Below are 144,179 nucleotides of genomic sequence, written 5' to 3'. Positions count from 1 at the left end.
GTGCAACTTTTACCCCATTGTGAGGTATGTCCTTACAGAGCCTGTCAGCCACTTCAAATGTGGCAAATCACACGTTTCTGCGAAATCCTCGCTCAGAGCTACGTGTGGTCAAAGTTCGTCGCAATGTTAAGTCAATGGGACTTTTTTGGCCGCTTTTTCGCCCCTGGGGCGAACACCGCACCCCCGATTGCTTATAAAAGTCATAGCACACCTCTCCTTAATGAACCGGTCAATTTGACACCTCACTCAGGGGTCTGTGACAAACGGTGCGGGGCGAGTTACGCGCCAAACTTTTGTCCAGAATAATAAAAAGAACTAGAATGTACATTTCCTGAAGAAAATGTGAAGTGGTGCTTGCAGTGGCAAAACTCGCCACTCGGTTGCTAGGGTGTTGTACATGATTGCATATGAGCCAACAACCATGTCTGTACGATGTTGTGGAGCTGAAATATGGCTTCTATATGTTGCAATATGGTTGCTAGGTGGCTCTAAATGGTTGCTAGGGTGTGAATACACAGTTACCATGGTGATATTTACAGACTGTTTTCCAACTGAAACTAATGAGCCAACCCCCATCTCTATACGATGTTCTGATGCAGAGATATACGTTTTGCTAAACGGTTGCTAGGGTACTCTATTTGGTTGCTAGTGAGTGGCTTGTCAGCTGCCAATGATGAAACTCCAAAGGCTTCTTGTCACTATGAATGATATAAACCAACTCCCATGCCTCTGCGACATTCAGAATGGAAGATATGCCTCTTTGGATTTTGGTTGCTAGGGTACTCTGTTTGGTTGCTATGGAGTTACTTGGCAGCTGCCAATGATGCAATTCCAAAGGCTTCTTGTCACTATGAATGATATAAACCAACTTCCATGCCTCTGTGACATTCAGAATGGAAGATATCCCTCTTTGGATGTTAGTTGCTAGGGTACTCTGTTTGGTTGCTAGGGAGTGGCTTGGCAGCTGCCAATCATGAAACTCCAAAGGCTGCTTGTCAGTATGAATGATATAAACCAACTCCCATGTCTCTGTGACATTCAGAATGGAAGATATGCCTCTTTGGATTTTGGTTGCTAGGGTACTCTGTTTGGTTGCTAGGGAGTGGCTTGTCAGCTGCCAATGATGAAATTCCAAAGGCTTCTTGTCAGTATGAATGATATAATCCAACTCCCATGCCTCTGTGACATTCAGAATGGAAGATATGCCTCTTTGGATTTTGGTTGCTATGGTACTCTGTTTGGTTGCTATGGAGTTACTTGGCAGCTGCCAATGATGCAATTCCAAAGGCTTCTTGTCACTATGAATGATATAAACCAACTCCCATGCCTCTGTGACATTCAGAATGGAAGATATCCCTCTTTGGATTTTGGTTGCTAGGGTACTCTGTTTGGTTGCTAGGGAGTGTCTTGGCAGCTGCCAATCATGAAACTCAAAGGCTGCTTGTCAGTATGAATGATATAAACCAACTCCCATGCCTCTGCGACATTCAGAATGGAAGATATCCGTCTTTGGATTTTGGTTGCTAGGGTACTCTGTTTGGTTGCTAGGGAGTGGCTTGGCAGCTGCCAATCATGAAACTCCAAAGGCTTCTTGTCACTACGAATGATATAAACCAACTCCCATGCCTCTGCATTATTCAGAATGGGAGATATCCTTCTTTGGATTTTGGTTGCTAGGGTACTCTGTTTGGTTGCTATGGAGTGGCTTGGCAGCTGCCATTTATGAAACTGCAAAGGCTTCTTGTCACTATGAATGATATAAACCAACTCCCATTTATCTGTGACATTCAGAATGGAAGATATCCCTCTTTGAATTTTGGTTGCTAGGGTACTCTGTTTGGTTGCTAGGGAGTGGCTTGTCAGCTGCCAATCATGAAACTCCAAAGGCTTCTTGTCACTATGAATGATATAAACCAACTCCCATGCCTCTGTGACATTCAGAATGGAAGATATCCCTCTTTGTATTTTGGTTGCTAAGGTGCTCGACAATGGTTGCTAGGGCGGGGCTTGGAAGTGTTGAGGTGATTCATGATTGGCTGTTTGCTGCCCCGAGTCAAATGAGACCACCCCCACGTTTCTATGACAATTCAGTCTGGAGATATCTCTTTGAACTCTTTCAATGGAAGTCTATGGAACTTGACACCTCACTCAGGGGTCTGTGACAAACGGTGCGGGGCGAGTTACGCGCCAAACTTTTGTCCAGAATAATAAAAAGAATAATAATAAGTATGAGCAATAACAATAGTGATGCCTTGCTTTCAGCAAGCACCACTAATAATAATAAGTATGAGCAATAACAATAGTGATGCCTTGCTTTCAGCAAGCACCACTAATAAGTATGAGCAATAACAATAGTGATGCCTTGCTTTCAGCAAGCACCACTAATAAGAACTAGAATGTACATTTCCTGAAGAAAATGTGAAGTGGTGCTTGCAGTGGCAAAACTCGCCACTCAGTTGCTAAAGTGTGGTACATGATTGCATACGAGCCAACAAACATGTTTGTACGATGTTCTGGTGCTGAGATATGGCTTATTCATGTTGTTCAGGTGGTTGCTAGGGTGTTCTGTGTGGTTGCTAGGGCTTTGCTAGGTGGTTGCTAGGGTGTTCTGGGTGGTTGCTATGGTGTTCTGGGTGGTTGCTATGGCGTTGCTAGGCGGTTGCTAGGGTATTCTGGGTGGTTGCTAGGCGGTTGCTAGGGTATTCTTGGTGGTTGCTATGGTGTTGCTAGGCGGTTGCTAGGATATTCTGGGTGGTTGCTAGGCGGTTGCTAGGGTATTCTTGGTGGTTGCTAGGGCGTTGCTAGGTGGTTGCTAGGCTGTTCTGGGTGGTTGCTATGGTGTTGCTAGGCGGTTGCTAGGGTATTCTGGGTGGTTGCTAGGGCGTTGCTAGGTGGTTGCTAGGGTATTCTGGGTAGTTGCTATGGTGTTGCTAGGCGGTTGCTAGGGTATTCTGGGTGGTTGCTAGGTGGTTGCTAGGGTATTCTTGGTGGTTGCTAGGGCGTTGCTAGGTGGTTGCTAGGGTGTTCTGGGTGGTTGCTATGGTGTTGCTAGGCAGTTGCTATGGTATTTTGGGTGGATGCTAGGGCGTTGCTAGGCAGTTGCTAGGGTGTTCTGGGTGGTTGCTATGCAGTTGCTAGGTGTTCTGGGGGGTTGCTAGACAGTTGCTAGGGTGTTCTGGGTAGTTGCTACGGTATTTTTGGTGGTTACTAGAGCGTTTCTCGACGTTGCTAGGGTGTTCAGGATGGTTGCTAAGGTATTTTTTTTTAGTTGCTATGGTGTTACTAGGTGGTTGGTAGTTGTCAAAGATGGTTACTATGGAGTTTTTATAGAGTTATTAAAATCTTTAATAACGAGTGCCTTCAGTACGGCACTCGGCCTGCGGCCTCGTGCCTATGGCCGAATAGGCACAAGCATGGAGCGATATCGCAAGGCCACGAGAGTAAAATTGCTTTAAAAAATAAAAAAACTAAAAAAAAATTTTTTTTTTTGGTTTAGGGTGGTTGCTAGGGAGCTCTTAGTGGTTGCTAGGGTGCTGAAACTGGTTGCTAGGGTGTGGCTATGAAGATTTTAGGCCATTACTTATTGGTTGCTTGATAATATAAATCCTCTGAGGGAGAGAGAGAGGGAGAGATGCAGGGGTGTCAGGCCCTTTGGAGTCTGTGTGTGTGAAAACGTCGGTTGGGATTCAAATATTTTTAGAACTCCCAATGTAAAGTCAATGGGACTTTTTTGGCCGCTTTTTCGTCCGCTGTGCGAACATCGTACACCCGATCGCTTAGAAAAGTCATAGCACACCTCTCCTCAATGAGCCGGTCGATTTGACACCTCACTCAGGAGTCTGTGACAAACGGTGCGGGGCGAGTTACGCGCCAAACTTTGTCCAGAATAATAATAAAAAAAAGAATAATAATAAGTATGAGCAATAACAATAGTGATGCCTTGCTTTCAGCAAGCACCACTAATAATAAGTATGAGCAATAACAATAGTGATGCTTTCAAAAAAGCACCACTAACTAGAATGTACATTTCCTGAAGAAAATGTGAAGTGGTGCTTGCAGTGGCAAAATTCACCACTGGGCAGATGCTAACACAATTAACATGTTGTGATACCATGATATACCACATTTTAGCATTATTTACCACGATTTACCATGTTTCTAAGATGATTTATTACGATTTACTACATTCCAGCATGATTTACTATGATTAACATGCTGTTAGAATGATGCTAGCAGGATTAGCATGTTGTTAGCATGATTAGCATGTTGGTTGGATGATGCTAGCATGATTAGCATGTTGCTAGCATGCTTTTAACAAGATGCTAGCTTGATTAGCATGTTGCTAGCATGATGCTAGCTTGATTAGCATGTTGCTAGCATAATGCTAGCATGATTAGCATGTTGCTAGCATGATGCTAGCTTGATTAGCATGATGCTAGCTTGATTAGCATGTTGCCAGCATTATGCTAGCTTGATTAGCATGTTGTTAGCATGATGCTAGCTTTATTAGCATGTTGTTAGCATAATGCTAGCATGATTAGCATGTTGCTAGCATGATGCTAGCTCGATTAGCATGTTGCTAGCATGATGCTAACTTGATTAGCATGTTGCTAGCATGATGCTAGCTTGATTAGCATGTTGCCAGCATGTTTTTAGCAAGATGCTGTTGCCAGGTGGTTGCTAGGGTGTTCTGGGTGGTTGCTATGGTGTTGCTAGGCAGTTGCTAAGGTGTTCTGGGTGGTTGCTAGGCAGTTGCTAGGGTATTCTTGGTGGTTGCTAGGCAGTTGCTAGGGTATTCTTGGTGGTTGCTAGGGCGTTGCTAGGTGGTTGCTAGGGTGTTCTGGGTGGTTGCTATGGTGTTGCTAGGCAGTTGCTATGGTATTCTGGGTGGATGCTAGGGCATTGCTAGGCAGTTGCTAGGGTGTTCTGGGTGGTTGCTAGGCAGTTGCTAGGTGTTCTAGGTGGTTGCTAGGCAGTTGCTAGGGTGTTCTGGGTGCTTGCTAGAGTTTTTTGTGGTTACTAGAGCATTTCTAGACGTTGCTAGGGTGTTCAGGGTGGTTGCTAAGGTGTTTTTGTTAGTTGCTATGGTGTTACTAGGTGGTTGGTAGTTGTCAAATATGGTTACTATGGAGTTTTTATAGAGTTCTTAAAATCTTTAATAACGAGTGCCTTCTGTACGGCACTCGGCCTGCGGCCTCGTGCCTATGGCCGAATAGGCACAAGCATGGAGCGATATCGCAAGGCCACGAGAGTAAAATTGCTTTAAAAAATATAAAAAAAATAAAAAAATGTTTTTTTTTGGTTTAGGGTGGTTGCTAGGGAGCTCTTAGTGGTTGCTAGGGTGTGGCTATGAAGATTTTAGGCCATAACTTATTGGCTGCTTGATAATATAAATCCTCTGAGGGAGAGAGAGAGGGAGAGATGCAGGGGTGTCAGGCCCATTGGAGTGGTGTGTGTGTGAAAACGTCGGTTGGGATTCAAATATTTTTAGAACTCCCAATGTAAAGTCAATGGGGACTTTTTTGGCCGCTTTTTCGCCCGCTGTGCGAACATCGTACACCCGATCGCTTAGAAAAGTCATAGCACACCTCTCCTCAATGAGCCGGTCGATTTGACACTTCACTCAGGGGTCTGTGACAAACGGTGCGGGGCGAGTTACGCGCCAATGCAATACCTCTGTTTGGTTGCTATGGAGTTGCTTGGCAGCTGCTAATGATGCAATTCCAAAGGCTTCTTGTCACTATGAATGATATAAACCAACTCCCATGCCTCTGTGACATTCAGAATGGAAGATATCCCTCTTTGGATTTTGGTTGCTAGGGTACTCTGTTTGGTTGCTAGGGAGTGGCTTGGCAGCTGCCAATCATGAAACTCCAAAGGCTGCTTGTCAGTATGAATGATATAAACCAACTCCCAAGTCTCTGTGACATTCAGAATGGAAGATATGCCACTTTGGATTTTGGTTGCTGGGGTACTCTGTCTGGTTGCTATGGAGTTACTTGGTAGCTGCCAATGATGAAATTCCAATGGCTGCTTGTCAGTATGAATGATATAAACCAACTCCCATGTCTCTGTGACATTCAGAATGGAAGATATGCCTCTTTGGATTTTGGTTGCTAGGATACTCTGTTTGGTTGCTATGGAGTTACTTGGTAGCTGCCAATGATGAAATTCCAAAGGCTTCTTGTCAGTATGAATGATATAAACCAACTCCCATGCCTCTGTGACATTCAGAATGGAAGATATCCCTCTTTGGATTTTGGTTGCTAGGGTACTCTGTTTGGTTGCTAGGGAGTGGCTTGTCAGCTGCCAATCATGAAACTCCAAAGGCTGCTTGTCAGTATGAATTATATAAACCAACTCCCATGCCTCTGCGACATTCAGAATGGAAGATATCCCTCTTTGGATTTTGGTTGCTAGGGTACTCTGTTTGGTTGCTAGGGAGTGGCTTGTCAGCTGCCAATCATGAAACTCCAAAGGCTTCTTGTCACTATGAATGATATAAACCAACTCCCATGCCTCTGTGACATTCAGAATGGAAGATATCCCTCTTTGGATTTTGGTTGCTAAGGTGCTCGACAATGGTTGCTATGGAGGGGCTAGGAAGTGTTGAGGTGATTCATGATTGGCCGTTTGCTGCCCCGAGTCAAATGAGACCACCCTCGTGTTTGTATGACAATTCAGTCTGGAGATATCTCTTTGAACTCTTTCAATGGAAGTCTATGGAACTTGTTGCTAAGGGGCTCTAAATGGTTGCTAGGGCGTGGCTTGATAGCTTCACAATCATCCTGAGAGACTGATTGGTCGTCTGAGTAAAATGAGCCCTCCCCCTTGTCTCTATGACACTGTGATCCAGAGCTACGTTCAATACAAAGTCCCTATGCAATTTACCATAGTAGGAAAAGCATGTGTGTTTCACGGGACGTTCCTTCCCCATAGTAAGTGAATGGGGCAAGTTTGGGACGCTCCTGCCCCCCAGGGTTGCAACTTTTACCCCATTGTGAGGTATGTTCTTACAGAGCCTGTCAGCCTCTTCAAATGTGGCAAATCACACGTTTCTGCGAAATCCTCGCTCAGAGCTACGAGTGGTCAAAGTTCGTCGCAATGTTAAGTCTATGGGATTTTTCGGCCGCTTTTTCGCCCCTGGGGCAAACACCGCACCCCCGATCGCTTATAAAAGTCATAGCACACCTCTCCTCAATGAGCCGGTCGATTTGACACCTCACACAGGGGTCTGTGACAAACGGTGCGGGGCAAGTTACGCGCCAAACTTTGTGTGGAATTATAAGAATAATAATAACTAGAATGTACATTTCCTGAAGAAAATGTGAGTGGTGCTTGCAGTGGCAAAATTCGGCACGGTTGCTAGGGTTTTACTAGGCGGTTGCTATGGTGTTCTAGGCGGTTTCCAAGGTATTCTGGGTGGTTGCTAAGCGGTTGCTAGGGTGCTGTACATAATTGCATACGAGCCAACAACCATGTCTGTACGATGTTGTGGAGCTGAAATATGGCGTCTATATGTTGCAATATGGTTGCTAGGTGGCTCTAAATGGATGCTAGGGTGTGAATACACAGTTACCATGGTGATATTTACAGACTGTTTTCCAACTGAAACTAATGAGCCAACCCCCATCTCTATACAATATTCTGATGCAGAGATGTAGGTCTTGTAAAATGGTTGGTAGGGTACTCTGTTTGGTTGCTATGGAGTTGCTTGGCAGCTGCTAATGATGAAACTGCAAAGGCTGCTTGTCAGTATGAATGCTATAATCCAACTCCCATCTCTATACGATGTTCTGATGCAGAGATATGCGTTTTGCTAAATGGTTGCTAGGGTACTCTGTTTGGTTGCTAGGGAGTAGCTTGGCAGCTGCCAATCATGAAATTCCAAAGGCTGCTTGTCAGTATGAATGATATAATCCAACTCCCATGCCTCTGTGACATTCAGAATGGAAGATGTCCCTCTTTGGATATTGGTTGCTAGGGTACTCTGTTTGGTTGCTAGGGAGTGGCTTGTCAGCTGCCAATCATGAAACTCCAAAGGCTTCTTGTCACTATGAATGATATAATGCAAATCCCATGCCTCTGCGTTATTCAGAATGGAAGATATCCCTCTTTGGATTTTGGTTGCTAGGGTACTCTGTTTGGTTGCTAGGGAGTGGCTTGTCAGCTGCCAATGATGAAATTCCAAAGGCTTCTTGTCAGTATGAATGATATAATCCAACTCCCATGCCTCTGTGACATTCAGAATGGAAGATATGCCTCTTTGGATTTTGGTTGCTATGGTACTCTGTTTGGTTGCTATGGAGTTACTTGGCAGCTGCCAATGATGCAATTCCAAAGGCTTCTTGTCACTATGAATGATATAAACCAACTCCCATGCCTCTGTGACATTCAGAATGGAAGATATCCCTCTTTGTATTTTGGTTGCTAAGGTGCTCGACAATGGTTGCTAGGGCGGGGCTTGGAAGTGTTGAGGTGATTCATGATTGGCTGTTTGCTGCCCCGAGTCAAATGAGACCACCCCCACGTTTCTATGACAATTCAGTCTGGAGATATCTCTTTGAACTCTTTCAATGGAAGTCTATGGAACTTGTTGCTAAGGGGCTCTAAATGGTTGCTAGGGCGTGGCTTGATAGCTTCACAATGATCCTGAGAGACTGATTGGTCGTCTGAGTAAAATGAGGCCTCCCCCTTGTCTCTATGACACTGTGATCCAGAGCTACGTTCAATACAAAGTCCCTATGCAATTTACCATAGTAGGAAAAGCATGTGTGTTTCATGGGACATTCCTTCCCCATAGTAAGTCAATGGGGCAACTTTGGGCATCTCCTGCCCCCCAGGGGTGCAACTTTTACCCCATTGTGAGGTATGTTCTTACAGAGCCTGTTAGCCTCTTCAAATGTGGCAAATCACACGTTTCTGCGAAATCCTCGCTCAGAGCTACGTGTGGTCAAAGTTCGTCTCAATGTTAAGTCAATGGGACTTTTTTGGCCGCTTTTTCGCCCCTGGGGCGAACACCGCACCCCCGATCGCTTATAAAAGTCATAGCACACCTCTCCTTAATGAGCCGGTTGATTTGACACCTCACTCAGGGGTCTGTGACAAACGGTGCGGGACGAGTTACGCGCCAAACTTTGTGTGGAATAATAATAAAAAGAAGAATAATAACTAGAATGTACATTTCCTGAAGAAAATGTGAAGTGGTGCTTGCAGTGGCAAAACTCGCCACTCGGCTGCTAGGGTGTTCTGTACGACTGCATACAAGCCAACAAACATGTCTATACGATATTGTGGGGCTGAAATATGGCTTCTATATGTTGGAATATGGTTGCTAGGTGGCTCTAAACGGTTGCTAGGGTGTTCTGGGTGGTTGCTATGGTGTTACTAGGTGGTTGCTATGGTGTTAGTAGGTGGTTGCTAAGGTATTTTTGGTTGTTGCTATGGTGTTACTAGGTAGTTGGTAGTTGTCTAAGATGGTTAAAATATTTAGAGTTCTTAAAATCTTTAATAACGAGTGCCTTTAGTATGGCATTCAGCCTCATTACTAATCTAATCTGATATGTTTTATAATTAGGACATCACATTTACCATAATAGTATTATGTCAGATGCACAATAGTCGTACATGACACAAATTACAAACAAAATGCATGCTTGTTTATTTTGGTATAATCAAATTCTCATCAAATTAACTTTTAAAACAACCTATGGGCAATTTTTCTACCTGACCTATGTAAATATTAACAGCAGATGTAGTGATTTATACTGTAGAACTGTGTGTAAATCCTGAGTTGAGGGGTCGTGAGCTGCAGAATGCAACCAGTTACTGTGCGGCGTTTTGCATGGCGTCCCCACTGCGTATAGCTACCCAAAATGAAGTAACCGTTCGAAAAGGGAACTATACCAATTAACCAGAGTATATTGTAACCTCAGTTCCCTGAGAGTAGGGAACGAAATATATTTCGTAGCCGGCCGCACTATAGTAACCTGGCAAGTTGTCGCTTCAGTCGTTAAACCTGCTAAAATGGCGTTTTTCGGGGTCTAAAAATATCATAAAAGAATAATAATATGGGCTAAGGCCGCGCCCCCTTGGCGGGCTGACGTGTAATGGCGTGATGCTAGTTCATTGGCGCACATGTCAGAGGCACCCGCGCCATTGGATGTGTGCAGTTGCCGCAGCACAGCCAATGAGCGAGCCAGACACTCACTGTGCTAGCAATGCGTTTTACATTATAGGCTTCAGTAAATCGAGGAAAAGGAGTTTCCCCTTTTCCCGCAATCTGTAAAAATGCACGGAAACTTTAAGGTTAAAGTAACCTTCCACAAATATTTCTTACATTTGAAAGGTTTGATTTGGCTATGCCAGTAATATGAAGACACCCTTTCTCAAATAGCATTCACCCTTTTCTTACAAAACGTATATGAATATGCTTAGCTTATATCTGATGACATTGTGTGCATGTTTTCTAGAATTAATGGAAAATCTGTATTAATACATTTTCTTGGACAGAATGGTAATTGTAGTACCACATGCATGTACAGACGGTGGATCTGAAAGACGCATACTTTCACATTCAGATAGCTCTCATCACAGGCACTTCCTGGGATTCGTGTTCGAAGGTGTCACTCCTCACGTTCGAGAAAAACGCAGCTAGTGCTTTTCCCTTTGAGACTCAGTAGGGAGCGCGTATTAGTCTACCTAGACGACTAATGCAAAGAACTAAAGCCCCGCCTCACCCAGTTCGGGTACCGGACCTGGTTGAAACACTCATGCATTAGTGTTTCAACCAGGTCCGATACTCGAACTGGATGAGGCGGGGCTTTAGTTCTTGTATTCACTTGCTACGCCATGTGTAAAAAATGTCTGTCAACTCGCACCCTATGTTTGTGAAAATACACACAATGTCATCAGATAAAGCATATATTCCTATACGTTTTGTCAGAAAAGGGTGAATGGTTTTAGAGAAAGGGCGGCTACATATTAATGATTGATTTTTTGCGCCATGGAGGGAGGGAAAGGCAGTTTGAATACAGTGACAGTGCGCGCGCGCGCGCGACCGGCTCTGTCTCTCTCTATGCTCGTTCTTTCAGAAACAAGCGCCCCCTGTCACGAGCGCTGCAGTCAGTCATCTATCACCATTCAAGGTGGCCGCCAAAAAAAAAATCATTAGCTATAGGCCGAGCTCAAAAGAGCCCAACCCCAAGTCCTTTTGTCTTTCTGATCCAAAGATATAATCTCACAAATTTTGTGCCAATATTAAATCTTTGGGACTTTTTTCGGCTGAGCCAACAACCATGTCTGTAAGATATTGTGGATATGGCTTATATGTTGCAATATGGTTTCTAGGTGGCTCTAAACGGTTATGTTGTTCTGAGTGAACACTATTGATAGATTTAAACTAAGTTCCTTTTTTAATTATTATAAAGTCATAAGATTTCCTATCATTTGTTTTAATGAGATACTAGTTTAGCCTATTTTATTAGTGCATAGAATTTTGACGTGAACAAATGCATAGATCCGCAATGGCTTAAAATACCATTAAAAGCACTGTTCTGTTAGCACGTTTTGGTTGTGTGCATGGTTGTGTGCAGCACATAAACAGCGCGCGAGTCGTTTCGCGCTTGAAATGATTTAAAAACAAATTTTCTGTGACCGCGCTTTTTAGATTTGTGCGTCATCGAAATTTTTATTTTATAACAACAAGTATCCGCCACCTGACCTCAAGTAATGTGAAGAACAAATAATTTAATACATTTGTAAAAACGCTCTTTATTTGAATGAGTGGGTGGCTCTTAAAAGAGCCGTTGTTGCCTGGGATGGCAGAGGGGGTAAGACATGGTGGCTTCAGCTTTGGAGTTCCACCCGCAGAGCTTCTCTGAGGTTGTCCAGGAGAAGCCGGTTTCCCTCTGTGCTCAGGTGAACTCCGTCTCTGCACAGATGGGAGAGGCCGATGTTTCGATGGCGAATGGCGCGCATCTGTCTCCCTGCCAAGAAGCCGGTAACCTTCCCATTGATGAACCGCCGGCTGCGTTCCACGCCGTAGGCAGACCTGCCAATCTGACCTCTCCATTTCAAGCGTGGCAGAATGTATGAGAACACCAGCCTCGTCCTGGGAAACATTTCGAAACATGTGCCCAGGTCCCGCGTTATTTCCCTAAGGAAACTCAAGCGATCGCGGCCCTCCCGGAGCAAACTGTTTCCACCCAGGTGTATTATCAAAATGTCCGGAGCTTGAGCTCTGCTCCGAAGAGAGCGCAGAGCTGGAAGCAATTGCTCCCAGAGTCTACCTCCTCTGCCATCCCAAGTGATCTTACAGGGAAGATCGAGGTTTGCATCCAGGCCCTGCTCACATATGTGAGAACGCAACCTGCGCGTAATAGAACTGCCAACTATCCATACTCGTGGTGCCATCTCAAAGACGAGTGAGGGGAACTGCGATTTACCGCCAGTATTAATATGAGTGCTGCATGTTTGATTGGCTGTTTTTGCACATTCTACAGGCCCCACCCAACAGCACTTCAGAATAATAATTAGAATTATTAACGTATATGTATTCCAATTTATTGCTTATAAAACTGTTTATGATTTGTGACAATGTTTACATTTCAATATTTATATGGTATAATATATACTGATTTTTAGCGTTTTGGATGTGCAGACCCTCTTACTATTTTAAAGTACCAATAACAATTAATTAAAAAATAAAAAATAACGTTACGATGTCCAGAAATTTAGAAACAGTGCATTGGGTTTAATTGATTGTTTAATGAGATCTAGCTGCTACTAGTTGTAGATCCTACTACCAAATATTTTCAGGTTGATAAATGCATATCCGCGATGTTTGTTTGTCTACGTTAATAGTCCAGCGGTTGAACTTTTGCCTCTCGTGTCAGGGGTTCTAGGATCTAATCCGCAATCAGTTTTTTTTTTTTTTTTTTTACTAACCAAACAGAATAGGCTGATTAGTGGTTGCATATAGAGCACAGACACTTAATTAGTGTGCATTTTTGTTGTTATTCCACCGGAAGCTCAGCACAGACGCACAACAGGTTTATATTGTGTTCGTTACCATGACTACCATCTGCACGTCCCTGCACGTGCTTCTTGTGTAGTCAGGTCGTAGCAAATGAAAATAAATCATACAGCACAATCTATAACTTAATACTGAGCAACAGTGCATCATTTGTATTGTTTTAAATGGCAGATTCGTTTGTGTGAAGGACCCAAGTAGAGGACGCATGTGCAGTTACTTTATAAAAGGCACTTAACTGTGACACCCCATCGATCATACTGCACATTTTCCTTTTTGTTTAAACCAATCATTGAAGTGTGTTAAATTATAATTCATTTTTATTGTTTTTTTAAATAATTGTTTAATTTTTTTTTTTGTTATGTAAAAATTAAAAAACAACTGTACTGTAGTTTAAAATTATAATATGACACCACACCTACTGTACCTACTTTGGTCATAACAGCAATCGCTGGAAGCCACTTCTGCTCATCAGATCGCATAGTTTATTGGAATATGAATAGAAATAATGATTTTGTCTAAATAAATGAAACAAACTTCTAAATGTATCAATATTCCTCCAATTATGCACACTTCTAGATTAAAATGCCATTTGGATGCTGTTCAGTGAAGCTGTGTGAAGACACGTTAACAGGTGTGTCTGAATATGAATGCATGTTATTCTTTTCAAAGCATCAAACATTAATTGATCGTTGATATCCTGTACATGTAGTGGTCTTGATTTTATAAATGCTGAGTATATAAAGCTCATTTAAATGTAAGCTTTTAAATGACCCGGCCTCTTACAATCTTAAAGAACCATCTGTGAATATACCTGGATCTTCTCTGAAGTTCACAAGAAAATATTCATAATGTGACAATGAGTAACTTTCAATACCATTCAATAAAGACAAAAACACAGTATGTGCCAATTAACCAAATGTTTATTTAAAAGATTTTTTTTAAACGCCTGTTGTGTCAAATTTCACCCAGCAAATGGATTAGATCCTAGTGTTGTACTAGTTATTACTTTGTATTAAAATTCTTTACAGCATTACCCCTAAGATTATAAAAAGCATTTTTTTTAAATTATGTACTAGTTTAGCCTGAATGTGAATGTTAGCTATACTGTTCCCATGTCTTAGTGCTTTAATAGGTTATTTGCGTGTTAGGTAAAAAGTTTTTTACCTGCCTGGTTCATATTTCACGATTTTAGCATGATTTTGGCACAATCCGTTTGACGTAGGGTGTCGTGGGGATTCGTAAACGACAATGGGTGTCGGGACGCAAGATTCGATCGTTTCATCTCATATAGCGTGTCATAGTGGGCGACAACCTCTGTGATGCTTCAGGACATCATGACAGAAAGACTAGCATGTTTAATTTTTGAACGGTCCTCCACGACGGGTTGAGTATGTGAGCGAGAGTGAGAGTGCGAACAACAGTGAGTGTGTGTGTGCGCCAGTGAGCGAGTGTGTGTGTAGTGAGCAGGTGTGTGTGCGCGAGTGTGTGAGCGAGGGACAGTGAGTGTGTGTGTGTGCTTGAGAGAGTGAGTGAGTGAGAGAGTGCAAGTGAGTGAGTGAGAGAGTGCAAGTGAGTGAGCGAGGGACAGTGAGTGTGAGTGTGTGTGTGAGTGTGTGCGAGTGAGCGTGTGTGAGTGAATGTTTGCGAGTGAATGTGTGCGTGTGACGGCATGCGATGACTGGTCGGAAAGCAACGTGTAGTCTGACATGTTTCTTGTTAGGAGTCAAAATCGTGTAATCTGACACCGTGACATTTTAACAGACACAAAAATCGTGTAATCTGAACCAGGCATTATTCATTGTGTCAGGCTGTCTGTTGAGATGTGTTCATTGCGTGAGTTCATATCATGATGACGATGAAAATTCGATGTATCGTTCAGCCCTAGTTTTGAATACATTTTGTAAAAATGCTCTTTAGTTGAATGAGTGGGTAGCTCTGAAAAGAGCCGTTGTTGCCTTTAAAAGGACATTTGGCTTCAACTTTGGAGTTCCACCCGCAGACCTTCTCTGAGGTTGCTCAGGAGAAGCTGGTTTCCCTCTGTGCTCAGGTGAACTCCGTCTCTGCACAGATGGGAGAGGCCGATGTTTCTATGCTGAATGGCGCGCATCTGTCTCCGTGGATATCCTGAGGGCAGAGGAGGTAAAACATATATGATAATGTTAGTGAATTTATTTGAGTTGTTCTGATTCTCCAAGACTTATTGAGCAGCATAGTTGATGGGTCAAATGTAAGCCTGGCAAAATACCATTTTTGCTCTGTCACTTCTGAGAACCATCATGCACGTTAAAATCAAAGCTTTTCACATCAAATCATACACCTTTGAACAAAACCCATGGTTTTTCCTGCATTTAACTTTTTTAGCATTTATTAATCTTTGTTAGTGATTTTTAACATTTACTAATACTGGTACATTGTTAAAATTAAAAGTTTTAAGTGCTAACATTAGTAAATACAGTGAACTAACATGAATAAACATTAAACAGCAGTTTTTAAAATAAATAACATAGTCTAAAATAAATAAATAAAATTAAGTTCATACTGGAGTGATTAAAATCATAAAGCGCAAAGCAAGGTGTTGTTAGCTACCTGTTAATTTTATTCAATTGTTAGCTATATGGTAGAAAATTAAGACTATTAGTTTAAATAAACCTTTTGATGCTACTTTTTTTAGTTTAACTTTTTAATATCAATATAACAAAATTATAATTTTATCTTACAAAACTATGAAATCCAGTGGTAAAATCTGCTCTTTTTTTAAATAAGAGGGCAAGATAGGACAGCAGTGTCTGTTGGCCACCAACGAAGACCATTTTTGACCCGGGAAAAACAATGAAACCATTGTAAAATAAAATGCACTGAAACACTAGACCTTATCAGTAGTATTGACAAACTTTACCTCAGTCTGCTTCTACCTCTGCTTCTTCATTCTTCAGCGTTGTCCTCAATGCCATAGATATTTGGACCTCTTCTCCGGGCATGAAACTAATAAATTAACAATGGGATCACTAATACACCCGGTACTAATAAACAAAAAAAAGAAAGAAACTCAGAAATAAAACTTACGGAAAGAAATTGGCACGTAATCTGGTATCCAGCTCGTCATCGTCATTGATGTAGCACACGTGATCTTCTCAGACAATCTGACTTCATTTGGCTGGTTCCTGAAAAACATTAAAATCAAAATTAGATTCAAATATAACATTTCGATTCAAATGCGGTTATGAAAAGCAGTAGTACACCGACTGAAGCAAAATCTAAAATCAAAATCTTTAACACTTAGCTTTAGAAGGTATATTGCACACTCGTATCCAGACAGGACTGCTATGGTCTCCCAATTCTTCCTGCAACTTTACAGAAGGGCACATATCAATCATAGAATAGCAGGGGACTGCATATCCCGCACAGATTGTCACAAATTGTGTAGATTGAAAACAATTCAAGTTAAAATGTATGTTATAAGGTCAAAATCAAACATTACAATGGTGTCTTGCTACTTCTCTCTTTCCCTTGTCTTTTATAACTTACTGCCACTGTTGCTCAATGACTGTCTGTGTCCTCCCTGGAGCTGTCACACTACTCCTCCATACTTCCTGCTGCTGCTGTGGTTGCTCCTTCCTCGTAGCTCAGTGGCATAAACCCTAAACATGACCTAACCACAATCTCCTAACCACAATCTAACCGCAACACGACCATACGCGCCAACCCGTTTGATTAAGGCTGTCGAAGCCCTGCTGATGTCATGTATCCAGGTCCATTGGCAACGGTTCCGTATGGCCTACCTAACAACCCGACCATACGCGCCCAACCGTTCAACTAAGGCTGTCGAAGCCCCACTGTCTCATTTAAAGCAAGGTTCAGTGGCAAACGGTTCCGTATGGCATACTAACCTACCGCAACACACAACAATACCGGTCCATCACAAAAACTCATTTACGCAAAATACAGTACACGGGATTGTGATAACTATGATAACTATGCAAGACACCTGACTGAAGGCACAAATCCGGATGAGAGATGTAAATATGATCCAATAGAGTGTTCTTTTTGGTTGTTGCTGTGGTGATCAGTTGCGTGTATCCTTTAGACTGAAACAATTCCAGAACAGTTTTTTTCCCTGCGCAGAGATCCTCATTAAAATCTCCACAGATTATTACAGGATGTTCGTCCACGATGTCCAAATAATCCAGCAGACTCTTCAAGTTTTCCAGGAATCCTTCGAATCCATAGTGTGGTGGCCTGTAGACAGCAGCGATTGTTGCTTTGATCGGGCTATCTACTTTGATGACGACATACTCCAGATCAGTCACATTTTGAATAAACTGCCTAGCCTGAGCTGATATATGCTCTTTGCAATAAATTGCGACTCCACCGCCAGCTTTCTGTGCAATTTCTTGGTGTGTCGAGTAGGAGACATGTCTGTTACGCAGAAACATGTTGTATCCATCCAATTGGACGTGAGGTGTAGTGAATGATCCGGTCAGGTGTGTTTCCGTCATGCAAAGAATATCCGATAGAAGCAGTTCATGATGGCATCTGATGTCTTCAATGTGGGATGACAGTCCTTCTGTGTTGTGATGGATGATTTTAAGCGTTTGATCCATGTTGGTTTCCCTCACCTGCTGCAAAAGTGGCATGATTCCTTTAAACGTCGCTCTTGTCATGTTTCCCAATGAGGCTGTGACAGTAGGATCTGCATATATCTTCTTTTCACTGAAGTCCATAATGTGCAGTCCACGAAGCGAGGTCGTTCTGCTGAGGGCAACGTAGGCCATTCCCGGCTCGAAAATCTTCTTCAGTGAGACAACGGCATTCTCCATCGTCATGCCTTGGACTTTGTGAGCTGTGCAGGCGTAGGCTAACTTGATGGGGAATTGTCGACGAACTGCCCCTTTCCTAAGAGTTTCTTCGGATCTCTCGATGTAAACCAAGTCATCTTCTTCACCCTGCACCCTTTTGCGGTGTTTCTTGCCTGCGTTTGGATTGTCAAGCTGAAGTCCTAACATTTGCACGGTGTTGATTCCATCTTTTGTCTTATTGACAATGTTTGCAATCTTTCCAAAACACCCATTGACAATTCCATCTTCAACATCCAGATTCCTTGTCACCATTATGCGTACTCCCAACGCAATTTGTATGGTGTCAGGCAAGTCATCCTTTTTTCCGGTGATGGGCTTCGTTTGTCTCTTCATCCCTCCTGTTCTTGGGTCTTTCCTGTAGTCTTCGGCATCGATGGTAATGATGTCAGTGTGAAGAGCATGGATTGTTTTCGTATTGTGTTCGTGAACTTCCTTGTTTGTGGCAAATATGTGTAGTGCATCACACGGGCAGTCTTTGGGGTCCTTTACTGCCTGGAGTAGCAAAGCTCTATCTTCTTCGGCAAGATCGTCGGTCTTCTGCTTCACCCGTAGGCGGTTTAAAAGTTGGGCAAAAGCCAGGTCTTCTTTCTGACGCATGATCTCTGTGAGGGTAATCATTTGGAAATGGTCTTTCCAGAAGTCCAAAACATCCTCTTCGTACACGCAGAGTGGTTTGGCTTTACCCAGAGGTGGCAGTTGGTAAAAGTCGCCCACGGCGAGGACAGAGATTCCCCCGAAAGGCTTCTTGCTGCCTTTGATTTGCTGACATCTCCAGTTTATGTAGGCAAAAAGATCCTTGGAAATCATGGACACTTCATCGATGATAAGAATCTCCACGTCGCGTAGTCTTGCTCGTAGTTCATCTAGGGCATTTCCAAGTCCTTGATACGGTGGCTTCAGATTCCTTGGAAGTTTCAAGATGGAATGCAGAGTTTTACCGGATATGTTGAACGCTGCCGTTCCAGTAAACGCACTCAAGAGCACCGTAGGCACGGATAGATCTCCTTCCTCTCGTAGTCGAGGCAGTTGTCGCAGAATCTTGGTCGCTTCCGTGTATATGCACTTGATGACGTGTGATTTGCCACAACCAGCACCACCTGACACGAAGTAGAAAAACTGTTCCGGATTATGACCCCACACACGCTTCTGACACCACTGGCAGACCGTGTAGAATATGGCTGCCTGCGTCACGTTTAGACTTCTAAACAACCTCCTGACAAATTCCATGCTCATCTGCGGTGCCTCTATTTGTGGCACGACTCCATCTCCATGTTCAAGAATCTGAAATTCTGGGACATCATCTTGTACATCCTCATCATCTGGATTGATGTCTTGTCGTTCTGCAACGCACTCTAAACGATCCACTTCAATCTCTGGTGCAAAGGCGGCCCATGCGTTCTCGGGTGGCCCTTGCTGTTGCAGCTGATCGAACGCCTTATCCACCTCGTCGCTGTGTTTTTCGAATTTTTCCTTGTGTGCTTGCACTATGGCGCAGACAGGGAAAAGCAAACCAGGGGTTGTCCAGGGTAGTTCCACCTTTGCACTCTTGTAAAATGTTTCATATGTCGGAAATCTAGGCGGTTTTAGCTGTTCGTTGCTTCGATGTGGCATATAAAGCTTAAGTAATCTACTGTAAAACTTTTCGGGTTGTTTTTCCTCCGAATAACGTGCATACCTTATAACTGCAGCCTTCCCAGTTCTTTTCTGAAAAAAGCCCATGCCGTAGAGCAGCTGGTGAACATTCTTGCCTTTTGTTTGTTGACCGTACACGATGCGGCACTCCGAAGCAAATTCTGCCAGACACATCTTCTCAAAGTCACGCGTTTGAGGCCTTGCTCTGTATTTCTCTATCATCCCTGACATCCACACATCCTCCGAATCAGGATTTTTGTTTTGTAGGACGCTTAGGGGAAGACTCATCTTAAGCGCGTCATCGTCCGTCGGTAGAAACACAACACTTCGTGAACACTTCTTCAACGGTAAGCTGCATGTTCGTGCCACAGACTCCTGAGCGCTAACTTGCCTGTGTTTTGAGTAGGCTTGCATTATCTGCTTCATTTCATCTTCCTCGCTAACGTTCGTCTCACGCACACTCTTGATTACGTTCTTAAGTAAATCACCCATTTCATGCTCCGGCTTGGAAATATACGAAAGCATATACATAACGCAGCTAAAAGCGTCAAGAACGAACTGAATGTCCATATTAGCGTTCCATGCCCTCAACAAATCGGGATTGTATCCATTCACCCAAGACTCCTTTGGATCACGCTTCAGCAGAATCACGTTGGCATTGGACAATGCTTCGACGTTCTCATTGTAGTCATCAATGGACAACTTACTCTTTGTCAGTAGGTCTGACAAGCTGTCAAAAGAGGCTTGGGGGTCATTCAACAGATCCCACACCGGCTTGAGTTTTGTCCTGGCTTCGCTCATTGCCTTTTGAGCAGCCTCCCGTCTCAACTTCCTTCTGTCTGCTTGCTTTTGCTCTTTCTCATGCTCTTCTTCAGGACGCTGTGGTTCTTTAGATGCAAACATGCAGCTTCCAGATGGAGAAGTGTCCGTGTCATCCTCTTCTTCAGGACGCTGTGGTCGCGGACGAGTGATCGTGGTGCTAGACACCGGTAGCTTGGGGAACCCAAATCGACACAATAGATTACCCTTCTTACAGGACTTTGAGTGGTTCCTGCTGTGAAGCTGAACCTCTGTGACGATCTGGTGAAGCTCTGGATCAGCCGAGGGATCGGGCAACTGGCAGGTTATGTTGCGGTCAATAAAGTCACAAACATCCTTATCAGAGTCCTTTTCAAACTCGGGTGCGTCCTTTATCCAAACAAGAAGATGGATATGTGGGCTTCCTCTAGCTTGAAACTCCACTCGGTAAAAGTAGTCCTCAACTTTACCAATTGGTTGGGCAGGCGACAAAAGCAGATGAGTCATTAGCGCATCCACCCGCTTCTCAAACATACGCATTACAGTCACAGGATTGCTTCGGAGGATTTCACATTTTGTCGTCCAGTCAAGCTCAGTAAAGTCGACGTGTTCATCTTGCTGGGCCTTGATTGCTGTAATTACTTCAGGCCATCTCATTTCGGCTGCACTGAATGTGCAAAAAAATGTAGGGGTTCCTAACTGTCTTATCATAGCCTGTAGATCCCTCAAAGTTTTCTCCCAATACGATGGAGAGCCTCTCAGTGGTTGCATGAACCGTGTGGCGTCTCTGTTGTGAACCAGTCTTTCAATCTCCCGGTTGTCTTGAAGCAGCCTGTTTGAAATTCTTCGGCCGTCTCTTGTGACAGGTTTGCCTTTTCGCAACTGAATAGACATGCTGTTTCTAGCCAGTTGCGTTTCTGTTACAAACTGCGCAAAGAAAAGATAACTCTGATCTTTTGCGAAACGCGTGTCCACGCTGAACAATCTCGCGTTGAAATACATACTGGGAGATATTGAAATTTGCCTTTCCTCGTCAATGGAATTCTGTCCAGTGGGGAATTGAACAGGGAACGCCATGGCTTCCAGCTTTGGGATTTTGAAAAATCCAACAGGCTTCTGTCCTTGTGCAGGTGCGATACTAAATATTCCCTCACCGTACGACAAGATCTCCTGTCCGATGTCGGGCGGCTGCATGCACGTGTCTAATGTGAGCCCGGGTCGAAGCTCATCTTTTTCCTCGACGCTAACATGTTGCTCATCCTGCTCAGCAACATTGACTTCTTGTTGCATCTCAGAGACTTCAGCTTCCTCGTCTAGGTGACTTTCAGAGACATCAGCTTCCTCATCTAGGGGACTTTCAAATACAGCAGTTTCTCTTATGGAGATATCCCTGTATTCCGAATGCATTGCTTTCAGCTTCGATAAAGCTGCAAGCACGTTATGCATATTCACCGTGTGGAACTGCTGGTATCCTTTAAACTTAACGTGTCTCTTCAGCTTCACCTGCAGCAGCTGGGCCTCACTTCTTGGTCTTGGCAGAGAGTTGACAGTCTTCTCCATCTCGGAGGGCACACACACAACGGCACCACGTACTGCTCTCTGCTGTCCTTTGGGTAATGCAACTATTTTTGCAAATGGTAAAATTTTTGCAATGAGTTGACGTTCAAGGACATTTAATTCATCCAATTCCGCAGGGATTGGTGGCAACTCCAGTTTGTTAGCTGCTGCAATTGAAGACATCTGTCCTCTCTTGAGGTGGCTGTCACAAGTGTGGCAAATCCATTCCTGTCTTCTCTCTTCCGGAACTACGCAGGAACCTGAGCAGGCACTATCACAAGCGTGAACATACTTCCCTGTTAGGCAAGACGCTGCAACATGAACGTTTTTGGCATAACTCGTTCTATTACAGACCTTGACTTGATTAGGAAACAGGGCTCTGTGACAGACTGTGCAGACATGTGTAGGGCCATGCTGAATCTTACACCGGAATGCATGTATGGCACTTTCCATCACTTTGTTAACACAAGGCTGGGGTGTTTCCTGGCTGGGACGGATGTACGGTTTATATTTCCTTTTTATCCGGAGTGCGCATTGCAATCGATGAAGAATGTGATATGTATCATCACCAGCACACTTCTGGGTCTTGCGCAGCGTACATCGCAGAATGTGATGTGCTCTGAACTCTGGGTCACCTGCATATCTCTTAACCATGTAGGCTTTCATTCTCCTCTGGAATAGAGTATCGGTGCTGTACCTCTTTCTAACATATTCTCTCATCTTCTTCTGGAAGAGAGCATCTGTACTGTACCTCTTCCTAATATATTCTTTCTTCTTCTTCTGGAAGAGAGCATCTGTGCTGTACCTCTTTTTACTGTATTGTTTCATCTTCTTCTGGAAGAGAGCATCTGTGCTGTACCTCTTATTAATAGACTCTTTCTTCTTCTTCTGGAAGAGAGCATCTGTGCTGTACCTCTTTTTACTGTATTGTTTCATCTTCTTCTGGAAGAGAGCATCTGTGCTGTACCTCTTCTTCATATATTCTTTCATCTTTTTCTGGAAGACAGAAGAAGTGCTGTACCTTGTCACTATGTTCTCTTTCATTTTGTTTCGGAAGAGGACATCCTGATTATACTTAACCTTAATTGCTTCTTTTTTCTTTGAATGGAATTGCAAAGAAGTAACATACCTCTGTCTCTCATAATCCCTTTTTTATGTTTTCTTGTGGCATAAGATGCAGCTGTGTCCTTAGGTTCTCCGTTTTTTTTTGAAATTTTAAATGTTTTACGCATTTCTTTTCTTCTCCTGTGCTTATTTGTTTTATCTGCCACATCTCGGTTTTCAGCTCCTGAGCCAACAAAATTTACTTTGGCTCCAACATTTGTTGCTGGTTCTGGTAGAGCTGAAATCACTTGTGATACCGGTTCACAAACAGATGAAGGCAGTTGGACAGACTGTTGCTCTGCTTCAAAAGACACAGGCATAAATTCATAGCTGGTCTCATCACCACGATCCCGGAAGATCTTGAGAACTCTGTCTGCCATGTCACTCAGGTGGGTGAAAGTCAACATGACAGCAGTTCCATGGCCAGTTGGATGGGGCAAGCCTGCAGCAGTCCTCGAGTGAGAATCGAAGTATCCGTACCTTCCAGATCTGTCTCTGAACACAGCAATACACTCTGGAGCAACAAGGAGCAGAGCATGACTGACATCTGTGGAGAGGCACTGTAGCCTTTCAGTGAGAGGAATCCACCACTCTTCAGTGCCAGGGGGCCCTGTGGCTCTGAGGTATCCAAACATCACTCCTGACTTCAGCACATTATGTGTCCGGTGAAATGATGCCACGCTCAACGGTACTTCCTCCATTGTCAGATGGTTGCGATTAAACCTCCCTTCAGCAATAAGCTGCATTTTAATATAGACATAACACGCATCTCCCTCCTCTAAAACTCTATCAAGGTCAGGCATCTTGAACGTAATCCCTTCACTCTGATTAGCTAAAAATGTCAACGCTACACACGTGCACTGATGATTTCTAGAGAAACTCTCATACCTATCATCACCTTGACAATGAGATGCCTGCACAGACAAAACCCTGGGTACAATATCACCACCTTCTGCATACGTTCTTACTGAAAACTGAGCTACAGCTGCACTGGTGCTGGCCTGTTCAACCTGTAAATAATCATTCATGGAATTAGGCTGTAGGTAAAAATTAGTGTTATAGAATCTCTGTTAAATTTTAAATTGCACTTCATAGTGTTTGGGACAAAGACATTTTTGTTAAACATTATTAAAGATAAACTAAAAAACTAAAGAAAAGGCATTTAAAATTAAAGATTAATTAATTTATTTTAACAATTTACATTATAATAAATGTGCTATACGGATTTGCATGTGTGTGAGACAGAACCGCTTGTATGGAAGTAAAATAATGACAAATGTTTTTTTTTTTAAAAATCTTGTTGAATTGCACTACTTGAAAAAAATTACATAACATTATAATCTTGTTCATGGTAGAGAAAGCTGCTTACATGTACAAAACTAACTGTGAAGACTTAAATGTAAACACGGCTTATGTGTCTTTTACAAACTTTTACAAACTTTCCACTGACGTCTGTGAAAAAGGGATGCGCTCGACCAGCTCGCACTGCTCTCAATCCACTGCATGTTTTTCTCTGATCAGCTCGCGTACCACAGCTATGTGTTATTATATTTTGTTTAATTTTCCAATAATAAGATACATTTACTTCATAAACAGCCTTCTTTTTTATCCCCTCTGTTGTCAGTGTTTCTTTGTCTGGACACAAACACTGTACTGTAGCCTACACACGCTGCCTGGTATTGGTTATTGGTTTCATGGCATTTTTACGAGTACGAGTACATGAGCTCAGTATCGGGCCCGATACTGATACTGGTATCGGTGCATCTCTAATGGAGATTATCAATTGGCAATCTACTGATATTCATATACTTATAGCAAGTGAGCACTGTTGTTTTTTTGTTTATATCTAGAGCTGCACGATTAACAGAAATTAAATCGAAATCACAATTTGGCTTAGTGTGTGATTATTTAAAAAATTGCAATATTTTAATTAAATAAGTATATGCGCAGCACTGAGATCAAAGTGGATCGACCGGTTCACAGTAAATGCTACTCCATCTCTGCAAGCACTGTAAATTTGAGTCACTTATAAAAGGTGTATTTGAAAATCATTGAATAAGGCAGAAATTATATTATTTTAAAGTGTTGTATAGAGTGATAAAGTCATTATGATTAGCATTGCAGGGGTCCAGGCTGCGACCAAAAATGTCGTCATATACGACCATTTTTTGAGAATTTGCGAGTTAAAATTTGATGTGGTCGCATTTGTAAAATCGTGACAGCCCTAGTCCCAAACATAAAGGTGCCCTGAAATGAGCATGTTGCAAGACACAGATATCAGTAGTACCTGGTTAATCCTGGAGGGTCTGGTCTGGTCATCCTCCAGGTCCAACTTTCTCCAACGAATTTTTTGAGCCTGAGATCTCTTTCCTTTCCGCGGCATCTTTTAAAATATGAAGAGATAAAAAGAAATGACAAAAAAAAAAACGATTCTTGACAAATGTATCGGTTTAACTCACTAATTTGAGTGAATTAACTAACTTCTAAAAGTAGAGATTTTACTTTCAAGTCTCAAATCATAAAAAGTAGCCATGGATTTATTTTTTAATACTCAAAAGTAATACATATTTAAATCCATTTATTTGTTAGTCAAATTCATTTTAATTGGACATTCTCACTTAGGTAGGCACATACTTTGAATGTTCTCCAGATGTAACAGCTGTTGAGCCTAAAAAGATAAAACCTGTAGTACTCTCAGGAAGAAAACAAACAGTTAAACAAGAGCAACAAAAGAGACACTGTGTAAACTTGTAAATTGCAATAAAGTTTTTTTTTTGTTTTTTTTTTTTGGGGGGGGGGGGGGTGGTAGGTGGTGGGTCGGTGGGTTGAGAGGGGTAGGGGTGAAGGTGAAGGGGGTAGGTCGTGTGGTGGGGTGGGGTGGGGGTGAAGGTGGAGGGGGTAGGTGGTGAAGGTAGAGGACGTGGGGTAAGAAATGAAATAAACTGCTCTCTGTAGAAAACGACAAAACCCAAGGAACCTGAAAAAGATATAATAAACAGATATATTAAGGCACAGGGACTACAATTATGGCGATGGGATGAAAATAATACAGCTTAAGAAACAATATTAATACTAACCAGAGAGAAAAGTGCAGCAGAAAATGCAGGTTGTGCTCTGATCAGTCAGTCTGAAAAAAAAATAAAATAAAAAAAAATGACGACAACATAATGAAATAGGACTTTATGATAATGATTATAATACTTTATGATATTTTATCTATATGTAGAATACAGATAATTTTAAGAATTTATCTCAAGATTTTTTTTAATTTTTTTTTTAAATACTCTTATATTTTCTAGAAGCTGAGTTATGTCAGATATGTGGCCTAAAACCTGTGATGGGCCGACCATCCAGCAGGTTTACTATATAGGACAAGTGGTTTGGAGAATGGATGGGTAAATGTAGTCTTAATTATTTGTGGCATAAACAAAACAGTTTTTTTTTCTAATAGCTTTTATATCCCTGATCATTTTTAAACTATAACGATTTTCTTATCAACAAGCCAAATCTGAAGCATTTTGTATTTGTGGCCATGTCCCTAATTAACCCTTTACCTTTGAAATGCAGTAAGGAATGCGTGTGAAAACAGTATTCTGAAACAGAGAAAAAGAGTGTCATAAAACTCAACACCACACTCACAAACCATGTAACTTGAACTTTCATTGCAAATAACACTGGGAAAAAAGCTGAAAATGTTCACCTCACTCCAGTCTAAACTAAATGATTTCTACAAAAATGTTTGTCATTTTCTACAAAAATCTACACATTGTTATATAACCTGAAAATGCTGTAGTTTATTAAGGTTGAATTTTGCTAACCACTATTAATAATACAAAATGGGGTAAGCACTTCTGAGTTCTGAGTAAATTATTTGTTTGTAACACTTTAGAGTATGGTTTGATTTGTTAACATTAGTTCATGTATTAACTAACTAACTAATTAACTAACTAGCTAACTAACCATGAACAATACATTTTGTTCCTGTATTTATTAATCTTTGTTAATCTTAGTTAATAAAAATAAAGCTTTTCATTGTTTTATACAACTTTTGATTTCAATAATGTAGACCACTAGTAAATGGTGAAATTAACATTAACAAAGATTAGGCTAATAGTTAGTTAATGTTAACTGATGTAGTTAACAAGAGTTTGATAAATGGAACTTTATTGTAAAGTGTTACCGGTCTATGATTCAGACGTCTTGTCAGTTCAGTGTTGGACAGATCAGGGGCCTTATGTATCAATCTTGCGTACGCACAAAAACTTTGCGTACGCCAGCTTTCACGCTCACGGTCGTATGTACTAACAGTGAAATTAACGCGAGAATGTGCGTTCCTCCACGCCAATTTCATGACTGGCGTACGTACATTTCTCATTGTTTTTGTCCGTTGGCGACTCTTACAGGCAATGAAGTGAAGTTGCAAACATTACACAATGAATTGTTCTACAAGTCTATCGCACCACCACCTGTGGGGAGCATTGCTATTAATTTGCAATTTATAAAATAATTGACATATATTGTCACACGAGCCTTATGGGAATATTCTATCAATTATGCAATTGAGAACATATAAAAGCATATGCAAATTGATACAACCCATAGTCTATGGCAATGACAACTTTGGTTTAATGTCCACCTTTATATCAGACCGTTTCTTTTTAAGGTCATTTAGGGTAGACTGTGTACAGTTGAGTCATGTGTACAGTTGAGACACCTTAAATAACTTGCATTCGCAGCAAGCACAAGTTGTGATTTTTGCTGTGCACGTGCGTATTAGTGTCCTCTTTGATCGTGGGAAATTTGAACAACGGACGCATTCCCGAAAATATCTGGAAAAGGTTTTTTTTCTAAGATATGACGTTCACTTCACCATGCACTCTCCACAATAAATAGCTTATTTTCCTTATGTGACTGTTAAACGTAACTGGTATCACCACAAACGTTATTCTGTACGTTCCTAAAAACTGGCATATTTCATGGTATTGTGTCATGCAAGGTAATTGCAAAATCTAGACAAATGTGCGAGATGGCCAGCGGGGGACAGTTGAGACACGTCTACTGTACCCCCGATAGAGTTTTATTATAGGAAACACATTTTTTAGTTGTTCAGTGTTATGATAACAGTTTAAACGCCGTAATTAGCCAGCATAGGACAATGAAAATAAAATTTGATATTTGTTATATTTAAACTGTGTATTATTAATAAATATTGTTACATATCTTGTTCCTGCTTGATACATTTTAACCAGTGCTAATTTAAATAAAATGAATGAATATAAATGGATGAATAAACAAAAATTGTTTGCCCAATTGTTATTTTCTTTATTTATTTTTTATATTTACAATGAATGGTTAGTTACCTTCACATCATTAAAAATGGGTGTCTCAACTGTACCATGCACTGTCTCAACTGTACCACATGGGTACAGTTGAGACAATGTTGAGACAAAAAGCAGCTTATTTTTATGAGCTAATTGAGGAAAATATAAACTACTTGTGGGTATTATTGATTGATACAAGCTATGAAATGTCATGTGGCATGTCATGTGGAAATTCACTTCTTTTCAGTGTCTATTTTTGTGTGAAAAATCAAAACGCAAAAAGTGTCTCAGCTGTACTCAGTCTACTGTACAGCGCGACTTTCAGATCCCACCGCATTGACGGCATCAGCCAAACTCTCCCACTCATATTCCTTTTGTTATTAATTCCAGAGGACAAAGTTCCAAATAAAACTTTTTTTTTTTCGTTTCTACCTCCAATAGTAGCACCTCCAATTCACTTTCTGTAAAGTTTCGTTTCTTGCCGCCATTTTCTTACTGCTTTCTTTTGCCAAAGTGGACTTATTACCATATTTAAATTAATTTAATTAAGGGAGGAGACTGGGTGGGGCGTTGTGCTCGTGCATGTGCGCTCAATTTTACGTTAACTGGGATGTACAAAGAGAATATGCGTGGGATCCTTCGTACGCAGAGATTCATACATCTGGGTTTTTTTCTGCGTACGCACATTTACAGCTTTGTCCGTACGTAATGTTTTAGTATGAATTCAACGCAAGTCTTTGTACATAAGGCCCCAGTTGTTTTAACAATTCATTAAAGTGAATCGGTTCAAAAGAGTCGGACGTGTACGCGTTGAGTGATTATTCCAGCAGTTAGGACATCGCACAACAAGATTGTGTCAACACAGAACACATTTCATCACTGAATAGTTTACCATCGTGTCATTTGATTTTGATAAATTGCGTGAGGGAGAGAGAGCAAGACATCGCTTTGAAGACGTGAGAGTGCGCGCGCGCCACCGGGGCGCTGTCTCTCTCTGTCTGCTCATTCTTTCACAAGCGCAGCAGAGCAGTCATCACTCACCGATCGGCTCTGGCAGGACAAAAATTCGATTCGGCGGCCGCCAAATGTAGGAAAAACCCAGAAACAAAGCTATCTATCTACAGTGCAAAATTAATTTCTTACATACATTATATTTGCACTTTGTGGTTTATGATTAGAGAATTATGTGACGGAGCACGCACTGAAATCAGTTCTCACCGGATTTTTTCACCGGTGACTAATCAAACCGCCTTTGATTGGACGTTGTAATTTTAAACTCAGCAGAAACGCGTGTGATTGGCTATAGTGCTCAACACTGCATTTGATAGACATACTGATGTAATGCACCAATCGACATTATTTGATCATACTTCTTTATTAACATAAAATATATTCTGACTATAACTGAACTAAAACATAGTGAATTTATTTTTAATTGATAAAAGTTACACTCAAGGTTTTTTGAGGCCGACCCACAATCTATAAAGAATATCTGAAGAAAAACATTAATTTTGTGTCTTCATCACTCCTCAAAATACTGTGAATCTCGTCAACGTAGTAACCGATGGGTTTTGCGTCCCATCATGCTTTAATATTAACCAAAAATGCTGCAAATATGGTGAAGCTGGCGTCTCTATCCTACTGACCCGTTCAAACAGATTGTAAACGCGGATTTGTGTAACATGAAGCACGTGACAGCAAGGCGCGAAAGCTAAAAGTTATCAACTCACTCTTGAGAAATACCAGTAAAACACTCATGGAACTCCCGTTATATTAAAAAGCTAAATACAGAGAAAAAAATAATTTCTTACATACATTATATTTGTACTTTGTGGTTTATGACTAAAGAATTCTGTCAGTGAGCGCGCACTGAAACCGGTTCTCACCGGATTTCATCACCGGTGACTAATCTAACCGCCTTTGATTACATGAAAGAAACTTCGATGCTACCTTTGACATGAAGCTGTCGACCTGCATCAATCGACAATTTTCATTAATATGTCTGCTTCCATATGCATTAATGTAAAATACAAACGGCGAGAACCAGAATAGCCTTGTACATTCACCACTTTTCTTCATTATTCAGTGAGGAATGAATAAGGATGCTTTAACGTTAGATTGAAATAAGCGCCAAAATAATACACTCCTCACGCAGTATTTAAGCTATTGTAAGCTACACAAACAACAACCCAGATAGCAATTACATTTGGGCCACATGTGGGTATTATCTGGCACATATGGCCTAGATGTGGCATGGCTGAACAGATATGGGCCATATCGTAGCCATATTTGTTTTGCCATAACTTTAAAATCTGCGGGAAATGCTGTCTTGGTTCACAACTGATATTGAGGTATATGGCCCAGATAACAACGAACACATGAGGACCATATGTGGTTGAGCTATGGCACACAGTGAGAAACACCTACTTGTGGTAAACATTTGGCTTATACGTGGAAAAACACAGGAATCCTGAAATCAAGTGCGGCAAACATCCGCCGTTCCACACCTCAGGTTGCTCTGCATCTTCCCTCCTATTGGTGGAGTGAGACTACGGCGCGAGTTTGACTGCGACGCTGGCCAGCTGACGCCATTTACTCTGCTTTCCTCACGACTGTGTACATTCAGGTAAGTGATGTTTTGGCATTTTAAAGTCATATAAATGAAATATGCAGCATTATGTGTCAATATTGCCTGTTATTATGCGTTTAGTTATTCGTTTCATCGAGGAAGGGGTTGAACTAGCTAATATTTTCCTCAGTTTACTGCTATAACTTACAATAAGTTTAATGTAACTTAACCGTTAACTTCGGCTATAGCAGTTCGCTGGTTTGTCGTTTTAAATTAAGATGTTTTTGTTTATAAATCAACAGCTCACTGTCGTACACAATAAAATAGTATAGTTTGTCATATGTAGTAGCCTATTTGTGAATTAACGTGAAGGCGACGCGGTCCAATGTTGGTGTTACTGTTTGTCAAAAAACCTAAATCCTAATTTGTGTTCACAATCATTCAACTAATCATAATAATATAAAAATGCCAAAAATAAACACATTAATACGTGTGCATAATTGTATGTATCTTTATTTAACTCTGAAATGATATTCAACCAAGACTTTTTCTCATGACTTTTCCCTCTTTAAAATTAAAGTTGTAATGTTAACGTTAGGCTATTAGTGTCAAGTCACAATACCAAAATTATGACTTTCAATACAATACCTGAACATTAACATGAACTAATAATGAACTGCACTTCTACTGCATATATTAATATGTGTTAATGTTAATTTCAACATTTACTAACACATTCAATATAAAAAATTGTACTTGTTAACTTTAGTATGCACTGTGAACTAACATGAACAAACAATGAATTGCTGTATTTCTGTTAACTATCAATTAATTGAGCAGCCATTCACTGCCATTATAAAGCTTGGAAGAGGCAGGACATTTTTATAATTATAATTAAATACTGTCATACCACCCAGCCCTAATGTGTGGTATGGGTGGGGCAATGACAATAATTTCCATATTAAAAACCTAGAAAATATGGTTTCAGATGGAGTAAGTAATAGTTTATAGTTCATTTTTGAATATAAAAGCACTTTCATTTTAGGGTGGTCTATTTAAATGCATATTTCAACCACTTACACAATGTTTTTTTTTTCCTATCAGATTACCTATCTGGGTCTGGTTGGTGGCTTTGACCCTGAATAACACCGTGTGGAGAGTGCTGAAAGCCACTTTTACAACTGCTGTGGCACGTTAAGAATTGGAGAGAAGTCAATGGGAAGATTGGTGTCCAACGCCTGGTCGTAAAGGAAGTTGTCATTGGTGAGACCTTTTTTAGAAGTCACTTTTATTTGTATAGCACTTTGCACAATACACAACTTTTCAAAACCGCTTTACAGAACATTGTATTTTTATTTCTGTTATCTCAGTATCGAACCAAACAACTTTTTTTGTCATTATCTGATCACATCCGTGGCTCACTTAAGTGTCTGCATTTTTTATTTAGAAGTTTTATGTTTTGTTTTTAAAGAAAGTTATTTTTTATATATTGCGAATCATATCGTTTCAATTATACATTTTAAAGCTGTAATCACAATATAAGATTATCATTCTGTCAAAGTCTCATACCAGCGCATGCCTACAACTATCTGTATTTAGTTCATTATCACTGTGTATTTAAAAGGTTAGTTTACCCAAAAATGAAAATTCTGTCAGTAATTACTCACCCATGTTGTTCCAACCCCCGTAAGACCTTCGTTCATCTTCGGAACACAAATTAAGATTTATATGATGAAATCTGAGAGCTGTCTCACTCCTCCATAGGCTTCTCTGTTATTGAAACTTGCCAGCCCAGAAAGTTAGTAAAGACATTGTTAAAATAGTCCAAGAATACAATGGCTGAACCTTAAGTTTATCAAGTGTCGAAAATAAATTATTTATTAAAAAAAAAAAATTTGTGCGCAAAACAAGCTAAAATAAAGACTTTATTCAACGTAGTGTAACAGCACAGCGCTTCTGTGTTGTACGTCAGAACGTAGGCTCACGATTGGCCAGCATCCCACACATGACCAGCTTTGGCCAATAGTGAGTCTATGCTCTGACGTACAACCCAGAAGTTGGAAAAACTTGAGGGTAATTACAGATAGAATTTTCATTTTTGGGCGAACTAACCCTTTATGTTCCTCCTTGCATTCAGTACTTGGCCCATTATTGTTTGTGTGTTTCTGCTTCCAAATTGTCTCGCATCATTGCAGATTATCTTGAGTTTATTTTGTGTTAGTAAAAACACTTATTTTTGTAGACTCTGTCTTTGGACTAAAACATGACATTAATGCTATCTGTGTTGGTGTGTTTTTACATTAGAGTGTGCATGTCTTTTTTTTTAAAAAGAAGCAGAATACATGCAGTGCTGTAAATTTTAACCGGTTGTTGGTGCAAAATTATTCTAAAAATTGAAATAATTTGTCATAAGGAATTACGGTATAATTCTTGCCCACATATTGAAAAATACAATTTGCAATTCCTTTTGAAAATTTACTGGAAAAAACTTTCATACACTGGTAATTCAGAGGTGTTTAATTTGTTAATAATTGCAATTAAAATATTAAAGGATATTTACATTAATTATTTTTTTTATTATCCTGCAGCTCTAGCTTCCAGGTTGTATTGCTGCTAACATTATTTAAATTCTTCTTTATTGCAGGTGCAGTCAGGCAGAATCCCCTTACTGGAAAAGGTCAACACATTGCCGACCCTCATTGGAGACTTCTCTGCACATCAACACACTTCTCAACTCTTTACCTTTCAAGTTTGCTTTAACTTTCTCAATTTCTCTTTAAAGTTCTCTTTACCAACTGTGATTTATTTGTATTACTCTCATTGGACTAATTAAACATAACATTAATACACGCTTTGATCGAGTGTTTTGAACTTTGGTGTAAAAAATTAGCTTTGAATGCTATTTATATTATTAATTTGTATTCTTAAATGTTTTCAACTGAATTCTACTTAAAATAAGTACAACTGAGTAGCTGTAATTATGTATTCTTAAATGTTTTCAACTGAATACTACTGTAATTATTAAATTCAACTCTGTTGCTGTAATTATATTTATTTTGATAAATGTTTTCAACTGAATACTACTGTTATTATTCAACTCTTGCTGTAATTATATTTATTTTTATGAAATGTTTTCAACTGAATACTGCTGTAATTAAGTACAACACTTTAGCTGTAATTATTTAAATGCTTGTCAAAATAAATAGTTTTGAGTGCATTTGTTGTTGAGTGTTTAATTTACCTGTGAGTTAATAAGACTTTAAATACTGTCAGCTGCATGTGGGCCACATAAGGGCCGTTAGATTTTAACAGAACTCAACCATACTAAAGTTGCATACCAGGCCCACATATGGGCCACATGAAATTGTAGTATTTGGCTCATGCTTGGTGGAGTTATGGCAGTCCTTTGGTTCAGTTCTGGCAAAGGAGATGTGGGCCATATCTGGGCCGGCAAACACAAACTAATCTGGGCCACAGCTCAGCTGTTTATCTGGCCCACATCTTTGCCAAAGGTAATTTGCTGACTGGGAAAAACCAAAGGACGTTATATCCATCAGACACACAAATATCATGTTACGTTTTCACACAAAGATTTAAGTGTAGCTAGCTGTAACAGACGTAACGTATACCCTCTTTACAGAGAAAAATGTAACTTAAGTGCAAATAAAAACGATATTAACTACAACTCATTACAATACGAATAATATTACCTACATTTAATTCAAACGAAGAGCAGCATTTGACAATACAAGGCTTTATAAAACAGCATATTCGAAAACAACCGTCTCCACTTACCTCAAGAGAATACTGCGGGCTGTTGACCAGTTCTGCTTCAGTGAAGTCGATCTCGCAGCCAATCAGCAGCGAGCTTTGATTGTACAACCAATAGAATCACACCTTGATGAATCGGTCATGAACGATTCGTTCATTGTTGAACGATTCGTCCATTGTGAACAAATCTTTAATATGACTCGGGATTATCGAATGGTCTCGAAGGAGTCCGAAACCGCTCACTAGTTCACTCATTCACGAATCCTTATATAGTGTATGGCATCTGAGTGCATTATATCTGCAAGGAGTGAACGAAGTGAAGTGAGTGAATTTGGATGTTGATGTTTGAGAGCTCGAGCTGTCGCAGAAACTGCTTCGTCACACGTAGTGATTAAACTACTTTTATCTTACATGTTACTTACTTTATAAAATAATCTAAAAATTATAATGACTTTATTTTGTAATTATACCTCTGTGCCACCTTTGTAGTTTCATTGATTTAATGTTAATCATGCTTAATGTGTGTATAATCATCATTAAATACTATAAACAACTACTACAAACAAACAAAAAATAACACACAATAACAATGATAAATTATTGCATGTATTTATTGTTTTAGTAAAGTTTTTTTTTTTTTTAGTTTGTTAGAAACTCTCACACTCACAGATGACATGGTCGTTGAGCGCCCTCAGGTGACCGTTATGATTACATTCAAATGAATGAGATTGCTAAGGTATTCTTGGTGCATTCTTGGCAGTTGCTAAGGTATTCTGGGTGGTTGCTAGGGTGTTGCTAGGCAGTTGCCACGGTATTCTGGGTGGTTGCTAGGGCGTTGCTAGGCAGTTGCTTGGGTGTTCAGGGTGGTTGCTAGGCAGTTGCCACGGTATTCTGGGTGGTTGCTAGGGCGTTGCTAGGCAGTTGCTTGGGTGTTCAGGGTGGTTGCTAGGCGGTTGCTACAGTATTCTTGGTGGTTGCTAGGGCGTTGCTAGGCGGTTGCTAGGGTTTTCTGGGTGGTTGCTAGGGCATTGCTAGGCGGTTGCTAGGGTGTTCTGGGTGGTTGCTAGGCAGTTGCTAAGGTGTTCTGGGTAGTTGCTAGGCGGTTGCTAGGGTGTTCTGGGTGGTTGCTAGGGCGTTGCTAGGCAGTTGCTAGGGTGTTCTGGGTGGTTGCTATGGTGTTGCTAGGCAGTTGCTAAGGTGTTCTGGGTGGTTGCTAGGGAATTGCTAATGTGTTCTGGGTGGTTGCTAGGCGGTTACTAGGCAGTTGCTAAGGTGTTCTGGGTGGTTGCTAGGTGGTTGCTAGGCAGTTGCTATGGTAGTCTGACTATGGCCGAATAGGCACAAGCATGGAGCGATTTCGCAAGGCCACGAGTGTAATATTGCTTAAAAAAAAAAAAAGCAGTTGCTAGGGTGTTCTGGGTGGTTGCGAGTGCCTTCAGTACGGCACTCGGCCTGCGGCCTCGTGCCTATGGCCGAATAGGCACAAGCATGGAGCAATATCGCAAGGCCACGAGTGTAAAATTGCTTTAAAAAATAAAAAAAATAAAAAAATATATATTTTTTTGGTTTAGGGTGGTTGCTAGGGAGCTCTTAGTGGTTGCTAGGGTGCTGAAACTGGTTGCTAGGGTGTGGCTATGAAGATTTTAGGCCATAACTTAATGGCTGCTTGATAATATAAATCCTCTGAGGGAGAGAGAGAGGGAGAGACGCAGGGGTGTCAGGCCCTTTGGAGTGGTGTGTGTGTGAAAACGTCGGTTGGGATTCAAATATTTTTAGAACTCCCAATGTAAAGTCAATGGGACTTTTTTGGCCGCTTTTTCGTCCGCTGTGCGAACATCGTACACCCGATCGCTTAGAAAAGTCATAGCACACCTCTCCTCAATGAGCCGCTCGATTTGACGCCTCACTCAGGGGTCTGTGACAAACAGTGCGGGGCGAGTTACGCGCCAAACTTTTGTCCGGAATAATAATAAGAAAAAGAATAATAATAAGTATGAGCAATAACAATAGTGATGCCTTGCTTTCAGCAAGCACCACTAATAAGTATGAGCAATAACAATAGTGATGCCTTGCTTTCAGCAAGCACCACTAATAAGTATGAGCAATAACAATAGTGATGCCTTGCTTTCAGCAAGCACCACTAATAATAAGTATGAGCAATAACAATAGTGATGCCTTGCTTTCAGCAAGCACCACTAATAAGTATGAGCAATAACAATAGTGATGCCTTGCTTTCAGCAAGCACCACTAATAATAAGTATGAGCAATAACAATAGTGATGCCTTGCTTTCAGCAAGCACCACTAATAAGTATGCAAGAGAACACTAATGATGCCTTGCCTTTGGCAAGCACCATTAATAAAAAAAAGAATAATAAGTATGAGCAATAACAATAGTGATGCCTTGCTTTCAGCAAGCACCACTAATAAGTATGAGCAATAACAATAGTGATGCCTTGCTTTCAGCAAGCACCACTAATAAGTATGAGCAATAACAATAGTGATGCCTTGCTTTCAGCAAGCACCACTAATAAGTATGAGCAATAACAATAGTGATGCCTTGCTTTCAGCAAGCACCACTAATAATAATAATAAGTATGCAAGAGAACACTAATGATGCCTTGCCTTTGGCAAGCACCATTAATAAGTTTAAATAGGATTTCAGTAAGTTGGCTCTCTCAAGCCAACTTAATAATAAGTTTAAATAGGATTTCAGTAAGTTGGCTCTCTCAAGCCAACTTAATAAGGTTAAGTACAATATCAGTAAGTTGGCTCTCTCAAGCCAACTTAATAAGTTTAAATAGGATTTCAGTAAGTTGGCTTTCCCAAGCCAACTTAATAAGTATGAGCAATAACAATAGTGATGCCTTGACTTTGTCAAGCACCACTAATAAAAATAAGAATAATAAGTATGAGCAATAACAATAGTGATGCCTTGCTTTCAGCAAGCACCACTAATAATAAGTATGAGCAATAACAATAGTGATGCCTTGCTTTCAGCAAGCACCACTAATAAGTATGAGCAATAACAATAGTGATGCCTTGCTTTCAGCAAGCACCACTAATAATAATAATAAGAAGAATAATAAGTATGAGCAATAACAATAGTGATGCCTTGCTTTCAGCAAGCACCACTAATAATAATAAGTATGAGCAATAACAATAGTGATGCCTTGCTTTCAGCAAGCACCACTAATAAGTATGAGCAATAACAATAGTGATGCCTTGCTTTCAGCAAGCACCACTAATAAGTATGGAGGATAACAATAGTGATGCCTTGCTTTCAGCAAGCACCACTAATAAGAAGAATAATAATAAGTATGAGCAATAACAATAGTGATGCCTTGCTTTCAGCAAGCACCACTAATAATAATAAGTATGCAAGAGAACACTAATGATGCCTTGCCTTTGGCAAGCACCATTACGTCGCTGTCCGATGAAAACCGCGTATGTCCATTTTGCCGATTTTGAGATTTTTCGACGGATAGAATGTCCAGGTTCATTTCCGTATACAGTATGCTTCACATATCTAAATGACCAATGAAAAGTTGTGAAATCATGTCATCTGATTTTCACGTATATCCATTTGGTGTCAAAGCTGTCAATCACGCCGCGTATCTCCCACCCTGTGTTGGCATCTCGCCGGTCTAAGCATCTCTGGTAGCTCAGCATTGGATAGCCGAATAACTCTGTGAGGTAAAGTATCAGCAAACGTTTGTTTTTGACCACTGTTCAAGTTTATTATATATTCGCAATATATTCACAACTGTTATTTACCGGTAAATGGTCTAGACGAAGTAATTGTCACTGTTTATTGTGGAGATGTTAACGCATGGGTCTGTTAACTTAAGCAATACTTTTAAGGTAGTCTAATATTTTTTCTGACTAATAAATTACTGACACAGTAAAGGGTAGATTTAAATAAAGAATAACGAATTTTAAATAAAGAAAAACAAAATTTAAATAAAGAAAAAAATGAAATTTAAAAAAATGAAAAAAAGAAAGAAATTTAAATAAAGAAAAATTACATTTAAATAAAGAAAAAACGAAAATTAAATAAAGAAAAACACGAAATTTAAATGAAGAAAAACGAAATTTAAATAAAGAAAAACAAAATTAAGTTAAATTAAAAATGAGATTAATTTAGATTGATAACGGGTAAAAAGGCTAATAGCCTACATGTTGGGTCCGTGTACTTTTTCATTCATTCATTATTCTATTTCGGAATGAAAGATGAAATGTAAAAAAAGGGTGCAGCTTGTTTTTTTGTTTAAAAGAAAAAAACAGAAATGGCTGTTTTTTTTGTACATAGCATAGCCTACTTTGTTATGATTTTAGTATTATAATGATTAATAAATGCACGCACAATTATCCGTGAACTTGATTTGAAGCCTTTCAACTTGTGTGTGCAAAATGCAGAATTAAATGAATGTACAGCAATTGGTACAAATAGAGTCTGTAGGTCTACTATACTGTTAAAAGTATGAAAAGTGAACAGCACGAGTAATAGGATGCACAATTTGAGATGGGTCAGACATGATTTTGACCACTTCATTAAGTTTTGTTTCGTAGAAAGACTTTCTTTAAAGTGAATTTCGTTTTGTATAAATTGTATCTTAATTTTAATCAATTTTTCATCAACTAATTGCCTGGAGTGGATTTAATAAATAAGAAGCAAATATATAGCAGACAATATAATCATGGAGGCGCCCGCGCGGTCACTTGCATTGCACGTTAACTGGAGCGCATCTCATCCTAACTTAACGAAACTCAGTGTATGCCTCACACAGACATGAGAAAGACATCAAATACACAAAGCTTGAAAAGTCTTTAAACGAAATAATTCAAAACGAAAAGAAAAAGGCTACTCTCTGATTATGTATGATTATATGATCATAATAGCCTAGCCTATTTTGTGAATTGTTCATTCCCTGTTGGCACACATTTTGCTGCCCTTATGCCGCCTTCACACTTGGCAGTTGAAATCAGCTCCGATACGGCAGCGAAACGACCGGAAGTCATTCATTTCCTATGGAGATTCGCAGACCGCATGCGAATGGGTCCGAACCAGGGCCCTCATTTATCAACAGTGCGTAGAAAAGGTTCTATATTTTGTCCAACGAATGAAATTTAGAATGTGCCTAAGTACAAGAAAATCTGCATTTATCAAACGTGCGCACGCAGTTCTTACGCACATGAGTAAGCAATCATTGTTGATAAATACCACATGTGCGTAAGTACCATGCTCGTTCACATTCATGGTCATTAGCATTCGGAAACGCCTCCAATTAACCATATATGGTGACAACACTTCCCTTTAAAAATTACGTGATTGTGTTTTTTCCTCACTGCAATAATGGCAAAGAGAGCAAAGAAGAGGAACTTCACAAACACAGAATTAGAGATACTTGTAAATGAAGTTGAATCCAACCAACAGATATTGTTTAGTTCATTCACTGCAGGAGGAATTACAAATAAAAGAAAAAATGCTGCATGGGAGAATGTCACCAATGCAGTTAATTCCGTTGGGTCTGAGGAGAGAACTGTCCCAGAAATAAAAAAAAAATGGTTTGATATTAAAGTATTGGCTAAAAAACGTGTCACAGCACACAGACGAGAAATGTCCGCAACTGGAGGAGGACAGACAACAACGGAACTTTCCCCATTGGACAACCGCATAGCCTGCATCATCGGAGACACGGCTCTGTCCGGGATTACTAAGGACGGTGACACTGATGCTCTTGCGACAGAACAAACCGGGCCATCTAACACCCAAAGTGAAGGTAAAATAAACCAACTGGAATAGGATATTGTGTTTGCATACATTTTATTTCAATTTGTAAACTTTTAATGAAATCAAGGATAAACTCAATTAAATTAATGTGAACATGTGTTTCCTTAATAGCGACACCCGTTGTGCCTGAGGAGCTTGAGGAGCCGGGCCCATCCATTGCCCCTTCCATGCGCCGTGCGCCAAGAGTGCTGAGTGAGGCGGTGCTACAAAATCAAGAGGAAACAACAAAATCCATTAATGACCTAAAGGATCAACTGAGCAACATAACGAATGTATTGATTCAAATCAACGAGTCTCTGAAACAGATTGCCTCTTGCGCAAATACAATTGCTAATAAACCATAAACCGCTGACTAATGTGATTTCAGTTATTTGTTTCCACGAAGCTGCAAAACACAAAATGAAATCGCTGTAATGTTTCTGCACTCGACCAATGGCCAGACTTACCTAAAATGTCTGTATGATCCTCTGTCTTGTCTGAATGCCAGCGGCATTAGGAGGTGGCAGGGGCACTGCATCGGGCATAGGGCCGTCTGGTCTTGGGGGTTCCTGCAGAGGGATGCCCTGTCTGATGGCCAAGTTGTGTAGCACACTGCAAGCCATGATGATTTTGCATGCTTTTTCTGGCTGATACTGCAGTGTCCCTCCCGTGCTTGACAGACACAGCCATCGTCCTTTCAGCAGGCCTATTGCGCGCTCAACTGTGCTCCTTGAGCGCGCATGGACATGGTTGTACGCCTGTTCCTGCTCGGTCCTCGGGTTGGTTAGGGGGGTCATTAGCCATGGCTTTAGCGGGTAACCTTGATCACCTAATGATGAAATAGTTTTAAGTAATTGTACATAGCCCTACAATAGCATTTTAAACATGTTGTAGCCTTAAATTCACCAATGAGCCAGCCATCCTCAACAGCGCCTTCTTGGAGACGCACACCCACAGAGCTATTCTGCAGAACGAACGAGTCGTGTGTTCCTCCAGGCCACCGCGCAACGACGTTTAATAACAACAAATTTGCATCACAAATTATTTGCACGTTAACAGAATGAAACCCTTTTCTATTTACATAATTAAATTCGTTGGTTGATGGTGCTTTTATGGCGATGTGGGTGCAGTCTATAGCTCCAATTATGTTTGGGAATCTAGCAATGGCATGAAAGTCCCGTTTTATTGCGGCTTGTTGAGGATTTCGATAAGGGAACTGGATGTAGGTTGGGGCCAAGGAAATAATTGCATCCAACACTGCCGGCATGATCCTACTCACTGATGGCTGGGATATACCACATATGTCTCCAACCTCACGCTGAAATGTGCCAGTAGCTAAAAATCCAAGGGTGGACAGGAGTTGGATGTGCACGGGAATGGCTTTCGTGCGATTTGTTTCTCTCTCCAACACTGGTCCTAAATCACGACACAAATCCAGCAGTACATTTTTGGGAATGCGGTACCTACTTAGAAGCCACTCTGTGCTCTCGCCAAGCAGATCAGCGCGATCTTGGAAAACGCGCTCTCTGCGGAGCGCATTGTTTGCCAAGTCTTCCAATAACGCAAGATAAGCCATTGCACTGAGACAAATATATTTCACATCTGTCTTTTATAGGGTTTGACACCAATTAAGCATCGTGTTTAAAACTAGACAAATTATAAATTGAGTGTTTTAAAGGAAACACAGGACATATGTGGATTGCTTAATGCTTACTGTGACACTCTTAAATGCTTTTTATGTGTAGTGTCGCTATTCTACCACTAGATTATCTGCGTAAGCATGCTCAGAGGTGTGCTTATATTTACACACATTTCTACGTATAAGTACAACTTGGTGAATCCCACACTTTGCGTGAAATTGTTCTTACGCACTCACTACGCACAAATCTGTCCGTACGCACCATTGATAAATGAGGGCCCAGGTGCGAACGAGTGCGGTGCGAAAAAAATCGTGTCCGTTGGCCATCCGGATGCGTTCAAAAAATTTAACTCTTGCGAAAGGCTACGGACGGTTTCTATCCGAAAATCCCAACGGAAGTTAGCGTTGCTATGGTACTGATAAACAAACCTGGATTCTTAACTTTTAATAAAATAAATAATGATTTTATAACGATTAGTTGTCATGTCATTTTTTTATTTTCATGATGTTTTAACGTTATTAGGGCAGTTAATACAATTAAATAATTCAATATTTAAATATACTCGCTTCCGAGGCTTCCGACGCTTTTCACCGTTGTGTACGACGTCCGCTGTGGGCGTATTGAGTATTACGGAGCTGATTTCAACTGCCAGTGTGAAGGCGGCGTTAGGCCGGTGACACACTGGATGCGTGGCGTAAGCGTCTCAGCTGCGTGGCGTGTCCGTTTTTATTTCGGCTCCCATGTTAACAGGTTAGTTTGCACACTGCCTGCGTGACGCGCGTCTCAGGGCCGCGCGGAAAACGCGTGCATGCTAGAAATAGAACCGACGCCTATTTTTCACGCGACACGCAAGCGTCTTGGAAGCGTTTCCATGCAAAATTGAATAGGAAAAGATGTTTCTATGTCATTTTGACACGAATACATATAAATACATGTCATTATGATGTTTGAAAGTGTCTAGGGTTTGACATAAATGCAAATATAAATGTAATTTAAAAAAAATCATCGATTTTCAAATACTGTCTGTCAATACAGAACGAAATATTCTATAGCCTATTTTGACGTCAACACTGCCGACGTTGTCTTTGCTGCTATATATTTATGTTTAACATGAAGTATAGGCCTTCCACAACTCTCTCCCCATATGTCGAATATATCACCAATGAGGCTTATCATATGTCACCTAGCAGCAGCAGCGCTGCGTCAGACACGCTTCTGGTGTGCAAAGACATGGAAAACGCCTCGCAAACGCCACGCAGCTGACACGCAACAGAAACGCCACGCTCACGCCACGCAGCCAGTGTGTCACCAGCCTTACAAAAGTGCCGCTCTAGGCAATTTTGAAAAGCACCACTAATAATAATAAGTATGCAAGAGAACACTAGTGATGCCTTGCTTTCAGCAAGCACCACTAATAATAAGTATGAGCAATAACAATAGTGATGCCTTGCTTTCAGCAAGCACCACTAATAATAAGTATGCAAGAGAACACTAATGATGCCTTGCCTTTGGCAAGCACCATTAATAAGTATGCAAGAGAACACTAGTGATGCCTTGCTTTCAGCAAGCACCACTAATAAGAATAATAAGTATGAGCAATAACAATAGTGATGCCTTACTTTCAGCAAGCACCACTAATAATAAGCATGAGAAATAACAATAGTGATGCCTTGCTTTCAGCAAGCACCACTAATAAGTATGAGCAATAACAATAGTGTTGCTTTGTAAAGCACCACTAATAAGTTTAAATAGGATTTCAGTAAGTTGGCTCTCTCAAGCCAACTTAATAAGTTTAAATAGGATTTCAGTGGGCCCTATTTTAACAATCTGAAACGCAAGTGTCAAAGCGCAAAGCGCAAGTAACTTTGTGGGCGGGTCTTGGCGCTGTTGCTATTTTCCGAGCGGGATAAATGACTCTTGCGCCAGGCGCAAATCTAAAATGGGTTGGTCTGAAGTAGCTTCATTATTCATAGGTGTGGTTTGGGCGTAACGTGAAATAAACCAATCAGAGCGTCATCTCACATTCCCTTTAAGAGCAGACGCGCTTTGTTCTAAAGCGGATTCCTATTATAACGGCGGATTTGCCAGACGCGCGCCAGGAGCGGTTCACAGCCAAGGAGAGCAACGCTCTCGTCAGGGACGTTGGGGATGGAGAAACCCACCCAAATTAACTTCGGTTAAAAAGGGTAATTTGGGTAAATGTGTAAGCTAGATGTATGCTTTTATAATAAATTGTCTATCTATCTATCTATCTATCTATCTATCTATCTATCTATCTATCTATCTATCTATCATAATAATGTATGATTTGCAAAAATGAAAACTGCTGCTTCTGTGTAGATGAGAGAATCAAAGTGTATGCGCGTTGTGCACACGCTACATTGATTATGGCCAAGCATGCGCCCTTAAAATAGCATATGAATAACATGCGCAACGCGCCACTGACTTTAAACTATTTTTTCCTGGTTAGTGGCGCAATTGTTTTCTAAACCTGCAAAATAGCATGAAGGAACGTTTGCGCCGGAACACGCCTCCTTTTTTGCGCTGAACCGCCCAGGGAGCGCAAGTTCATTCCCTAGTTTAGCGACGTGCTTCTGTGGAGGGAAAAGCGCGCTTTGCGCGGGTGCAAAATAGGAATGATACATGCGTCAGTGTACAAAGTCAATTGCGCTGGGTGCAAGATAGGGCCCAGTAAGTTGGCTCTCTCAAGCCAACTAAATAATAAGTATGAGCAATAACAATAGTGATGTCTTGCTTTCAGCAAGCACCACTAATAATAAAGTATGCAAGAGAACACTAATTAAAAACCATTGTTTATGTGAAAAGTAGTGGTACATTTACTGGAAAAGACAATCAATTTTATGACAATTTAAAATGTTCATACGTTCTGACGTGAAAGTGGCAGTTATTTATCTTAGTTATTTATCTGGTTTCCCCGAGTAGGCCTATAATATAGTATGCTATAATTTGATTTTATTATTTACTTTCTTCAAAGTTTTAAGTGTCATTTAACTTTGTAGTGGGCTAGCATGTTTTAAAAGTAATGTACCTAAATCGGTTGAGTAAAAAGTACTTTACCTCAGAAAAGCTAGAATCTTTATTGCAGAGTAGACCCGTAATCTACGCGCTGCTTCGGCAAACGCGAGATCCGAGCCACTATAGATTCTGTATTGCAATGCAGACCTTTAATCTACACGCTGCCTCTGCAAACGTGAGATCCCAGTCACAGAATCTTTATTGCAGAGTAGACCCGTAATCTACGTGCTGCCTCGGCAAACGTGAGATCCGAGCCACAAGATTCTATATTGCAACACAGACCTTATTTGGGACAATTATTATGGGACAAACAACACCAAATAGGACAGACAGTTTGACACAGAGCGCTTGCTGAAGAGAAAAAAGCTAACTCTGTTGTGTGCTGTCATGACGCAACACCAATCAAGATTGGCTTAGTTTCATTCATGCTTCAGAGCCGCTACGCTAAAGCCTGTTTTCTACTTCTGCGTCGGACCTACGCCGAAGCCTCTACGCTGTAGGCAACGCGTTGGTTTTCATTTATACTTCTGCGTCGTTGACGCGCAATTACACTTGCAGAGGGAGCATGTGAAACCCGAGGGAGGGGTTCTAGCAGACCAATCACAGCGCTTGTGTCCGCGTAGAGTTGACGCGTTGTTACATTTTTGGAGAGGTGCACGTCAGGGTACGCCGAAGGGTACGCGCGCTACACTAAAGCCTGTTTTTATACTTCTGCGTCGGACCTACGGCGAAGCCTCTACGCTGTAGGCAACGCGTTGGTTTTCATTTATACTTCTGCGTCGTTGTCCGCGTTGACGCGCAATTACACTTGCAGAGGGAGCATGTGAAACCCGAGGGAGGGGTTCTAGCAGACCAATCACAGCGCTTGTGTCCGCGTAGAGTTGACGCGTTGTTACATTTTTGGAGAGGTGCACGTCAGGGTACGCCGAAGGGTACGCACGCTACACACAGCCTATGACGTAGCTACGGCGTGAGTTCGACGCAGAAGTATAAAACAGACTACAGCCTACGACGTAGCTACGGCGTGAGTTCGACGCAGAAGTATAAAACAGGCTTAAGGGCGTTCCCCAAAGTGTCTTCCCTCGAAAGGGAACCATGATTACTACAGTCATGGTTACTATGGTTTTACTGTAGATATAATTTTTTGTCTAGTAATTTGAATGTTGTATTCGAAAGGAGATGCAAAGAAATTACATATTGCTGGGTGTTAGATTTTTTAGAGTCACTTATTTGCTTTAAAAAGTCTTTTAAAATATAAATGACGTCATACACATCGTACGACCAGAGATACTGCTTTACGGCAATCCTTCAGTCGCTTTGGTGCTTTCGCGCGGCGCTCTGCACTTTCTTTTCTCTCGAGGCATCGACAACACAGCTGACACAGGTAAACACACGTGCTAGAAGAGTTTTTGTTTTGTTTGTTTCTGGTCCGGCTTCGGATGCCACGATGCCATCAAGCGGTATCTCTGGTCGTAATCAGTCCTTCACTGACCAATCAGCGTTCATTAGCAGAATGCTAGCGTGTTATGGGCAACAACAACTCAACCTGTAAGAAATCGAAAGGACATAAGTACTTGTTCATTAAACTTTCGCCCTATAACCCATGTTGAACTTGCAAAACCTACAATGAAAATCTGAGATTTCTCAACGGCAATCGGGTGAAAGAGACACATTTAGCCGTCTAGCCCCATAGACTCCCATTCAGTCTGCACTCGCCCGCGATCACCTCCAGTTGAATTCTAATGGAACTGCAACCAAGATCGATACAATGGGGCTAATAGGAAGTGCCAAGGCTCTCCGTAGACGGGCTCTGGTATTACTACAATATAACTGTAGTAGAACCATGGAATCAAAACCATGGTTTTTAAAAATACCAAAATACCAGTTACGTCATGGAAAACTACAATTTTACTATAGTATTACTACAATATAACTAAAACCATGGTCTCAAAACCATGTTTTTTTAAAACCATAGTTCGCACCAAAATACCACGGTTACTACAGTCATAGTTAACTACAGATTTATAGTATTACTACAATATAACTGGCGTAAAACCATGGTATCAGAACCATGTTTTTTAAAAACCATAGTACTACAGTCATAGTTAACTACATTTTTACTATAGTAAAACCATGGTTAATTTTCGTAAGGGGTACAGGTTTGCACAAAGGTATATATCAGTAGTAGATTAAGAATTATTATTTTTATTATTTCTTTATTTCTTTTTATTATTTTTTATTTTGAGTGTATGGAGGAGCTGAACACGCAGCGCCGGATGAAGCTCTATGAAGCATCTAATGGGTGTTAAGAATCTAGGATGAAGTAAGGTAGGAGAGTGTAGGTAGAGTGACAGTGGTCCATTTGGGTGATAGGTGGCGGTAATGCACTTATGTGTCTGCAATCCGCCGCAAGAAGAAGAAGAAGAAGAAGAAGAAGAAAAGATTTCAGAAGGTGGCGGTAATGCACATTAAAAAGTTGTTTGCCAGCCGCCATTAAAAATCAGAAGAAGAAGAAGATGCAGCAGCACTGGAGTCGTCTTCTTTTAAGTTCAGTTAAGTGTAGGTTACAATAACAGTAAAAAAAGACCATAATACAACGTCTCTATTTCGATTAAAATAAACTAAAAACAGAGCCAGTGTTGTATAAGTCATAGTTAAGGCTGCAGCGCAATGGCAAACCGTAATCTTAAACAGGTGAATATTCAAAACAATGCTACGTCCCCGCAGCCGCAGAATGTGAGGCGCAGCGCGGAATCTTCCCCAGATCCTAGCGAAAAGATGGAGGCAGCAGCTGCATCACCGCGGGACTCTAGTCCTGCAAACACTGCGCCTCAGGAGATGGCTTTAGACCTCAAGAACTTCAGGAGACCGGGGGAGAAAACATTCACTCAGCGGTGCAGACTGTTTGTTGGTAATCTCCCATCAGATATGACGGAGGAAGATTTCAAGAAGCTTTTCTCCAAATATGGCGAGGCAAATGAGGTTTTCATCAATAGAGATCGAGGATTCGGCTTCATACGCCTGGTGAGTCTCTGCTCTTCAAATCTTGTATGGGGAAAAGCTAATAACTTAGCTTATTTTTATTTTTAGATTTATTTTTTTCTAGAGCATGGTCATAAGTAGTTGCGTGTATGGACTTCGAATATCTCAGGTCTGGATTTTCTAGGCTGATATTTAATTATTAAGCGGGTACACCAAAATTACACATTACAAATAATCAAAACCTTGAATGTAATACCACATTTAAACACGAGGTGGAGCCACTAAAGATATCTTTAAGGTATTATTTTTCTTCGAATTTTCATGTACAGATCTAAATGATGCCATGCCATTTCAAACAGAGCGGACAAATCAGAGGGCTAAAATCGGGGTAGAAAATGGCCTTTTATCTCTAAATTATGACAATTTTTAATGTAAAAATCATACTAACATTATAAGTGCACCTCAGGAAACACACACACACACACACACATTACATTACATTGCTATATATAAATGCAGTTCATGACCCCTTTAAAAAATGAGACAATTTGACCTTTATATTAAATGGCAAGGTTAGTGGATAGTTTTTTTTAAATTTCATGTACAAATCATCAAAAACTAATATTGTTTATGTTTGAAAATAATTATTAAGGTACACTTGCATATATCTGAGGTGTACGGAACGTGTCATTACATTTAAACTTTTCTAGAAAATGGTATAATTTTTTTATTATACTGTATAATAAAAACACTTTATTATGGGGGGGGGTGCTACGGAATCGCGCTGACCATCACGAAGAGAGAGAGAGAGTAGCTACTTCTACTGTGTTTACGCCACTGGAATACTCGGCTTGGCATTTTGAAATATTTATATGTTTATTTGGCCGTTTAGGCTCGCAACCGAAGACAAAGACTATATGACTATATACGCGCACAGCATCCTGTCAGTACAATTCAGGTCTCTTTCGCGACTTATCGCGCTTTTAATATTTCTTTTCAATATAAAGCACATCCTGCTCTTTTCTTTCTCATTCATTCATGTTTTATTATTAATAACTTTAAACAGAATCGTCAACTGAAATCTGCGCGGATTATCAACAATAGGCTACGACACATTTATAGGACATAAAGGGTCTCTGCGGACTGCGGCAAAAGTGAAAGTACCAGCGGCCAGCGGGTAAAATGTTTCGAAATGTCTCTTTGAACAGTAAAGCACCCGTTTCAATAAAAGGATATATTAAAGTTTATATAGCCTACTTTTACATTTTCGCTGCTGTTCTAAAATGATTTTCGCCATCACCTTAAACAAGCAGCAGCTGCTTGAATCTCAGTGCAGGAGCTGTAACTGTTAGGTTACCACAGAAACGTAAGCGGTTAGTTGATTGCTGTGGTGACTCGTGACACTCGCGAACAGCACTGAACACGCACGTCTTAATTTTTTTATCGTTCGTTGGTAAAGGGTGAGAGACCTTGCGAGCCACATGATTTTTGCCTAAGAGCCAGGTGTGGCTCGCGAGCCAGGTTCCCAACCACTGGTGTACACATGAACACGAACTGCCGTGAGACTGGGCTGGTCTATCACAGGGTGGGGGTGTGGCATCACGATGGTGGCTCACCATCGTGATGTCGGTCAGCCATCACGATGGACGATGATATCGTCCATCGGCACAACCCTACCATAGACTTTCTGAAATTCGGTTTTGAAGCCGTTTATGGGGGGTATGGGCGGCGCCATCTTGGAAAATCTTGGGAAATCCTAACCCCGCCCACCTTCTGGCCAATCCATATATGGGTAAAGGACTCGAGTCCGGTTATTCCAAGTACAGAACAGCGCGCGTCACTCAGCTCGCTCTGCTACTCCGGTTATCTCTGTATGTATTTTAGGCAACGAAATATGTTATAAAACACCATACTAACTCTTTTCGTTTTCATTTAAAGAAATCTTAAACATTATAGCCACACAAATGTGGTTCAAGCAACGCGTATTGATTATATTCACTGCATATTGCCTATTTATAACAAAACGAAATATAAAACACAAACCTGCCTCTTTTCGTTTAAATATAATATAAAAATATTAAACATTTTAATATGGTCCAGGCAATATGTGCATTTGTACTAAACAACAGATGTTGCAGTGAACAACATTACAGATCATCTTCGTTGTATTAAAATTTAAAATGACAAAACTCAACCCAGTCTCTTTTTGTTAAATTTCAGTTTTATCAATATTAGCCATTATAAAAGTATAAGTAAATGGTACAAGAAGCTATACAAATAAAGCAAACAATTCAGTCAAACATACAAAGTCAGCGCTCTAGTCTAACCATACAACGGTAAAGTTAAATAGCTTATAAAGTTATGAAACTTCCCCTCAGCCAAAACGATTGGCCAGGGAACAAATTATAGATTCACGAGACCAAAAATCGCCCGTTAGATATACACAAGACGAATTATATCTCATGTTTAACCACTACAGAGACGCCAGAGTCGGCGGCAAACGTCAGAACGACTAGCCGAGGAAAGGCTTTTCCAGGCGGGTTACATGAGCGCTGAGCGTCCGCTGACCGTCTGGATCTCACAACCTGGATAAAATTTTCATAAATCTTTATAAATAAACCACAGATTTGAGCTTTAAACAACTACATTCTCGCCTGAAAAACTCTTAAAACTACATTTCATGATACAGAAACAGTAGTATTATATTTCAACTGTATATTAAAAAATGGCGCTTCTTATGTTGTCATTCTCCTTGGCGCAGCCTATGCTTGTTATCAGCTGTCAATCAAGCTGTCAATCAAAGTTAACCACGCCCTTATTTGTCATACATTTTATATCTAAATACGATCTAAACTAACGAGTTAGAAAAAAATTGACCCCCCTCACAGTTGTCAGGCACTCGGAACCTATCGAAAAATACAATAAAAGTCCATGGGACCAACCTGTAAAAACATGAATTTATGCTGTGAAAACGGACATTTTAACATGGGGTCTATGGACATTTGCTCCCTTTTGGGACCTCCCTCTAGTGGATTTTCAATGTACTGCAGTTTTTCGCACTTCCAGGTAGGCTTCATTTTTCAGATTAGAATGTTGCCGCTTGCATACTACACACATCCACATTGAAAAAATTGGATCAAACTGGATCAAAGTAAAACAATTAGCCTACTTCAAAACTTGTTACAAGTAATCGATTTACTTTTTCTTAACTGAAAAAAAAAAAAAAAATAGTTTAAACAAATAAAATTTCTACTGACAATTGAAACTAAAAATATTATTTTAAATGACAGAGACATCAGTGTTCTATGCTGAGTGGTTACACGATTGAGACCGATCAGCCAGTAAACACATCTGCTCTCATTTTGAGTAATGGTCTTATGTGGCGTGGGTTCAAATAAGTAGCATAGCAAATTTTGTTGCATGAACTTTTATATCGTTTTATATATTTATATAACATTTTTTGTGTCTACAACTCGTGTTATAGGCCTAACTGTATCGATAAATTATATTGTGACAGGAGGATGAGTAAATGATCAGTTTTTCATTTTCATTTTTCAGAGCAGTATCCCTTTAAAGAGGTCATGATTAGGCCTGTCACGATTATGAAATTTGGCTGACGATTAATTGTCTAAAAAATAATTGCGGTTATGCCGATTAATTGTCAGTTTTAGGGCTTTGACGATTAATTGTCTGTGTTAGGGCTTTGGCGATTATGCCGATTAATTGTCTGTTTTAGGGCTTTGTGCTTCATTCATTAAATAATTGTGATGAATTTAATCCTTTGTAAGTTATCATTTTGCAGTGTAAGATTACAGTTAACACCTTTAAATATTAAATAAATATATTCAATAGCTATGACAATTTGTTTATTAAACTTAGTGAGTGTATAAATCAGCAGCAAAAAGTAATTTTTGAAAACATCTGCACTAGTGTTGTCACGGTACCAAAATTTCAGTATTCGGTACCGATACCAGTGAAAATCCACGGTTCTCGGTACCAATTTCAGTACCAAAGCTTAATTTAGATTAAATTTACATAATTATATTAAAGTGTATATCACAGTTACAAAGATGGAAACTGTAGTATTAAAAACACTTTACAATAAGATTCCATTTGTTAGATAACATTAGATAAAATGACCTAACAAAAAAACAATAGTTATATACTGTCGCAATTATTCTCCTTTAGGGGTTAATTTAAAAATACATTTTTAAAATCAAAAGTTAACATTATTTCTGTTAACATTATTTAATGCACAATGAATGAAGTGAACAAACATGACCAATCAAGTGTTTGTATTAAATAACATTCACAAACATTAATTAATGTTGTAAAAATATATTGTTCACTCAATGTGTTATGTTAGATAACGCATTAAGTGATGTTAATGAATGGTATCTTATTGTAGCATTACCAAACTATACAGGAGATAAAATGTTTTATTTGACTTGACTATACTTTTATTTAATCCAAAACTGTATTCATATTTAACTTTAAAAGGGCTTTTTAAACCTGCTAAGAGTTATCCAGCCAAGAATAAGACTAGAACTGCTTTTCTGACGGACTGATATTAATGACGGCTTTTTATTTCTCATCTCCATAAATATATCTAGTAGTAAAGCTAATGCAAGGGCTAGAAATCAATTAATAGGCCTATGTCACACTTCCTCGTCGTCATGGAGAGCGCAGTTCGCACAAGCGTTTGTACTCCCGTGGCGTCTGTTGTTGCTATGCATCCATGAACGCGGATGGAAAAGCGAGCGCGCCGCTTCTATTATGAGCGCGCTTGCCGCGCGCCATTTGAAATAACGTATCTGCACGCGCAAAAACATCAGCACCACATCAGCAGCAGCACCGCCGATCGCCATCAGCGCTTTTATGAAGAGGACGCAACTGCACGCGCTTCGGGCATGCACGCGCATCAAGTAACCGGACGATGCGCGCTGTTTGAATGCTGAACGGAATGATTGACAGCTGCAGACGAGTTTGTGAACTTTAATTTAACAATGTAAATATACTTCTGTCCCTCACATTAAGCTATGGAATGGCTTCAGATGACTTTGAATATATTGCTGGAAAACGTAATTAGTGCTTGTCTATTTATTTTGGTCCATGACTCCCCTTGTGCCGTAGGCCTATAAAAGAGCGCAATAATCGCGGTTGTCTGAAACAATCGCGGTTAGATCAAATAATCGCGATCAGACGGTTATTTAATTATCGTGACAGGCCTAGTCATGATGCTTTTCATTTTTTTCATTTTCCTTTAGTGTGTAATGTTCAGGGGTTGGACAATGAAACTGAAACACCAGGGGCCTCATGTATAACATTTTCTGTAGATTTCATCCTAAAACTGCTCATCCAAAAGCTAGATTTTGCGACAGACAGAACCTGCGCAACGACAGAACCTGGGCAAAATTCCTTTTATAAAACCCAATCAGCGGAAGATTGTGCGTACATGCATCTCCACCCTGAAATAACCATATATGGAGCTTACATCGCCTAGTTTTACTATGCATAACGTCATCTGCATATCATTTCCATGCATATTCCCATCCACGTGATATCATGTTTAACACAAGATATTAGGAAAATATGAGATAAGGACTACGTGCCGTCACATTATATTGCTAAAAATCATTCAGTATCCTTGACTTGTTTTAGAATAAATACAACAATATTGTATAAAATACATTTCAGAGAAAGTTTTCAGAGAAGAATTATCTTTTCCACTGGCCAAATAGTAGGGTGTATATATATGTGTGTGTGTATATATATACAGTGCAATGCATAAGTTAATACACCCATGCTAAAGTTGACTAAAAAGAGGAATAAAAAATCATATTTTGGAAATTGAACTTAATGCCTTAATTTAAAAAATTAGGAAAAATCCAACCTTTTGGGACACCAATTTTCTTTGTGAATGAATAATGTATCGTAAATAAATAAATGTTCTTCCTTAAAATACATGGTGCATAAGTGTGTACACCCCTATGTTAAATTCCCATAGAGGCAGGCAGATTTTTATTTTTAAGTATTTTTTTTAAATTAATTTTTAGGATACTATGCATCCTGATAAAGTTCCCTTGGCCTTTGGAATTAAAATAGCCCCACATCATCACATAGCATTCACCATACCTAGAGATTGGCATGGTTTTATTTCAGTTAGCCTAAAAGCTAGTTTGATTTGCATTGAGAGATGATCTTATGGAAAGTACCCCATGCCAATTTGAAAGTACCCCATGCCAAAACTTCCGTTTTTGCGGTCGCTCCGTATATATCTTTATGGCATTGCTGTCCAGGAGTAATTCGCTTTTGAAGTGGATTTACTTAATGTAAAGTTAACGAAAGTTATCATGAGGATTTTAATGTTTAAAGCAGATGTTTTAACAAATGTCAGTAGACCGGGAAGATTTTAAAATGAGCCGTTCATTCCTAAATATGCAAGATCGCTGTGAAAATACAGACCGGAAGACAAAAGACAACAAGCGCAGTGCTGACAAGGGGCGGGGCTACATAAGGTCTATACTTGTCTATAGCCCTATTCGCACGGGATTAGTATTATCTGGGGACCTCGTGTGATTTAGAAATTACCCACCCACATCTGAATTTCGTGTGGTGCATTCGCACGGGTTAAGCGAAGCCTGTGATTTTACTCGAATTTACTGACTTATCTCCCGGATATGATGTCAATAGGCTATTGCTTGGAAATTTCTTGTCGTTATTATAGGTCTAGCTGTATGATATATCATAAACAGAAGAATGTTCCTCACCACATGCTGCTATACATGTCATCCATCTCCATCTAATCATTCTTTTTGTTTTTGCTCCTCTGATGGTTTTCAGCTTTCTCTTTCTGCAAATTGTATAGTCATATCATGGTGTATAGCGATATGACCCTGCACCCAAAATACTATCAAAACACTCCAACTCCATTCTTCGCGAAAGATGGATAAAAAAAAGCGAACAGGAAACAAGCACCTTGAAAAAATTATAAACGACCCCGCCAAATCACAGAGATGCCGAATCGCACGGGACTAATATTATCACAGGACCTCGGTGTTCGGCGAAATATGGTAGGTCATTCGCGGGTGAATTTTTACTTCACAATTTACAGACATGGCCGATTCGCACCGGAATTTAGATCACAGACAACCTCCGCAATTATTACAAATTACTAGAGGCCACCGGGTAATACTTATCCTGTGCGAATGTTGTTAAGCCATCTGCTTACGGAGTAAGTGGGCATCATTGATCATTATTTGCGTGAAAATATTCTGCTATTTGTAACACAATTCAAAGTGGAATTATCATGTGCCAAGCAAACCTCTGTGTGGTTAAAATATTAAAATATTTTACTATTTTATATTTTACGGACCTACTTCCTTCCACCATGGATTAAAATCTCAAGTTGACAGTTGAGCCTAAGCCTCCATTACTAATTCTAAAATGTCTCTTTAGAACTAGTAACGAAGGAACGTTGAGTCGCTTCATTGATGCTTCTTGTATTATGTAGACAGAGTACAGCATTATGGTCTAATGAGAGAGATCGACTAAACAAGTGTATTACCTGCATCTGATATAGCATCCATTCTTCAGGTCGATGTCCATAACATTATATCCTAAAAAATCTTTTGATTGTTGGCATATTATTGATATAAAATAATATTTATTGAACAACAAACTCCCAGTCAGAGCTTTTCTGTTAAAAGAACACGTTTTCTACCCTGTCTTTTCAATAGAGATGCACCGATTACAATTTTCTGGGCCGATTCCGATTTCCGATTTTTCATTAAGTTTGACCTGCCGAAACCGATTTTAGCCGATTCCGATTTCATTTTTTCTAACCACTTTACAGCACACACAAATATTTATTTTATATCTTTTCTGTAATAGAACATTTTACAATTTGCATATACATATTGTTTTGAACAGATAAACGCTATAGAACAGAACTATATAAATTACTCCAGGTGTGGGTAATTCACACACATCTAAAGTGCAGTGTTATGGAAGAACCATTTCCTTTTCACATTCAATATCCAATAATTTTTTTATATATGTATTTAGCAAACTAAACGTCTGTATGAAAACAGGGAATGGCAATAAAATAATATATAAATAAAAAATAAAATAAATATAGCCTTGCAGTATAAAGATATTTCTCAAAGCACACACACACACAGGCCTATTGCAATCACTTGTACAAACTGAATAATAAAAAGTTTAAACGGGTACATTTTCTATAAATATTAGTCTTCGTTTTCTTTTCTGACATAGCCTACTCCAGTTCTTGTTAAAACACGCAAATTCTGTGCATTTTGGGCACTTTTTTTGTGAAACCCTATTTAGGCTATTTTGTCCATCGAAAGTGTGCTTTCCCTTTAATTGAGCGTGAGCAGTGCAGCAAATAGACTCGGCGCCGAAACACGCGCTTCACTGCTCGCGACGCTCCTGCTTGACGCTCACGCGCTGCTCCTGCTCCCGTTGTGAATGCACTCATTGATTAACATGCACGCCGAAAAAAAATACGCGCTTGCGGTCTGAACGGACGTAATTCACGAGGTTTTTACATGTGTGTTCCGTGTGCACGTGTGATGCTGATGATGCGCGATGTTAATCATGCGGCGCCCGAGTGCATTTGACCGGCATAAAATCGGCATTTGTCAGACTGACTGGCCGGTCGCCGGTCACGGCCGATCACGTGAAAATCGGCCAATTCCGGTCACCAGCCGATCAATCGGTGCATCTCTACTTTTCAATAGTATCTGGCAACCATCCGCACGCGCTCTCTCTACAGTGCTGAAGAAGCGCGGATGATCTGAAAACACAGACAAGTAAGCTGGAGTTCAGCGATCTTCATTTGAGATTTTCTACTTAAATTAAAGTGTCACTCAGTCGGTCTGTGTTCTGGGTTTGTGCGACTAAATCTGCAATCAAAATGCTGGCTGATATCCAGCAGTGGTTCTCAAACCAAGGTACGTGGGGTGACGGGGGTTACGCGAACAAAATGCTGAGTTTTGCCGTTCATTTAATACAACTCCACCTAATAAACAATAAAACGGAGTATGTATTTCTAGCAGGTAAAATGCTGTAAATAGGTACGTGACATCCAATCAGATTTCGTGGTGAAAACTGTCAGCAAATCGCACTACATAGTCCTGTTCTCGACAATATACCTTTGTAAAAGTTGGGATTTAACACTTACTAGCATGAAGAACAAATATTGACAGACTTTTCTTTCTTTCTTTCTTTCTTTCTTTCTAAATAATCTTTTTCTTTCTTTCTAACTAATCTATTTTTTCTTTCTTTCTTTCAAACTAATCTTTATTTTTTCTTTCTTTCTTTCAAACTAATCTTTATTTCTTTTTTCTTTCAAACTAATCTTTATTTTTTCTTTCTTTCTTTCTTTCAAACTAATCTTTTTCTTTTTTCTAACTAATCTTTCTTTTTTCTTTCTTTCTTTCAAACTAATCTATTTCTTTTTTCTAACTAATCTTTATTTTATCTATCTATCTATCTATCTACTAATATTTCTTTATTTCTTTCTATCTATATATCTCTCTTTCTCTTTCTTTCTAACTAATCTTTCTTTCTTTCTTTCTTTCTTTCTTTCTTTCTTTCTTCCTAACTAATCTTTATTTATTTATTTATTTATTTATTTATTTATTTATTTATTTCTATCTATATATCTCTTTCTCTTTCTTTCTAACTAGTCTTTCTTTCTTCTTTCTTTCTTTCTTTCTTTCTTTCTTTCTAACTAATCTTTCTTTATTTCTTTATTTCTTTCTATCTATATATCTCTTTCTTTCTTTCTTTCTTTCTTTCTGACTAATCTTTGTTTCTTTCCAACTATTATTTATTTCTAACTAATCTGTTTCTTTCTTTCCAACTATTCTTTCTTTCTAACTAATCTATCAATCAAACTTTAAACTACATTACACTTCTAACTTCTTCAAACTCTCTGGTCCGGCTTTCTCAAGCCAACTTAAAGTTTGTCTCAACAAACTTTTTTTTCTAGTTAAGTTGGCTTGAGAGAGCCAACTTACTGATATTGTACTTAAACTTATTAGTAGTGCTTGCCAAAGGCAAGGCATCACTAGTGTTCTCTTGCATACTTATTAGTGGTGCTTGCCAAAGGCAAGGCATCACTATTGTTATTGCTCATACTTATTATTGTTAGTGGGTGCTTGCCAAAGGCGAAGCAACACTATTGTTATTGTTCATACTTATTATTATTATTATTATTATTATTATTAGGGGCCAAGCCCCGAAGGGGATAGCCCCTATTGTATCCGTTAGTTTTCTTATTATTAGGGGCCAAGCCCCGAAGGGGATAGCCCCTATTGTAATTGTTAGTTTTCTTATTAGGGGCCAAGCACCAAAGGTGCGGAGGCACCTATTGTATCTGTTCCCGTTCTTATTAGGGGCCAAGCACCGAAGGTGCGGAGGCACCTATTGTAATCGTTAGTGTTCTTATTATGGGCCAAGCACCAAAGGTGCGGAGGCACCTATTGTATCTGTTCCCGTTCTTCTTATTATTATTATTCCGCTCTGGGAGTCTATGGCAGCCCATAGAACCGCTTGCGGGAAAGTTATACAATTTGGCACACTAATAGAGGACAGTCCAGTCTGTCTCCATAGCAAATTTGGTGTCTTAAAACCAATCCCTCTAGCGCCACCAACTGTCCAAAATTTCACTCATATTTATGCTAATAAGTTTTGAACCGTAAGGCCTATCAACAAAATGTTTTTCCTCTGATTCCCTAGCTCAAGACGATTCACCCTATGATGCCATTTTCTGCCATTAAAATTTTTCCACATTTTGAATTTTCTGAAAAACCTACTTTTTTGAACTCCTCCTAGGCCGTTGCTCCGATTTTCATGAAAATTGAACCAGATCATCTCCAGACCATGCTGACAAAAAGAATTCAAGTTGATTCGTCAAACTGTTTTCGATAAACGCACAAACATATTTTACATAGCGCTTGCGAAAACAGACGTAAGGCTGTATCTCCGCAACACTATCGGATTCAGACCAAACTTGGTACATGTCATCACAAGCATGACCTGAGGCTATATGCTGCGTTTAGGCGCAGCGCCACCTACTGGTCCGAGGCCGCAGGCCAAGTGTCGTACTAAAGGCACTCGTTATTAAAGATTTTAAGAACTCTATAAAAACTCCATAGTAACCATCTTTGACAACTACCAACCACCTAGTAACACCATAGCAACCACCAAAAATACCTTAGCAACCACCCTGAACACCCTAGCAACGTCTAGAAACGCTGTAGTAACCACACAAAATACCCTAGCAACCACGCAGACCACCTTAGCAACAGCCTAGCAACGCCCTAGCAACCACCTAGCAACAGCATAGCAACCACCCAGAACACCCTAGCAACCACCCAGAATACCATAGCAACTGCCTAACAATGCCCTAGCAACCACCAAGAATACCCTAGCAACACCACAGCAACCACCCAGAACACCCTAGCAACCACCTAGCAATAGCATCTTGCTAAAATAATGCTAGCAACATGCTAATCATGCTAGCATCATGCTACCAACATGTTAATCAAGCTAGCAAAACATGTTAATCATGCTAGCATCATGCTAACAAAATGCTAATCAAGCTAGCATCATGCTATCAACATGCTAATCATGCTAGCATCATGCTACCAACATGATAATCAAGCGCCACCTTTTGATAAAAGTGGGGGGTTGGTTTTATCTACAGTAACAAAATTCAGTATGTATATTGTTCTCATCGAGCCGGACAACTTTCTAATTTACAGTCATTAGCTCCGACCAACAGGAAGTCAGATATTTTGGTTTGAATGTGGATTTTCTTGAGAATTTTCTCTCTCTCTCTCTCTCTCTGTCTCTGTGTGTGGGGGATTTGTCTATTGCTTTTAATGTTTTTCAAGGTTTCAGGGGATTTTGGGGCCCTTAATGTGCTCAAAAACTCTTGAAACTTTGCACACAGTTCAGAACCCGCGGCCATCAGGGCCGGGCTGAAGCTGGTACCCGGGTGTTGAACGGGGTCCGAAAACTTGGTCCATATATCAAACACGCTTGCATGAATTAATATGAAACTCAGTACACATATAGATCTCATCGGGCCGAACAACTTTCCCTTGGCCAAGTTTTACGCCAGCCCAACAGGAAGTTGGCTATTATGGGTTGTTTGGTAAACGCTTGCTGTGGAATTTGAAATACTCCTAGCCAATTCATCCAATCGACAATAAACTCGGTGTGCATGAAGTCAAGACATTGAGGATGCTAAATTGCGGAAGGATTTTTGATATCTCGTACGGTTTGGCCGTGGCGAGGAAACTAATTTATTGCGAGAAAAGAGAAACACGAAATATTATAACTTCTGCATACATTAACTGATCTTGATGAAACTTCAGCAGTGTGTTCGTGGTAAGAGGCCGATCAGATGGATGCAACTATTGTGAGTCAAAGTTATAGCACCACCAACTGGCAGCAGGAAGTGTGTCACTTTCAAAATGCTTTTGACAAAAGTGTGTGTGTGTGTGGGGGGGGGGGTTAGTTTTACCTACAGTTACAAAACTCAGTACGTATATTGTTCTCATCGAGACGGACAACTTTCTAATTTATAGTCATTAGCTCCGAGCAACAGGAAGTCAGATATTTTGGTTTTGCTATAGTGAGGGATTAAAGTAATGTCCAAAAAGGAAACACTAAAAGCCTCATATCTTCTAGAAATGTAATTATACACCATTTATTTCTATATAAAAGTATACAAATATCACAACTAAACCCATTGTATTCTTTTTTTTCTTTTCAATTTAAGAATTATAAGTTTAAAAACAGTAATAGTAAAAAAATAATAATAAAGTAATACCGTGGGGAGAACAAGTATTTGATACACTGCTGATTTTTCAGGTTTTCCTACTTACAAAGCATGTAGAGGTCTGTCATTTTTATCATAGGTACACTTCAACTGTGAGAGACGGAATCTAAAACAAAAATCCAGAAAATCACATTGTATGATCAAACTCAATCAAACACTCAATCAAACAGACTCCAACCTCTCCACAATGGCCAAGACCAGAGAGCTGTGTAAGGACATCAGGGATAAAATTGTAGACCTGCACAAGGCTGGGATGGGCTACAGGACAATAGGCAAGCAGCTTGGTGAGAAGGCAACAACTGTTGGCGCAATTATTTGAAAATGGAAGAAGTTCTAAGATGACGGTCAATCTCCCTCGGTCTGGGGCACCATGCAAGATCTCACCTCGTGCGGCATCAATGATCATGAGGAAGGTGAGGGATCAGCCCAGAACTACACGGCAGGACCTGGTCAATGACCTGAAGAGAGCTGGGACCACAGTCTCAAAGAAAACCATTAGTAACACACTACACTGTCATAGATTAAAATCCTGCAGCACATGCAAGGTCCCCCTGCTCAAGCCAGCGCATTTCCAGGCCCGTCTGAAGTTTGCCAATGACCATCTGGATGATCCAGAGGAGGAATGGGAGAAGGTCATGTGGTCTGATGAGACAAAAATTGAGCTTTTTGGTCTAAACTCCACTCGCCGTGTTTGGAGGAAGAAGAAGGATGAGTACAACCCCAAGAACACCATCCCAACCGTGAAGCATGGAGGTGGAAACATTATTCTTTGGGGATGCTTTTCTGCAAAGGGGACAGGACGACTGCACCGTATTGAGGGGAGGATGGATGGGGCCATGTATCGCGAGATCTTGGCCAACAACCTCCTTCCCTCAGTAAGAGCATTGAAGATGGGTCGTGGCTGGGTCTTCCAGCATGACAACGACCCGAAACACACAGCCAGGGCAACTAAGGAGTGGCTCCGTGAGAAGCATCTCAAGGTCCTGGAGTGTCCTAGCCAGTCTCCAGACCTGAACCCAATAGAAAATCTTTGGAGGGAGCTGAAAGTCCGTATTGCCCAGCGACAGCCCTGAAACCTGAAGGATCTGGAGAAGGTCTGTATGGAGGAGTGGGCCAAAATCCCTGCTGCAGTGTGTGCAAACCTGGTCAAGAACTACAGGAAACGTATGATCTCTGTAATTGCAAACAAAGGTTTCTGTACCAAATATTAAGTTCTGCTTTTCTGATGTATCAAATATGTATGTCATGCAATAAAATGCAAATTATTTTTCTTAAAAATCATACAATGTGATTTTCTGGATTTTTGTTTTAGATTCCGTCACTCACAGTTGAAGAGTACCTATGATAAAAATTACAGACTTCTACATACTTTGTAAGTGGGAAAACCTGCAAAATCGGCAGTGTATCAAATACTTGTTCTCCCCACTGTACATAGGGCTATACTGCCCTCTTGTGTTCAAAATCAGGTAGGCCTATTGTATCTATATAAAAAATATACTAGGTATGTGACAGTGAGAATATTTTACCACCGGTTAATCAATGTGTGACACCGCTGGGGGCTTTTGAATCGCTAACTTAAAAACGAAAGTAAAATATGTTCGTCCGTACGGACATTGATAATGGTGCAGAGCAGAGCGAGTGTTTTCAATGAATTCCTATGGAAGTAGGAATGAACTAAAAAACGTTGACTCTGTTCTGCTCGTTCCTCGCCGTGGGCGCGCACCGTTATGAATGCCCATGCAGCCGTGAGCATTTTAGTTTAATTTTTAAATTAGCGCCTTTCGGGGGGTGGATAGCTTGAATTTATTTTACAAAAGCACAATGTTGTGTTTTATTGCGACCGTACACAAATATAAGTTAACACTTTGCAGTTTGAATGATGTCCTGTATGAACAAAATGATGATGTTTTTATGTGTCCACTGTTCAATCGCGCCCGCGCCACACCCACACACACACACACACACATTCCAGCATTGCAATCTTGACATCGCAGCCTGTTCATTATATATAATAATAATAAAATAGTCAACCTAACATATAAAAATTACACTGCTTTGTTTAAATAGTCAGTAGTACAATTCGTACCATTCACAGTAAGCACCGCTCCACTGTGATGTTTCCAAGCACATTTTTGCGCGTGTGAAGAGGATGATTTTTTCCGTCGATATTGGAACGTGAGTGAAGTACAAAGCCTATGATAAAGAATAGTTTAGCATCCAAATACATTGCAAATGTTGAAACATTTTGATTCTAATGAGAGAGTTACGTGAGCCCACTGCTTACTTTCGTTTTCATTTTTATTTTATTTCGTTTTGGCTTGTTTATAGTTATTTTTTTATTCTTGTTCCGTTCTGAATATCATTAAATTTAAAGGATTTGTTGTGGAATATTTTGAGTGTATCATAATATCAGAATAATTCTCTAGTTTTAGTGATTCCCTAGTTATCTTTTTATTTAATTTTTTTCATTTTTCTAATCAGGTCAGGCAAGTAAAATTCTCTGTGTCTTGTCCCTTAAATTTTATATATATATATAAAATTTATATATAGGGTATATAAGGGTAACTAAACCTTTAGGGTAACTAAAGGCACCAGGGTGGCGGTGCCACCAGCTTGGGCCCGTCATCGCTGCTCGCAGCTATATTTATATTTTCAATTATCACTGTTTTGATTATTCAGGAGACAAGGACACTTGCAGAGATTGCTAAGGCTGAGCTGGACGGCACGGTGGTGGGGAACAGGCCCATCCGGATTCGTTTTGCCACACATGGGGCTGCACTCACAGTACGAAACCTCTCACCAGTGGTGTCTAATGAGCTTCTTGAACAGGCCTTCTCACAGTTCGGCCCAGTAGAGCGGGCAGTCGTGGTGGTTGATGACCGAGGACGACCCACAGGCAAGGGGATTGTGGAGTTTGCCAATAAGCCGGCTGCCCGAAAAGCCTTGGACCGCTGTGCAGATGGAGCCCTTTTGCTTACAATGTAACAACTTTTCATTCTCACAGTATGATCTGTGTTTATCAGTGATTGACCTGTCTGTATATCAAATATGTTAAGTCAAGTAAGAGAGTTTTGACATGGATTTTTTTTCCTTAATTTTTGTCCTTCAGGTCCCCTCGTCCAGTCATTCTTGAGCCAACAGAACAGTTTGATGATGAAGATGGTCTATCAGAAAAACTGTTGCAAAAATCAGCACAGTATCACAAGTATGTATTTAGATAATTGAGATTAATTGCATTCCAAATGCCTATAGTATATCTAAAGAAAAAAAGTTTTAAATTAACCACAAGAATCTGCAATACAGGGAACGGGAGCATCAGCCACGCTTTGCACAGCCAGGCACCTTTGAGTTTGAGTACTCATCTCGCTGGAAGGCTCTGGATGAGATGGATAAACAGCAGAGGGAACAAGTGGAACGCAACATACAGGAGGCAAAAGAGAAATTGGAGGCTGAAATGGAGGCTGCCAAACATGAGCATCAACTCATGATGATGAGACAAGGTAGTATGCAGTTTTACAACATATTAGTTTTCTAAAAGAGCCACTTATTTTGCCCACCACAATGTTGTGAGGGAAATACTTAAAATTTGGATATACATTTTTTTTTTTTGCTTAAAGGCATAAATTGTAATGAGGACAACATACATGAGTACACAATGACTGTGATCTCCCACAACCAGTGTGTTGTCTTGTTTCCCTCCTTCAGGGAACAGTACTTATATTCTTAACTTTGTCATTGTAAATATTTGTGGACTAATACCAACAGATCTCATGAGACGTCAGGAGGAACTGCGACGCTTGGAGGAGCTCAGGAATCAGGAGCTGCAGAAACGCAAGCAGGTTGAGATGAGGTGTGCGTTTATTCCTTTTTTTATTATTATTATTCCACATTCCCGATGTTTTCCTTTAAACTATTTGCAAATTAAACTTTTAATACCGAAGTGTCAAAATAGGAATGATTTGAAAGCTTAGAGTCTGAACTTTACAATGAATGTTGTCAGTTTGATTAACTTCTAAGTAGTGCCAAGTTGCAGATAAATAAATAAAAATCATCATTTGTGAAATACTTTTTTGTACCATGTATGTAATGCGTCAAAAACATCTTAGAGCTCAGATAGTCATGTGTCATATGTAAGACCCACATGTAAATAATATACGGATGCAGCATTTATGTCACGTTTTCGCTCGTAATTTCATGAAACATGCTCCGATCGTGGACAATGGCACATCATTAATTACAGCAGATTCTCACGATTAAAATTAGTAAATTAAAATAAGTCCATGAGTTGATCAACATAATCCATTGCGTCGATCACAAGATACAAGGAACAATTTTAAAAATACCCATTAGTGGGGTGTCAAGGGCTAAACAAATGCTGTAACTTTTGATTACTTAACACTAGAACTACCGGAATTCCATAACTACTAGAACGACCATAGCGGTCATTCTGACCGTTCATACTTTGACGTTCATATGGCTGTACTGAACGTCATTTTCGTCATGTCATATCTATTGTACATGTTAACCTTCTCTTTTCCAATGAAGCTTTTAATTCCTGTCGTTATAGCCCTTAAAACAAGCACAAAAGAAAGATTCCCCCGACAGGTGCTGCCTCTATTTGAGGAACGTTTTGCGTCAAAATAATATTTTTTTCACCGCACTCACGACGTGAATAGACATGCACAAAAGTTAGGAAACGTCAAAGCTTCATACCGTTTAGTACAGCCCTGTTTGTAAATAAGTTAAATAATCAATACAAAATCTAAAAATAAATGGATCTACAATGATAGGTAATAATAAACAGGACACAAAATTTTAATTCAAATGAATGTGAAAATGTATACAAACAGGCTAAGAAAAAAACATGAACATTAGCTAAACAAGAAAACGAACTGCTTTGGAACGATTAGTTTCAGTGAACAAAAAATATTAATGAACAAAATCAGGTTAACTGCCCATTTGAACGGCGCAAACACCCCGCATCATTGACGCTTACGCACATTCCACACAGATAAACACCGCCTTTCGTGTGCAGCTCCCACACAGTTTGTGACATTTGGCACATGTCTCCTTGGTTTTATTTTGTTTGCAGTTCCTCTAGTTGTATGGCTTTTGATTCCATGTGGTCGGAGCGAAGTTCGCTCGCCAGTCGTGTGATGAAGTCCCTCCGCAAAACCTGCAATGTAGCGGACTTATGATATTTATAATGCGTGCGGTCAAAATGACCGTTATGGTCATTCTAGGTAGAAATAGTCAGAACTGTTGTGTGTTTTGTGATTTTAATAAAATAACAGTGTCAGAATAAAATATACACATATTTAGGAAAAGTCAGAGTCCTACAGCCACATTTATTTTATTTTAACAAAGTCATTACACTGTAAAATTTAAAAACGGTCAAAATGACCGCCTTGGGAGTTCTAGTGTTAATGCTATCACCACAACATTCCATACAGATGCAGCTCACATGTCGGGGAACTTCACTAAAAAAGAATTTTCCTCTTACCTTATTTCCTTCCTGAGCTATTGCATGTCAAATAAGAAAGATATGTAAAACTATAATACCATTTTTTTTTTAATAAAATTATTTATTTATTTATTTATTTATCTATCAGCAGTTTCTCAGCATGAGAATGTCCAAATGTAATGATTTTTTTTTTTACTTCTAAAAATTTGGTTTTCTATCAAACGATGCCTACCTTTTTACTCTCCTTGCTACAGTTTTGGAGCAGTTTTATGAGTACTTCTGTGTATGTCACTCTAAAATATAGAAAACAAACAACTTTAAAAATGCCTTCAGGGCTGTCACACTTGCGCTACTTCAGACAAAAAGATTTGCAGCAGTCAATTTGTCATGTCCAGTGTGAACAGTGGCATGGTCGCATCTTTTTTTTTTCTTTTTTTCTCTGAAATGTCACTTTTGTTTTCAGTAAGTATAGTAATCATACAGGCAGTACACTTTCATATAACAGGACACTTCAGAACTGGAAGAATTATTAGAATTAATTACTAAATAACTAGAATTATTCGATTTACGGTCGTCTTCAGTAATATAAAAATGTGTTCTGTGTAGTACTTGTATTCATAGTATTAGTACTTGCATCATAGAATAACTATATTATAATTTGTACAAATATAGGATAAAAATCCTTTTTGCAGCCTAAAATAACATGCAGACATAGTGTGCAAATCAACATATGTTTGGTTTTGTACACCAGAAAGCAATTTTATGTGTTATCAGTGTACAAAAACACAACAAAAGCTTTGTAAACATTTAATCTGGTAAATATTTATTGAAGTGTTTACTTAGTTGTTGTTTCATGTCTACAAAACATTGCATATTCATTTATATTAATTGTTTCATTTAAACACGAAAGTTCACACAAATACACTATTTTGAAGGTTAGAAAGCCAAACATGTTATAGAAATAAATAAATGATCTAAAATGGGCCTATTGATAATTACTTATGGACTTTTTGAGCTACAAATGATAATTTCACACACATTTTAAATGGACCTATTGAAAGGAACCCTTCATCTAAATGTAAATGTTAAACGTGTCCACTTTTACCACATCTTATGATCACATATAGTGGGCTCTACAAACACTGGCACACATGGTAAATATAAATATGAGCAAAACTGTGAAAATGTGTTTTTGCAATTCACAAAAATCTTTTTTTTCTTTTCTTTATTTATTTATTTATTTATAATAAAAAAAATCATCTTCTATAATATATATTTTAATATCTATTAAAATAGATTAACAATATTAAATTTTATTAATTAATTATTAAATGATATTAAAAAAAATCTTCACTTTTTAACACTAGAACTCCCAAGGCGGTCATTTTGACCGTTTTTAAATTTTACAGTGTAATAACTTTGTTAAAATAAAATAAATGTGGCAATAGGACTCTGACTTTTCCTAAATATGTGTGTATTTTATTCTGACACTGTTATTTTATTAAAATCACAAAACACACAACAGTTCTGACTATTTCTACCTAGAATTACCATAACGGTCATTTTGACCGCACGCATTATAAATATCATAAGTCCGCTACATTGCAAGTTTTGCGGAGGGACTTCATCACACGACTGGCGAGCGAACTTCGCTCCGACCACATGGAATCAAAAGCCATACAACTGGAGGAACTGCAAAAAAAATAAAACCAAGGAGACATGTGCCAAATGTCACAAAGTGTGTGGGAGCTGCACACGAAAGGCGGTGTTTACCTGTGTGGAATGTGCGTAAGCGTCAATGATGCGGGGTGTTTGCGCCGTTCAAATGGGCAGTTAACCTGATTTTGTTCGTTAATATTTTTTGTTCACTGAAACTAATCGTTCTAAAGCAGTTCGTTTTCTTGTTTAGCTAATGTTCACGTTTTTTTCTTAGCCTGTTTGTATACATTTTCACATTCATTTGAATTAAAATTTTGTGTCCTGTTTATTATTACCTATCATTGTATATCCATTTATTTTTAGATTTTGTATTGATTATTGAACTTATTTACAAACAAGGCTGTACTAAACGGTATGAAGCTTTGACGTTTCCTAACTTTTGTGCATGTCTATTCACGTCGTGAGTGCGGTGAAAAAAATATTATTTTGATGCAAAACGTTCCTCAAATAGAGGCAGCACCTGTCGGGGGAATCTTTCTTTTGTGCTTGTTTTAAGGGCTATGACGACAGGAATTAAAAGCTTCATTGGAAAAGAGAAGGTTAACATGTACAATAGATATGACATGACGAAAATGACGTTCAGTACGGCCATATGAACGTCAAAGTATGAACGGTCAGAATGACCGCTATGGTCGTTCTAGTAGTTAAGGAATTCCGGTAGTTCTAGTGTTAACACTAAGTACAGCCTTTTACATTCTTATACATTCATTAAAATTCCATACAACCATAAGATCGCTGCATTTACTCTACAAAGTTTTTTTTTTTTTTTTAACACTCAGAACAAGAATGCTCCTCCTGTTTTAGCAAATGGTAATATATTCAAAATTGACTATTATAATCGTAATGAATGCAAAATGTTAGATTTTGCTGTATTTGGCAGAACAGTTGTTTGGGTGGCTCGCCAATGTATTAGATTTCTCTAATTCATAAAATAAGTAAGTTTGACTCATTAATTTCCATCATTAAAAGTTCATAATTAGCATCAACAATTGTAATACGTTTAAAATAATGTTGAAAGGAAGAAGACGGGGTTGGCTTGACTGAGACTCGTGTCTTTATTTCACAATCAGGAGATCACACAAAAACATAAATCCACGGTGCGGGCGCTTCCAATAACTCTGTCCACCAGTGCTCTCCAGAGCTTTCTCACACTTTCAGTAGCTCAGTCCACCAGTGCTCTCCAGAGCTTTCTCACACTTTCAGTAGCTCAGTCCACCAGTGCTCTCCAGAGCTTTCTCAGTCCTGGCTGCTCACGAGTCTGTCAGTCCCTCTCTGCCGCTTCTCATCTCCCAGGTGGCTTTATATGGTCTCTTCATGCCAATTACTGAAACAAGACACAGGTGTTTGTCATTTGCACTTGAGCCACTTACGCCACGCTTGTCTCCCGACTATCTCTCCCGTTACAGACCTCGCTGAACCACGCCACCCTTGCCACATACCCCTACTGCCCGACTCAGGCCCACCCTCCCTCTATCTCCTGGGACAGCAGCCCCCTGTCCGATGTGTCAGTCTGCAACAAGAAGGGGAGAGAAAAATCAGGAGAATGTCAGAGCGCCTCACCACATAGAGCAGCTTTTACCTGAGTGAAAGCCTGCTGGCTCTGCTCTGTCCACTGGACTGGATCTAGTGCTTCCTTTTTAGTGAGATCAGTCAGCGGGCTGGCGAGGTCTGAAAAATTTGGCACAAACCTTCAATAATATCCTGCCAGCCCCAGGAACTGTCTCACCTCTTTTTTGGTCTTGGGTCTCGGGGAAGTTGTAACTTCAGTGGTCTTATCAATTTGGGGACGCACCTGCCCGTGACCTAAGTAGAAACCCTCCGGAAATACCTGACCTCCACACGCCCAACCACACACTTCTTTGGGTTGGCCGTCACCCCGGCCAGTCTCAGCGCTCTCAGGACAACGCGCACATACTCCATATGACACTGCCAGTCATTACTATAAATATAAGATGCAGCATGCGGCCGGAGAATTTGGTCCATGAGGTGCTGAAACATAGCCAGAGCACCGAACAACCCGAAAGGAAGCGTAACGAATTGGTGTAATCCAAACAGCGTTGTAAAGGCCGTTGATAGAGGCGATAAGGGGATCTGCCAATACCCTTTAGTTAAATCCAGTGTAGAATAAAAACGAGCGGTGCCCAGCCGATCAACCAGTTCGTCAACACGCGGCATTGGATACACGTCCAACTTCGACACAGCATTAACTTTGCGGTAATCCACACAGAAACTAACAGAGCCATCAGTTTTAGGTACTAAAACTATCGGCCTTGCTCAATCACTGTTGGATTCTTCTATGACCCCCATCTCAAGCATTGTCTCTTAATTCAGTCTGAACCACTTTTTTGTATTCAGGTAACCTGTATGGCCAGCTGCACACCACCACGCCTGGCTCGGTCGTAATATGGTGCTGAATGAGATTTGTTTGAACACGTCAGCAAATTCTGCCTGCAACTTGGCTACATAAGTGATCTGGGACAGCGAAAGATGATCTCCTCCCAGAGCCAGAGTGAGAGATTGATTCTGGTATTCACTTCTGGCCCGAGATCATCTTCTGCACTAATTACCATCATCAGCCTCACTCCATTTTTTTAAGGAGGTTGAGGTGATAAATTTGATGTGTCCTATTCCTATCCGTTCAAACTACATCTTAATTGAGATCCCCAACTCGCTGTGTGACCTCAAAGGGTCCTTGCCACTTTGTGAGTAATTTGGAACTCGATGTAGGGAGCAATACAAGGACTTTATCTTCCAGTGTAAATTCTCTGTTTGTCCTGAGCCTGTAACAAATTCTCCATCGAGAGCCGCCCCAATGTGTGGAGTTTTGTTCTCAGGTCCAGGACATACTGAATTTAATTTCGACTTTCCGAAGGTCCTTTCTCCCAAGTTTCCTTTAGGACGTCTAAGACCCTGCGGGGCTGACAACCATAAAGGAGCTCGGAAAGGGAAAACCCGGCTTGCGGGACCTCGCGCACAACGAACGAGGGGTTCCAACCATCACATAAATACCCCAATAATTCACTAAAAGCAGGCCAATTGGTTCCCAGAATTAGCGGTTGTCTGAGGTGCGGATTATTTGCCACCTCTACATTATGCTTTTGTCTCCTAAAATGGATAACAGCAGACACTATAGGATATTTCACCACGTCACCGTGCACACACCGTACCTGAACCATGCGGCTCCTGAACCATGCGCCCCCCTTGATACTCACAGGTATTTGGTACCAGCCAGCCTGACCAGGCAGCCTGCGAGACATCTGGGACCAGGATCATTGTCCCCAACTCCATCACCGGACACCTGTCAATGAAATATCCCAGGTCCCCGCAACGCCAACAGGCCCACCCAGACCTACCCTCCAATCTAGTGGTAGGAAATGGATCAAGTGATTGGCGTGAAGAGAGAGGGGGAGATGAAGCGGTATTGGTCCCGGCAGTGGTCAGCCCTGCACCCCTGGGCGGAGCTTGCGGGCCACCAGCATGATCCAGACCAGAACCACCCCGCCCTCGGGGTGGAACTCTAGGCGGGCCTGGAGGACGGGACCTAGGAAAAGGGACAGGTCGAGGGGAAGAGATAGAGGGAGGAAAAAAAGGGGAAGAGAGAGAGACTGCTGGCAGGGTTTCGCCGACCCCTGGGCACGCCACCATATGGTCCTCCGCCAGTTGAATGGCTGAGTCCAGCAACGTCAGGCGGTGGCACTGGACCCACTCTGCTGTCTTCCTGGGCAGGCGAGTGACGAACTGTTCCAGTACCACCTGATCGATGATCACCTCAACATCGCTTCCCTCAGCCAACAGCCATTTGCGGCAGGAGTCCCGGAGTTGTTGGGCCATCACGAACCGCTGTAAGATGGCCCTTTTCAGGTCTTCGAAGACCAGGAGGTTCCGGACAGGCAGTTGTTGGGCGGCCACTTGCACGTCACCAGACAGCAGTGGAATGAGGCGCACCAGTGATTGCTTCCGTGGCCACCCTCCTGTCTATTCGAACAGGTACAGGAAGACCTCTGGGTTATCCTGAGACCCCATTTTGTTCAACGGCAGGTGGGTGGGAGTGGTCTGGTGTGCTGTCGCCTCTGCCTGAACCTACCGGTTCATCCACTCAAGTATTGCGGAGCTAAACCATTTAGTGCTTTGTAAGTAATCAGCAATATTTTAAAATTTATACGATGTTTAATAGGGAGCCAATGCAGTGTTGACAGAACCGGGCTAATATGGTCATACTTCCTGGTTCTAGTAAGAACTCTAGCTGCTGCATTTTGGACCAGCTGTAGTTTTTAAGCGTTCAGTGCAACCACCCATAATAGCATTACAATAATCTAGCCTTGATGTCATGAACGCATGGACTAATTGTTCTGCATATTTCAATGACAGCATATGATGTAATTTAGATATATTTTTAAGATAAAAGAATGCGGTTTTACAGATGCAAGACACGTGACTTTCAAATGAAAGATTGGTATCAAAGAACGCACCCAGGTTCCTAACCGACGACGAAGGTTTGACAGAGCAGCCATCAAGTGTTAAACAGTATTCTAGATTATTGCGTGAGAATTTTTTTTGTCCAATAATTAGAATCTCTGTTTTTCAGAATTAAGTAGTAGGAATTTGCTAGTCATCCAGTTTTTTATATCAGCTATGCATTCCGTTAATTTTGTGAATTGGTAAGTTTCGTCAGGGTGTGAAGAAATATAGATCTGCGTATCATCAGCATAACAGTGAAAACTAATGCCATGCTTCCTAATGATATCTCCCAAGGGTAGCATGTACAGAGTGAACACTATCTGTATCTGACCATGGGAATGCTCTGACTGACTTTATCTCATGATGTGATAACCATTGCCTTGATTTAAATGTATCTAAAACCAAAGAATTAATTATTGACTTAATTATTGGGCGAAATAGAGATACTGCTACTGAGCATCATACATAATGTAAAGGTGGAAATGGTCTCATCATATAAATACTTGGGCACTGTTTTTGATGACCATCTTAAGTTTGATGTAAACAGCGCTGCCATCGTGAAGCAGGGGCAACAGAGAATTTACCTTCTCCGCAAACTAAACTCTTTCTCTGTCACGCCGGTCATCCTGTGTAGATTTTACCAGTCTTTTATTGAGTCTAAGTTTTTCTTCTATCTGCTGGTTCCACACCTTGACAGTTAAAGACAGGAATAGCCTGAACAACATTGTAAAAATCTGTTCAAAAATTATCGGTGTGAAACAGAGAGACCTTAATGTCTTCTGTAACCAACAAATAGTTCGGAAAGCAGTGAGTATCCTTGCCTCTCCGGGACATGCTTTGGCAGGTGAATTTTCTCTGTTGCCTTCTGGGCATCGTTATGCGCTTCCTGTGTGTAAGACGAACCGCCATTCCAAATCTTTTATTCCTTCTGCGATCAAACTTTTAAACTCTGTGTAGGGCTCCTTGGGTTATTTTTTTTTAAATAGAAGGGGAGGGAAGGAAGAGGAAAGGAAGGGAAAAAGAGGAAAAAAGTGCACATATTGATTGACGGTTGTATGTTGCGAATAATGTGTGTGATTTGTGTTATGTACTGTTGTATACATTGCTGCTCTTAACTAATTGCCCCTTGTGGGATCAATAAAGTTGATTGAATTGAATTGAATTGAACAGCAATGTTCCTGGTACTGAGCCTTGTGGTACGCCATACTGAACTTGTGATCGATAAGACATCTCTTCATTTACTGCTACAAACTGATAACGGTCAGATAAGTATGATTTAAACCATGCTAATGCAATTCCACTAATGCCAACATAATTTTCGATTCTATTTAAAAGAATGGTGTGGTCGATAGTGTCAAATGCAGCACCACGATCAAGTAACACTAATAGAGAGATACAACCACGATCGGATGATAAGAGCAAATCATTTGAAACTCTAATGAGAGCAGTCTCAGTACTATGGTACGGTCTAAATCCTGATTGAAAATCCTCGTGGATTTCATTTCTTTCTAAAAAAGAACATAGTTGTGAAGATACTGCCTTTTCTAGTATCTTTGACAGAAAAGGTAGATTTGAGATCGGCCTGTAATTGACTAATTCTGTAGGATCAAGTTGTGGGTTTTTTAACAAGCGGTTTAATCATAGCCAGCTTAAAATTTTTTGGTACGTATCCTAATGACAAAGATGAATTAATGATATTAAGAAGAGAATATATGACCTCTGGAAGCATCTCTTTCAGTAGCTTAGTTGGTATAGGGTCTAACATACATGTTGTTGAGTTAGATGATTTAACGAGTTTAGCAAATTCTTCCTCTCCTATAGCAATGAATGAATCTAATTTTTCCTTAGGGAGACTACAGTGCACTCCCTGATGCGATACTGTAGTAGACGGTTGCATAGTTATAATTTTCTCCCTGATATTATCAATCTTATAAGTGAAGAAGTTCATAAAGTCATTACTGCTGTGCTGCCTGGAAACTTCTGGGCTTGAAGCTTTATTTATAGCTTCATCTAGGTGAAAGAGTCTATGTGATGGGATTTGTCTGGCCTTGGTGACGAGACAGCTGGCAGACGGTTGGTTTAGCCAGTCTGTCTGCTTCCTGACCTGAGCCCCAATTCATGTTTGAGCTCTAAGACTATGGGCCCTATTTTAACGATCTGAAACACAAGTGTCAAGCGCAAAGTAACTTTGTGGGCGGGTCTTGGGCGCTGTTGCTATTTTCCCGGCGGGATAAATGACTCTTGTGCCAGGCGCGAATCTAAAATGGGTTGGTCTGAAGTAGCTTCATTATTCATAGGTGTGGTTTGGGCGTAACGTGAAATAAACCAATCAGAGCGTCATCTCACATTCCCTTTAAGAGCAGACGCATTTTTTCCATAGCGGATTGCTATTGTAACGGCGGATTTGCCAGGCGCGCGCCAGGAGCGGTTCACAGCCAAGGAGAGCAACGCTCTCGTCACGGCCGTAAAAGAGAGAAGTTACATTGAAATGGAGAAACCCACCCAAATTAACTTCGGTTAAACAGGCGTATGATAATTTGGGTAAATGTGTAAGCTAGATGTATGCTTTTATAATAAATTGTCTGTCTATCTATCTATCTATCTATCTATCTATCGTAATAATGTATGATTTGCAAAAATGAAAACTGCTGCTTCTGTGTAGATGAGAGAATCAAAGTGTATGCGCGTTGTGCACACGCTACATTGATTATGGCCAAGCATGATTATGGCCAAGCACCCTTAAAATAGCATATGAATAACATGCGCAACGTGCCACTGACTTTAAACAATTTTTTCCTGGTTAGTGGCGCAATTGTTTTCTAAACCTGCAAAATAGCATGAAGGAACGTTTGCGCCGAAACACGCCTCCTTTTTTGCGCTGAACCGCCCAGGGAGCGCAAGTTCATTCCCTAGTTTAGCGACATGCTTCTGTGGAGGGAAAAGTGCGCTTTGCGCGGGTGCAAAATAGGAATGATACATGCGTCGGTGTACAAAGTCAACTGCGCTGGGTGCAAGATAGGGCCCTATGTGCCATATTACTAGAGAGAAGAGCAGCACCATCCAATGAGGGATGAATACCATCTCTTTTCAACAGGTCAGGTCTGCCCCAAAAACTTTTCCAATTGTCTATGAATTCTATATTATTTTGCAGACTCCATTTAGACAGCCAGCCATTGAGTGAGGACAATCTACTAAGTATCTCATCACTCCTGTGAACAGGAAGGGGGCCAGAGCAAATTACAGTGCCTGACATCGTCCTTGCGAGTTCACACACCTCTTTAACATTCATTTTAGTGATCTCCGACTGGCGGAGTCGAACATCATTAGTGCCGACGTGAATAATAATCTTAGAGAATTTACGATTAGCATTAGCCATCACTTTTAAATTTGCTTTGATGTCAGGCGCAAACATGTGACTATGGTGGCTGGTGTCTCTATTTTCACGTTCCGTGAAATAGAATCGCCAATAACTAGGGCACATTCAACAGGATTCACAGTGAGTGTTTTACTGAGAGGGGAGAACCTGTTTAATGTTGTAATCGGAACGGAAGAGCGGTGTTTTGTCCCGCGACTACAGCGCCTCAACATCACCCAATTGCCCTGCTGCACGGGCTCTACAGCTGGAACCGAACAATGTACAGAGTTCACTAAGCTAGTCGCATCCAAAGCAGTATCTAAAGCCCTTGCACTCTTACAATTAACCTTGATTAAAGCTTGGATGTGTATCTCTAGTACTGAAATCTTCCCCGTCAGCTTTACTATCTTCCTGCATTTATCACATGTAAATCCTGTGCTGACAGAGAAGGCTATGCTATACATGTTACATGGTATGCAAGTGACAGAAGATGACATGACTCACCGTGTTTGTTGACTGATCCTACTCACTAAGTTGTTTGATGAACTCGTAAAAGGCACGAGAAAAAATAAATAAATAAATAAAGAGCGGACCAATGGCACGCTAACAGGCTAGCGAATTAATAGCATGTTGTGCTGGCAATAACGATTTAGATTGAAGCTAGCGATGTCAGGTTTATGTGTGATGTTGAGTAAGCTATATTTAGCAGTATAAACAACAAGGAATGATAGTAAATAATGATTCAAAACAGAAAGATATACAGGGCTCTCAAGTGCCACGCATTTCGGTCTTTTGTCACGCACTCCCGCCACACATTGTATTTCTCACGCAGAAAAACTATTTATAATATATTTAATATGCCGCATCGCCCAAAATTTATCTGCCCGCGCCGCTCTCACTATGGAACCGGCAGGAATCAAGCGCATCTCCCCTGGAATTCTTAGTCGATCCTGCCACTTATCAGCCAATCAAAAAAAAAAGAAAGGGGCTACACAATAGCCAATCAGAAAATAGCACTTTTGTATCTGGGTAAGATTTAACGCAACAACCAATGAAAAGCATATCCTGGAATTGTTCACGTGATTCTGCTATGTCTTCCAAAAGGAAACCACTCCGAGCATCACTTTGAGCACAGAGTAAGTCATGATCTCCTGTTTTAATGTTACAACAAACAACAGTGACAACTTGACTGCTGTTAGAGAATGTTTCCCAGATAATTAGCATCAATTTTTCATGAGTGTCTGTAACTTAGCAAACAGTTTTACAGCCTGTTCACTGACAACACCTGCTCAGAACAAGTAGTCTAGGACTAGTCATATTTTCGTTATCACACGATGACTGACATATTGTCACATTATAAACATCTCTCTCTCCAAATAGGCTTAATAATTTTATTAGCATTTTAATAATTTTAGTGTATTGCATAGTCGATGTAATAGGTCACTTTTAAAATCATGTCATATTTTATAATTATATCCTGGCCATGGATGCATTAATCATTGAATCTGTCTTTCAAAGATGTGTGGGGGGAATGTCACTCTTGCCTGTCTTCAAAATTGAGAGCCCTGGATATACGAAGCTTACAGACGCAAACCAACGCAACTGCAGCAGCAGGAGCAGCGAGGCAGACAAGAGCAATCAAACACTATTAATACTTTCTCATTTACCGTCAGCATTCAGCATATGTGCATTTATATAATTTAAACAAATCTTTGAATATCTAATAAACATTTAATTTCACAAACCTTGCAGGGTTAGTCGAAACCAGCTGTCAGATATTCTGAAGTGCGCATTTGTAGCCTGCATCAACATGTTACTGTGCGTGACCATCAGATCAGCTTCACTGGAGACGCACGATCGAAACTTTAAACCCTTGATTTCAAACTATGCTGCACTATATTCAGTTACCACTATGTCATATGCATGTCATTTTCACTGTGCTCTGTTACCTTGTCTTTTTTTGAAAAATGATTCCCAGTGCACACAAATTTACCAGATTACTGAGTGCCCTGTTGATTTAAAGTATTTACTTTTTATTCATATTTTTTCCAAACAATTTATTTATTTGTGAAAAATACAGTAATATGAATATTATTATATTATATTCTTGTTATTTATTTATTTAATCAGAGACAATACACATTAATAATATATAACATGTAAAATGTGCCAGATTTAGTCAACACTGGCTAATTTTTATCCGTAGGCCCTTAGCTGATTGATGTTAAGGACAGAAAAAAAAACACAACAACTTTAAAACAATTTTGATTCAACAGTAACCATATTTTTAGCCGTTTAGAGAACCATGAAAGGCCTGTTATGCGTTTTCTTTCAGCTCTGTTTGAAGTCTATTCCACTCATGTGTTCCTCTGCAAGCAAAAGATAACTGACCAAAGATAGTTATTCTCAATGGTACATTACAATCACCCCTAGTACCAGCTCATGTACACTGTCCTGCTATCTGATCAATATAATCCTTAAAAACTGGTGGAGCAAGACCATTTAAAATCTTAAAAACAAGTACTAAGTCAGCTAATTGAATCAAATGTTCTTAACTTAAAGGGGAAAACTTCGTTAAAACACTACAATGGTGAGAACTATTTGGCTTTTTTATCTAGCACCTTAAGAGTTTGCTTATATACAATTTCAACCGGTTTAAGAACCATACAGTATGTAATATGTGGGATAATTATCGAGATCATAAATAAAACTGCTGCTGCTTTAGTCAAAACCAATAAATCTAAAATTTGCTAAATTAAATGTCTGTCCTCAATGTACAGACTAATGTATTACCTCAAGTTTCTGTCCCTGGACGAATACTTTTGCTTTCACATCATGATCTGGCTTTTTAGTAAAAAAAAAACCATACAAACAGTTTTCCTGACATTTAAGATGTAAAGTGATTTGATAAGCCATTGTGAAACCTGATTCATGGTATCAGTCAATTTCTGTGCCGCCTGTTGTTGAATTTTTGCGTGTACATACAGGACAACATCATCAGCATACATTTGACAAATGACATCTGGAGGACAGACATTTGGTAAATCATTTACATGCATACCAAACAACAATGGACCTAAAATAGAACTTTGTGGAACTCCAATATTATAATTTAGATATTTTGATGTTGCATTTATAACCCTTACATACTGTTTTCTATTTTCTAAATATTTAAACCACATAATGGCCTCAGTTGAAAATTTTTTATTTGATAACCTAGAGAGCAAAATATCATGATTTACAGTTTCAAAAGCTTTCTTAAAATCCAATAATACAGCACCAACTACACCTCTTCTATCCATTTTAGATGTAATATTTTTTTCTAAAAAATTGTATAGGATGAAGAGAAAATGCACTATTAAGATATGCATTTAATTGCTCTGATACCCATTTTCTCAGTGACTTTAGACATTGTAGAAAGAATACTTATTGGTCTATATATACTAATTTCGACAATTTAGAGGGAAATTTTTTTTGAATTAACTTGAGTTAATGGTCCTATGATTAATTAATTCTTTATAATAAAAAAATAAATTAAGTTATGTTTCTCAAATTTTACCATATCAATTTTGTATTACCTTTTCCTTCCTCTATTCTAGAAATATATACAAATGTTCTTTTGCTTTTCTAATTTCACATTACTTTATTCCTTAATTTATTAAAATGTCCCTTCTTGTATTCCATCTTAGATTTAAGAAACCGATTCAATGCAAAATCTCTTTTTTTCATAAGTGACCAGATATTTTCATTTAACCAGACAATTTTGCTTCCTGTCTACTTTTAACTTGCCTCATAAAGCTATTTACGGTATTTTGAATAATATCCGTTAAAACATTTGCATCTCTTTCAGTACAATTATGGGAGAAATGTTCTTCCCAATTTTATCTTTTAATGCATTTTTAGATGATTAAATTCACTTTTTGGTACTCTACAATTACATTGTAGCAAATTGGCTCATAAGGAAAATATTAATAATTATTCATAACTTATGATTAATTATGAATATCTGGATCAGTTAATCGGATTAACTTGATGTAGCTACATTAACATTACAACCAATTAATCAGTTCATCCTGTGAACCCTCAATATTGATTTATTGATAGAAATGTTAATTTCCGGGGGTTGGGAAATAACTTTCTAACTGTACAGTACTACAAAGAGAATTTAGTCAGAATCTGAATCATTAAATTGACTTTTTATGCAGGCCAGATAATCAGAAACAAATACATATTGTATTGTAATCGTATACTGAACGTACCGAGAAGGCCAGGAGAAGGAAGGGCTTGTGCTGAAGCAATTTAAAGCCTGAGAAAGGTCCCACCTCTCAGGGTTGGCTCGACCAATAAGAAAAGTGGAATTTCCAAGCGGGAAATTCCTCTGTTGGGAGGATTTATGACTCTGTTTCAAGTGTGGTTAGACATGGGCCTTGCCATTTGTGTCCATTTATACTCAGATAGATATAACAAACACACACTGCATTCTATGAAAAGGTGATGTACACTAAAGTGTGAGTCATTAAATGAGGATTAATTAGATAGGAGACAAGATATAGGTGGGGTTACATTTAACTAGTAGTTCTCTCATAAAGCATGCATGAAATAAATACAAATGCAAGATACAGTATACAAGGCATAATATTATCACACACAATGTCCTGGCATGCATGTTCATTTATAGATCAGTTTGTCTATAAATGAATGCAGGAAAGTCTGTTTTAAGGGCTGTAAGTCTTTCCTATGGCCTCGTCTGAACACATGACCACATTTTTAACAGCAATAAAACTCAATAAAAATCTTATCTGATGGTAGTCATGGTTCTTGCCCTATTTGGGGAAATGGGACCATAGATCCTTAGAGTGAGTTTTAAAGATTATTTGTTAAATATAACAAATAATTGTGTCTGATTTGTCTCAGTCGTTACAACATGTTTCTTTATTTATAGCCTGATAACCAACCCTCTTCTTTGTCAATTTTCTCACTATAAGTGTTACATTTTGATCAGACAATCCTATAATCATTAAAATACTTAATTATGTGATCAGATTTATTGGTAAAGATTGGTAAAAAATCTATTTGTTACACAGAAGATCTAGTTATTCTTGTAGGTCCAAGAAAGTTGTAAGTTGTTTCAAATTAAAATTGCTAATTATGTTTTTCAAATTTGCATCAATTTTATCTAGCCAATTTACATTTAAGTCACCAAGTAGAATAACTTCTTTAGTCAAATCACATACTTGAAGCTTCTATAATTTATCAAAAAATTAAATATTTGTCGAAGGTGGTCGATAAACATCTATAATTATATACTGTAAAACATTTGTAGTGAGAGGGAAACATCTAAGTCTATACATTCAATATCAAAATCATAAGCTAACTGTACTAGGGATGCTAACGATTAATCGACGATCGATTAATTGTTGTTAATACATTTAATCGATAAAACTTAAGCAGGTTCATTTGCATGCATGCTGCTCAACTGCGAAACGTCAAGCAGAGACGAGGAAAAACACTGGCACAACACTGGCATGCACTTGAGTAATCGACCATTGTGGTTTTGATTAACGCCTTAAACCCAAAGTGTACCGCCGGCGATAGACCCCGGGCGGGTTTAGTACCACCCGCGGACGTCTCCTAGAGACAAAGAAATTCATAATCGTATTTTTCAAAACTACTACCTTAAAGGTGCTCTAAGCGATGTTGCATGTTTTTTAGGCCGAAACATTTTTTGTCACATACAGCAAACATCTCCTCACTATCCGCTAGCTGCCTGTCCCCTGAACACACAAAAACGCGGTGTCTGTAGACAGCCCAGGCTCCACAAACTGCAACAAAAACAAACTGGCCCAGCCTGGACCACGAAACAAAACAAACAGTGTCCCAGCCAATAACCGACAAGAATGATTTGGGGGGTTAGTGCGCGTGCACATGAAGGGGGGTGTGGGGAGTGGAGGAGAGAGAAGCATTAAGAGGGAGGTTAGCTAGAGGAGAGATGTCCTAGACAACGACTAACGTTAGAATTATATTCTCTTGAATTTTGATATGGCCGACACACGACCAAAGAGACGAACGTGTGAATTCCCGAGGGGTAGGGGACAGGATGAGGAGGAGGGAGGGACGAGCTAGCCTCCATTTTGTTTGACAATACTTCGAACGTCAACAAGAAGTGACGTCACCCAACATCGCTTAGAGCACCTTAAACACAAAATGGGTGTCATTTGAAAGCTCAGAGTCTGAACTTTACAATGAATGTAGCCAATTTGATTAACATACAGCTCATGGAAGCATGCACAAATCGAAGAAAATGGCACAGCATTTTTTACAGCAGATTCTTACAAATAAAATGAGCCTAAAATCAAAATAATCCATTGCGTTGATCAAGATATTCCTCATGGAGGAACAGTTTTAAAAGTGCCCATTAGGGGGAGTCAAGGCTGAACAAAAAGGCCATATTGGTTCCAAATGCTGTAACTTTATGCTATCACCAAAAAAATTGATCCAGATGCAGCTCACATGTAGAGTGACTCTCCTACCTTATTTCCTTCCTGAGTTATTGCATGTCAAATAAGAAAGATATGCAAAATCATAATAAAAATTGTGTGTATATATATATGTAAATATGTGTATGTGTATTAGGGGTGTCGCAATATACCGGTGTTGACGATAATCGTGATATTCAAAGCATGAAATATCGACATTGTGTTAATTTAGAGTGTGACAATATACCGGTATTGGCGATAATAACCACAATGTTTAAAATGAATAGGACTCTTATGATAACATGACACGTAAATACTACAGCGCCAGTACCTGGTTGACCTCTCAAGTGGCAGTATTGCACCCGCGAACACCTGTCAAATAAGACGACGACGCAGCGCTCGTCCGCGCTCGCGTAGCTAGAGTGAAACACTCTGTCCACAACCGAAAAAAGTAAGCTCGCCAGTAATAAGAAAAGAGTTCTTCGACTTCATCAAAGAAAACAGCACATTAAAGATGGTCGCACACCGGACGAGAAACGCAGCGCCACGTATTTAAAATTAGAACACATTCTGTATGAGTGTAGGCCTACACCTTTTACAGTCTATGGTGTACACACACCGGCGGCGCCCAGCAACGGCTCAGGACCTTGTTCAAAATCCTGCCGCGACACAGAGCGCCATTTACATCATTTTATATTAAATTTACATTATATTTGTCTCAAATCATCCTAAATGATTTCACCCTGTGCTGCAATATACATTTAATTTTACATTTATTTACAGAAATCAGCTGCTTGAATGAAAATTGCTGATGTTATCGGATTTTCAGGTGATATTCTAAATGCATTCAGTTAACGGTTAACGGTTAACGCTCTGAGGTAAAGTGTTCAGATGACAGACTCAGCAACTATTGTATTTAATTGTACAGTATAATCATAACATAGTACAGACATTATCTCAATTCCATAATGTCCTTAAACATAATGATATTGCTGGCCATAAACTGAGAAAGTGCGCGTCCGGTGTGCGATACCTCGAGTTGTCATAGACGCGACGCGGCTATTATTTTACTAGTCATGGAATGGGAAACGTGAAATTAACTGTTAACGGGGTTTCTGTGTTCATATAGGCCTATTTAATAAAGGGTGATTATTAAAATTAAGAACCCTGTTTTCTTTACTCATCTTATTTTTGTATTTGCACTTGATTTTTTTTGTTAAAATCTGCTATCTGCATGACTTTATTGGCAATAGGTTTAAGAGCTTTTCAGTTCTTCAGGAAACCTTCAGACAGTGTTTGGCTTCAGTTTAAAACCAGATAAACTTCACATGCTTGTCTTCCTTCACAAAAAATTGCCATAGATTGAGTACGAAAGAAGTAAAAATGCATGTGCCTTGTTTATCAGTATCCTTATGTTTGTTGGGTAAAAAAGAAAAACTATATAAACAAAGTAAAAATTAATTTGACTGATAACTACTACCCCCCCCAAAATTTGAGAGTGTGCGACTGAATTTTACATCCAGTCGCACATGTGCGACCAGTAATTTTTTACGTTAAACATGGAAGGGGCGCGTCAATGAATCCGGAATGTGTGATGACGAGTGTGAGAAGAATAGGGAATGGCCACTGTAACTGGCTAATGTGTGGAGGGGGAGGGTCCTAGAGATAATCGAGCGCGCGACCGCGCATAAACGTCTGTGGGAAGGAAACAGACTAACGGAGACAAATATCAATGTCACAGACACAGTCGGATGATGATTCAGAGTCAGAGGTTTGTGAGGTGATAAAGTCCCGAACCCACCATTTTCAGGAAGACTGGCTGAGAGAATTCAACTGGTTGAGGTACTGTAATGAAACGAACTTAATGAACTGCGAATGTTGCAGTCGCTTCCCCAGAACTGCGGGGAACACAAAGTTTGCAGACAGTGCAGGCACTTCGCAGTTTAAACACAATACGCTAGTTAGACACAATCTCAGCCTCAAGCATAGAGTGACATGTTTATAAATGAAAACAAAATGAAAGCGGAAAAAAACTACGCTACTCATTTCTGCTTCACAGACCGTTTAATAGTTCGAACCAATAATAGACAGCGCAGAGCTTCTCTCGCCAGTCGCGGGCGGATCTTGATCACGCAACACCGTTACATCGTTGAGATCCAGTGAAGAAATCCATTGAGTTCGCGACAGAATTAATAACATTGCTGCGAGATCCAGTGAGAAACATTCAGATTCGACGCAGAATTCTGTTATAAACCATATCAGATCAAACAGCACTGACGTGGAAACCAGGAGAAACATGTGCCATGAACGAACAAGTTATAGAAGACTTTAGGTCCACAGATCAGCAACATTCACCATGGATTTAATGTAGTAACACTAACTGTAACTATGGTTATAACAGTAGCCTACACATATCTTTTTCCAGCACTTGAAAACTATAATATTTAAATGTTATTTTTAATGTGTTGACCAAATCATTTTATGTTCATCCTTTAAAGATTGTCCCTATTTATAAAACTAAAAGTTTCAAGAAGTAGGAAAACTCAAAATAAAAAAAATAAAAAAAGATTAAATTACCATTGTAAACATAGACGACGCTTATTGGCTATTTTCACTCCCTAATAGCTATTTTGTCACTCATTTTGCTTTTGAATTAATATTAAGACATTATGAATGATAATAATTAAAGTTAACTATCTATACACCTCAAATTAAGCTCAGTGCTTTGTCATCCCACAGTGCTACCAAATACTTTCTGTAGAACTTAGTGCTTCTGCCCTCAAATGTTAGTCTGGAGCCCTGCTAACTTAAAATAAAACTGCACATTGTAATTTCTGTACGTTAAATCTATTTATTATCAAAGCATTTGTCAGTAAGTAATACAGTTATGTGGGGGGAAAATATGAATAATTGCATTGCAAGGTGATTTAAGGTGTGACCCTAAATTTTCTGCTTGCGCTCCTAAAATTTTAAGTCAGGGGCTACAGCGCTCCTAATAAAAAAAGTTAGTCTGGAGCCCTGATTGGTTCCAAATGCTGTAACTTTTGATTACTTTATGCTATCACCACAGTTTTGGAGTTATGAGTCTTTACTTTTTGTGTGTCACTCAGAAAAAAAACAACTCTAAAAGTTGTTGGCTGTAACTGATTGTTTACAGTTTAAAGGAAGTTACTCCCATAATTTGTGCAAAGCATCATGGGGTAGGTTTTGTGACAGTGTTTTTTTTTACCACCGGGTGGTAATACATTTTGTTATATAAAAATAATTGGCTTAAACATGGCTTAAACATCCATTTCGTCCATTTTCATCCATTTCCACAAAACGTGTGTGTTGTGTTTAGCACTTTCGTCAGTGAAACGCACTATAGGCTGTAAAACACTGAAATAAATGTCAGTAAATAATGTTAATCTAAATAATATAAGCAAGTTAAATATAAAAAATAAAATGAAAAACATTCATTAGATTTCCCCCCAAAAAAGATAAATGTGTTGTCATATATACCGCTCTGCACTTTGATAGGGATGTGGGAGATGAGCAGGACAGAGACCATCTCATCTAATGTCTTCTCCCGATGTTCCAAAGCAACTTCTTGTAAAAGGTCTGAAGCAGGCGCAAAAGACATTAAGGCTGTTTGATGTTGCGCTGCCAGAGAAAGCCAAACTAAATTACCAGTGTGTATGAAATGTGCTTTACAAATAAACTTGACGTGCCTTACCAATTCTGACATGCACAAAATGTGTTAAATAGAATTTGACGTGCAAGTAAAAAGGTTTTTTTAATTAAAATTAAACGAAAGGAAGAAATGTTTATATTCCCCTGCAAAAATGGGTAAAACATGAGTGAAGATCTGAGAAAATAAACGAGATTCCATGTCCAGTGGAATAACTCATGTAATGTTAAATTTGTGGAAAATCGAGTGAAAACAGAAAACGGATACAAGGCTAGCAGACGGCTTAAATATATGGGCTTGTGTACCTTTCTCATTTGGCATGAATTTAAATGTTTCCCTGGTTCTGATGTAACATTTAATTGCTAACATATTTTATTTTATTTTTTAAGCAAAGCTTTGTGCTTTACTCGCTGAAATATTCACATTTTGGTGTACCAGATGGTCGATCTGAGCATGTGCAGTTTAACTGAATTTGATTTATATATGCTTAGGCATGAAGAAGAGAGACGTAGACGTGAGGAAGATATGATGCGTCATAGAGAGCACCTTGACATGAGACGCCAACCAGATGGATTCAAGCCCAGTTTCATGGAGAGTGTGAGTACAGGCAAAATGCTTCACTTTCATTCTGATGTTGTATTTCTTTTAGCAGGGCTCCAGACTGTGACTAAAATGGTCACAACAATGTTCCCACGTTTGATGGTTTGAGACAAACATAATGTGATTTTGTATGGTTAGTTATTGGCGGAGGACAGCATTAACCCCCTGGGGTCGGCGGTCGCACCAGCGTGATCACCTCGCTTTTTTTCTTATCAGTGCAAAAGACACTCAAATAACTCAGTCTATTTTTGTCATACAGGCAAGTTTTATACATCATTCAAAACTGTTAAATATCTACTTTTATTTGTGTACATAATAAATAACAAACTCATAATAAAAACAAAATGTTCTGCTTTTCATAAAATAAAGAAAATAAACATGATGCGTGTTCTGCCGTCTCTCTGTGTGAAGTTCCTTCTGAAACGTGACAGAAAATGAACTATCTCAGCGAATACTTGCCACCCATACTTGAGATATGTTTTTAGAAAGCTTGAAGTGTCTATTTTTAGATGTAAATCATATCAAAAACAAATATTCTCTAAGTAATCCGTATGAAAGTAACGAGATGCACAGTTTCTCAAGCGCCTGCTCATTACCTCTAATGTGACCACACATGCGCGTACGAGTGATTCACATGCAAATAGTCCACATGAAGGAACGTGAACCTGTAAACGCCCTCAAAACAAAGCATCAGACTTCATCATACCACTACTTTTAATCGAGTTTGGAAGACACACTGTGAGTTTACACTGGATTTACCTCAGAAGAAGAATGCGATTTGAAGATACGATTTTTAAGGTAAGAAATGCATTATCACTTATAATAGTTAGCATGTTATTGTTGCATACACTTCACATTGTACTAGTTGAACCGAGGGTTGTTCCATAAAAGACACTTAGAAAAGCGGGGATTAAACTCCAAAACCGGACTTGAATGAGCCTAACAAATAAGTTGGGGCTAAAGTGGTTCCATAAAAGGTAATTGAAGTTCACGCAATCTCACTAATTTGATCCAGGTTTATCTAGTCTAGATAATTGCGTGTGCACGCGTTTCTGAAGCAGCCCTAGAGGTCGATCGTGGATCAAATCGATCCACCATCAAACAGCGTATATTTTGTGCTGTTTTGTGCGTTTGTGACACTTTTTTTTTTTTTCAGTGCAAAACTTACATTTTACAGTTATATTCTCCATCTGTAAATATTAGAAAGTCATGCAAATGTATCCATTTTGCTGCTAATCTTCATATTGAACGAGCGCGCATGCGCGCCAAATAGGAGCGCAATAATTCTGACTAAAATATACATTTTGCTTGGAAAATTAATATGCGATATTTTATAACACTAGAAATATCTTCTAATTATAATAATTTATCTTTAGGAAGTTGGATAAGTTGCCGTAAACTTCTAGCGAACAGAAGTACTTCAGTGAACAGAAGTAGCCTAATTCAGGGAAGATTTTTTTAAAGAAACTAAATATATAAATATACAAAATATAGTTTTGGGTATATGACCTATGCTACTTAATAAAGATGATGTAAACTTATTTAGAATGCTGAGAATTACAGCTTTTAATGCAATATTTTTTTGGAGAAAGCCAGAATCCCCAGTTTTAAATGGGTAGATTTAGTTTCTAAAGTACATTATGGAGAGGATAACATGAAATTAAGAGCAAATGTATACATTTTGAAAAGATATGTGCAACTCTAAAATCAAAGAATATTCCATAAAATAAAGGAATATATATTAGCCTACATTAACTACATTTTTATATAACCCTCCTTCCCTTTTATTTCTAGTTATTTGTTACTTTTTTATTTACTTATTTAATGTTGAATATTTGATTATTCAAATAATAATACTTGAATAACTATTAGGAATTATGTGTCATTATAAGAGTTTGACATAAATATGTGAATGTTAAATTTTTATTAATATTTATTTATTGTTTTTTTTGTCTTTTCCCCCTTAAATCATATGTAAAAGTGTCTAACTATGTACTTTTTGGTTATTGTTCTAATCATGTGTTTTTTAGGTGGGTATTATCACAAAAGACAAAAGTAGAAGGAAAAATAAGGAATATTTATTGGGGGGAAATGTCTTTAAAGGAACTGTCAAATTTTATAATTGTGTTAAATGTGTTTGAATTGAAAGACATAATAAAGTACATAATAAATATATATATATATATATAGATAAATTAGACAATATATATATATATATATATATATATATATATATATATATATATATATATATATATATATATATAGTCTAATTTATCATTGTAGCCTTATTTAAGTTGATTTTCTGTATACTGTGTATTTATTTTTGGAGTAATAGTGGTTAATAAAGTCCAATAATGGTATGAGAGAGTATCAGTAGTAATATCATTGTGTTCTTGTCGGTCAGTGTTAGAGGATCTGTGTAACAACTGAGGCTTAGCATGACAGTTAGCCTGCCCTGGACCAGGCTAGTTTCCCAGCATAAGTTGCCAGGGTAACTGAGTTTGAACTATTTTAAGTTTGCTTTATGAAACAGAATCCACCGACAATAAGTCTGACTAACCAAAATGAGCCTGGCTTGTATTCTAATCATGTTTTATGGAACAACCCTCTGGTGTCAGACTGAAATGGATGGAAACATATTGAAATATGAACTATAGACAGGTAGGCAACCTTTCAGTGTTAAATAAATATACATGTACGACACAAGGATGTTTTAAGCTTGATAATATAAAACACAGCATGAAATAAAAGTAGGCTAGTATACGTTTACACTAACATGATGAATATTATAATGTTTAGACCCTTGTTTACTGTTAAATACTGTGTTCGTGGATATCTGTTCAAACGTAGATGTTTATAATGTGGTAACAATAATGGAAAGCACTGTAATTTTGGGTCACTAGATTGCCCTAGTAGCTTTTGAGGGCCACATTATAGCCCTGTGCATTTGAAAGCAAAACGTGCCAAACATTAGGCTACCTGTTTTTACTCCAATCTCATTTCATAATGTCAAAACAAATGATAACATTTGAAGTAACATATGATAATCCATATATGTTTCTCTAGTGTAGTGTACTGAAGTGTTCCTTTTTATTGATTTATCGTTATAGGCCGCCTGCATTTCTGTAAAGTAAAAATTATTATTTTATGCAGCCCTACAAGTATATGCCTAAAAGGCACAACAAACCTGGTGTTCATATTTTATATATATATATCATACCTGCAAACTAGTCGCTTTTCGGCGAAAATTGCCGTTTTGAATGGGAAAATGTCATCCACGTGTATATATATAATTATTATTATTTTATTATTTTTTTTTAAATTTTAATTAACTTTAATTTTAAATCGCGATTTTAACCAGAAAATCACAATTAGATTTTATTCCCCAAATCGTGCAGCCCTATAGTTTCTCATGATATCAGCATGTTCACAGTTGTCTTTTCTTTTTATATATATATATATATATATAATACAGGGACCAGATGACACTGATGAGCCCTGCTGACTTGAACATTCACATGCGTCTCTGTACATGAACATGGTAAAATGAAGCAAACACCTTGGAAATGGGCACAAAGGTGTGTGACTTCACGTCTCTCTGTTTAGATCAGTGTGCTCAAGAATGTGCCTTTTTGTCTTTTGTATCTTAGGACTATTGTTGTGTTGTAAATAAATTAAAAAAATCAAAAAGCCATCCTTTTTTAAATCTCTCCTCCTCCTTTGTTTTGTAGTTCCCTCTCAGTCCCACCTGATAGGGCCATTAGGGGAGGGTATTTGTCTTCCCAGGTGTGAAACACCTCAATATTCATGATGATTCACGCCTCATCGCATACAGCTTTCTTACACAAAACATGTCTTACAAATTTTACAAATTTTAAATCAATATGTTCATGGCAGGATGTTTTTCACATCGTTTTAAAGCAAAAACTCTAGACTAAGTGATACAATTTTCAAAAGTCTTGTAAACAAATAGTATGGGTTTTATGGCCTTATTTCAGTGACAATTTTTGTTTTTTCACAAACCACGCATGAATGTCATTATCTCAAAACTACAAACTTTTACATACATGCTGCTGACGTATTATTGTAGCAGAGTTTGTGCTGAATACAGTGTAATCAGACTTTAGCCATGAAAATGTCACAAGTAACAGAAATAAGCACAAATGTCAGAGCATGTTAGAACACCTCCAGGGCCCAGAAAACACCTCAGACCCCAGAGGGTTAAAACACAATGACGTTTTATTTCACGTCTTTGCGTTTGCATTGCCTCTCGCATTGAGCTATTTGATCTACAACCATTTAAGTATTCCTACAGCAACTGATTTGGCACACATCATTCTTTCTTTCTATGAAACCTTTTTTTCTGCGCGGCTGCACAATGTGATAAAGAAATTTGCTATCATAATTTAAAGGGGTCATGAATTTAGAAATCAAAGTTTCCCTCATCTTTTTACATGTAAGAGGTCATTGTACTATAAAAAGGTGTGTGTGTATTTACATTTATATTTAATCATTTAGCAGACGCTTTTATCCAAAGCGACTTACAAATGATAACAATAGAAGCAATCAAATCAACAATAGGGCAACAATATGTAAGTGCTGTGACAAGTCCCAGTTAGTCTAGCACAGTACACGTAGCAAGTTTTTTTTTTTAAATAATAAAAATATAATAAAATAAATACAGTTGTAATCAAAATTATTCAACCCCCATTGCAAATCAGGTTTGTTGGCAAATTTTACAGACTTTCAGCTGTTTGCAATGAACAAATCAAACAAAAGTAATTGAAATAGCTCAACACAACAAGTGTTTCAAGTGGTTTCCTCAAATTCAACTGAAAATGCAACTTTTAATGACTTCTGCAGTCTCAAAATTATTCAACCCTTTCATGGCAAGCAACTGTAGTACTCTAGCAAACGAGATGTATAACCAGACACCAGCTTCTGGCAGCATTTCTGAGGAATCTTAGTCCATTTCTCATGAGCAATGGCCTCCAGTTCAGGAATATTCTTGGGTTTGCGTGCTGCAACCGCCCTCTTCAAATTCCACCAGAGATTTTCTATGGGGTTCAAGTCAAGTGACTGTAATGGCCACTGTAGAATATTCCAAGACGACTTCTGCAACCAACCTCTTCAAATCCCACCAGAGATTTTCCATGGGGTTCAAGTCAAGTGACTGTAATGGCCACTGTAGAATATTCCAAGACGACTTCTGCAACCAAATTTTGGTGGAATTTGAGGTATGCTTGGGATCATTGTCCTGTTGGAAGATCCAATGACACCCAAGCTTCAGCTTACTCACTGACGGCATGATGTTTTCTCCTAGGGTTCTGTAATATACAAAAATGAATCTTCCCTTCCACACTCTGCAGGTTTCCAGTGCCAGAGGATGCAAAGCAACCCCAGGGCATCACCGTGCCAACACCATGCTTAACTTTAGGCAGAGTGTTCTTCTCAGCATATGCTTAATTCTTCTTCGTCCAGACATACCGCTGAGCCGAATAATTCCAGTTTTGTTTCATCGCTCCACAGAACAGAATCCCAAACCTTCTGTGGCTTATTTATATGATTTTGAGCCAGGTAGTGTAATGCAGGGTTTCTCAACCTTTTGCCTACTGCGACCCACTTTTTTTTGTATGCCAGTCATACTCCTTAGTCCTTTCCACTAAGGCTGGAAATAATTCAATAACTGAAATGCCTCTTAGATCTATAGGCTACTACTCCGTAGGCCTATATGTTTATTATAATTAATTTCACAAAACACAGAAACATTTTCAATAGACAGACTGAGGCAAACTGTTTTTTTTTCTCACGTTAATGTGACACTTGAGACTGACGCTCTGAAATAATCATATCCAGACGCGGTGGAATTTGGGAAATTGCGACTCGTAGTGTCGCACACAAACTAGCTGTTGTCAGCCTATTCCTGCTTTTTGTTTTCGTTGCAGTCACTGTTGAAAATCCTGACTCGCAAAGATAGGTAGTGCTAAATGGCAAGAGAAACTTCGTTGCACGTTCTGCGAGTTCAGGATATTCGTGTCTGGTTTGAATCCAGAAGGAGCTCAGGTCTGTTTTGCGAAAAGCAAGCTGCAGGCTTCCGTCAGATGCAAGTTCCACTAACTGTGTTTGCAAATTAATGGGGAGTACAACATCCACATCACTTGGGTCTACCGAAAAAGGATCGCGAATCCACGCATTCCCAACTCTTCGGTCGTTGGGAAAATAATCAGAGAATTTTTGTGTTAATCTGGTCAGGTGTTCCCGGACAATTCTCTGCATGTCGGTGCTGATGTGAGGGAATTCCTGCAGAACATCAGTGAGGTTAGGAAACATGTCAAAAAAATTTCTCCTGCACTCTCTTCTCCCACAATACCAACTTCCGTTTGAATGCTTCAATTTTGTCAGCCATCAAGAAAACACTGTTGTTTCTCCCCTGAAAGGATAGGTTTAGCTGGTCAAAGATATCGGACATGTATGCCAGTTTCCTGAGAAATTCAGGCTCCGTATAATGCTTTGCCAGTGGAGACTCCTCCAGAAATGTGTGCACCTGCTTGCGCATTCGAAAAGACGATTAAGAGCTTTTCCTCGCGAGAGCCACCTAATTTCACTATGATATAACAACTGGCGGTGGTCTGATTCCAGCTGGTCGCACAAAATTGAAAACAAGCGGGAACTGAGAGCACTGTTCTTCACTAAATTAATTGTTTTGACAGCAATGTCCATCACCTCATTTAAGGGCACTGACATTTCTTTGGCTGCAAGGCTTTCACGGTGTAAAAAGCAGTGAACCCACGTCGCCTCAGGTGCTCTGTCCAAAATTTTTCTCAACACCACTATGTTTGCCAGTCATTGCGGCCGCGCCATCCGTGCAAATGCCTACGCAATTATTCCAAACCAGACCATTCTTTGTGAAATAGCCATCAAGGCAATTGAAACACTCATCTGCTGTCGTCCGTGTCGAGAGCTCATTACACATCAGTAGATCCTCATGTGTTGCACCTTCCCAGTTGTAGTGTACAAATGCAAGCAATAATGCCATCTTTGAAATATCTGTTGATTCATCGATTTGAATGGCAAACAAGGGGCTTGCTCGCACTCGATCCAAAAGTTGCGTTTCAATATCATCACTCATGTCTATAATCTGTCTGGAGACAGTGTCGTTGGAGAGTGGGATTTCTTTTATTTTGCTAGCAGCACTTTCCCCTAGTACCTCGCGGCACATGTCAACTGCACATGGGATAACTAGCTCTTCACCAATATTAAACGATTTATTAGCACGGGTGATATGGCCAGCTTCCAGATAACTTGCCTTCAGGCTGCTTTTTGAAGCTATTGTGAGCGACACAATACTACTTTGCTGTCTTTTAAGTAGGTCTCGCTTTCGTACAAAGTAATCCACAGGTTTACCCACACATGTTGGATGTTTAGTCTGTAGGTGATGTTCAAGTTTGGATGGCTTCATGGACTCATTTGCCAAGACCTCACCACACTCGACACACTGTGGTTTTTCATCCGACGAAGTAAATCCATATTTAATATAGTCCGGGTTGTACTTGCGTTGTTTACATTTTGCTGCCTTTGAAGTTGAAGGAGTTTCCGAATCTTCTGCTTTTTTTCTTTTAAAAAACGGATGCATTTTGTCAAGCTAACAGGCCGTGGCTGTGTATAATTTAATAATAAGGTCTGGCATAGCAGGTAGTGCTAGTGTGTGTAACATTATGTAAATAGAGTAGGACCTTGTCCAATAAGAGCCTTTCGCGGAAATAATAAATTATTTTGATAGGATAGTTGAAATACAGCGTTAGCAGCCACGGCAATAATGAAGTACGACATTCGAAAATCAGATTCGTTGGAGGACTGGCTATGTTTACATGCACAACTTTTGTTTCAATCTGTGCGCGTTTATATGATTAGGTGTTTACATTAAGGCTTTTTAGTCCGATTGAGCCGCCAATGCGCTTACTAACGGATTATTTTGTTGCATGTAAACGTAGTCTATTGCAATGAGCCTATTGTGAAGCCCACTTATTGTCGCGACCCACCGGTTGAGAAACCCTGGTGTAATGCACTTAACATCACTACATTGCTTTACTAAATTATTGCGTTTTGGGAGTCGGGACACTTGACGGAATTGTCTCTTGCACAATCAGCCAGTGTTGCATCGCAAGGTTATTATAGTTTTGCTTTTTTAAATTAGTTTTTTTTTTTATATATATATCGTTTTCAATTTTGCTTTAAATTTAAGTTTAGTTTTAGTTAGTTTCATTAATGGTATTGTTAGTTTTAGTTTAGTTTTTATTTTATTTAGTTTCAGTTTTAGTTTTAGTAATTATAGTTTAGCAGAGCAAACAAAACACTTTGAGTGTAGACCAAAGCGAGATGTTTAATTTCAGCAAAGTTTAATGTTTGCCCAGATAACAGGAAAATAATAAACATGTTCCCTGTGCATCCAGGCAGTGGGTCGAGGGCACAGCAATGTTTGAAAAGAAAAACACACACAAAAACAAAATTGTCCAGATCAGAGCTGCAGAGCTAGCTTCTTCTGGGGCTGATGGCCTCGACAGTTTCAGTCATTCCACTGTGTCCAAGTCCACTGTCAAGTCCACTGTGTGGCTTGTGTCCAAAACGCCACCTCAACCGCAGTGACGTCACTCTGCATCCGTCAGTGGAGAGATCACTCTTTTCTCGGGTCAAGGACTCTGCTGGGAGCAGTTTCTCTGAGAAAGGTGGTTACAATGGATGCGTCGCTCACAGGTTGGGGTGCAGTGTGTGAGGGAAGGATAGCGAAGGGGAAATGGCCTGTCTCGCTACAAAATGCACACATAAACTTCCTGGAACTGTTAACAGTGTTTCTGGTACTGAAACATTTTGTGCGGTTCCTAAGGAACCACCACATTTTCATCAGATCAGACAACACAATGGTGGTGGCATACATAAATCGCCAAGGAGGCACACGTTCCCATCTGCTTCACAGTCTGGCACGGAAACTAATCGTGTGGGGTGTGAACTTCACGTGTTATCGGTTCATGACTTCTGTATGCAGTTCGCTATGGATTACTCGAGAGTAACTCTCAAAACGAATCCAGCGTTTGTGCCTAAAGTTAGCAGGTCAGCTCTCACCTGTAAACAGGTGGATTTACTGGCTTTCCATCCGCAGCCTTTTTCCTCGTCAGAGGATGTGCGTTGTCACTGTGGACAGAACGAAAGCACTAAGGAAGAGTAATGAGTTATTTGTTTCATGGGCTGATTCTCATAAAGGGAAACCTATTTCGCATCAGTGCCTGTCCCACTGGGTGGTGGAAGCTATTATATTAGGTTATAATGGCATGGGTCTCTGTCCTCCGGAAGGAGGGCTCATTCTACCAGAGGTTTGGCTGCCTCATGGGCACTGTATAAGAGCGTTTCAGTTCAGAAAATATGTTGGGCTTCGCCTCACACATTTGTCCGATTTTGTAGACTGGATGTCACTGAGCCATCACTGGCTCATTCCGTCCCAAGTGTGTAAAAAAAACAAAAAAACAACAACACTCGTTTATTAGTTGTTTATGTTGCATACATCACTGAGTTGGTTGACATGCCTGCTTCATACAGCATACCTGCAATATGGGAGTTGTCTATATCCCATAGTGAGATACCGAGCGAATGTTTGAAAGAGAACGTTGTTACTTTGTTTGGTTCTTTAAATTAGTTTTATTTTTTCATTAGTTTCAGTTTTCAACTTTCAACATTCAAAAGACAGCTGAAAACCCATCTCTTCCGTGAGCACTTAACCTCATAATAAAAAATAAAAAAATCTTTCCTTTTCCTTTAATCCTCCCTTATCGAGCTTATGCTATTATGCTACTCTGAACAATGCCTGAACTTCGTATTTTGAGCACTTCTTGCGTTGTTTTTGCGTCTTCACGATGACTTGCTTAATTTAGTCCTAAATTGTAAGTTGCTTTGGACAACTGAATTCTGTTTTTGTATTCTGATTAAAGATACACTATGCAACTTTTTTTTTCAAAATTTTCCAAATGTATATAATGAGTGAGTACATCATGAATCCATCTTCCAAACCATGTTTTTTTCTTATCTTAAATCACGCCTATAATAAGTGTTCATATTCAGACTATTTTAAGCCAGCCGCTGCGGAGTACCCCAGTACCTATGTGATTCGTCATATACATAAACATAGAGAAGTAGCTCCGGCTACAAAATACAAACGGTTAAAATTACTGAAAAACAAGCTCAGCCATCAATCTAAATTCGGTAAAATGTTACGAACTGCTTGTTTTAAGCCGCAACATAAAAGAGGGATCGGACAACAGCGTTTAATTAATGCAAAGGTTTTATTAAATTAAACAAATACCACAATCAATAATAATAAACAGAAGTCTAGGGATAATAAATGGAAAACAAATAAATAAACCAAATAACTACAACAGAATATCAAGCTACATGTGTAAGCAGAAACACAACAATGAGCCACTCCTGAGAGTATCTCCCAGAGAGTGCCTCCCCCAAATAATGCACAGCATTCTTTTATACTCTAGCTAATCATCAATTAGTAGGGGAGAACCAATCAGAACTCCCAATCTCTTGGACCAATAGGATCAGGAGACTTATATTTTTAATGTTTCAGTTTAACTAATACCGTCTACACCGGATGTGAGTGGCACGATGCAACACACAAAATCACAGACAGTAAACTGATGCTTCGTTCTATTTCTGACATACTCCAAAGCGTCTGAGCTACTTTTAACACAAAGAATAAATGGATTTGCAACGTAATTTTATCATGTCCAGTGTAGACATCCTCAAGCTGTTGCGGCAAGGCGTGACACAACGTCCAGTGTAGACACGGTTTTGCACACTACATGCAGCATATTATGTATTATATAACGGTTAGTTCCAGTCCTTGATTCTCATTGGTCAATGGCTGTTTTTTATTCACGATAAAACACGGATATGACTGCTTCACCCACCAGTTCTATGTATCATTACACAACACACCTACAGTAGCAACCACTCTTAGCAACGTAAACACATGTTTTCATTGATATTGTTCAGAGTAGAGTATTGTGAGAGATCGAGTAAGCGAGTGTACCTGCATTTACAGTAGATATAGCATTTTCTTTCAGGTCAGTCCTATATTTGTAATAAAAAATGTTTGAATGCCTGCTGCATATCTTGTCCTTTCAACAGTTAAGGGGTTTTCCCGTGCCCTGACACACTAGCCATGAGTGAATTTAGATAAACGTAGGGGGGCGCATGTCCTGAAAGGTTGAAACTCCCTGCACTTGAGCACCAAAAGTTACATGGGTGTACCTTTACATTTTCCCGAGGTTATGATGTCATCAATAAGTGAAAGCAATTTGTGTTACTATGATAATTCAGGTCGAATGTCTAATTATTATTTAGCTCCTCTACTTCGATGGCAAAGTCTTCCTTTTCATTGCAAAAAACAAACACCGTTTTCATGAACAGTTCCCTACATAACATGATAGTTCAAGAAACTAATATATTACAAATGTGACAAGATTAAGGGATTATAATATCCCTAAAAGGAAAACCAAAAGAAAAAACATATATTAGGAGTATGTTATCTCACTTTTCAAACACACAATGCTTGAAACGGGCGGTTGAGAAGGTTTAGATGTTTCTGGCTTATAATAATAATAATAATAATAATAATAATAATAAATAATAATAATAATGCAAATGAACAACCAAGCGAAGATGACACATGAGTCTATTCAAGCAAAAGACAGCATATGTTATTTCTGTGAAACACAGCAATACCAACGTTACTCGCGTATTAAGAAGAAATAAAGCAACCTCGACTGTTTTCAGGCCTTCCTGCTCCTTAAGCTCTCTCAAGCATTCTAAAGCTTCTCTGATATTAACCTGGGCCTTACCTCTTGCCTGATTGTAACCCTTCTTTTTAAAGTTATATTCCCCTGGCCTTTTCCTCTTTTCTATTTTCTCTGCCATCTCTCTCTTTCTATAGTTGTTCTGCTAATGTCTTGTGCACTGAGCTCCCTCTCCTCCCCCATCATGAGTGTATACTCACCTTACTGCTGTTTGGTTACAAGTGTATTTTGGTGTGTTTTTCAAAAATCACTTATTGAACCTTTAAATAATGTGGGAACTATTATAGCGGCACCTAGCAATTAAGAGCAGACATGCATTTCCCACCGCTACTGCAAACACATTCTGGTTGAGTACAATATGTATGCTGCTGTCGTGTACTAAATCCTTAATTCTTTTGTAAAGACTTCATAATTGGTTACATTATTTAAGTTCTTAGTTCTGTGTGGACTGAGGCTTATTAAAAACTTCTCCTTCACTTTCAGAGAGAACAGGATATGAGAATGAATGAAATGGGTACCCGTGGAGCCATTAATATGGGAGGTATGATCGTATTGAGACTCCACATGCAATTGGAAACTGCTGTGTGAGCTGTCTTTTATATTTGATTACATTTTTGGGGCTGTGCATCACTTGCATGGGCATTTAAATGTTGGAGCGTGGATTTGCCTCTTTTTACGAAAGTGTGTTGTCTGGTTTGTTAACCTGGAAAAATCTTATTCTGTTTTAACAAGGAAATAGTTTTTTTTTCTTTTTTTTTCTAATCAGTCAGTCTCTAATCTCAGTTTCAGATTGAAGGCTTTTTCACACCAAACAGTAATGCTTATCGCTAAGATTTTGAATGGAAAAAATGGATTCCTATAGAATTAATCCCCGTCAATATTCTTTTTACCTTATTCTGTGCATATTTACAATTTACATGAATCAGTTTGCTCCAACATTTTTGCATAGTTTTTATATTAACATCCAATTTTATTTAATTGGGGGGGTCTTAATTTTATCCATGTGGAATTGGATGGTTGTGGTTTGCTATTGATCGATCTTATGTGAGTGGCAGGTTGCCCCTCCCTCACGCCAGTAAACAGAGAAGAGATGTTGCTGCAAGAGGGAGGGAAAGATATTTTGACTAAAGATTTTGACTCACATTAATTAAGAAAAAAATATGTGCACAGATAAATCATTTATAATAAATCACTGAATTAAAAAAAAGAATTGACCATTTCCATTTCATGGCGACTTTAATTGTGGGGAAAAAAAAAAATAAAAAAAAAAATATATATATATATATATATATATATATATATATATATATATATATATATATATATATATATATATATATATATATATATATATATATATATATATATATATATTAGTATTCGCTGTTTAAATAGACACCAGACAGAGACTGATTTTATTTATTTATTTATTTTTTGCTAACACAAATACAGATTTAACGTTCCTCAAAATAAATAACGCACAGGCGAATACAAACACCTTTTCTTTTTTTTGCCAACCTGCAATAATTAAAATGTTAAATAATACAAATGTACTTTATGCGTTATCACTTTATGCGTAAAAATTCTCACTTTAGAGAAGTTTTCACATCTTAAGTTCAGATCTTTTCTGAATTTGCACGAATTAGTGTTTCCTTCAGCCTGATGCATATTTTCTTCACTTTTTCACATTGTTTTGTGTGAAAATGCCTTCAGTGATTATTTTTTGTCTTTGTCTTTTGTCTTGCTATTGTGTAATACTTTTTGATGTGCGGTTACAAAGGACATCATACTTCCACACTTGAATTCTACATTTGCCACGCCAATTTTTTTGTTATATTTTGTATTTTCTAGTTTTATTCGTCTTTCTTGTTTTTTAGTGTTAATTGCAGCGAAGTAATGTACAGTCCCAAATAATACTTTTTTTATTTTAATGTAAGGTGTCACAGATCCATGCATTACAACATATTGTAATGTATTTTTAGTTTCATAAATCTTTTAGCCCTCTCAGTGAATGTCAACTGTACATTGTCTTATGTAGATTCATTTAACCCTGTTGCTGTGGTTAGCGGTAACCAAGGCCCCTCACAAATGATGGGAATAGCAGGCCGAGTTGGAGCCATGGGGCCTGAGGGATCAAATATGGGGACACACCTGATTCCAGATAACGGAGTGATGGTAATGTATTTATGTTTGGCATCTATAATTGTACAGTATCTGTACTATAATTGCAATACCATCTCAGCCTTTATTTAGTGTATAGCAGTGTATTGTCAGCCATGTTATAACTGGGGATGTAACGGTACACAAAATGACGGTTCGGTATGTACTTTGGTGTTGAGGTCATGATTCAGTATGTTTTCGGTACACTTTTTATTATTATTCTTTGAGTTGTTTTTTGTCATTTGTGCAGGATTACAAAACTATAATAGTGAATGTAGGCATTTCTTTGTACATCGCAAATCATATAATAAAATATTATATTATTAAAGGTACACCATAAAAAAGAAAGTGCTTTTCACTTATAGCGTATGATTGCAGAAAAAATATACATGTTTTTAATGAACATTGATGGAGCAACAGATTTTATGATATGGCAACTGTCAAGGTCACCAGCATGGGGCAAAAGTCACATTAGTAATAATACAAAGTTAATACTTGTTCAAAACAATCACTTGAGCGATATTTTGTACTATTTTCGGTTTATTTTGATAAATAAAAGAATTTATTTTTGTTCACTAAATATACAGTCATTAAAATACACTATATTGCCAAAAGTATTGGGACACCCCTCCAAATCATTAAATTTAGGTGTTCCAATTACTTCCATGGCCACAGTTGTATAAAATCAAGCACCTAGGCATGATGTAAAACATGACTGCTTCTACAAACATTTGTGAAAGAATGGGTCGCTCTCAGGAACTCAGTGAATTCAAGCGTGGTACCGTGATAGGTTGCTACCTGTGCAATAAGTCCATTCATAAAATTTCCTCACTACTAAATATTCCACGTCAACTCTTAGTGGTATTATAACAAAGTGGAAACAATTGGGAACAACAGCAACTCAGCCAAGAAGTGGTAGGCCACGTAAAATCACAAAGTGGGGTCAGCACAGTGTGCAGAAGTCGCCAACTTTCTGCAAAGTCAATAGCTACAGACCTCCAAACTTCATGTGGCCTTCAGTTTAGCTCAAGAACAGTGTGTAGAGAGCTTCATGGAATGGGTTTCCATAGCCATCCAAGAATTACATCACCAAGTGCAATGCAAAGCATCGGATGCAGTGGTGTAAAGCACGCCGCTACTGGACTCTAGAGCAGTGGAGACGTGTTCTCTGGAGTGATGAATCACGCTTCTCTGTCTGGCAATCCGATGGACGACTCTGGGTTTGGTGGTTGCCAGGAGAACGGTACTTGCCTGACTGCATTGTGCCAAGTGTAAAGTTTAGTGGAGGGGGGATTATGGTGTGTTTTTTTTGTTTTGTTTTTTCAGGGGTTGGGCTTGGCCCCCTAGTTCCAGAACTAGTTCCTGAACTCTTAAAGCTTCAGCATAACAATACATTTTGGACAATTTCATGCTCCCAACTTTGTGGGAACAGTTTGGGGATGGCCCCTTCCTGATCCAACATGAATGCTCACCAGTGCACAAAGCAAGGTCCATAAAGACATGGATGAGCGAGTTTGGTGTGGAGGAACTTGACTGGCCTGCACAGAGTCCTGACCTCAACCCGATAGAACACCTTTGGGATGAATTAGAGCGGAGACTGTGAGCCAGGCCTTCTCGTCTAACATCAGTGCCTGACCTCACAAATGCGCTTCTAGAAGAATGGTCAAAAATTCCCATAAACACACTCCTAAACCTTGTGGAAAGCCTTCCCAGAAGAGTTGAAGCTGTTATAGCTGTAAAGGGTGGGCCAACTCCATATTAAACCCTATGGATTAAGAAGGGGATGTCATTAATGTTCATGTGCATGTAAAGGCAGGTGTCCCAAAACTTTTGGCAATATAGTGCATGTTCAAACATTTGACATTTTTGCTTATTTTTGGACAACTTGTTTATGCAACAACTAAAATATTATATGGTTAATATAAAATGGCATCATATTCAAACAATTGCTTGCTACAAATATGCCCTACCTATTTTTTATATTCAGCATAATGAGCGGTTTTCTGAAGGAGGAGGTCTTCCGATGGGTTCTCCCGCGGGTGGTCGGACTGGTGTTGACTCCCCTCAGCAGCAGCAGCACTCACCCATGGTGGTTGGGGCAGGTCCTGTTCCTGGTGTGGTTGGCCAGAGTGGCTTTGGGAGAGGAAGTCCAGTTGGGGGCAACTTTGATGGGCCAAACAACAAACGACATAGATACTAATATTAGTTTTCTCTGGAAATTATGCTAACACATGTACAGATTGGAGCACCTTGACTCATGATTTCTGATAAATTACCATATGACCAACTGACTATTTATGTCTAAAATGGACAGAAATGGCATGAACCAGGCCCTGTGTTAATGTGAAACACTGTCATGAATTATTAAACGCCATTGAATCAGCTTGTACTTGACAAAATATCCTAAACCAATCGTAGATTGCTTACTATTTATGTAGTCATGTATTTCATTTTTTTATTTTTTATTATCTGCAATTAAGCTGTTTTCCTGTCAATAAGTGTTTATGTGGAACTTGCATTTGTTTTGTTTTTTAGAAAATTCTGAATTCTCCTGCTTTCTGATTTTGAATGTCAGTACTTTGAATAAATGTTTTAAAATAATTATGTGCATTTGTGGTTGTCACAGATTAAAAAAGTCCTTAGTGATACTATTGAGTAACATCATTCTAGTTGCAGATTCTGAGTAAATGGCACATACAAATGGTTCCATGTGTTTTCTTATTTTAATAAATAATATTTTAATGACTTTTGATGTTTAATTAGTGGTGCTTGCTGAAAGCAAGGCATCACTATTGTTATTGCTCATACTTATTAGTGGTGCTTGCTGAAAGCAAGGCATCACTATTGTTATTGCTCATACTTATTATTATTAGTGGTGCTTGCTGAAAGCAAGGCATCACTATTGTTATTGCTCATACTTATTAGTGGTGCTTGCTGAAAGCAAGGCATCACTATTGTTATTGCTCATACTTATTATTAGTGGTGCTTGCTGAAAGCAAGGCATCACTATTGTTATTGCTCATACTTATTATTCTTATTTTTATTAGTGGTGCTTGCTGAAAGCAAGGCATCACTATTGTTATTGCTCATACTTATTATTCTTATTTTTATTAGTGGTGCTTGCTGAAAGCAAGGCATCACTATTGTTATTGCTCATACTTATTATTAGTGGTGCTTGCTGAAAGCAAGGCATCACTATTGTTATTGCTCATACTTATTAGTGGTGCTTTTTTAAAAGCATCACTATTGTTATTGCTCATACTTATTAATGGTGCTTGCCAAAGGCAAGGCATCATTAGTGTTCTCTTGCATACTTATTATTAATGGTGCTTGCCAAAGGCAAGGCATCATTAGTGTTCTCTTGCATACTTATTATTATTAGTGGTGCTTGCCAAAGGCGAAGCAACACTATTGTTATTGCTCATACTTCTTATTAGTGGTGCTTGCTGAAAGCAAGGCATCACTATTGTTATTGCTCATACTTATTAGTGGTGCTTGCTGATAGCAAGGCATCACTAGTGTTCTCTTGCATACTTATTATTAGTGGTGCTTGCTGAAAGCAAGGCATCACTATTGTTATTGCTCATACTTATTAGTGGTGCTTGCTGAAAGCAAGGCATCACTATTGTTATTGATCATACTTATTATTAGTGGTGCTTGCTGAAAGCAAGGCATCACTATTGTTATTGCTCATACTTATTATTATTATTAGTGGTGCTTTTCAAAGCAACACTATTGTTATTGCTCATACTTATTCCACACAAAGTTTGGCGCGTAACTCGCCCCGCACCGTTTGTCACAGACCCCTGAGTGAGGTGTCAAATCGACCGGCTCATTGAGGAGAGGTGTGCTATGACTTTTCTAAGCGATCGGGTGTACGATGTTCGCACAGCGGACGAAAAAGCGGCCAAAAAAGTCCCATTGACTTTACATTGGGCATTCTAAAAAATTCAAATCCAAACCGACGTTTTCACACACACAGACTCCAAAGGGCCTGACACCCCTGCGTCTCTCCCTCTCTCTCTCCCTCAGAGGATTTATATTATCAAGCAGCCAATAAGTAATGGCCTAAAATCTTCATAGCCACACCCTAGCAACCAGTTTCAGCACCCTAGCAACCACTAAGAGCTCCCTAGCAACCACCCTAAACAAAAAAAAATTTTTTTTTACATTTTTATTTTATTTTTTTTAAGCAATTTTACTCTCGTGGCCGCAGGCCGAGTGCCGTACTGAAGGCACTCGTTATTAAAGATTTTAAGAACTTTATAAAAACTCCATAGTAACCATATTTGACAACTACCAACCACCTAGTAACACCATAGCAACTACCAAAAATACCTTAGCAACCACCCTGAAAACCCTAGCAACGTCTAGAAATGCTCTAGTAACCACCAAAAAACTCTAGCAACCACCCAGAACACCCTAGCAACTGCCTAGCAACCACCCAGAACACCTAGCAACCACATAGAACACCCTAGCAACTGCCTAGCAATGCCCTAGCATCCACCCAGAATACCATAGCAACTGTCTAGCAACCCCATAGCAACCACCCAGAACACCCTAGCAACCACCTAGTAACGCCCTAACAACCACCAAGAATACCCTAGCATCTGCCTAGCAACCACCCAGAAAACCTTAGCAACTGCCTAGCAACACCATAGCAACCACCCAGAAAACCCTAGCAACCACCTGGAAACAGTATCTTGCTAAAAACATGTTAGCAACATGCTAATCATGCTAGCATCATGCTAGCAATATGCTAATCAAGCTAGCATCATGCTAGCAACATAATAATAATGCTAGCATTATGCTACCAACATGCTAATCAAGCTAGCATCATGCTAGCAACATGTTAATCAAGCTAGCATAATGCTAGCAACATGCTAATCATGTTAGCATCTAGCTAAAAACATGCTAGCAAAATGCTAATCATGCTGGCATCTTGTTAAAAGCATGCTAGCAAACATGCTAATCATGCTAGCATCATGCTACCAACATGCTAATCAAGCTAGCATAATGTCAACATCATGCTAATCAAGCTAGCATCATGCTACCAACATGCTAATCAAGCTAGCATCATGCTAGCAACATGCTAATCAAGCTAGCATAATGCTAACAACATGTTAATCAAGCTAGCATAATGCTAGCAACATGCTAATCATGTTAGCATCTAGCTAAAACCATGCTAACAACATGCTAATCATGTTAGCATCATGCTACCAACATGCTAATCATGTTAACAACATGCTAATCATGCTAGCATCATTCTAACAACATGTTAATCATAGTAAATCATGCTGGAATGTGGTAAATCGTAGTAAATCATCTTAAAAACATGGTAAATTGTGGTAAATAATGCTAAAACGTGGTATATCATGGTATCACAACATGTTAATTGTGTTAGCATCTGCCCAGTGGCTAGTTTTGCCACTGCAAGCACCACTTTACATTTTCTTCAGGAAATGTACATTCTAGTTATTAGTGGTGCTTGCTGAAAGCAAGGCATCACTATTGTTCTCTTGCATACTTATTATTATTATTAGTGGTGCTTGCTGAAAGCAAGGCATCACTATTGTTATTGCTCATACTTATTAGTGGTGCTTTTTTGAAAGCATCACTATTGTTATTGCTCATACTTATTAGTGGTGCTTGCTGAAAGCAAGGCATCACTATTGTTATTGCTCATACTTATTATTATTCTTATTTTTATTATTAGTGGTGCTTTTTTAAAAGCATCACTATTGTTATTGCTCATACTTATTATTCTTATTATTAGTGGTGCTTTTTTGAAAGCATCACTATTGTTATTGCTCATACTTATTATTCTTATTAATGGTGCTTGCTGAAAGCAAGGCATCATTAGTGTTCTCTTGCATACTTATTATTATTAGTGGTGCTTGCTGAAAGCAAGGCATCACTATTGTTATTGCTCATACTTATTAGTGGTGCTTGCTGAAAGCAAGGCATCACTATTGTTATTGCTCATACTTATTATTAGTGGTGCTTTTTTAAAAGCATCACTATTGTTATTGCTCATACTTATTATTCTTCTTCTTATTATTCTGGACAAAGTTTGGCGCGTAATGCGCCCCGCATCGTTTGTCTCAGACCCCTGAGTGAGGTGTCAAATCGACCGCCTCATTGAGGAGAGGTGTGCTATGACTTTTCTAAGCGATCGGGTGTACGATGTTCGCACAGCGGACGAAAAAGCGGCCAAAAAAGTCCCATTGACTTTACATGGGGAGTTCTAAAAATATTTGAATCCCAACCGACGTTTTCACACACACAGACTCCAAAGGGCCTGACACCCCTGCGTCTCTCCCTCTCTCTCTCCCTCAGAGGATTTATATTATCAAGCAGCCAATAAGTTATGGCCTAAAATCTTCATAGCCACACCCTAGCAACCAGTTTCAGCACCCTAGCAACCACTAAGAGCTCCCTAGCAACCACCCTAAACCAAAAAAAAACATTTTTTTATTTTTTTTATATTTTTTAAAGCAATTTTACTCTCGTGGCCTTGCGATATCGCTCCATGCTTGTGCCTATTCGGACATAGGCACGAGGCCGCAGGCCGAGTGCCGTACAGAAGGCACTCGTTATTAAAGATTTTAAGAACTCTATAAAAACTCCATAGTAACCATATTTGACAACTACCAACCACCTAGTAACACCATAGCAACTAACAAAAACACCTTAGCAACCACCCTGAACACCCTACCGACGTCTAGAAATGCTCTAGTAACCACAAAAAACTCTAGCAAGCACCCAGAACACCCTAGCAACCACCTAGCAACGCCCTAGCAACCACCAAGAATACCCTAGCAACTGCCTAGCAACCACCAATAATACCCTAGCAACTGCCTAGCAACCACCCAGAACACCTTAGCAACTGCTTAGCAACACCATAGCAACCACCCAGAATACCATAGCAACTGCCTAGCAACACCCTAGCATCCACCCAGAATACCATAGCAACTGCCTAGCAACACCATAGCAACCACCCAGAACACCCTAGCAACCACCTAGCAACAACCAAGAATACCCTAGCAACTGCCTAGCAACCACCCAGAACACCTTAGCAACTGCCTAGCAACACCATAGCAACCACCCAGAACACCCTAGCAACCACCTGGCAACAGCATCTTGCTAAAAACATGCTAGCAACATGCTTATCATGCTAGCATCATGCTAATCAAGCTAGCATCATGCTAGCAACATGCTAATCATGCTAGCATCATGCTACCAACATGCTAATAAAGCTAGCATCATGCTAGCAACATGCTAATCAAGCTAGCATAATGTTAGCATCATGCTAGCAACATGCTAATCATGCTATCATCATGCTAGCAACATGCTAATCAAGCTAGCATCATGCTAATCAAGCTAGCATCATGCTAGCAACATGCTAATCATGCTAGCAACATGCTAATCATGCTAGCATTATGCTAGCAACATGCTAATCAAGCTAGCATAATGCTAGCAACATGCTAATCATGTTAGCATCTAGCTAAAAACATGCTATCAAAATGCTAATCATGCTAGCATCTTGTTAAAAGCATGCTAGCAACATGCTAATCATGCTAGCATCATCCAACCAACATGCTAATCATGCTAACAACATGCTAATCCTGCTAGCATCATTCTAACGACATGTTAATCATAGAAAATCATGCTGGAATGTGGTAAATCGTAGTAAATCATCTTAGAAACATGGTAAATTGTGGTAAATAATGCTAAAACGTGGTATATCATGGTATCACAACATGTTAATTGTGTTAGCATCTGCCCAGTGGCGAGTTTTGCCACTGCAAGCACCACTTCACATTTTCTTCAGGAAATGTACATTCTAGTTCTTTTTATTATTATTCTGGACAAAGTTTGGCGCGTAACTCGCCCCGCACCGTTTGTCTCAGACCCCTGAGTGAGGTGTCAAATCGACCGGCTCATTGAGGAGAGGTGTGCTATGACTTTTATAAGCGATCGGGGGTGCGGTGTTCGCCCCAGGGGCGAAAAAGCGGCCAAAAAAGTCCCATTGACTTAACATTGCGACGAACTTTGACCACACGTAGCTCTGAGCGAGGATTTCGCAGAAACGTGTGATTTGCCACATTTGAAGTGGCTGACAGGCTCTGTAAGAACATACCTCACAATGGGGTAAAAGTTGCACCCCTGGGGGGCAGGAGATGCCCAAAGTTGCCCCATTGACTTACTATGGGGAAGGAACGTCCCGTGAAACACACATGCATTTCCTACTATGGTAAATTGCATAGGGACTTTGTATTGAACGTAGCTCTGGATCACAGTGTCATAGAGACAAGGGGGAGGGCTCATTTTACTCAGACGACCAATCAGTCTCTCAGGATCATTGTGAAGCTATCAAGCCACGCCCTAGCAACCATTTACAGCCCCTTAGCAACAAGTTCCATAGACTTCCATTGAAAGAGTTCAAAGAGATATCTCCAGACTGAATTGTCATAGAAACATGCGGGTGGTCTCAGTTGACTCAGGGCAGCAAACAGCCAATCATGAATCACCTCAACACTTCCAAGCCCCTCCCTAGCAACCATTGTCGAGCACCTTAGCAACCAAAATCCAAAGAGGGATATCTTCCATTCTGAATGTCACAGAGGCATGGGAGTTGGTTTATATCATTCATAGTGACAAGAAGCCTTTGGACTTTAATGATTGGCAGCTGACAAGCCACTCCCTAGCAACCAAACAGAGTACCCTAGCAACCAAAATCCAAAGAGGCATATCTTCCATTCTGAATGTCGCAGAGGCATGGGAGTTGGTTTATATCATTCATAGTGACAAGAAGCCTTTGCAGTTTCATGATTGGCAGCTGCCAAGCCACTCCCTAGCAACCAAACAGAGTACCCTAACAACCGTTTAGCAAAACAAATATCTCTGTATCAGAACATCGTATAGAGATGGGAGTTGGTTTATATCATTCATACTGACAAGCAGCCTTTGGAGTTTCATGATTGGCAGCTGCCAAGCCACTTCCTAGCAACCAAACAGAGTACCCTAGCAACCAAAATCCAAAGAGGGATATCTTCCATTCTGAATGTCACAGAGGCATGGGAGTTGGTTTATATCATTTATAGTGGCAAGCAGCCTTTGCAGTTTCATCATTGGCAGCTGCCAAGCAACTCCATAGCAACCAAACAGAGTACCCTAGCAACCAAAACCATAGAGGGATATCTTCCATTCTGAATGTCACAGAGGCATGGGAGTTGGTTTATATCATTCATAGTGACAAGAAGCCTTTGGAATTGCATCATTGGCAGCTGCCAAGTAACTACATAGCAACCAAACAGAGTACCCTAGCAACCAAAATCCAAATAGGCATATCTTCCATTCTGAATGTCGCAGAGACATGGGAGTTGGTTTATATCATTCATAGTGACAAGAAGCCTTTAGAGTTTCATGATTGGCAGCTGACAAGCCACTCGCTAGCAACCAAATAGAGTACCCTAGCAACCGTTTAGCAAAACGTATATCTCTGCATCAGAACATCGTATAGAGATGGGAGTTGGTTTATATCATTCATACTGACAAGAAGCCTTTGTAGTTTCATCATTAGCAGCTGCCAAGCAACTCCATAGCAACCAAACAGAGTACCCTAGCAACCATTTTACAAGACCTACATCTCTGCATCAGAATATTGTATAGAGATGGGGGTTGGCTCATTAGTTTCGGTTGGAAAACAGTCTGTAAATATCACCATGGTAACTGTGTATTCACACCCTAGCAACCATTTAGAGCCACCTAGCAACCATATTGCAACATATAGAAGCCATATTTCAGCTCCACAACATCGTACAGACATGGTTGTTGGCTCGTATGCAATCAAGTACAACACCCTAGCAACCGAGTGGCGAGTTTTGCCACTGCAAGCACCACTTCACATTTTCTTCAGGAAATGTACATTCTAGTTAGTGGTGCTTTTTTGAAAGCATCACTATTGTTATTGCTCATACTTATTATTCTTATTTTTATTAGTGGTGCTTGCTGAAAGCAAGGCATCACTATTGTTATTGCTCATACTTATTATTATTCTTTTTATTATTCTGGACAAAAGTTTGGCGCGTAACTCGCCCCGCACCGTTTGTCACAGACCCCTGAGTGAGGTGTCAAATCGACTGGCTCATTAAGGAGAGGTGTGCTATGACTTTTATAAGCGATCGGGGATGCGGTGTTCGCCCCAGGGGCGAAAAAGCGGCCAAAAAAGTCCCATTGACTTAACATTGAGACGAACTTTGACCACACGTAGCTCTGAGCGAGGATTTCGCAGAAACGTGTGATTTGCCACATTTGAAGAGGCTAACAGGCTCTGTAAGAACATACCTCACAATGGGGTAAAAGTTGCACCCCTGGGGGGCAGGGGATGCCCAAAGTTGCCCCATTGACTTACTATGGGGAAGGAACGTCCCATGAAACACACATGCTTTTCCTACTATGGTAAATTGCATAGGGACTTTGTATTGAACGTAGCTCTGGATCACAGTGTCATAGAGACAAGGGGGAGGCCTCATTTTACTCAGACGACCAATCAGTCTCTCAGGATCATTGTGAAGCTATCAAGCCACGCCCTAGCAACCATTTAGAGCCCCTTAGCAACAAGTTCCATAGACTTCCATTGAAAGAATTCAAAGAGATATCTCCATACTGAATTGTCATAGAAACGTGGGGGTGGTCTCATTTGACTCGGGGCAGCAAACAGCCAATCATGAATCACCTCAACACTTCCAAGCCCCGCCCTAGCAACCATTGTCGAGCACCTAGCAACCAAAATACAAAGAGGGATATCTTCCATTCTGAATGTCACAGAGGCATGGGAGTTGGTTTATATCATTCATAGTGACAAGAAGCCTTTGGAGTTTCATGATTGGCAGCTGACAAGCCACTCCCTAGCAACCAAACAGAGTACCCTAGCAACCAAAATTCAAAGAGGGATATCTTCCATTCTGAATGTCACAGATAAATGGGAGTTGGTTTATATCATTCATAGTGACAAGAAGCCTTTGCAGTTTCATAAATGGCAGCTGCCAAGCCACTCCATAGCAACCAAACAGAGTACCCTAGCAACCAAAATCCAAAGAAGGATATCTCCCATTCTGAATAATGCAGAGGCATGGGAGTTGGTTTATATCATTCGTAGTGACAAGAAGCCTTTGGAGTTTCATGATTGGCAGCTGACAAGCCACTCCCTAGCAACCAAACAGAGTACCCTAGCAACCAAAATCCAAAGAGGGATATCTTCCATTCTGAATGTCGCAGAGGCATGGGAGTTGGTTTATATCATTCATACTGACAAGCAGCCTTTGAGTTTCATGATTGGCAGCTGCCAAGACACTCCCTAGCAACCAAACAGAGTACCCTAGCAACCAAAATCCAAAGAGGGATATCTTCCATTCTGAATGTCACAGAGGCATGGGAGTTGGTTTATATCATTCATAGTGACAAGAAGCCTTTGGAATTGCATCATTGGCAGCTGCCAAGTAACTCCATAGCAACCAAACAGAGTACCATAGCAACCAAAATCCAAAGAGGCATATCTTCCATTCTGAATGTCACAGAGGCATGGGAGTTGGATTATATCATTCATACTGACAAGAAGCCTTTGGAATTTCATCATTGGCAGCTGACAAGCCACTCCCTAGCAACCAAACAGAGTACCCTAGCAACCAAAATCCAAAGAGGGATATCTTCCATTCTGAATAACGCAGAGGCATGGGAGTTGCTTTATATCATTCATAGTGACAAGAAGCCTTTGGAGTTTCATGATTGGCAGCTGACAAGCCACTCCCTAGCAACCAAACAGAGTACCCTAGCAACCAAAATCCAAAGAGGGACATCTTCCATTCTGAATGTCGCAGAGGCATGGGAGTTGGTTTATATCATTCATACTGACAAGCAGCCTTTGAGTTTCATGATTGGCAGCTGCCAAGACACTCCCTAGCAACCAAACAGAGTACCCTAGCAACCAAAATCCAAAGAGGGATATCTTCCATTCTGAATGTCACAGAGGCATGGGAGTTGGATTATATCATTCATACTGACAAGCAGCCTTTGGAATTTTATGATTGGCAGCTGCCAAGCTACTCCCTAGCAACCAAACAGAGTACCCTAGCAACCATTTAGCAAAAAGCATATCTCTGCATCAGAACATCGTATAGAGATGGGAGTTGGTTTATAGCATTCATAATGACAAGATGCCTTTGCAGTTTCATCATTAGCAGCTGCCAAGCAACTCCATAGCAACCAAACATAGTACCCTACCAACCATTTTACAAGACCTACATCTCTGCATCAGAATATTGTATAGAGATGGGGGTTGGCTCATTAGTTTCAGTTGGAAAACAGTCTGTAAATATCACCATGGTAACTGTGTATTCACACCCTAGCATCCATTTAGAGCCACCTAGCAACCATATTGCAACATATAGACGCCATATTTCAGCTCCACAACATCGTACAGACATGGTTGTTGGCTCGTATGCAATTATGTACAGCACCCTAGCAACCGCTTAGCAACCACCCAGAATACCTTGGAAACCGCCTAGAACACCATAGCAACCGCCTAGTAAAACCCTAGCAACCGTGCCGAATTTTGCCACTGCAAGCACCACTCACATTTTCTTCAGGAAATGTACATTCTAGTTATTATTATTATTCTGGACAAAGTTTGGCGCGTAACTCGCCCCGCACCGTTTGTCACAGACCCATGAATGAGGTGTCAAATCGACCGGCTCATTGAGGAGAGGTGTGCTATGACTTTTCTAAGCGATCGGGTGTACGATGTTCGCACAGCGGACGAAAAAGCGGCCAAAAAAGTCCCATTGACTTTACATTGGGAGTTCTAAAAATATTTGAATCCCAACCGACGTTTTCACACACACACCACTCCAAAGGGCCTGACACCCCTGCGTCTCTCCCTCTCTCTCTCCCTCAGAGGATTTATATTATCAAGCAGCCAATAAGTTATGGCCCAAAATCTTCATAGCCACACCCTAGCAACCAGTTTCAGCACCCTAGCAACCACTAAGAGCTCCCTAGCAACCACCCTAAACCAAAAAAAAACATTTTTTTATTTTTTAAATATTTTTTAAAGCAATTTTACTCTCGTGGCCTTGCGATATTGCTCCATGCTTGTGCCTATTCGGCCATAGGCACGAGGCCGCAGGCCGAGTGCCGTACAGAAGGCACTCGTTATTAAAGATTTTAAGAACTCTATAAAAACTCCATAGTAACCATATTTGACAACTACCAACCACCTAGTAACACCATAGCAACTAACAAAAACACCTTAGCAACCACCCTGAACACCCTAGCAACGTCTAGAAATGCTCTAGTAACCACAAAAAACTCTAGCAAGCACCCAGAACACCCTAGCAACTGCCTAGCAACCACCTAGAACACCTAGCAACTGCCTAGCAACCACCCAATACACCTATCAACCACCCAGAACACCCTAGCAACTGCCTAGCAATGCCCTAGCATCCACCCAGAATACCATAGCAACTGCCTAGCAACACCATAGCAACCACCCAGAACACCCTAGCAACCACCTAGCAACGCCCTAGCAACCACCAAGAATACCCTAGCAACTGCCTAGCAACCACCAAGAATACCCTAGCAACTGCCTAGCAACCACCCAGAACACCTTAGCAACTGCCTAGCAACACCATAGCAACCACCCAGAACACCCTAGCAACCAGTTTCAGCACCCTAGCAACCACTAAGAGCTCCCTAGCAACCACCCTAAACCAAAAAAAAACATTTTTTTATTTTTTTATATTTTTTAAAGCAATTTTACTCTCGTGGCCTTGCGATATCGCTCCATGCTTGTGCCTATTCGGCCATAGGCACGAGGCCGCAGGCCGAGTGCCGTACTGAAGGCACTCGTTATTAAAAATTTTAAGAACTCTATAAAAACTCCATAGTAACCATATTTGACAACTACCAACCACCTAGTAACACCATAGCAACTAACAAAAACACCCTAGCAACCACCCTGAACACCCTACCAACGTCTAGAAATGCTCTAGTAACCACAAAAAACTCTAGCAAGCACCCAGAACACCCTAGCAACTGCCTAGCAACCACCTAGAACACCTAGCAACTGCCTAGCAACCACCCAGAACACCTAGCAACCACCCAGAACACCCTAGCAACTGCCTAGCAATGCCCTAGCATCCACCCAGAATACCATAGCAACTGCCTAGCAACACCATAGCAACCACCCAGAACACCCTAGCAACCACCTAGCAACGCCCTAGCAACCACCAAGAATACCCTAGCAACTGCCTAGCAACCACCCAGAACACCTTAGCAACTGCCTAGCAACACCATAGCAACCACCCAGAACACCCTAGCAACCACCTGGCAACAGCATCTTGCTAAAAACAAGCTGGCAACATGCTAGCAACATGCTAATCAAGCTAGCATCATGCTAGCAACATGCTAATCATGCTAGCAACATGCTAATCAAGCTAGCATCATGCTAGCAACATGCTAATCATATTAGCATTATGCTACCAACATGCTATTAAAGCTAGCATCATGCTAACAACATGCTAATCAAGCTAGCATAATGCTAGCATCATGCTAATCAAGCTAGCATCATGATAGCAACATGCTAATCATGCTAGCATTATGCTAGCAACATGCTAATCAAGCTAGCATAATGCTAATCAAGCTAGCATAATGCTAACAACATGCTAATCATGTTAGTATCTAGCTAAAAACATACTAGCAAAATGCTAATCATGCTAGCATCTTGTTAAAAGCATGCTAGCAACATGCTAATCATGCTAGCATCTTGTTAAAAGCATGCTAGCAACATGCTAATCATGCTAGCATCATCCAACCAACATGCCTATAATGCTAACAACATGCTAATCCTGCTAGCATCATTCTAACAACATGTTAATCATAGTAAATCATGCTGGAATGTGGTAAATCGTAGTAAATCATCTTAGAAACATGGTAAATCGTGGTAAATAATGCTAAAACGTGGTATATCATGGTATCACAACATGGTAATTGTGTTAGCATCTGCCCAGTGGCGAGTTTTGCCACTGCAAGCACCACTTCACATTTTCTTCAGGAAATGTACATTCTAGTTAGTGGTGCTTTTTTAAAAGCATCACTATTGTTATTGCTCATACTTATTATTATTCTTTTTCTTATTATTATTCCGGACAAAAGTTTGGCGCGTAATGCACCCCGCACCGTTTGTCACAGACCCCTGAGTGAGGTGTCAAATCGACCGGCTCATTGAGGAGAGGTGTGCTATGACTTTTCTAAGCAATCGGGTGTACGATGTTCGCACAGCGGACGAAAAAGCGGCCAAAAAAGTCCCATTGACTTAACATTGGGAGTTCTAAAAATATTTGAATCCCAACCGACGTTTTCACACACACAGACTCCAAAGGGCCTGACACCCCTGCGTCTCTCCCTCTCTCTCTCCCTCAGAGGATTTATATTATCAAGCAGCCAATAAGTTATGGCCTAAAATCTTCATAGCCACACCCTAGCAACCAGTTTCAGCACCCTAGCAACCACTAAGAGCTCCCTAGCAACTACCCTAAACCAAAAAAAAACATTTTTTTATTTTTTTAATATTTTTTAAAGCAATTTTACTCTCGTGGCCTTGCGATATCGCTCCATGCTTGTGCCTATTCGGCCATAGGCACGAGGCCGCAGGCCGAGTGCCGTACAGAAGGCACTCGTTATTAAAGATTTTAAGAACTCTCTAAAAACTCCATAGTAACCATCTTTGACAACTACCAACCACCTAGTAACACCATAGCAACTAACAAAAACACCTTAGCAACCACCCTGAACACCATAGCAACGTCTAGAAATGCTCTAGTAACCACAAAAAACTCTAGCAAGCACCCAGAACCCCCTAGCAACTGCCTAGCAACCACCTAGAACACCTAGCAACTGCCTAGCAACCACCCAAAACACCTAGCAACCACCCAGAACACCCTAGCAACTGCCTAGCAATGCCCTAGCATCCACCCAGAATACCATAGCAACTGCCTAGCAACACCATAGCAACCACCCAGAACACCCTAGCAACCACCTAGCAACGCCCTAGCAACCACCAAGAATACCCTAGCAACTGCCTAGCAACCACCAAGCATACCCTAGCAACTGCCTAGCAACCACCCAGAACACCTTAGCAACTGCCTAGCAAAACCATAGCAACCACCCAGAACACCCTAGCAACCACCTGGCAACAGCATCTTGCTAAAAACAAGCTGGCAACATGCTAATCAAGCTAGCATCATGCTAGCAACATGCTAATCAAGCTAGTATCATGCTATCAACATGCTAATCATGCTAGCATCATGCTAGCAACATGCTAATCAAGCTAGCATCATGCTAGCAACATGCTAATCAAGCTAGCATCATGCTAGCAACATGCTAATCATGCTAGCATTATGCTACCAACATGCTAATAAAGCTAGCATCATGCTAACAACATGCTAATCAAGCTAGCATAATGCTAGCATCATGCTAATCAAGCTAGCATCATGCTACCAACATGCTAATCATGCTAGCATTATGCTAGCAACATGCTAATCAAGCTAGCATCATGCTAGCAACATGCTAATCATGCTAGCAACATGCTAATCAAGCTAGCATAATGCTAACAACATGCTTGTCATGTTAGTATCTAGCTAAAAACATGCTAGCAAAATGCTAATCATGCTAGTATCTTGTTAAAAGCATGCTAGCAACATGCTAATCATGCTAGCATCTTGTTAAAAGCATGCTAGCAACATGCTAATCATGCTAGCATCATCCAACCAACATGCTAATCATGCTAACAACATGCTAATCCTGCTAGCATCATTTTAACAGCATGTTAATCATAGTAAATCATGCTGGAATGTAGTAAATCGTAATAAATCATCTTACAAACATGGTAAATCGTGGTAAATAATGCTAAAATGTGGTATATCATGGTATCACAACATGTTAATTGTGTTAGCATCTGCCCAGTGGTGAATTTTGCCACTGCAAGCACCACTTCACATTTTCTTCAGGAAATGTACATTCTAGTTATTATTATTCTTCTTTTTATTATTATTCCACACAAAGTTTGGCGCGTAACTCGTCCCGCACCGTTTGTCACAGATCCATGAATGAGGTGTCAAATCGACCGGCTCATTGAGGAGAGGTGTGCTATGACTTTTATAAGCGATCGGGGGTGCGGTGTTCAACCCAGGGGCGAAAAAGCGGCCCAAAAAGTTCCATTGACTTAACATTGCGACGAACTTTGAGCACTCATAGCTCTGAGCGAGGATTTCGCAGAAACGTGTGATTTGCCACATTTGAAGAGGCTGACAGGCTCTGTAAGAACATACCTCACAATGGGGTAAAAGTTGCACCCCTGGGGGGCAGGAAGGTCCCAAAGTTGCCCCATTGACTTACTATGGGGAAGGAATGTCCCGTGAAACACACATGCTTTTCCTACTATGGTAAATTGCATAGGGATTTTCTATTGAACGTAGCTCTGGATCACAGTGTCATAGAGACAAGGGGGCGGGCTCATTTTACTCAGACGACCAATCAGTCTCTCAGGATCATTGTGAAGCTATCAAGCCACACCCTAGCAACCATTTAGAGAACCTTAGCAACAAGTCCCATAGACTTCCATTGAAATAGATCAAAGGGATATCTCCAGACTGAATTGTCATACAAACACGAGGATGGTCTCATTTGACTCGGGGCAGCAAACGGCCAATCATGAATCACCTCAACACTTCCTAGCCCCTCCATAGCAACCATTGTCGAGCACCTTAGCAACCAAAATCCAAAGAGGGATATCTTCCATTCTGAATGTCACAGAGGCATGGGAGTTGGTTTATATCATTCAAAGTGTCAAGAAGCCTTTGCAGTTTCATCATTGCCAGCTGTCAAGCAACTCCATAACAACCAAAAAGAGTACCCTAGCAACCGTTTAACAAAACGTATATCTCTGCATCAAAACATAGTATAGAGATGGGACTTGGCTCTTTTGACTAAATCATGGTAAACTATGGTAAATCATCCTAGAATCATAGTAAATCATACTAAAACATGGTAAATCATGGTATACTATAGTAAATCATAGTAAACTATGGTAAATCGTGGTAAATCATGGTAAACTATGGTAAATCATGCTAGAATCATGGTAAATCATACTTGAACATGGTAAATCATGGTATACTATAGTAAATCATGGTAAACTATAGTAAATCGTGGTAAATCATGGTAAACTGGTAAATCATGGTAAACTATGGTAAATCATGCTAGAATCAGTAAATCATACTTGAACATGGTATATCATGGTATACTATAGTAAATCATGGTAAACTATGGTAAATCATGGTAAACTATGGTAAATCATGTTAAACTATGGTAAATCATGGTAAACTATGGAAAAGCATGGTAAACTATGGTAAATCATGCTAGAATCAGTAAATCATACTTAAACATGGTAAATCATGGTATACTATAGTAAATCATGGTAAACTATGGTAAATCATGGTAAATCATGGTAAACTATGGTAAATCATGGTAAATCATGGTAAACTATGGTAAATCATGGTATACTATAGTAAATCATGGTAAATCATGGTAAACTATGATAAATAATGCTAGAATCAGTAAATAATACTTGAACATGGTAAATCATGGTATACTATAGTAAATCATGGTAAACTATGGTAAATCGTGGTAAATCGTGGTAAATCATGGTAAACTATGAAAAATCATGCTAGGTTCAGTAAATCATACTTGAACATGGTAAATCATGGTATACTATAGTAAATCATGGTAAACTATGGTAAATCGTGGTAAATCGTGGTAAATCATGGTAAACTATGAAAAATCATGCTAGGTTCAGTAAATCATACTTGAACATGGTAAATCATGGTATACTATAGTAAATCATGGTAAACTATGGTAAATCATGCTAGAATCAGTAAATCATACTTGAACATGGTAAATCATGGTATACTATAGTAAATCATGGTATACTATAGTAAATCATGGTAAACTATGGTAAACTATGGAAAAGCATGGTAAACTACGGTAAATCATGCTTGAACATGGTAAATCATGGTATACTATAGTAAATCATGGTAAACTAAGGTAAATCATGGTAAATCATGGTAAACTATGGTAAATCATGGTATACTATAGTAAATCATGGTAAATCATGGTAAACTATGATAAATAATGCTAGAATCAGTAAATAATACTTGAACATGGTAAATCATGGTATACTATAGTAAATCATGGTAAACTATGGTAAATCGTGGTAAATCGTGGTAAATCATGGTAAACTATGGAAAATCATGGTAAACTATGAAAAATCATGCTAGAATCAGTAAATCATACTTGAACATGGTAAATCATGGTATACTATAGTAAATCATGGTAAACTATGGTAAATCATGGTAAACTATGGTAAATCATGCTTGAATCAGTAAATCATACTTGAACATGGTAAATCATGATATACTATAGTAAATCATGGTAAACTATGGTAAATCATGGTAAACTATGGTAAATAATGGTAAACTATGCTAGCCACGTGGTAAAAGCATGCTAGCATCATCCTAGCAACATAATAATCATGCTAGCAATATGCTAATCATGCTAACATGGTGCTAGCATTATGTTAGTCACATGCTCATCATGCTAGCATGATGTTAATTTTGTTATCATCTTGCTAAAATCTAGCTAACCGCACCCTAGCAACCGAGTGGCGAGTTTTGCCACTGCAAGCACCACTTCACATTTTCTTCAGGAAATGTACATTCTAGTTAATGGTGCTTGCTGAAAGCAAGGCATCATTAGTGTTCTCTTGCATACTTATTATTAATGGTGCTTGCTGAAAGCAAGGCATCATTAGTGTTCTCTTGCATACTTATTATTAGTGGTGCTTGCTGAAAGCAAGGCATCACTATTGTTATTGCTCATACTTATTAGTGGTGCTTGCTGAAAGCAAGGCATCACTATTGTTATTGCTCATACTTATTATTATTCTTTTTATTATTCTGGACAAAAGTTTGGCGCGTAACTCGCCCCGCACCGTTTGTCACAGACCCCTGAGTGAGGTGTCAAATCGACCGGCTCATTAAGGAGAGGTGTGCTATGACTTTTATAAGCGATCGGGGGTGCGGTGTTCGCCCCAGGGGCGAAAAAGCGGCCAAAAAAGTCCCATTGACTTAACATTGAGACGAACTTTGACCACACGTAGCTCTGAGCGAGGATTTCGCAGAAACGTGTGATTTGCCACATTTGAAGAGGCTAACAGGCTCTGTAAGAACATACCTCACAATGGGGTAAAAGTTGCACCCCTGGGGGGCAGGAGATGCCCAAAGTTGCCCCATTGACTTACTATGGGGAAGGAACGTCCCATGAAACACACATGCTTTTCCTACTATGGTAAATTGCATAGGGACTTTGTATTGAACGTAGCTCTGGATCACAGTGTCATAGAGACAAGGGGGAGGCCTCATTTTACTCAGACGACCAATCAGTCTCTCAGGATCATTGTGAAGCTATCAAGCCACGCCCTAGCAACCATTTAGAGCCCCTTAGCAACAAGTTCCATAGACTTCCATTGAAAGAGTTCAAAGAGATATCTCCAGACTGAATTGTCATAGAAACGTGGGGGTGGTCTCATTTGACTCGGGGCAGCAAACAGCCAATCATGAATCACCTCAACACTTCCAAGCCCCGCCCTAGCAACCATTGTCGAGCACCTTAGCAACCAAAATACAAAGAGGGATATCTTCCATTCTGAATGTCACAGAGGCATGGGAGTTGGTTTATATCATTCATAGTGACAAGAAGCCTTTGGAGTTTCATGATTGGCAGCTGACAAGCCACTCCCTAGCAACCAAACAGAGTACCCTAGCAACCAAAATTCAAAGAGGGATATCTTCCATTCTGAATGTCACAGATAAATGGGAGTTGGTTTATATCATTCATAGTGACAAGAAGCCTTTGCAGTTTCATAAATGGCAGCTGCCAAGCCACTCCATAGCAACCAAACAGAGTACCCTAGCAACCAAAATCCAAAGAAGGATATCTCCCATTCTGAATAATGCAGAGGCATGGGAGTTGGTTTATATCATTCGTAGTGACAAGAAGCCTTTGGAGTTTCATGATTGGCAGCTGCCAAGCCACTCCCTAGCAACCAAACAGAGTACCCTAGCAACCAAAATCCAAAGACGGATATCTTCCATTCTGAATGTCGCAGAGGCATGGGAGTTGGTTTATATCATTCATACTGACAAGCAGCCTTTGAGTTTCATGATTGGCAGCTGCCAAGACACTCCCTAGCAACCAAACAGAGTACCCTAGCAACCAAAATCCAAAGAGGGATATCTTCCATTCTGAATGTCACAGAGGCATGGGAGTTGGTTTATATCATTCATAGTGACAAGAAGCCTTTGGAATTGCATCATTGGCAGCTGCCAAGTAACTCCATAGCAACCAAACAGAGTACCATAGCAACCAAAATCCAAAGAGGCATATCTTCCATTCTGAATGTCACAGAGGCATGGGAGTTGGATTATATCATTCATACTGACAAGAAGCCTTTGGAATTTCATCATTGGCAGCTGACAAGCCACTCCCTAGCAACCAAACAGAGTACCCTAGCAACCAAAATCCAAAGAGGCATATCTTCCATTCTGAATGTCACAGAGACATGGGAGTTGGTTTATATCATTCATACTGACAAGCAGCCTTTGGAGTTTCATGATTGGCAGCTGCCAAGCCACTCCCTAGCAACCAAACAGAGTACCCTAGCAACTAACATCCAAAGAGGGATATCTTCCATTCTGAATGTCACAGAGGCATGGAAGTTGGTTTATATCATTCATAGTGACAAGAAGCCTTTGGAATTGCATCATTGGCAGCTGCCAAGTAACTCCATAGCAACCAAACAGAGTACCCTAGCAACCAAAATCCAAAGAGGCATATCTTCCATTCTGAATGTCGCAGAGGCATGGGAGTTGGTTTATATCATTCATAGTGACAAGAAGCCTTTGGAGTTTCATCATTGGCAGCTGACAAGCCACTCACTAGCAACCAAATAGAGTACCCTAGCAACCGTTTAGCAAAACGTATATCTCTGCATCAGAACATCGTATAGAGATGGGGGTTGGCTCATTAGTTTCAGTTGGAAAACAGTCTGTAAATATCACCATGGTAACTGTGTATTCACACCCTAGCAACCATTTAGAGCCACCTAGCAACCATATTGCAACATATAGAAGCCATATTTCAGCTCCACAACATCGTACAGACATGGTTGTTGGCTCATATGCAATCATGTACAACACCCTAGCAACCGAGTGGCGAGTTTTGCCACTGCAAGCACCACTTCACATTTTCTTCAGGAAATGTACATTCTAGTTATTATTATTCTTCTTTTTATTATTATTCCACACAAAGTTTGGCGCGTAACTCGTCCCGCACCGTTTGTCACAGATCCATGAATGAGGTGTCAAATCGACCGGCTCATTGAGGAGAGGTGTGCTATGACTTTTATAAGCGATCGGGGGTGCGGTGTTCGCCCCAGGGGCGAAAAAGCGTCCGAAAAATCCCATAGACTTAACATTGCGACAAACTTTGACGAGTCATAACTCCGAGCGACGATTTCGCAGAAACGTGTGATTTGCCACATTTGAAGAGGCTGACAGGCTCTGTAAGAACATACCTCACAATGGGGTAAAAGTTGCACCCCTGGGGGGCAGGAGATGCCCAAAATATCCCCTTTGACTTACTATGGGGAAGGAACGTCCCGTGAAACACACATGCTTTTCCTACTATGGTAAATTGCATAGGGACTTTGTATTGAACGTAGCTCTGGATCACAGTGTCATAGAGACAAGGGGGAGGGCTCATTTTACTCAGACGACCAATCAGTCTCTCAGGATCATTGTGAAGCTATCAAGCCACGCCCTAGCAACTATTTAGAGCCCCTTAGCAACAAGTTCCATAGACTTCCATTGAAAGAGTTCAAAGAGATATCTCCAGACTGAATTGTCATAGAAACATGGGGGTGGTCTCATTTGACTTGGGGCAGCAAACAGCCAATCATGAATCACCTCAACACTTCCAAGCCTCTCCCTAGCAACCATTGTCGAGCACCTTAGCAACCACAATCCAAAGAGGGATATCTTCCATTCTGAATGTCACAGAGGCATGGGAGTTGGTTTATATCATTCATAGTGACAAGAAGCCTTTGGAACTGCATCATTGGCAGCTGCCAAGTAACTCCATAGCAACCAAACAGAGTACCCTAGCAACCAAAATCCAAAGAGGCATATCTTCCATTCTGAATGTCACAGAGGCATGGGAGTTGGATTATATAATTCATACTGACAAGAAGCCTTTGGAATTTCATCATTGACAGCTAAGAAGCCACTCCCTAGCAACCAAACAGAGTACCCTAGCAACCAAAATCCAAAGAGGCATATCTTCCATTCTGAATGTCGCAGAGGCGTGGGAGTTGGTTTATATCATTCAAAGTGTCAAGAAGCCTTTGCAGTTTCATTATTGGCAGCTGTCAAGCAACTCCATAACAACCAAAAAGAGTACCCTAGCAACCGTTTAGCAAAACGTATATCTCTGCATCAAAACATAGTATAGACATGGGACTTGGCTCTTTTGACTAAATCATGGTAAACTATGGTAAATCATCCTAGAATCATAGTAAATCATACTAAAACATGGTAAATCATGGTATACTATAGTAAATCATAGTAAACTATGGTAAATCGTGGTAAATCATGGTAAACTATGGTAAATCATGCTAGAATCATAGTAAATCATACTTGAACATGGTAAATCATGGTATACTATAGTAAATCATGGTAAACTATGGTAAATCATGGTAAACTATGGTAAATCATGGTAAACTATGATAAATCATGCTAGAATCAGTAAATCATACTTGAACATGGTATATCATGGTATACTATAGTAAATCATGGTAAACTATGGTAAATCGTGGTAAATCATGGTAAACTATGGTAAATCATGGTAAACTATGGTAAATCATGCTAGAATCAGTAAATCATACTTCAACATGGTAAATCATGGTATACTATAGTAAATCGTGGTAAATCGTGGTAAACTATGGTAAATCATGGTAAACTATGGTAAATCATGCTATAATCAGTAAATCATACTTGAACATGGTAAATCATGGTATACTATAGTAAATCATGGTAAACTATAGTAAATTGTGGTAAATCATGGTAAACTATGGTAAATCATGGTAAACTATGGTAAATCATGTTAGAATCAGTAAATCATACTTGAACATGGTAAATCATGGTATACTATAGTAAATCATGGTAAACTATAGTAAATCGTGGTAAATCATGGTAAACTATGGCAAATCATGCTAGAATCATAATAAATCATACTTGAACATGGTAAATCATGCTATACTATAGTAAATCTGGTAAACTATGGTAAATTGTGGTAAATCATGGTAAACTATGGTAAACCATGCTAGCAACGTGGTAAAACAAGCTAGCATCATGCTAGCTACATGCTAATCATGCTAACATGATGCTAGCATGATGCTAATAATTCTAGCATGATGCTAGCAACATGCTAATAATGCTAGCATGATACTAGCTACATGCTAATCATGCTAGCTTCTTGCTACAAACATGCTAGCAAACATGCTATTCATGTTAGCATCTTTTTAAAAAATGCTAGCTTCATGCTAACAACATGCTAATCATGCTAGCTACATTCACGTTAGCTTTTGCTAAAAACATGCTAGCATGATGCTAACAACATGCTAATCATATTAGCATCATGCTAGCAACATGCTAGCATTATGTTAGTCACATGCTTATAATGCTAGCATGATGATCATTTTGTTATAATCTTGCTAAAAACTAGCTAAACGCACTTTAGCAACCGAGTGGCGAGTTTTGCCACTGCAAGCACCACTTCACATTTTCTTCAGGAAATGTACATTCTAGTTATTATTCTTATTTTTATTCTGGACAAAGTTTGGCGCGAAACTCGCCCCGCACCGTTTGTCCCAGACCCCTGAGTGAGGTGTCAAATCGACCGGCTCATTGAGGAGAGGTGTGCTATGACTTTTATAAGCGATCGGGGGTGCGGTGTTTGCCCCAGGGGCGAAAAAGCGGCCAAAAAAGTCCCATTGACTTAACATTGCGACCTCACGTAGCTCTGAGCGAGGATTTCGCAGAAACGTGTGATTTGCCACATTTGAAGAGGCTGACAGGCTCTGTAAAAACATACCTCACAATGGGGTAAAAGTTGCACCCCTGGGGGGCAGGAGATGCCCAAAGTTGCCCCATTGACTTACTATGGGGAAGGAACGTCCCGTGAAACACACATGCTTTTCCTACTATGGTAAATTGCATAGGGATTTTGTATTGAACGTAGCTCTGGATCACAGTGTCATAGAGACAAGGGGGAGGGCTCATTTTACTCAGATGACCAATCAGTCTCTCAGGATCATTGTGAAGCTATCAAGCCACGCCCTAGCAACCATTTAGAGAACCTTAGCAACAAGTCCCATAGACTTCCATTGAAATAGATCAAAGGGATATCTCCAGACTGAATTGTCATACAAACACGAGGGTGGTCTCATTTGACTCGGGGCAGCAAACGGCCAATCATGAATCACCTCAACACTTCCTAGCCCCTCCATAGCAACCATTGTCGAGCACCTTAGCAACCAAAATCCAAAGAGGGATATCTTCCATTCTGAATGTCACAGAGGCATGGGAGTTGGTTTATATCATTCAAAGTGTCAAGAAGCCTTTGCAGTTTCATCATTGGCAGCTGTCAAGCAACTCCATAACAACCAAAAAGAGTACCCTAGCAACCGTTTAGAAAAACGTATATCTCTGCATCAAAACATAGTATAGAGATGGGACTTGGCTCTTTTGACTAAATCATGGTAAACTATGGTAAATCGTGGTAAATCATGGTAAACTATGGTAAATCATGGTAAACTATGGTAAATCATGCTAGAATCAGTAAATCATACTTGAACATGGTATATCATGGTATACTATAGTAAATCATGGTAAACTATAGTAAATCGTGGTAAATCGGGGTAAACTATGGTAAATCATGGTAAACTATGGTAAATCATGCTAGAATCAGTCAATCATACTTCAACATGGTAAATCATGGTATACTATAGTAAATCATGGTAAACTATAGTAAATTGTGGTAAATCATGGTAAACTATGGTAAATCATGGTAAACTATGGTAAGTCATGCTAGAAACAGTAAATCATACTTGAACATGGTAAATCATGGTATACTATAGTAAATCATGGTAAACTATAGTAAATCGTGGTAAATCATGGTAAACTATGGCAAATCATGCTAGAATCATAGTAAATCATACTTGAACATGGTAAATCATGGTATACTATAGTAAATGTGGTAAACTATGGTAAATTGTGGTAAATCATGGTAAACTATGGTAAATCATGGTAAACCATGCTAGCAACGTGGTAAAACAAGCTAGCATCATGCTAGCTACATGCTAATCATGCTAAGATGATGCTAGCATGATGCTAATAATGCTAGCATGATGCTAGCAACATGCTAATAATGCTAGCATGATACTAGCTACATGCTAATCATGCTAGCTTCTTGATACAAACATGCTAGCAAACATGCTATTCATGTTAGCATCTTGTTGAAAAATGCTAGCATCATGCTAACAATATGCTAATCATGCTAGCTACATTCACGTTAGCTTTTGCTAAAAACATGCTAGCATGATGCTAGCAACATGCTAATCATATTAGCATCATGCTAGCAACATGCTAGTATTATGTTAGTCACATGCTTATAATGCTAGCATGATGATCATTTTGTTATAATCTTGCTAAAAACTAGCTAAACGCACTTTAGCAACCGAGTGGTGAGTTTTGCCACTGCAAGCACCACTTCACATTTTCTTCAGGAAATGTACATTCTAGTTAGTGGTGCTTGCTGAAAGCAAGGCATCACTATTGTTATTGCTCATACTTATTATTATTCTTTTTATTATTCTGGACAAAAGTTTGGCGCGTAACTCGCCCCGCACCGTTTGTCACAGACCCCTGAGTGAGGTGTCAAATCGACCGGCTCATTAAGGAGAGGTGTGCTATGACTTTTATAAGCGATCGGGGGTGCGGTGTTCGCCCCAGGGGCGAAAAAGCGGCCAAAAAAGTCCCATTGACTTAACATTGAGACGAACTTTGACCACACGTAGCTCTGAGCGAGGATTTCGCAGAAACGTGTGATTTGCCACATTTGAAGAGGCTAACAGGCTCTGTAAGAACATACCTCACAATGGGGTAAAAGTTGCACCCCTGGGGGGCAGGGGATGCCCAAAGTTGCCCCATTGACTTACTATGGGGAAGGAACGTCCCATGAAACACACATGCTTTTCCTACTATGGTAAATTGCATAGGGACTTTGTATTGAACGTAGCTCTGGATCACAGTGTCATAGAGACAAGGGGGAGGCCTCATTTTACTCAGACGACCAATCAGTCTCTCAGGATCATTGTGAAGCTATCAAGCCACGCCCTAGCAACCATTTAGAGCCCCTTAGCAACAAGTTCCATAGACTTCCATTGAAAGAGTTCAAAGAGATATCTCCAGACTGAATTGTCATAGAAACGTGGGGGTGGTCTCATTTGACTCGGGGCAGCAAACAGCCAATCATGAATCACCTCAACACTTCCAAGCCCCGCCCTAGCAACCATTGTCGAGCACCTTAGCAACCAAAATACAAAGAGGGATATCTTCCATTCTGAATGTCACAGAGGCATGGGAGTTGGTTTATATCATTCATAGTGACAAGAAGCCTTTGGAGTTTCATGATTGGCAGCTGACAAGCCACTCCCTAGCAACCAAACAGAGTACCCTAGCAACCAAAATTCAAAGAGGGATATCTTCCATTCTGAATGTCACAGATAAATGGGAGTTGGTTTATATCATTCATAGTGACAAGAAGCCTTTGCAGTTTCATAAATGGCAGCTGCCAAGCCACTCCATAGCAACCAAACAGAGTACCCTAGCAACCAAAATCCAAAGAAGGATATCTCCCATTCTGATTAATGCAGAGGCATGGGAGTTGGTTTATATCATTCGTAGTGACAAGAAGCCTTTGGAGTTTCATGATTGGCAGCTGCCAAGCCACTCCCTAGCAACCAAACAGAGTACCCTAGCAACCAAAATCCAAAGACGGATATCTTCCATTCTGAATGTCGCAGAGGCATGGGAGTTGGTTTATATCATTCATACTGACAAGCAGCCTTTGAGTTTCATGATTGGCAGCTGCCAAGACACTCCCTAGCAACCAAACAGAGTACCCTAGCAACCAAAATCCAAAGAGGGATATCTTCCATTCTGAATGTCACAGAGGCATGGGAGTTGGTTTATATCATTCATAGTGACAAGAAGCCTTTGGAATTGCATCATTGGCAGCTGCCAAGTAACTCCATAGCAACCAAACAGAGTACCATAGCAACCAAAATCCAAAGAGGCATATCTTCCATTCTGAATGTCACAGAGGCATGGGAGTTGGATTATATCATTCATACTGACAAGAAGCCTTTGGAATTTCATCATTGGCAGCTGACAAGCCACTCCCTAGCAACCAAACAGAGTACCCTAGCAACCAAAATCCAAAGAGGCATATCTTCCATTCTGAATGTCACAGAGACATGGGAGTTGGTTTATATCATTCATACTGACAAGCAGCCTTTGGAGTTTCATGATTGGCAGCTGCCAAGCCACTCCCTAGCAACCAAACAGAGTACCCTAGCAACTAACATCCAAAGAGGGATATCTTCCATTCTGAATGTCACAGAGGCATGGAAGTTGGTTTATATCATTCATAGTGACAAGAAGCCTTTGGAATTGCATCATTGGCAGCTGCCAAGTAACTCCATAGCAACCAAACAGAGTACCCTAGCAACCAAAATCCAAAGAGGCATATCTTCCATTCTGAATGTCGCAGAGGCATGGGAGTTGGTTTATATCATTCATAGTGACAAGAAGCCTTTGGAGTTTCATCATTGGCAGCTGACAAGCCACTCACTAGCAACCAAATAGAGTACCCTAGCAACCGTTTAGCAAAACGTATATCTCTGCATCAGAACATCGTATAGAGATGGGGGTTGGCTCATTAGTTTCAGTTGGAAAACAGTCTGTAAATATCACCATGGTAACTGTGTATTCACACCCTAGCAACCATTTAGAGCCACCTAGCAACCATATTGCAACATATAGAAGCCATATTTCAGCTCCACAACATCGTACAGACATGGTTGTTGGCTCATATGCAATCATGTACAACACCCTAGCAACCGAGTGGCGAGTTTTGCCACTGCAAGCACCACTTCACATTTTCTTCAGGAAATGTACATTCTAGTTCTTCTTCTTATTATTCTGGACAAAGTTTGGCGCGTAACTCGCCCCGCACCGTTTGTCTCAGACCCATGAATGAGGTGTCAAATCGACCGGCTCATTAAGGAGAGGTGTGCTATGACTTTTATAAGCGATCGGGGGTGCGGTGTTCACCCCAGGGGCGAAAAAGCGGCCAAAAAAGTCCCATTGACTTAACATTGCGACGAACTTTGACCACACGTAGCTCTGAGCGAGGATTTCGCAGAAACGTGTGATTTGCCACATTTGAAGAGGCTGACAGGCTCTGTAAGAACATACCTCACAATGGGGTTAAAGTTGCACCCCTGGGGGGCAGGAGATGCCCAAAGTTGCCCCATTGACTTACTATGGGGAAGGAACGTCCCGTGAAACACACATGCTTTTCCTACTATGGTAAATTGCATAGGGACTTTGTATTGAATGTAGCTCTGGATCACAGTGTCATAGAGACAAGGGGGAGGGCTCATTTTACTCAGACGACCAATCAGTCTCTCAGGATCATTGTGAAGCTATCAAGCCACGCCCTAGCAACCATTTAGAGCCCCTTAGCAACAAGTTCCATAGACTTCCATTGAAAGAGTTCAAAGAGATATCTCCGGACTGAATTGTCATAGAAACATGGGGGTGGTCTCATTTGACTCGGGGCAGCAAACAGCCAATCATGAATCACTTCAACACTTCCAAGCCCCTCCCTAGCAACCATTGTCAAGCACCTTAGCAACCAAAATCCAAAGAGGGATATCTTCCATTCTGAATGTCACAGAGGCATGGGAGTTGGTTTATATCATTCATAGTGACAAGAAGCCTTTGGAGTTTCATGATTGGCAGCTGCCAAGCCACTCCCTAGCAACCAAACAGAGTACCCTAGCAACCAAAATCCAAAGAGGGATATCTTCCATTCTGAATGTCGCAGAGGCATGGGAGTTGGTTTATATCATTCATAGTGACAAGAAGCCTTTGGAGTTTCATGATTGGGAGCTGACAAGCCACTCCCTAGCAACCAAACAGAGTACCCTAGCAACCAAAATCCAAAGAGGGATATCTTCCATTCTGAATGTCGCAGAGGCATGGGAGTTGGTTTATATCATTCATAGTGACAAGAAGCCTTTGGAGTTTCATGATTGGCAGCTGACAAGCCACTCCCTAGCAACCAAACAGAGTACCCTAGCAACCAAAATCCAAAGAGGGATATCTTCCATTCTGAATGTCGCAGAGGCATGGGAGTTGGTTTATATCATTCATACTGACAAGCAGCCTTTGGAGTTTCATGATTGGCAGCTGACAAGCCACTCCCTACCAACCAAACAGAGTACCCTAGCAACCAAAATCCAAAGAGGGATATCTTCCATTCTGAATGTCAAAGAGGCATGGGAGTTGGTTTATATCATTCATACTGACAAGAAGCCTTTGGACTTTCATCATTGGCAGCTGCCAAGTAACTCCATAGCAACCAAACAGACTACCCTAGCAACCAAAATCCAAAGAGGCATATTTTCCATTCTGAATGTCACAGAGACAAGGGAGTTGGTTTATATCATTCATACTGACAAGCAGCCTTTGGAGTTTCATGATTGGCAGCTGTCAAGCCACTCCCTAGCAACCAAACAGAGTACCCTAGCAACTAACATCCAAAGAGGGATATCTTCCATTCTGAATGTCACAGAGGCATGGAAGTTGGTTTATATCATTCATAGTGACAAGAAGCCTTTGGAATTGCATCATTGGCAGCTGCCAAGTAACTCCATAGCAACCAAACAGAGTACCCTAGCAACCAAAATCCAAAGAGGCATATCTTCCATTCTGAATGTCACAGAGGCATGGAAGTTGGTTTATATCATTCATAGTGACAAGAAGCCTTTGGAGTTTCATCATTGGCAGCTGACAAGCCACTCACTAGCAACCAAATAGAGTACCCTAGCAACCGTTTAGCAAAACGTATATCTCTGCATCAGAACATCGTATAGAGATGGGGGTTGGCTCATTAGTTTCAGTTGGAAAACAGTCTGTAAATATCACCATGGTAACTGTGTATTCACACCCTAGCAACCATTTAGAGCCACCTAGCAACCATATTGCAACATATAGAAGCCATATTTCAGCTCCACAACATCGTACACACATGGTTGTTGGCTCGTATGCAATCATGTACAACACCCTAGCAACCGAGTGGCGAGTTTTGCCACTGCAAGCACCACTTCACATTTTCTTCAGGAAATGTACATTCTAGTTAGTGGTGCTTGCTGAAAGCAAGGCATCACTATTGTTATTGCTCATACTTATTATTATTCTTTTTATTATTCTGGACAAAAGTTTGGCGCGTAACTCGCCCCGCACCGTTTGTCACAGACCCCTGAGTGAGGTGTCAAATCGACTGGCTCATTAAGGAGAGGTGTGCTATGACTTTTATAAGCGATCGGGGATGCGGTGTTCGCCCCAGGGGCGAAAAAGCGGCCAAAAAAGTCCCATTGACTTAACATTGAGACGAACTTTGACCACACGTAGCTCTGAGCGAGGATTTCGCAGAAACGTGTGATTTGCCACATTTGAAGAGGCTAACAGGCTCTGTAAGAACATACCTCACAATGGGGTAAAAGTTGCACCCCTGGGGGGCAGGGGATGCCCAAAGTTGCCCCATTGACTTACTATGGGGAAGGAACGTCCCATGAAACACACATGCTTTTCCTACTATGGTAAATTGCATAGGGACTTTGTATTGAACGTAGCTCTGGATCACAGTGTCATAGAGACAAGGGGGAGGCCTCATTTTACTCAGACGACCAATCAGTCTCTCAGGATCATTGTGAAGCTATCAAGCCACGCCCTAGCAACCATTTAGAGCCCCTTAGCAACAAGTTCCATAGACTTCCATTGAAAGAATTCAAAGAGATATCTCCATACTGAATTGTCATAGAAACGTGGGGGTGGTCTCATTTGACTCGGGGCAGCAAACAGCCAATCATGAATCACCTCAACACTTCCAAGCCCCGCCCTAGCAACCATTGTCGAGCACCTAGCAACCAAAATACAAAGAGGGATATCTTCCATTCTGAATGTCACAGAGGCATGGGAGTTGGTTTATATCATTCATAGTGACAAGAAGCCTTTGGAGTTTCATGATTGGCAGCTGACAAGCCACTCCCTAGCAACCAAACAGAGTACCCTAGCAACCAAAATTCAAAGAGGGATATCTTCCATTCTGAATGTCACAGATAAATGGGAGTTGGTTTATATCATTCATAGTGACAAGAAGCCTTTGCAGTTTCATAAATGGCAGCTGCCAAGCCACTCCATAGCAACCAAACAGAGTACCCTAGCAACCAAAATCCAAAGAAGGATATCTCCCATTCTGAATAATGCAGAGGCATGGGAGTTGGTTTATATCATTCGTAGTGACAAGAAGCCTTTGGAGTTTCATGATTGGCAGCTGACAAGCCACTCCCTAGCAACCAAACAGAGTACCCTAGCAACCAAAATCCAAAGAGGGATATCTTCCATTCTGAATGTCGCAGAGGCATGGGAGTTGGTTTATATCATTCATACTGACAAGCAGCCTTTGAGTTTCATGATTGGCAGCTGCCAAGACACTCCCTAGCAACCAAACAGAGTACCCTAGCAACCAAAATCCAAAGAGGGATATCTTCCATTCTGAATGTCACAGAGGCATGGGAGTTGGTTTATATCATTCATAGTGACAAGAAGCCTTTGGAATTGCATCATTGGCAGCTGCCAAGTAACTCCATAGCAACCAAACAGAGTACCATAGCAACCAAAATCCAAAGAGGCATATCTTCCATTCTGAATGTCACAGAGGCATGGGAGTTGGATTATATCATTCATACTGACAAGAAGCCTTTGGAATTTCATCATTGGCAGCTGACAAGCCACTCCCTAGCAACCAAACAGAGTACCCTAGCAACCAAAATCCAAAGAGGGATATCTTCCATTCTGAATAACGCAGAGGCATGGGAGTTGCTTTATATCATTCATAGTGACAAGAAGCCTTTGGAGTTTCATGATTGGCAGCTGACAAGCCACTCCCTAGCAACCAAACAGAGTACCCTAGCAACCAAAATCCAAAGAGGGACATCTTCCATTCTGAATGTCGCAGAGGCATGGGAGTTGGTTTATATCATTCATACTGACAAGCAGCCTTTGAGTTTCATGATTGGCAGCTGCCAAGACACTCCCTAGCAACCAAACAGAGTACCCTAGCAACCAAAATCCAAAGAGGGATATCTTCCATTCTGAATGTCACAGAGGCATGGGAGTTGGATTATATCATTCATACTGACAAGCAGCCTTTGGAATTTTATGATTGGCAGCTGCCAAGCTACTCCCTAGCAACCAAACAGAGTACCCTAGCAACCATTTAGCAAAAAGCATATCTCTGCATCAGAACATCGTATAGAGATGGGAGTTGGTTTATAGCATTCATAATGACAAGATGCCTTTGCAGTTTCATCATTAGCAGCTGCCAAGCAACTCCATAGCAACCAAACATAGTACCCTACCAACCATTTTACAAGACCTACATCTCTGCATCAGAATATTGTATAGAGATGGGGGTTGGCTCATTAGTTTCAGTTGGAAAACAGTCTGTAAATATCACCATGGTAACTGTGTATTCACACCCTAGCATCCATTTAGAGCCACCTAGCAACCATATTGCAACATATAGACGCCATATTTCAGCTCCACAACATCGTACAGACATGGTTGTTGGCTCGTATGCAATTATGTACAGCACCCTAGCAACCGCTTAGCAACCACCCAGAATACCTTGGAAACCGCCTAGAACACCATAGCAACCGCCTAGTAAAACCCTAGCAACCGTGCCGAATTTTGCCACTGCAAGCACCACTCACATTTTCTTCAGGAAATGTACATTCTAGTTATTAGTGGTGCTTTTTTGAAAGCATCACTATTGTTATTGCTCATACTTATTATTCTTCTTATTATTCTGGACAAAGTTTGGCGCGAAACTCGCCCCGCACCGTTTGTCACAGACCCCTGAGTGAGGCGTCAAATCGAGCGGCTCATTGAGGAGAGGTGTGCTATGACTTTTCTAAGCGATCGGGTGTACGATGTTCGCACAGCGGACGAAAAAGCGGCCAAAAAAGTCCCATTGACTTTACATTGGGAGTTCTAAAAATATTTGAATCCCAACCGACGTTTTCACACACACAGACTCCAAAGGGCCTGACACCCCTGCATCTCTCCCTCTCTCTCTCCCTCAGAGGATTTATATTATCAAGCAACCAATAAGTAATGGCCTAAAATCTTCATAGCCACACCCTAGCAACCAGTTTCAGCACCCTAGCAACCACTAAGAGCTCCCTAGCAACCACCCTAAACCAAAAAAAAACATTTTTTTATTTTTTTTTTATTTTTTAAAGCAATTTTACTCTCATGGCCTTGCAATATCGCTCCATGCTTGTGCCTATTCGGCCATAGGCACGAGGCCGCAGGCCTCGTGCCGTACTGAAGGCACTCGTTATTAAAGATTTTAAGAACTCTATAAAAACTCCATAGTAACCATATTTGACAACTACCAACCACCTAGTAACACCATAGCAACTAACAAAAACACCTTAGCAACCACCCTGAACACCCTAGCAACGTCTAGAAATGCTCTAGTAACCACAGAAAACTCTAGCAAGCACCCAGAACACCCTAGCAACTGCCTAGCAACCACCCAGAACACCTAGCAACTGCCTAGCAACCACCCAGAACACCTAGCAACTGCCTAGCAACGCTCTAGCATCCACCCAGAACACCTAGCAACTGCCTAGCAACCACCCAGAACACCTAGCAACTGCCTAGCAACACCATAGCATCCACCCAGAATACCATAGCAACTGCCTAGCAACACCATAGCAACCACCCAGAACACCCTAGCAACTGCCTAGCAACGCCCTAGCAACCACCCAGAATACCCAAGCAACTGCCTAGCAACCACCAAGAATACCCTAGCAACCGCCTAGCAACCACCCAGAATACCCTAGCAACCACCTAGCAACACCATAGCAACCACCCAGAATACCCTAGCAACCGCCTAGCAACACCATAGCAACCACCCAGAATACCCTAGCAACTGCCTAGCAACCGCCTAGCAACCACCCAGAATACCCTAGCAACCACCTAGCAACACCATAGCAACCACCCAGAATACCCTAGCCTAGCAACTACCTAGCAACGCCCTAGCAACCATCCAGAATACCCTAGCAACCGCCTAGCAACACCCTAGCAACGCCCTAGCAACAACCCAGAATACCCTAGCAACCGCCTAGCAACACCATAGCAACCACCCAGAACACCCTAGCAACTGCCTAGCAACGCCCTAGCAACCACCAAGAATACCCTAGCAACCGCCTAGCAACCACCCAGAATATCCTAGCAACTGCCTAGCAACGCCCTAGCAACCACCCAGAATACCCAGCAACCGCCTAGCAACACCATAGCAACCACCCAGAACACCCTAGCAACTGCCTAGCAACGCCGTAGCAACCACCCAGAATACCCTAGCACCCGCCTAGCAACACCATAGCAACCACCCAGAACACCCTAGCAACTGCCTAACAACGCCCTAGCAACCACCAATAATACCCTAGCAACCGCCTAGCAACCACCCAGAATACCCTAGCAACCACCTAGCAATACCATAACAACCACCCAGAATACCCTAGCATCCGCCTAGCAACACCATAGCAACCACCCAGAATACCCTAGCAACGCCATAGCAACCACCCAGAATACCCTAGCAACCGCCTAGCAACACCATAGCAACCAGCCAGAACACCCTAGCAACCACCTAGCAAAGCCCTAGCAATCACACAGAACACCCTAGCAACACCCTAGCAACCACCTGAACAACATGATTAAGCCATATCTCAGCACCAGAACATCGTACAGACATGTTTGTTGGCTCGTATGCAATCATGTACCACACTCTAGCAACCGAGTGGCGAGTTTTGCCACTGCAAGCACCACTTCACATTTTCTTCAGGAAATGTACATTCTAGTTATTATTCTTCTTTTTATTATTATTCCACACAAAGTTTGGCGCGTAACTCGTCCCGCACCGTTTGTCACAGATCCATGAATGAGGTGTCAAATCGACCGGCTCATTGAGGAGAGGTGTGCTATGACTTTTATAAGCGATCGGGGGTGCGGTGTTCGCCCCAGGGGCGAAAAACCGTCCGAAAAATCCCATAGACTTAACATTGCGACAAACTTTGACGAGTCATAACTCCGAGCGACGATTTCGCAGAAACGTGTGATTTGCCACATTTGAAGAGGCTGACAGGCTCTGTAAGAACATACCTCACAATGGGGTAAAAGTTGCACCCCTGGGGGGCAGGAGATGCCCAAAGTTGCCCCTTTGACTTACTATGGGGAAGGAACGTCCCGTGAAACACACATGCTTTTCCTACTATGGTAAATTGCATAGGGACTTTGTATTGAACGTAGCTCTGGATCACAGTGTCATAGAGACAAGGGGGACGGCTCATTTTACTCAGACGACCAATCAGTCTCTCAGGATCATTGTGAAGCTATCAAGCCACGCCCTAGCAACTATTTAGAGCCCCTTAGCAACAAGTTCCATAGACTTCCATTGAAAGAGTTCAAAGAGATATCTCCAGACTGAATTGTCATAGAAACATGGGGGTGGTCTCATTTGACTTGGGGCAGCAAACAGCCAATCATGAATCACCTCAACACTTCCAAGCCTCTCCCTAGCAACCATTGTCGAGCACCTTAGCAACCACAATCCAAAGAGGGATATCTTCCATTCTGAATGTCACAGAGGCATGGGAGTTGGTTTATATCATTCATAGTGACAAGAAGCCTTTGGAACTGCATCATTGGCAGCTGCCAAGTAACTCCATAGCAACCAAACAGAGTACCCTAGCAACCAAAATCCAAAGAGGCATATCTTCCATTCTGAATGTCACAGAGGCATGGGAGTTGGATTATATAATTCATACTGACAAGAAGCCTTTGGAATTTCATCATTGACAGCTGAGAAGCCACTCCCTAGCAACCAAACAGAGTACCCTAGCAACCAAAATCCAAAGAGGCATATCTTCCATTCTGAATGTCGCAGAGGCATGGGAGTTGGTTTATATCATTCAAAGTGTCAAGAAGCCTTTGCAGTTTCATTATTGGCAGCTGTCAAGCAACTCCATAACAACCAAAAAGAGTACCCTAGCAACCGTTTAGCAAAACGTATATCTCTGCATCAAAACATAGTATAGACATGGGACTTGGCTCTTTTGACTAAATCATGGTAAACTATGGTAAATCATCCTAGAATCATAGTAAATCATACTAAAACATGGTAAATCATGGTATACTATAGTAAATCATAGTAAACTATGGTAAATCGTGGTAAATCATGGTAAACTATGGTAAATCATGCTAGAATCATAGTAAATCATACTTGAACATGGTAAATCATGGTATACTATAGTAAATCATGGTAAACTATGGTAAATCATGGTAAACTATGGTAAATCATGGTAAACTATGATAAATCATGCTAGAATCAGTAAATCATACTTGAACATGATATATCATGGTATACTATAGTAAATCATGGTAAACTATGGTAAATCGTGGTAAATCATGGTAAACTATGGTAAATCATGGTAAACTATGGTAAATCATGCTAGAATCAGTAAATCATACTTCAACATGGTAAATCATGGTATACTATAGTAAATCGTGGTAAATCGTGGTAAACTATGGTAAATCATGGTAAACTATGGTAAATCGTGGTAAACTATGGTAAATCATGGTAAACTATGGTAAATCATGCTATAATCAGTAAATCATACTTGAACATGGTAAATCATGGTATACTATAGTAAATCATGGTAAACTATAGTAAATTGTGGTAAATCATGGTAAACTATGGTAAATCATGGTAAACTATGGTAAATCATGTTAGAATCAGTAAATCATACTTGAACATGGTAAATCATGGTATACTATAGTAAATCATGGTAAACTATAGTAAATCGTGGTAAATCATGGTAAACTATGGCAAATCATGCTAGAATCATAGTAAATCATACTTGAACATGGTAAATCATGGTATACTATAGTAAATCTGGTAAACTATGGTAAATTGTGGTAAATCATGGTAAACTATGGTAAATCATGGTAAACCATGCTAGCAACGTGGTAAAACAAGCTAGCATCATGCTAGCTACATGCTAATCATGCTAACATGATGCTAGCATGATGCTAATAATTCTAGCATGATGCTAGCAACATGCTAATAATGCTAGCATGATACTAGCTACATGCTAATCATGCTAGCTTCTTGCTACAAACATGCTAGCAAACATGCTATTCATGTTAGCATCTTGTTAAAAAATGCTAGCATCATGCTAACAACATGCTAATCATGCTAGCTACATTCACGTTAGCTTTTGCTAAAAACATGCTAGCATGATGCTAACAACATGCTAATCATATTAGCATCATGCTAGCAACATGCTAGCATTATGTTAGTCACATGCTTATAATGCTAGCATGATGATCATTTTGTTATAATCTTGCTAAAAAATAGCTAAACGCACTTTAGCAACCGAGTGGCGAGTTTTGCCACTGCAAGCACCACTTCACATTTTCTTCAGGAAATGTACATTCTAGTTCTTTTTATTATTCTGGACAAAAGTTTGGCTAGTAACTCACCCCGCACCGTTTGTCACAGACCCCTGAGTGAGGTGTCAAATCGACCGGCTCATTAAGGAGAGGTGTGCTATGACTTTTATAAGCGATCGGGGGTGCGGTGTTTGCCCCAGGGGCGAAAAAGCGTCCAAAAAAGTCCCATTGACTTAACATTGCGACGAACTTTGACCACACGTAGCTCTGAGCAAGGATTTCGCAGAAACGTGTGATTTGCCACATTTGAAGAGGCTAACAGGCTCTGTAAGAACATACCTCACAATGGGGTAAAAGTTGCACCCCTGGGGGGCAGGAGATGCCCAAAGTTGCCCCATTGACTTACTATGGGGAAGGAACGTCCCGTGAAAAATACATGCTTTTCCTACTATGGTAAATTGCATAGGGACTTTGTATTGAACGTAGCTCTGGATCACAGTGTCATAGAGACAAGGGGGAGGCCTCATTTTACTCAGACGACCAATCAGTCTCTCAGGATCATTGTGAGGCTATCAAGCCACGCCCTAGCAACCATTTAGAGACCCTTAGCAACAAGTTCCATAGACTTCCATTGAAACAGTTCAAAGAGATATCTCCAGACTGAATTGTCATAGAAACGTGGGGGTGGTCTCATTTGACTCGGGGCAGCAAACAGCCAATCATGAATCACCTCAACACTTCCAAGCCCCGCCCTAGCAACCATTGTCAAGCACCTTAGCAACCAAAATCCAAAGAGGGATATCATCCATTCTGAATGTCACAGAGGCATGGGAGTTGGTTTATATCATTCATAGTGACAAGAAGCCTTTGGAGTTTAATGATTGGCAGCTGACAAGCCACCCCCTAGCAACCAAACAGAGTACCCTAGCAACCAAAATCCAAAGAGGGATATCTTCCATTCTGAATGTCGCAGAGGCATGGGAGTTGCTTTATATCATTCATAGTGACAAGAAGCCTTTGGAGTTTCATGATTGGCAGCTGACAAGCCACTCCCTAGCAACCAAACAGAGTACCCTAGCAACCAAAATCCAAAGAGGGATATCTTCCATTCTGAATGTCGCAGAGGCATGGGAGTTGGTTTATATCATTCATACTGACAAGCAGCCTTTGAGTTTCATGATTGGCAGCTGCCAAGACACTCCCTAGCAACCAAACAGAGTACCCTAGCAACCAAAATCCAAAGAGGGATATCTTCCATTCTGAATGTCACAGAGGCATGGGAGTTGGTTTATATCATTCATAGTGACAAGAAGCCTTTGGAATTGCATCATTGGCAGCTGCCAAGTAACTCCATAGCAACCAAACAGAGTACCCTATCAACCAAAGTCCAAAGAGGCATATCTTCCATTCTGAATGTCACAGAGGCATGGGAGTTGGATTATATCACTCATACTGACAAGAAGCCTTTGGAATTTCATCATTGGCAGCTGACAAGCCACTCCCTAGCAACCAAACAGAGTACCCTAGCAACCAATATCCAAAGAGGCATATCTTCCATTCTGAATGTCGCAGTGGCATGGGAGTTGGTTTATATCATTCATAGTGACAAGAAGCCTTTGGAGTTTCATGATTGGCAGCTGACAAGCCACTCACTAGCAACCAAAATCCAAAGAGGGATATCTTCCATTCTGTATGTCACAGAGGCATGGGAGTTGGATTATATCATTCATACTGACAAGCAGCCTTTGGAATTTCATGATTGGCAGCTGCCAAGCCACTCCCTAGCAACCAAACAGAGTACCCTAGCAACCGTTTAGCAAAACGTATATCTCTGCATCAGAACATTGTATAGAGATGGAAGTTGGTTTATAGCATTCATACTGACAAGAAGCCTTTGTAGTTTCATCATTAGCAGCTGCCAAGCAACTCCATAGCAACCAAACAGAGTACCCTAGCAACCATTTTACAAGACCTACATCTCTGCATCAGAATATTGTATAGAGATGGGGGTTGGCTCATTAGTTTCGGTTGGAAAACAGTCTGTAAATATCACCATGGTAACTGTGTATTCACACCCTAGCAACCGTTTAGAGCCACCTAGCAACCCTATTGCAACATATAGAAGCCATATTTTAGCTCCACAAACATCGTACAGACATGGTTGTTGGCTCGTATGCAATCATGTACAACACCCAAGCAACCGAGTGGCGAGTTTTGCCACTGCAAGCACCACTTCACATTTTCTTCAGGAAATGTACATTCTAGTTATTATTAGTGGTGCTTGCTGAAAGCAAGGCATCACTATTGTTATTGCTCATACTTATTAGTGGTGCTTGCTGAAAGCAAGGCATCACTATTGTTATTGCTCATACTTATTATTATTCTTTTTATTATTCTGGACAAAAGTTTGGCGCGTAACTCACCCCGCACCGTTTGTCACAGACCCCTGAGTGAGGTGTCAAATCGACCGGCTCATTAAGGAGAGGTGTGCTATGACTTTTATAAGCGATCGGGGGTGCGGTGTTCGCCCCAGGGGCGAAAAAGCGGCCAAAAAAGTCCCATTGACTTAACATTGAGACGAACTTTGACCACACGTAGCTCTGAGCGAGGATTTCGCAGAAACGTGTGATTTGCCACATTTGAAGAGGCTAACAGGCTCTGTAAGAACATACCTCACAATGGGGTAAAAGTTGCACCCCTGGGGGGCAGGAGATGCCCAAAGTTGCCCCATTGACTTACTATGGGGAAGGAACGTCCCATGAAACACACATGCTTTTCCTACTATGGTAAATTGCATAGGGACTTTGTATTGAACGTAGCTCTGGATCACAGTGTCATAGAGACAAGGGGGAGGCCTCATTTTACTCAGACGACCAATCAGTCTCTCAGGATCATTGTGAAGCTATCAAGCCACGCCCTAGCAACCATTTAGAGCCCCTTAGCAACAAGTTCCATAGACTTCCATTGAAAGAGTTCAAAGAGATATCTCCAGACTGAATTGTCATAGAAACGTGGGGGTGGTCTCATTTGACTCAGGGCAGCAAACAGCCAATCATGAATCACCTCAACACTTCCAAGCCCCGCCCTAGCAACCATTGTCGAGCACATCGTCACAAAATGCATATCATATGATAGATCTGCTCATGCTGAACAACTTTGCCTATAGAAACATTGCTGTCAATCAAACCGTTCATTAAATATTCATGAATATGTTAAAAACCTACTTTTGCGAACTAGTCCTAGGTTTTTCGCCCGATCGGAACCAGACCAGTCTAGGACAATTCTCTGGACTCTCTAGATCAATAATTATCAAAAAAAAGTTGAACTTTTGCATTTGGATTTCTGTAATAGGGTCATTTATAAAATGGGCGTGGCAAAATGCAATCAAAAGCCTATAAATCCTAAACAAAAACTCAGAACTTCACAAAAATTGGTGAACATATGTGACATACCATCATTAACAAGCATGCAAAATTTTATGGAGATCGGACAATAGTTGGTGCTATAACTGTTAAAAGGCTTTAAAACCATTTATTTCCTATGGTAAACTGCCTGTATTGGCTATAAATGGTCTTTTCCATCTCTGATCATATCATTTTCATATCATAATGTTAAAAACTAGTGCAATACAATTCTCTGGACTCACTAGAACAATAATTGTCAGAAAAAGTTGAACTACTTCATTTGGATAGCTATAATAGGTTCACTTCAAAATGTGGCCTTTACCAAGTGTCCCCGAAAGCCTATATCTCTTTAATGAATGTTCAAACCTTCTTAAAAACAAGTCAGAACATGTGAAATATAACTCTGAACATGCATGAAAATTTTCAGACAGATCGGACAAAATTTGCCTCTATAACAGTTAAAAAGGTGAAAATGATATGAATATAATGGCATATTAAGCCAATAAGTGGTATTTTACTGCCCCCTGCTGTTTAAAATAGACATTTTGTCATATTGTTCTATAATTTATATTTAGACTTTATAAAATCACTATTTTAACATTTACAATTACATTTAGTCAAAATCTATCTGTTAAAGTATTAGTATTGGTAGTTTGATCACATCATACAGTTCAAATGTCTGTATCTACAACATAATGTGTGTGTGTGTAGTCTTAGGTTTCTGAATAAATTCTGAATCATCTGATTAATAGCTTACAAAGACTTTGTGAAATGTTTATAGACCATTCAAATATATTTTCATAATGACATATCCCAATAGCATTGAAAAAACAACAACAACATTTGTCTTTGTGTGTGTGGTGTGTGTGTCTGTGTGTGTGTGTGTGTGTGTGTGTGTGTGTGTGTGTAAGCATGCATTATTAAGTTAACATGGAAAAACTGGTTTGCTTTAGTG

The 144,179-nt window shown here is 40.1% G+C and overlaps 1 protein-coding gene and 2 long non-coding RNA genes across 4 annotated transcripts; 2 read left to right on the top strand and 1 right to left on the bottom strand.

Moving 5' to 3' along the window:
* Positions 1 to 14,256: 14,256 nt before the first annotated feature.
* On the bottom strand, positions 14,257 to 25,370 carry LOC311074880. The gene is made up of 4 exons (XR_014604386.1): positions 25,271 to 25,370; positions 16,100 to 16,383; positions 15,933 to 16,018; positions 14,257 to 15,160 (listed from the first exon to the last, which is right to left on the bottom strand). It is a non-coding gene; the product is annotated as an uncharacterized lncRNA (long non-coding RNA).
* Positions 25,371 to 30,498: 5,128 nt separating this feature from the next.
* Positions 30,499 to 34,090, top strand: LOC311078491. Its single transcript, XR_014605187.1, has 3 exons — positions 30,499 to 30,930; positions 31,978 to 32,136; positions 33,518 to 34,090. It is a non-coding gene; the product is annotated as an uncharacterized lncRNA (long non-coding RNA).
* Positions 34,091 to 47,439: 13,349 nt separating this feature from the next.
* On the top strand, positions 47,440 to 103,358 carry pspc1 (paraspeckle component 1). 2 transcript variants are annotated; one of them, XM_084107175.1, is made up of 9 exons: positions 47,487 to 48,115; positions 63,633 to 63,934; positions 64,063 to 64,158; positions 64,257 to 64,453; positions 64,719 to 64,803; positions 86,587 to 86,692; positions 99,034 to 99,091; positions 100,589 to 100,725; positions 102,698 to 103,358. In XM_084107175.1, the coding sequence occupies exons 1-9, from the start codon at positions 47,762 to 47,764 to the stop codon at positions 102,908 to 102,910; spliced, it is 1,548 nt and encodes a 515-aa protein (XP_083963301.1). In that variant the 5' UTR covers positions 47,487 to 47,761; the 3' UTR covers positions 102,911 to 103,358. The 2 variants fall into 2 exon arrangements, with proteins under 2 accessions (XP_083963302.1, XP_083963301.1); XM_084107176.1 differs by lacking the exons at positions 99,034 to 99,091; positions 100,589 to 100,725; positions 102,698 to 103,358 and adding an exon at positions 92,951 to 99,020 and having other exon boundaries at positions 47,440 to 48,115.
* Positions 103,359 to 144,179: the final 40,821 nt, after the last annotated feature.

The sequence above is a fragment of the Abramis brama genome (assembly GCF_963993115.1).
Source record: "Abramis brama genome assembly, chromosome: 2".
NCBI lineage: Eukaryota > Metazoa > Chordata > Actinopteri > Cypriniformes > Leuciscidae > Abramis > Abramis brama.
The sequence above is the reverse complement of the archived record's forward strand: the minus strand, read 5'-3'. Positions and strand labels throughout refer to the sequence as shown.

What these genes read in the sequence shown, in the direction of transcription:
- pspc1 (XM_084107175.1), top strand. Translation starts at nt 47,762, where the DNA reads ATGGCAAACCGTAATCTTAAACAGGTGAATATTCAAAACAATGCTACG. An exon ending in GATTCGGCTTCATACGCCTG is followed by an intron (nt 48,116 to 63,632) that starts GTGAGTCTCTGC and finishes TTGATTATTCAG; the next exon opens with GAGACAAGGACACTTGCAGA. An exon ending in GGAGCCCTTTTGCTTACAAT is followed by an intron (nt 63,935 to 64,062) that starts GTAACAACTTTT and finishes TTTGTCCTTCAG; the next exon opens with GTCCCCTCGTCCAGTCATTC.